The sequence below is a fragment of the Hyperoodon ampullatus genome (assembly GCF_949752795.1).
Source record: "Hyperoodon ampullatus genome assembly, chromosome: 5".
In the NCBI taxonomy this organism is placed as follows: Eukaryota; Metazoa; Chordata; class Mammalia; order Artiodactyla; family Ziphiidae; genus Hyperoodon; species Hyperoodon ampullatus.
In genome coordinates this window covers 38,227,858-38,372,036 of record NC_136918.1, presented here as the reverse complement: position 1 = coordinate 38,372,036, position 144,179 = coordinate 38,227,858, and the positions used below count along the sequence as shown (strand labels likewise).

The 144,179-nt window shown below is 40.1% G+C and overlaps 1 protein-coding gene and 1 pseudogene across 2 annotated transcripts; one reads left to right on the top strand and one right to left on the bottom strand.

Annotated features, from left to right (window-relative positions):
* Positions 1 to 19,047: 19,047 nt before the first annotated feature.
* On the top strand, positions 19,048 to 33,332 carry PLAAT1 (phospholipase A and acyltransferase 1; the record flags this gene model as incomplete). The annotated part of the gene is made up of 3 exons (XM_079705491.1): positions 19,048 to 19,186; positions 22,995 to 23,263; positions 33,231 to 33,332. The coding sequence occupies 3 exons, from the start codon at positions 19,048 to 19,050 to the stop codon at positions 33,330 to 33,332; spliced, it is 510 nt and encodes a 169-aa protein (XP_079561617.1).
* A 3,770-nt stretch (positions 33,333 to 37,102) lies between these two features.
* Positions 37,103 to 142,043, bottom strand: LOC307053709 (putative cation-transporting ATPase 13A5; annotated as a pseudogene). The gene is made up of 33 exons: positions 141,981 to 142,043; positions 141,711 to 141,856; positions 139,780 to 139,857; positions 138,414 to 138,627; positions 134,865 to 135,001; positions 125,701 to 125,899; positions 124,879 to 125,023; positions 124,594 to 124,664; positions 124,405 to 124,490; positions 118,492 to 118,556; positions 118,060 to 118,189; positions 109,113 to 109,185; positions 108,026 to 108,154; positions 99,329 to 99,499; positions 96,912 to 97,069; positions 93,997 to 94,188; positions 90,970 to 91,031; positions 89,150 to 89,300; positions 86,259 to 86,345; positions 78,022 to 78,177; positions 73,942 to 74,147; positions 72,957 to 73,117; positions 70,546 to 70,671; positions 69,120 to 69,199; positions 66,695 to 66,737; positions 64,510 to 64,619; positions 59,633 to 59,729; positions 57,548 to 57,620; positions 45,697 to 45,881; positions 43,678 to 43,738; positions 41,381 to 41,469; positions 38,781 to 38,861; positions 37,103 to 37,364 (listed from the first exon to the last, which is right to left on the bottom strand). The product of its transcript is annotated as a putative cation-transporting ATPase 13A5 (transcript).
* Positions 142,044 to 144,179: the final 2,136 nt, after the last annotated feature.

Here is a 144,179-nt window from a genome sequence, read left to right as displayed (position 1 = left end):
ATTCAGCTTCTTTTTTTCTACCTAAAAGTTCCTTTTCTGAGTTGTATTAAAAACCAAGCAAAATGAATGGAATTAATTACACAATTTCTTTATAGCTGGAGTGCTAATCTAGAGTGCAATGTGGATGGAACAGAGACAAACCCAGAAAGTTTCCAGGTAATCTTTATCAGTTAGGATTAGTCCTGGTTGCATATAAAAGGAAAACCAAAATAACATGAAACACTCAGGATTTATTCTTCTAATAGAAAAGAAGGTAGAATAGGCTCTTCAGTATTGACATGAATGCTCCAAAAATAGTTAGAAACTCAGGGTCCTTCTTTCTCTCTGCCTCTGGCTTTCATCCTCAAGGCATTCACGGTCCAACACAACTACTGGAGCTCTAGCGATGTCTGTAGCTCCTGTAACAGAAAGAAAGAAGCAGGATGAAAGAAGGGTGTACCTCCCAGCTGTATTAACTCCCTTTTCTGGAAATACCACAAAATTATTCCATCGTAATGCTTCCGTCACCATCTCACTGCTCAGAACATAGTTACATAGCCACACACAGCATTACAGGAGCCTGGGAATTATACATTTTAGATGGGCATATTGCCAGTTCAAATAAAAGTGGGGTTCTTACTGAACAAGAAGTAGAGGAAGGTTTTTGGATAGGCAATTAGCCACTGGACAGCAATCTAAAAAATAAATAATCATCCAGGTGCTTCTTCTCACCTCAATTTATTGAAGTTGACTGTACAAAGAAACCATACAGAGTAAATGAACACCTGACACTTTTACCCAAATAACGCTCAATAATCCTCAGGGAAATTCTAGCTGCTAGTGGACCTCACATAGGCCAGGGCCTGACTGAGAGTAAAGCATCCAGGCTGTAGAGTCAGGCAGAGATGGGTTTGAACCCTTGCTCTACACTCTCTAGCTATATGACTTAATTTTCCTCAAATATGAAATAGGGTTGTCAATCTGCCTCAAAGGATTGTAGGTTAAGAGAATGTAGGACAATCCCAGAGGATGGGATTGTTATTTTTCTCTACGGCAGCTTTCCTTATCAGTTATCCCACATGACTTTTAATGACTCTAATCAAAATAGATTTACAGTCCTATTCTAAGCAGAATAAGACTTTGTGTCCTGTTGTATGTCTAATGATATGGAACCACTTCTTTGCTCAAGGGATATAATCAGAAATGCCTGTACAGTTTAGGTAGTCACCTCTCTGTTAGGTGCACAGATATTTCTAGGACGTGGCTTTCATTTGGTCTCTAGTCTCATGTCTAAACTGAGTCTGGACATGTGGTCTCACATATAAATGGTACCAATGGTGACAACTGGTTAATGTACTTTGAATGGGGACTACCTAGCAAAGATCCTGGGTTGCTGGTGGTAGAGGCTGGTTTTTTACCTGGATGATAAAATATGTCTCAAGCATTGTATTTAGTTTGACCTTCCTGTAGAAATTCCTGTATTTTAGACATTGTACTTAATTTGATCTTCCTGAAGAAAACCCCTGTGGGAAAACAGATCACCAGGGCTAAAAGTATAAATAATAATGTATTAGTACCCACCATCCCCTTAATGAGTTTTCTATTTTGTAAAGTGATTTCTAATTTTTTACATCCGCTGAACTTCATAAGAATCCAGCAAGGTCAGTAAGGCTGGGGAAAGGATTATTTTCCTTGTTTTGCACCTGAGGAAACAGAGACACAGCTCTAAGTGTCCTACATGAAGTCATACGGATTTCAAGCTTCAGAGCCAAGACCAGAATTCAGGCCCTCTGACTACAAGCTGGTACATTTTCAGTCCCGCCAGAAAGCAAATCAGCGGAGAGGCCGCTCAACAGCTTCTGAGTTGTCAGAAAGCCAAATTTGCAAGCAGTTTCTGGAACAGTAGAGATGACAGCAGGTGAGACAGGGCAGCTGTTTTTATCAGGTTATAATTTTGTGTTAGTAGCTTCCACAGAACATCCTTCATTTACCCTGGAAGAGTTAGTGAGAGTCACCTTACGTTCACTGACATCTGAGGTTTTGCTGGGATGTGCTATCAGAGCAGTGAGAACTGGCACTTGTGATTAGCAAAATGAATCCCTGGGGTGAAGTGCCAGATGATTGCAGGGAGACAGAAAATAAAACAAAGACAAGCTCATTCATATTTTCGTTCTGCTAAGATTAACCACCATACTACATCTGTAGTCCTGATTTAGGTATTAGGGACACAAATATGAATAATAGGCTACAAAACTATCAATAGTTTTGATTCTGAGGAGGTCAAAATTGACTAGGAAAGAGAGAAAAGCACATCTGACAAGTACCGTTTTAGAAAGTTATAAATAAAGTACAGTGAAAGAAAAGAAGAGGGAAAGGCTGCTTCGTTTTTGGAGTAGTAATATTTGAACTGGTGCTTGAAAAATGAGGAGCTTTTATCACTGAAACAGGAGGCATAGGACATAATGGACATGGAGACAAGATGACATCTGTCATGGTCAGGGAATTTTAAGTGGTTCATTGTGGCTAGAACATATGGTGTAGGGACTGGGGGTGGTAGGGTGGGAGAGGAAGGTAGAAGTGAGAAATGAAGTCTCAAAGGTGTAATGGGATCTGACATCAAGGCGGAAGTGTATGGCTGAGGAATTTATACTTTATCTCGCAGGTGGTAGAGAAGGGTTTAATCAGGGGAGTGACATGATCAGAGCTGCCTTAGAAACAATTCTGGTGCCCCGTGAAGGTTAAACATGGATAAGTGCTACTGGGAGGGGCAGGAAAAAGTAACAGCAAAGCAATGGATGCTTCCTCGGTAGCAGAACTCTTTCTGTATTTTCTTTCCCTTAAATTTGCTTCTACTCTTTTATGTATTTTTTTTTCCAGTAGTTTACAGGCATTCTGGAGATATTAGGGCTCTTTCCAACTAGTTCAGGAGTTACTGCCAATGGTCAACCTGAATATCCATGACAGACCATAATACCATTTAACATGAGTAATTAAAGAGGAGTTTAAAGAGTCCTGGGGCAGCACTGCAGAGACCCACAGGCAAACATGGGGGAACTACTTTACGGCAGCCCCATTCTCCACACAACGCACTTTCAAGTATGTCTGTGGCCCTCCGCCCATCTCAGGTCAATTTGCTGTGGAAATAACCTCACTGTAGTTTCTGGGCAAAATCCCAGGTTCTGGCCTCTAAGATGACAGCATTAGCTGATACTAAGAATCAGTAGATACTGATTCAGTAGATACTGAGAATCAGTAGCCCAAGGATTCTTGACACTTCTTCTAGCCATAAGCCACAGAGAACCACTATTCAAAGTTAAACATTAAGAAGCTGAGCTTCAGGAAGCCCTGGGAAAAGTTAAGATTAGTTATCTGCTAAAGAAAGAAAAAAGAGGGGAAGGAGGTTGTTCCAGGTAGCCTAGAAGATACCTACCTGTTCAACTGGTTCTGTGGTCCTAATGGGATCAATCAGACAAGTGTGGACAGAGAGAAAAAACGTCACTTGAGCCAAAAACTTGATTTCAACGATTTAGTTTCCTGGGTTGAATGACTGGTTTCTGGCTAAATTTTCCAAGCAGTTCAGTAACTGGAAGTCACTGTTTTATGCCTAATTTTACATATACATATGTATATGCATAATTTTTCAGGCAGTCAAGTTTTATGAATAGCCCAAGCCAGAGAGATGTGGGCATCTGTGATCCGTTTTACATAAGGCAATGTCTTTTATATCTTTGGAAATAAATTTCATGCTATAATTTCTTTTGTGATTCTTTTTTACTTAGAAATAAAATAGTTATGTTTTCCCTATGTCCTTAAATCTGCTTAGTCAAAGATCCATTTCCACCATATTCTTCCAAGTGTCCACGCGCTGACCACGTGTCTACTTTGCGTAGCAACAATAACAATAATGGCTAACATTTACATAGTATTTGCCAGGTATTATTCTAAGTGTTTACTATTTATTAATTTGTTTAATCCTCACATTAACCTAAAAAGATAGTTCTTCATAAAAGATGGGATAATTGGGGAACAGAGAGATTAAGTAATCTGCACAATCATGCTGCTATACATGGCAGAGCTGGAACACACCACTAGGCAATCTGAATTCTTACCTCTCAGAGCACAGCCTGGCCAAGGGTTTATACCCAGCAAGGACTAGAATCAATTTATCTCAAGAGCAAAGCATTCACCATTAACGTCCAATCTCTTTTTCTGTTCTTTGTTAATCATTCCACAGAAAGAACTGAAAGCCATTTTCTAATAGACTGGAGAACGTGCCAACTTGATAAGATGTACTATATGTGAACTGTGGGGCAACAAGCCTGTGTCCTCGTCCCAGATGTCACATATGACAAAAGATTTCACAGCAGGTGCTGATTTTTTATCAATTCCATTTTACCTGTTTCTCATCCATGCTTTGTTGAAAAAGAAATGAGTGGATAGGCATTCAAATATCATTTATTTCAAAATGCCTGTCTCACATGTCATCCTAAATGTCATTACAAAACGTAAATAGGGGACTTTCTTGGTGGTGCAGTGGTTAAGAATCTGCCTGCCAATGCAGAGGACACAGGCTCAAGCCTTGGTCTGGGAAGATCCCACATGCCACAGAGTAACTAAGCCTGTGCACCACAACTTCTGAGCCTGTGCTCTAGAGCTCGTGCTCCGCAACAAGAGAAGCCACCGCTATGAGAAGCCCATGCACAGCAACAAAGAGTAGTCCCCCGTCTCAGCAACTACAGGAAGCTTGCGTGCAGCAACAAAGACCCAACGCAGCCAAAAATAAATGAATAAATAAATAAATACATTTATTTAAAAAAAACCAAACAAATGTAAAAAGCTCTCCTTACTCTTTAATTGGCTACAGGAGAAAACAGTGGGGTTACACAGTGCCTTATGATCACATCATGCACTGAAGCATGGAACACAGAGTGCTTGAGGCGAAAAGGTAAGGAGTCTTTCCTTGCTTCCTCTCTGCCTCCCTGCTTGGTGTCCTGTACAGGTTGCTGTCTCCTCTACTACCCCACATTTCAGGCCTGAATTATGTCTTCATGCTGTGGTTGATACATTATGCCATTGACCATTAATGAAAGACGTGAAGAGGGAAGCTTATCTGGGCATCAAAATCCTAGTGTTTTTTCCAGGCTCCCTTGGAACTTGGAGGACACTATCCTGGGCTATAGCATCAACCGGCCAAGAACCAAGCTTTGGTAAATTATTTAAAGGGAAAAAGACATTCCAAATGTCTGTTTTACAAATGTTACATAAAAACCTGGTCTTAGTTCTTTTGCAAATCATGAATAAGGGTGTGAAATCAAGTAGGAAAATATGGTCTCTGGCTTCTGTCCTTACTCCCCAACCCCTACCATCAACACAGCAGACCTTTTCTCAGCTATTCTCCTCTTGTCCTTTGGCCATTTTTCTTCATCTATCAACCCAGTTCTCCCCTTGTCATACTCTTCTACCAACCTTCTAGAATTATGTATGTAATTTTTTTCCACCTAGTTATATGAAAATGTTTTCATTTAATGAGACAGCAATTAAATTAGAAAGATAACACATTTAAATGGCTACATTTTCTTTTTTTTAACATCTTTATTGGAGTATAATTGCTTTACAATGGTGTGTTACTTTCTGCTGTATAACAGTGAATCAGCTATACATATACATATATCCCCATATCTCCTCCCTCTTGCATCTCCCTCCCACCCTCCCTATCCCACCCCTCTAGGTGGTCACAAAGCACCGAGCTGATCTCCCTGTGCTATGCAGCTGCTTCCCACTAGCTATCTATTTTACATTTGGTAGTGTATATATGTCCATGCCACTCTCTCACTTCGTCCCAGCTTACCCTTCCCCTTCCCTGTGTTCTCAAGTCCATTTTTACATCTGCGTCTTTATTCCTGTCCTGTAAATGGCTACATTTTCAAGATGTGAAGGGTGGAAGAAACAGGGGCATTACAGGGTGAAAGCCCTCTGCTGAGTTCTTCTGGGTCTCATGGTTTACCGAGTCTCTAATCAGCTGTGTGATATAACTGGGGTATACTAAGTACAGCATTTTATCAGCATGGTGGTTTTATTAGTCATACTATTCTCCCTTGCCTATTTCCATCCCTAAAGTCTAGAAAAACCAAATACTTACTTTCTCAGCCTCTCTTGCAAATAGGAGTAGCCCCTGACCCAGTTCTAGTCAATAATATATGAAGGGAAATCTGCTGGAAGATTCTAGGAGAGGTATTTTTCTCCCTGGTAAGAGAGCAGTCAGTGCAGGTGGAGAAGGCTCTCTCCCCACTGCTTCCTACTTCTGCAGGTGGTTGTGTGAGGACATGATGGTGGGAGCTGCTGCAGCCATCTTGCAGCAAGGAGAAGGCCAAGAGAATTGCAGAGACACTGACAGAGGGATTGATATCATTCAGTTGCTGAAGTATTCACTCAACAACAGTTTGTTGAATGTTTATTATGCACCAGGCACTGTACTAGTGCTGGGGGTTCATATTGTACAAAATAAACAATGTCCTTGCTTACAGGGAGCTTACATTTTAGTAGGAGGAAAGACAGCCAATAATAAATATATGTCAGCTAGAGTTAAGAGTTATGGTGAACAATTAAGAAGGATAAGGGATCTGGGGAGTGATGGGGTGATATTTTATACAGGTGGATAAAGGAAATTCTATCTGATAAAGTGACAATTGAGAGACCTAAAGGAAGTGAGAGAGGAAGTCAGGCAGATATTTGAGGGGGTGTGTAGGAGTGCTCCAGGAAGAGGGAACAGCATATGCAAAGGCCTCATTGCCTCTCTGGAAGCAACAACAAAGGAGAAGAGGGTCCATTTGCTTGCTGAGATTTTGCCAAGGAGAATCACAAGGGTGCGAAAGAAAGAAACTGGACCCAGAAAGAAAAGGATGGTTGAAGGGACTTCTTTTGCAAGACAGCAATCACTGCTGCTTATCTCCTTATTCTGGTAAAAAGTATGACAAGTCAATTCCAAGACTCAGTGAACCTGATATACAGGAAATGATCAAAAATAAACCCCTTTTGAAGGCTCTGGATAGTTTCATTAGAGCAGTGCTATTCAATAGAAATTTAATGCTAGCCTCATATATAATTTAAAATATTTTAGTAAGCATATTAAAAAAGTAAAAACAAGAAATTTAAGGACATATTTTATTTAACTGAATATATTCAGATATTATCATTTCAACATGTGACACAAGCCTCATTTCAGTAGCCATATGTGGCTCATGGCTACCATATTGAACAACATATCTTCAGAGAACCAAATATGAAAAAAAGCTTTTTTAATAGAAAACTTCTGTAAGGATAAAACACAAAGTATTTTAAAAAACTCAGTCATAATTTTCCCTGTTTTAATGTATCCCAACCCAAACTCAGACTATTTCTAAATCATTAAAATCTAGAACAATATTTGAGAAAAATCCAGGACTTGGCAATTCAAGGGAAAATGGGGATGATAACATCCATTAAATTGATGTACATACTAAATGAGATGATATATATATTTTAAAAACTAGAGCAGGGTATAAATATGCCTCTGTGATATGAATAGTATTACTTCCTTGCTTTATTCGAATATTGGTCCCTGGTTATATAAACACTTCAGAAATACGCAGATGATTCTTTCCTTCCAATATGATTGTGCTTTTTGTTTTTAAAACAATTATACATTAGGAAACACTGACCAGGAACACATTTAAAGTCCTAGGAATAATCAGTTTGATAAAAACTGTGACCTTTCCCAACATTCAAGAAATATCTGGGTCTGCACGCATGGGAAATCTAGAGAGTTTCTAATGTAGCAACAAATGGGGGAACGGGAAACTCTGATGGTTTCTGAAGCCTTTTCTGAATTAAAATCTGATTTAATTTACTGTATTCTGAGAGATATAAGTAAATATAAGCATAAATATATAATATAAATGTAAATATATAAACATCTTTTTTCTTCATAATGTCTGAGATTTCTGAATTTCTCTGTAATCACATTTAGCAGCGAGAAAACATCCATGACTGTGCTGAGCAGATCCCAGGAATCTGTCAGCTTTTCGCAGCATAGTAACCAACCGATCACTGCCTCAGACCTTCAATAGATACATAGGCCGTGTGCCTGTGCTTACAGAACTTCAGAGGTTTCCATGGATACGGGAATTTCAGTGTTAAGGCACATTGACTATCGTTTTTTCTTGTCACCAAGAGTCCTGTAAACACTTGTGCTTTAAGATTTTGTGCAGAAATTTAGCATTTTATGGAGGACCAAGTCAGAATTACGTTCTCCCAAATGCATTGTATGATTTCCCCTTAGGGCAAAGTCCCTGAAATCATTTACATTTGTGGCCTCTTTTTACTAATGGACTTTTATTTATTAGACTAATAAAAGACAATAAGGGCTTAACTACGTTGTCAGTATCACTTTTAAGGGACAGATATTTATACTGTGTAAATGTTACAATTAATGAATAAGACAGTTTGCTCTAAATTCAAAATGGAAAGAAGCAAATAGGAAAGCAAGAACAGGAATATTATGTATATATTTAGCCATTTCTCTTCCTGAACAGGGTGAGATGTAAGTGTCAATTTCAAGGACACCCTTGTGTCACATCTATCAACAAATCATTGTTTGAATGCACTCTTTTCATATTCAGCTTTTTTGTATAATTAAAAGACCTTTTTGTAAATCTGTGAACATGGCAGGCTATGTCATTACTTTTCCCATTTCATATACGTATAACTGAGGCTCTGGTTTAAGGAATATGCCCTGTGTCACACAGCTAGCAAGTGACAGAACTGGGATTGGAACCCAAGACTCCTATCTCACTGTCAGGACTCTTCCTTTGTCCTTTTTCTTGGGCAGAATACAGGCAACTTCTTCTATAGAAGGCATACCCCTGTCCTTCCTTCCTTGCCACAGGCTGATAGTTTTCTGTGCCTCTGACCTGGGCACCATCAAATCATTCTTTTCTCCACTCATTTCTCCAACTATTCAGTCCCCTTGACTGCCCCAGACACTTGGCTCAGCCTAACTCACCAAGTTTAGTCATTTCAAATGCACATAACCCTCAGGAAGCAGCAGTCACAAAGATATCACATAGCCTGGATGTACACTACACGAGGACTCAGTAGGGAAACAGATTTCTAGTTCCAACCATATTGACCAAGAATATACAAAGCCCATTGAAAGAGAGGCTTGAGCAATTCGTACCAAAATCCAGTCTGAGCAGACATGTTGCCTGGATAGTCAAGTAGAGAAAAAAGCTTTTACTTTTACAGCATTGACTTTGGGGGGCAGGGTTGGAACTATATGACTGACTGTCTCTACTCCCACTTATTATGCTCTGGAGCCAAAAGCCTCTGCATCAACTGAGCAAGTATCTCAGTTAAGGCCATGAGATCTTTACAAGACCATTTTTGCATGAAGACTCTTTCATTCACCTTGTATTTGTGCAGGGTCTTCTGTTTTTGCGGGGTTTTCACCTAAAAGGAAGACTTTGTTTTTAATGTCTAATAAAAGAGGGAGTCTGGGTAGAGGAAGAGCTCTTGACTAAGAGACCTGATCTGGGCCCTTCCCTGGGAGACCCTGAGTGTGGAGCTTCACAGCTCAGGCCTCAGAGCAGCTGCCAGGACCTGAGTAATCATGGGTTTGTTGTGAGGCTCAAATGAGACAAAGGATATGGAAGTGCTTTGCTAATTGTAAAATATGCATTAAAAAACAGTTCTTTTGCATAAATAACAAGGTCCTAACGTATAGCACAGGGAACTATATTCAATATCGTGTGATAAAGCATAATGGAAAAGAATATTAAAAAATTTCTCCATGTGTATAACTGAGTCACTTTGCTATTCAGCAGAGACTGGCACAGCATTGCAAATCAACTACACTTCAATAAAAAAACATAATACAAAAAAACAAAACAGAGTTCTTTTGAGGACTAAATTCACATATTGCCAATTGATTTTAGTCTCCATATGTTAAAAAGGCAAATAATGACCCTTGTTAACACTGGGCTTTTGCTGGACTTTATTCATTTTACAAGAAACATGACTAAAGTATCTCCATTATGGTTATTTCAGTGTTTCAACCCTTTCAGCCTAACTAGGCAGCAGCTGAGGGTGTCATCCACGTGGTGCTTCACTTAATATAAAAGCCGAAGTAATGGGAATTAGTTATTTGGTTGTTTTATAACATCTGCTCCCATCACATACCATGTATAGCCCTCGACATCCCAGGACTACAACTCCAGATTCAGACAAACTTTGGGTATTACTACCCGAGGCTAATTTCTCATTCTTTCAGGAAGGAAATTTTGATTCTGTACTGGTCATCCATAGAGTACTGCCAAGGAATGATTAACTATCTCTCCAATCTGTAGGAATGAAGGGAGAACTCAGAGTTCTCCTGAGCGACAAAGCTTTCTCTGTTTCCCCTACTAATTCCATTCAGGCATCGAACTGAATTTACTCTTAACTGAATGCATTTTATCTATACCTGGCAGGGATCTAGAAGTAAAATTACAAGATTTATTTCATTTTGATTCTATCATGATGCATTTAATCACAAATATCCCCCCAAATGAAAAGATAATTTATCTTTGTGCCCTGACTGAGCAACCCTCCTCAGTTCAGATTCATGAATCCATAATGCGGGAGGAGAGTGGATGATTAAGTGTCTGATTAGAGGAAACAGATTAACCTGGCAAACATAATAAATTTAGCTCATAAGCAGGATGGCATTATAAATGCTCACAATAACTCTCCTGTATAAAATCATGAACCACTGCCTTCAGTGATGACTCAATTGAAATAGTTGGGGAACATAAAGCAAATACGTGTTGATGGATCTCTCTTTGAGACATTAAAAGAGTATTGAAAGGTATATCTGATTCAGTTTATAACTAAAAATACATTAAATAGGGAACATGTAAGAAAAATATTACATGATAAAAACATGTAATAAAAACAGAGCTGATAAAAACAGAGCTACAACCTCTTAAGTGTTTGAGTTTCTGCTTTACCAATAAGTATATCTAGGTCCCACATGTTTTCAATGTCCTTCTAGTACTTTGTTTCCAAAGATGCCAAAGCCAGACCCCAATTTCAGACCCTGCAGATTCACCCTTAACCTTCACCACAGAACCCGATTCCTTTATAAAGGCGGCTGCATCTTTAGGTAGTTCTTATCCCATTGGGACAAAACAACATAAAATTAGAGAGCTATTTCAGCCTTTGAATCAGTAGGGAAAAAATCCTTCCTTTTAGCTGAGAGTCCATTTATATCAGAGTAAAAATCTAGGTTACGACTTGTTTGAAGGCAAGTCCTTGTGCTGTGCTCCAAAAAGTTCACTTAGCAGTCTGCGGGCCTTCCTTACTTAGCTGGTTTGTTATTCCTGGCCTCCCTTTTTTAGCAAGGAGAAAATGGATACTCTTCACGCCCAGCTTTATTTTTAAACTCTTACGGCTATATTCCTGGAGGCCTCTGCTGGCCCATGGACTGGAAGAGACTCAGTTAGGCCCCGCCCTGTCACGTGCGCACCCGAGTCGCGAGGTGCGCAGAATAAGGGACTTGCTCTGCTCCTCTATCTAGAGCCAGACCTTTGTCAGGGACAGGGCAGGGCAAGTGGGGAGGGGAATGGGCTGCCCGAGGGAGTCGTGTCTTTAAGGAAGGCCCCATCGCACGGAGCCAGGTAAATTTCCCATTGGGAGAAACTGGTGCCTGGACGTCTAGGGCCTTAGGCACTCTTCCTTCCTCCTTTCCGCCCTCCTCCCACTTCTGAACTTGATCTTAGGCTGGAGGGGGGTGACAGGGAGGAGTCCAAAGGGGGTGGTGTCCACGTGTGTCCCCACAGTCCTGGGCGCCGGAACTGGCTCCCGGGTACACATTTTGTAGGTTATGTGTGGTGGGAAGCAGGGAGGTTTTTTTAAGGCCACTCCCTCCTCCCACCGTAGCTTAGACTGAGATGCTTTCTTGGGGCACAGGGACCAGGATCCTTTCTGCCGCCTCAGAGGAATTTGTGTAGAGTGAGGAGGGGCGCACTCCTAGTGGACGCAATGTGTATTCATGCTCACGAACATTTCTGGGCTCAACCAGACAAGTTAACGGTACAACCGCCGTGCCAAGACCAGCCCTTGGTACCGGGAAAGTTTGATGCAGAAACGTCCCAGTGGCGGGGCAGGGTGTCCTCGGTTAGTTACCGCGCTGGGGCTGCGCTTCGGCGGCTGGGTTTGTGTGTGTGTCTGTGCGGGCGGAGAGCAGGTGTGGTGTCGGTACTCCCAGGGGTGCGGAGGGGACGGAGGCGGGCGGGCGGGCGGAGGGTCCCCAGGCGGTGGCGCAGGCAGGCCCGGGCGGCAGGAGCAGCGAGCGTGCGCTGCAGCGTCGGAGCGCCGAGGCCTCTCCGAGCGGCGGGGTGGCGCTGGCGCCTGAGGCCGGCCTTGATTACCGGCAGTACGCCGCTGCCGCCGTGCCCTCCACCGGGCGCAGATGGAGTGGACCCCCGGCCAGTAGCTGGAGGGGCAGCAGCGGCGTGGCCGGCGCGACCCCAGGACCCTCGCCGCTACCACCGGTGGGGAGAACAACCCAGACTTCAGAGTGAGGTGTGCTGGGGAGGGGGAGGGAGGACCTCTAGGACCCCGACAGCCTTGCTGAACCGACTCTCAGACGAGAGAGCCCCAGCGGACAGTAGAGAGCGTCTCATTTAACCTATGCCCCTCACCCCCCGCCCCCCCTTTTTCTTTTCTTGCAAGTGGGAGAACAGAGCCCATGGGGAAAGAGAGACTCGCTTTCCCGTGTGACACAGCTATCAAGTGGCAGAACCAGGACTGGACCTCGTCTTGCTTACGAAGGCCTTCTATCCACTGTCCTCACTGAAATGAGTATGAATAATAAGTATTTATTATTATAATATATTAGATTTTGGAACTATGAATGGTGATACCACTTTGGCGTTCAGGACTATTAATGTAATTTATGTGCTGGAAGAGCCCAGCTGCTCTCCTCCCTGGGCTCGGGATCCTCGTTCCTTCATTTATTAAACATTCCCTGGGCAGTTATTTGTGACAGGCACCCTGCAGCAAACTGCAGGTGTAGAGATAAACAGGAGCCAGCCCTCCACATGGAGCAGAAGAGAAAATTCCCCAGACATCAGTAACTCACGCAGGTGTAGCAAACGCAATGGGCGTTAGAGAGATAAAGGAGTAGTGGTAGCTCGGAAGGAGACGTCCCTTGTGGCTGAGAGGAGGTGGACCTTGGGGAGGAGGTGACATCTGATCTGGATCCTTAAGAGTGGGTCATCTGGAAAAAAAAAAAAAAAAAAAGAGTGGGTCATTTGGAAATGGGCAGCTCATTCCAGGTAGAAGTTTCGGTATTAGCCACATAACTCCAGGTGAGAGTGAGGAATAATAGTTTGGTTTGCCTAGAATGTAGGGATGAATAAGGAGTCCAAGATTACAGAGGGAGCGAGATTCGGAGTCGACAGGGGGATCCACGGAGGGATTCCAAGCGAGGAATGAGAGGGCAATGGCTGAGGATGCTTCATGTGGCTAGGAGTTGGAACCCTCAGCTGTAGGGAGAGGATGTGGGAGCAAGGATACTGGCAGCTCTGAGGGTCTGCGAAGTAGCCGTTCTGGGAGCACAGGGCTGCATGGAGCCATCTCAGTGTGGCAGGGCTATGGATGAAAAATGCAGCTTTAGTGGGAAATGGTCCAAACTGAATTGGGAGACTGTTGGACTGTAGGGATAGCCCGTGCTCATGTTTCAGACTGCCAATAGCATCCTTGGGAGTAGTTTGTGAAAAAGTGCTCTTAGTATTCTTGTAACACAGGTGGCCCCAAGGACACAAGCAGCAGTTAATCAGCCTGTCCCTATCTGTGCAGGGGGCTGTTATTTCTTTTGATGCATCCCGGGGGACCAACAAGGAGCTATAAACAAGGAAGCTTGTTTTGGCATGAAACAGGAAGTTTCTTGTACGAAGAGTACAGACTTTATTATAAACTAGTCAAACAATTCTGTGCAGATGAACTATTAAAATGAAGTACTTTTACCTTAAAGGTGACACACAGAGATTTCAGCAGAGGACTTAAAAATGTATCTTTAATTGGTTCTGTATTATCATGTTCATGAAGCACTACATAGCACACTTGCACTTGAATGGAATGGGGAGATGTCCATGTAAATCAAATTACCCAAGCAGACGGGTTTTGGCCATTTCCCTAAGGTATGAGTCTGGGAACCTTCTAAATGCTTCTAGAAGCTTCTCATCTTGACACCTCCCCTGCAGAAGAGCAGGGGTTCCCCAAGGCTCCACTTCCTATTACTCACTGGTTCCACATATGAGTGTTTAAAAACTTCCTGTGTTGTCTTATGAAATATACATTCTGTATGCTTTTGCAGCTTCTCTATCTAATGAATATTTGAGAAGGGGGAAAAGATGAAATATTGTTGAGTAGCAATTCCTTTGGCTAGTGATGTTAATCAGTGGAGTAAGGAAGGAGCATGCAGTCTGGAGTAAGCAGACAGACCTGGGATTGAATTCTAGTTCTGTCAGTTACTACCTGTGTGACTTTTAGTTCTGATACTTAATTCATCTGAGTCTCAGTTTCCTCATCTGTAAAAAGGTGATTGTAATCATCAGCTCACAACTGTTACCCAGTCTCACAGAGTGCACGAAGGGCTGCAGAAAGGTCAGCAAGGGAGGAGGTATAGTGCACATGGGGACAAGCATTTAAGGATGAGGAGCCTGACCTTGGATGTAGGCTAATCTGAGTCCAGATGTGCGTTCTGCCCTTTCCCACTGTGTAACTTTGGATGAGTCCCTGAACTGCTGTGAACATCAGGTTCCTCATATTTAAAACGGGGGAAATAATTATATCTACTTTGTGCTGTTGATTTGAGGATTGCACAGTTTCTGGGAAATAGAATGAGATGAACACTAGACATGAAAGGGACCTTGGAAGGCCCTCCTCACCTTACCAGTGCCACCCCCCACCATGGAAATCTTATTTTTATCAACCGTGACTGTGTTTAAACATTCCCAGTGACAGAGACTGATATCTGTACAAGGTGCTCCATTCCATTGTTGGATCACTTTCAGTAAAAGAGAAATTCTCCTCGTATACAGCTAAAAGTTGCCTCATTGTAACTTCCCCATATTGGTCCTCTTCTATGTTCTGTAGGAAAAAAAAAAATACATTGATCTTTTTTTTTTATTAAAGATTTTTATTTTGAAGTAATTGTAGATTTACATACAGTTGTAAGAAATAATACAGAGAGATCCCTTGTACCTTTGCCGGGTTTTCCCCAGTGGTAACATCTTACAAAACCACACTGCATTATCACAAGCAGGTTATTGACATGGACCACATGGAGAGGCAGAGCATTCCACCACCTCTAGCATCTTTCATATGTTGCCTTTTTATAGCCACACCCACTTCCTTCTTACCACTTCCTTAACCCCTGGCAACCATTATTCTCTGTTTCTATAATTAGGTCATGTCAAAATGTATAGATGGAATCATATATATAACATGTCATGTCACTGGCTTTTTTCACTCAGCACAGTTCTCTAGAGATTCATCCTTGGTTGTGTTGTTGCATTTATTAATAGTTTGTTCTTTTTTATTCCTTAGGAGTAGTGTTCCATGGTATGGGTGTACCACAAATTGTTTACTGTTCACCCATGGAAGGTCATCTGGGTTGTTTCCAGTTTTGGGCTATTATGCTATAAACATTCGTGTACAGGTTTTTGTGCGAATATAAGTCTTTAATGTCTTCAGTCTCTGGGATAAATGCCTAGGAGTGCAATTGCTGAACCATAGTTTAGTTACAAGTTAAGTTTTCTTTTTTTTTTTTTTTTGCGGTACGTGGGCCTCTCACCGCTGTGGCCTCTCCCGTTGCAGAGCACAGGCTCCGGACGCACAGGCTCAGTGGCCATGGCTCACGGGCCCAGCCGTCCGCAGCATGTGGGATCCTCCCGGACCAGGGCACGAGCCTGTGTCCCCTGCATTGGCAGGCGGACTGTCAACCACTGCGCCACCAGGGAAGACCAAGTTAAGTTTTTAAAGGAATTTCCAGACTGCTTTGAGTAACTGCAACATTTTATATTATCAACAACGGTGAATGAGTGATCCAGTGACTCCACATTCTTGCCAGCATTTTCTCTGGTCACAGTTTTTTAATTTAGCTATTGTGATAGGTATGTAGTGCTATCATGGTTTTAATCTAAATACCCCTAATGGCCAGTGATGTTTAACATGGCTTGACATCTGTGGCTCTTCTTTGATAAAAGGTGTCATTGTGTCTTTTGCTCAAGTTTTAATTGTATTCTTTGCTTCTTAATTGTTAAGTTTTGAGAGTTCTTTGTATGTTCCTGATATTGGTCCTTTCTTGGATATGTAGTTTTCAAAAATTTTCTCCTGCTCTGTGGTTTGTCTTTTTGTCCTTTTAATAGGGTCTTTTGTGCTGCAAAAGTTTTGAATTTTGAGGACATCCAATTTGTCAGTTTTTCCTTTTACGAATAGTACTTTTGGTGTCAAGTCTAAGAACTCTTTGTTTACCCTAGATACTGAGGATTTTCTCCTATGTATTTTTCCCTCTATGTTTTATAATTTTATATTTTACATTTAAGTCCCAAAGTGACAGAACTAGCATGGAGAAGACCTGAAACAAGAGCTCATGTCTCTCACACCTAGGCTAGTTATTTTTCCCTCCATGTTTTATAATACAAGTGTTTCAGGGAGTATTTTAAAAAGGTTGGCATTTGCTAATATCACTTTTTAGCTGTAAAATGGGATAATAACATAATAAACTCAAATCATGGTAGATTTTTAAAAAATGAATTAGGGCTAATTGAATAGTGCACTTGAAAAAAACGTTACACTACAAAGTACTTTCTGTTCAAATGGTGGTTATTATTGTAAGCTTGGCTAGGTCTCTGAATGCTAACAGGCAGCTGTGTGTGCTTGCTGATTCCTTTTCATGGGAAATGTGTTTGTTTATATCATAGTATAGTATCTGTTTTTCCTTTTAGTGCCCATGTGGCCAAATTGTGAACTGCCATATTAATAAGACTCAAACATATTTGAGAGGGTGGTTAGACTTAATAGTTTCCATAAAGTTGGTTTAATAGTTATTTTTCAACAGATGGACAGCTTGCATTTGGCCTCATTTCTGTGACAGTATGATGATTGAAGTTTTCAACAGATGGCATACAAATACTTGGGAAAACACCCTTCCAATATTAATTGTTGTAAAAAAGACTTTTAGTGTGCCAGGAAAATGATAGTCTGTATCCCCAAGCTCTTTGCCTATGCTATTATAATTATAATTTAGATGATTTGGAAGTTTCCCTTTCTGGCACTTGGGTTTATTTTGTAAATGAGTATATGTATCTACACTGGAGTGAGAGATGCAGAGGAATACTCTGTTGTCAATTAGATATTCAACATGGATGTAGCATGAAATCTCCTTTTGATTATCAATGAATGTACATAACTTCCTCTTACTGAGTCATTCTACTTGGATGCTGTACATAGAAAATGTAATGTTCCACAAAAATCAACCATCAGAGACTTATATGTTCTTTCTGAAAAGTACTGACTTAAAAGGAAAAAAATTCACCAAACTGTGAATTTTCAGACATACCCATTAATATGATGAACTCCCCAACCTTCCAAGTTGTCCCCCTTCTGCATCAACCACCTTGCACTGTTTTGGGAATCAGAAATGAGGACTCAGACAGTAAGTGGGGCAGTTGGGGAGTGGTGGAAATCTGTGGGGGTGTTTGTGGTTGTCATAATGACAAAGGACATTTACTGATATTTAGTGGGTGTGTTATCGAACCTGGATTTGGGTCCCCTTGCCTGACATGCAGCAAAGCCAACCTACTGACACTGGGTTGTGGTGTAGGAAAGTACAGAATTTATTGCAGGGTGCCAAGCAAGAAGAATGGGCAGCTCATGTTCAAAAGTTCTGAACTCCCCAATGGCTTTCAGGGAAGGATTTTTAAAGGCAAGGTGAGGGAGGGGCCACAGGGTGTGTGATCAGCTTGTGCTCAATTCTCGGCTTGGTTGGCATCAAGGTGAAGTTTCAAACATCACTAATCTTCTGGTTTCAACCAGTCTGGGTTATGTGCTTGAAGTCAGTAGTTTTCACCTGATAGGGTTCTGCTTTCTGTAAAAACAACTTAGGAATGTGTGTCAGATATTTATCTATATATTTCAGGGAACTGGAAGTTTGGTGACTCTGCTATCTGGCTAATTTATAGTCTAAATTGTTACCAGTTTCCCCACGCAACAACGATTCTTTTTTTCTACCTCTTCACCTTTCTTAATCATTAACTCTTGAGCCAGACTTTTAAGACTCAGAGGGAGGCTGGGAGACTAAAGCAAAAGCCTTTTTCTTCAAAGGACAGGGACACAGGGACTTGTATATGGTTTCAGGTGGAGGCCAGTGTGCCTGGGTCTGCAGAGCACAGTTCAGCACAAAGAAGAAAGGTCCTGTGCCCTACAGTATGCCTGAATATCTGACTGGACACTCATCTGAGCCTGGAACTTGTGTCCGCTTAACGAACAGAGTAAGTTTTGCAGGATAAAGTATATTTTTGCACAGAATGTTAGTGAACACCCAGACCTCTTTTTGATTTTACTAAGTCGCTATATGAAAGGCTGAAAGACTTCTGATCTTCTGCTTCTGAATCCTGACTTTTTCATGCTAAGTGCTTTATTATATTATTTGTGTAGTCATGAACTAAACATTTACATAGTAAAACAGATATTATCATGAAATGCTTATTATAATAAAGGAGCCCTGGGGTTAATCAGTATGAGAAGCATTGCTATAGAAATTTAAGCAATAGTAGAAAAATTCTTTCTCCACTTGTCCATGTGTGCACACATAATTTCGTGTAGGAATCATTGAAAGAAGAGGACAGTGGTGTGAATCTAAGTATTTAATAAGGAATGCAATCCCAATAAATTCTGTATTGCCATGTTTCTATAGAAGACTTGAACTGATTTTTCTTTTGCCAAGTCATATCAGCTAGATCTTCTTTGTGTCTGTCATTGCAGATGGCGTTTAATGATTGCTTTAGTTTGAACTATCCTGGCAACCCTCAGCCAGGTGACTTGATCGAAGTGTTTCGTCCTGGCTATCAACACTGGGCACTGTACTTAGGTGATGGGTATGTTATCAACATAGCACCTCTAGGTAAGGTTTGTTTCCAGAAGCTCCTGGGAGCTTTTTAGTTTTCTTGTTACAAGAAGGAATCATGAACAAAATCATAAAATAAAACAGACTAGAAATAAAATGTAGAAAGTAGATAAATCCAACTGACCTAGGTTTACAGAAGGACCTTCTAAGACTAAAGTGGCATTGAAAAAAATCACAAAAGCCAGTTAACATTAAAATTTTAAACCTCTGGATTAAAAAAACACAGTTAAAAAGTAAATAATCAGCTGGGGAAAATATTTGCCACAAACATGACAAGAGTCACAATACAAATAGATTATTTCAATTCATTCAACATCTATTTATAGATTTTCCAGTATGTGACAAAGGCTATTCTAAATGCTAGGGATACATAAGCCAGTCCCTACACAGTGGAGCTTACATTCTAATGGAGAGAGAGAGGGAGACAGAGACAGAGAGAGAGGGAGAGAGGGAGAGAGCGAGAGAGGGAGAGAGCAAGCCTGAGAGAGGGAGCATGCACAAAATACAGAAAGTAATGTTAGATTAGAGATAAGTGATAATGGAGAAAATCAGAGAAGCAGGATAGGAAGTGCCGGGGAGTTGTGGCTGCTGCAGTTTTAAATTAGCTGGTCAGGAAAATGTCATGAGAAAGTAACATTTGAGACACAACTTGAAAGAGGTGAAGAAACCCAGCACGTGATATTTGGGGAAAGAGTTCCTTAAGCTGAGGGAACAGCAGCAAACACCCAAATCCCAACAAACAAATGGGTAAAAGATTGTGAACAGTCTGTAGAAGACAAAAATCCAATACACATTTTTAAAGTTTTCAGCTTTTCAGTCATCTAGGAATTATAAAATAAAATGACAGATTTTATGCCTCTCACATTAGCAAAATTAAAAAAAATGATAATCTGTTGATAAAGGTATAATGAAATGAACACAAGGATACTGTTGACAGAAATATAAGTTGATAAAATTGTTCGCAAAACAATTTAACAATATGTGCTAAGAGTCTTAAAGGAGTTCATATACTCTGACCCTGTAATTTTACCTCTATGAATCTATTCTTGGGAAATAGTTTTAGAGATACTAATTTAATATTTGCATATGAGAATGTTCACTTCTATCTCATTTATAATGGTTTAAAAAACAGAATGGATCAATGGCCAGCAAGGGAATAGTTTAGTGAATTATGATTTAGCCACAAGATATTAGGTATCTGTGTTTGGCAGAATTTTTTCTTTTTTTTTTTTTTTGCGGTACGTGGGCCTCTCACTGTTGTGGCCTCTCCCGTTGCGGAGCACAGGCTCCGGACACGCAGGCTCAGCAGCCATGGCTCACGGGCCCAGCCGCTCCACGGCATGTGGGATCTTTCCGGACCGGGGCACGAACCCGTGTCCGCTGCATCGGCAGGCAGACTCTCAACCACTGTGCCACCAGGGAAGCCCTGGCAGAATTTTTTAGTTGCAAGTAACATAAATCAAATTCAAATTCACTTAAACAAAAAGGCAAATTCATTGCTTCAGTGAAGGAAACTACAGAAAGAGTAGAGATGGTGCTGGCCTCAGGGATGCCCAGATCTAGGGTCTTGAACACTATCAAAATTCTCCATCCCACATCTGCATTCTTTTTCTGTATATTGTCTTCATTATCCCAGGCTATGTCTAAGCAGCTGAACTGATGACCATAAGCATCCTTAGGCTCTCATCCTTACAGGCTTGTGACCCACAGGAGAGAGTTTCTCCCTGCCCATTGCAGTTAGAAAAATCATGGAGAATGACTCTAATTGTCTGGTGTGGGTCCCATGTCCATCACTGAACCATCACTGTGTCTAGGAATAGGATAGTATGACTGGCCTAGAAAGAGTCTTTTCCAGAAAGGAAGAAGCAGTTGTAAGATGGGGTGCTCAGTAGACTAAAACAATAATACTTTAACAGCTAAAAATCATTTCTGGACATCTTTAATTGCATGAAAGATGATCTTGTATGATGGCTATTGGAAAACTCCAGGTTAAAAGTTCATTGTGTAATATGGTACCTAGTTTACAAAGAAATCCTATATACACACATACATGTTAATGCAAACATATACACACACATATACAAGTGATAATAAAAGACAGTACAAATACATCAAAATAATAATAATAGTTATTTCTGAGTGGCAGGATAATAGGTGGTTTATATTTATTTATGTGTTTATGCTGTATTTTTCTGTATTTTCTACAGGTTTAGAAATGAGCACAAATTATTAAGAAAAAATGTATGCAAATAACAAATAGCCTAGAATATTTTTTCCTCAAGATACCTTTATAAAGAAGTGTTTATAGGCCTAAGTCTTACTATCTTGAGAGCTTCTGAGAACTGTTAGTATAGTGATTTTTGCAAGATTTTGAGCTATTTGCCTCTTGTTCTAGAATATTGGGAGTGGAAACAGCAAATAAAATGACATTTACGATACAGAGCCATTCATTCTGTAGAGTCTAATAATTAATGCTAAGCAATTCTTTAATTTATTTCTGCAGTTTTCACATTTGGAAAATAATATGAGGTTTTTGTGCTGTTTTCTTTTTTCCCATCTTAAGCTCCATCTTAATGTGGTTCAAGCACTGAGCTTTGATCCTGTAGACTGAAGTTAAATGTCTGTTTCTGTTAACTACTTGTGGGATGTTCCACAAGCCAGTTTATCTCTCCAAGCTTTGATTTTCTCATCAGTAAATTGATTGCATCAAACTAGTCAAAAAATTTTTTTTAATGATTCTAACTAGGATATATGTGTCCTATGAACTTGTAATGTGTAAGAACTTTTAATGTGTAAGATAATTAACTGGAAATGCTGCTCCAATGAAAAGATTTTGGAGGAGAGAAAAAAAGAGGAGTGGAAAAAAAAGTTTGCTTTTAGTCATTACTGAAAGGAAAAGTGTCATAACACTGGTTATACAGGGACCCTTCATCTCATGGTTTACTTGAACAATGGCCAAACATAGCAGTCTTGGGCAGATGGAGAGGGCCTAGGGCCTGGTGTTAAAGCTGAACACTAAGGAATCAGATGCCTCAGATGCTGACAACGGCATGCCAGGATACAGAGGTTTCAGGCAGTCTAGACCAATGCTTACTAATAGAGCAGTAAGATGGAGTGGTAGGGCATGGGGTATCGTGACAGGTGGGTAAGGCACATCTAGGGGCCACATAGAGTGGACAGTGCCTACTACATTAGGTTTAGTTTTAGGACTTAGTTTCTTGGTTAAAGGAACTAGTAAAACAAAGGCAGGGCCCCAGCCTGACCCCAACTGACCCCTCAGAAGACTGGGGTCCCCTGCAGGTTTCAAAGTGAAGCCTAATTAAAAGAACAAGTGTAAAAACAGAGCTGGGTGTAAGGAGTGCTGCTTAGATGCAGGACAAGAGCACTAATCATAATGCACTACTGCTAAGCCCAATGGTATTAGTTTGGAAGGGTTCAAATGCTGAAAAATAGACTGCGTCATAGAAAAAGGGGGCAATGATCTTATCTGTACTTTGTTAGAAACATATGCCAAGATCCCTAATAATAATACCAATTGATAGAGAACTTATTCCTCAAAAATAGGTAGAGTTTTCACACCTAATTTGTTCTATAAATTTTCAAAAAGATAGGTAGATATAGATTTTCAAAAGGTTTTCTTATATTCTCACTCATATAGTATTGAACAAGTGTTAGTGATAAATTAGAGAATGAGGGTTTACTGTTAGTAAGATTAAATGGTTTCTGGTTTGAGGATAAGTTAGGATGACAGTGGAGTTCACTGGGCTGGGTCGCTATATCTTGCTAACCAGAATTCTCCTTATAGACGATGACATTTCTGCATTGTTTACAAGCGCCAAGTCTGTATTCAGCAGAAAGGCCCTGGTGAAGATGCAGCTTTTGAAGGATGTTGTGGGAAATGACACATACAGAATAAACAATAAATACGATGAAACATACCCACCACTCCCTGTGGAAGAAGTCATGCAACGGTCAGAGTTTGTTGCTGGACAGGAGGTGGAGTATGACTTATTTGTCAACAACTGTGAGCATTTTGTGACTTTGCTCCGCTATGGAGAAGGAGTTTCAGAGCAGGTGAGTTTTCTCTAGGAGAAATGGAAGTTTCTTACACTGGGAAAATAAGAGCTACTGACTATGATCAAGTTTTCAGGCCTCAAATAAATGGAAAAGAACAAGAAAATATGAGAACACTGAAGGACAAAGGAGGGAATCGAGTTGCCCAAGGTCATGCAGCAAGTTCATGACCGCACTGAGACTAGAACATTCGTATCATGAACTTGGGTTAGAAGGGACTTGAAGCAGAGTCAAGACTATAGCTTCCTGTCATTCTTGTTGCCCTCTGTCCTTCAGTTTTTTCCCATTACCCCACCATACAGCAATTAATCATAACTTTATATACTGAAAAAAATATGCTGAAAAGAATGCTGACATTTTTGAGTGGGAGTTCATTTGCCAAAAACATAGATGGTAATAGTGAGATTCTTTTCCATTAGCTGAAAGAGGCTAACTGATGCCATAGCTTGGTGGCTTTGTAAATGTCTTCTGTTTCCTTGCAATGCTAGTTTCAAATAAATGTTGTGCTTTTGAGGAGATCCTTTGATTCATTGAGCTTTTGGATGATTTTCAGTGGATTAATTGACTTTTTAAAAAATTATTTATTTAGTTTTTGGTTGTTTTCTTAGTTGCAGCAGGCAGGCTCCTTAGTTGCGGCTCCAGGGCTCCTTAGTTGTGGCATGCGAACTCTTAGTTGCAGAATGCATGTGGGATCTAGTTCCCTGACCAGGGATTGAACCCGGGCCCCCTGCATTGGGAGCTCGGAGTCCTATCCACTGTGCCACCAGGGAAGTCCCTGGTGGGGGACTTCTCCCATCAGAGGAAGTAGCTTATAGTTTTGTTATTTACCATCACTATTCGGTAGTATGTTAGCTTCCTCACTAAAAGCATGGCCTTTCCCTACCTATCTTCCCACTAATCCAATTCCATCATTGATGTTTTAACCTAAAGATTTATTAAAGTGGTGTGAGAAAATGAATATATAAAGGCTTCCAGTATCTTTAAATGGCGGATCTGTTATAGAAATGTCTATTCTGAGGAATGAAGTTACAATTCTGCTCACGAAAGCTTGGGAAAATGGGAGATGGAACATAATGAAAGGATACATTTGTTTTTATTAAGAAATAATTTAATTGGAAATTCATTTTTATTAGGAAGTACATTACCATAATGAATGTTCTATTCACATGTAGCAATAAATTGCTTCTGATCCAAAACACAGAGGACATGCACACAAGTTTCAGCTCACCTTTGCATTGAAAAGTAGTGGTATAGCTAAGAAATAAAGTTTGTTAATGAAAAAGTTGTCCACTGCACTCAATCAGTATTCTTTTTTAATGTGGCTAAATCAAAAGGAATTAGAGCCATCTTTTTGCTTTGACTCTCACTTGTAATCTATCATCTTTCCGCCTTTCATACCCAGATCAAGACCCATGAAAAAGTAACCATTTTTTAACAACTAATAGAACTGTTCTTTTTTTTTTTTTTTTTTTTGCGGTACGCGGGCCTCCCACTGCTGTGGCCTCTCCCGTTGCAGAGCAGAGGCTCCGGACGTGCAGCGGCCATGGCTCACGGGCCCAGCCGGTCCGCGGCATGCGGGATCCTCCCGGACCGGGGCACGAACCCACGTCCCCTGCATCGGCAGGCGGACTCTCAACCACTGCGCCACCAGGGAAGCCCAGAACTGTTCTTTAGCAGGTTCTGATGAAGATGGTGTAGTGACAGCCTTAAGGACATACCTAAGCTTTGGAATTCTGCTGATCTGAGCTAGAGCCGCATCTTCACCACTTCATAGCTGGATGACTTTGGACACATTGTTTATCAGTTTCCTAATCTATAAAGCGAGGCTGTTTTATAGATTGTAAGAGATTTGTAAAGTCTCTTAGCATACTCCGTTACATATTATTCATCCCAATAAAAAGTGTACTTTCACAGACTACTTTTAATTTCAGTATTTTAGCAATTTTATAGATCTTTGTTGACACTCTTCAGTAAAATTCTGTTGATCTAACAAACTACAGCACTCGAATTGTTATTTTTATTACTATCAATAATTAATAGTGTTAGTACTAATAATAACTAATATTAAATTTATTTTTCAGGGTCCCTTTAAGGCTTAGGGGTCTTGAGCATAGAACAGTATCCTTGGGAAATGACTGTGTATTTCCCCCAATTTTAAAAACTATAAATACATTAAAAGGTTAGAAAGGTGGAAGGATTGTGGCCCCATCTTTTTCTTCTTTGTACTTTTCTGTATTTTTTGAAAAATTAATGGACTTTACTTTTTAGAGTAGTTTTAAATTCACAGCAAAATTGAGCTGAAAGTATAGAGTTCCCACATATTCCCCCTCCCACACACATATATGTATCCTTCCCCACTGTCAACATCCTACAGCAGTGTGGTATATTTGTTATAAAAGATGAACCAACATTGGTACATCCTTATCAACCAGAGTCCATAGTGAAGAAAACCAGAATATGCCACCCCCAAAAATGTCACTTTGGCATAAGGATTATTTTGAGTAATTGAGAGCCAACTGAGTAGAAGCGGATGCCAGAAAAGCTCTCTGCCCTCCCCCTATTTGCCTAAAAGCAGGACATAAATTTTCAAAGGTGTTCCTTCTCCCCACTCTACCAGGAAGGACAAAAGTTAATCATCAGGGACAACCAGTGGTTAACGTAAGACCCTTATCAGCCTAGAGAGGGCACTAGAGGTATCTACGTAACAAACTACTCACAAGCCTCTGTTTACCATTAGTTTCCTGTATGTTTACCTTCCCACAGACTGTTGCCCTTGGAAGGCGAACCACTTTCTTGTGTCCTGTCATTTCTCTACAAATTTATTGTTCTTTGTTGAAGATGCTATATAAGCCTGAATTCTTTGTTTCTTATTTTGTTTATTTATTTTTATACAGCAGGTTCTTAGTTATGTATTTTATACATATTAGTGTATATATGTCAATCCCAATCTGCCAATTCATCCCACCACCACCACGCCCTGCCACTTTCCCCCCTTGGCGTCCATACGGTTGTTCTCTACATCTGTGTCTCTATTTCTGCATTGCAAACCAGTTAATCTGTACCTTTTTTCTAGATTCCACATATATGTGTTCATATACGATATTTGTTTTTCTCTTTCTGACTTATTTCACTCTGTATGACAGTCTCTAGGTCCATCCACATCTCTACAAATGACCCAATTTCGTTCCTTTTTATGGCTAATATTCCACTGTATATATGTACCACATCTTCTTTATCCATTTGTCTGTCAGTGGGCATTTAGGTTGATTCCATGACCTGGCTATTGTAAATAGTGCTGCAATAAACACTGGGGTGCATGTGTCTTTTTGAATTATGGTTTTCTCTGGGTATATGCCCAGTAGTGGGAGTGCTGGGTCATATAGTAATTCTATTTTTAGTTTTTTAGGGAACCTACATACCGTCCTCCAAAGTAGCTGTATCAATTTACATTCCCACCAACAGTGCAAGAGGGCTCCCTTTTCTCCACACCCTCTCTAGCATTTGTTGTTTGTAGATTTTCTGATGATGCCCATTCTAACCAGTGTGAGGTGATACCTCATTGTAGTTTTTTGTGTGTGTGTGTGTGGTACGCAGGCCTCTCACTGTTGCAGCCTCTCCCATTGCGGAGCACAGGCTCCGGACGCTCAGGCTCAGCGGCCATGACCCACAGGCCCAACCGCTCTGCGGCATGTGGGATCCTCCCAGACCGGGGCACAAACCCGTGTCCCCTGCATCGGCAGGCGGACTCTCAACCACTGCACCACCAGGGAAGCCCCTCATTGTAGTTTTGATTTGCATGTCTCTAATAATTAGTGATGTTGAGCAGCTTTTCATGTGCCACTTGGCCATCTGTATGTCTTCTTAGGAGAGATGTCTGTTTAGATCTTCTGCCCATTTTTGATTGGGTTGTTTGTTTTTTTAATATTGAGCTGAATGAACTGTTTATATATTTTGGAGTTTAATCCTTTGTCAGTTGATTCGTTTGCAAATATTTTCTCCCATTTTGAGGGTTGTCTTTTCATCTTGTTTATGGTTTCCTTTGTTGTGCAAAAGCTTTTAAGTTTCATTAGGTCCCATTTGTTTATTTTTGTTTTTATTTCCATTTCTCTAGGAGGTGGGTCAAAAAAGATCTTGCTGTGATTTATGTCAAAGAGTGTTCTTCCTATGTTTTACTCTAAGAGTTTTAGTGTCCGGTCTTACATTTAGGTCTTTCATCCATTTTGAGTTTATTTTTGTGTATCGTGTTAGGGAGTGTTTTAATTTCATTCTTTTACATGTAGCTGTCCAGTTTTCCCAGCACCACTTATTGAAGAGGCTGTCTTTCCTCCATTGTATATCCTTGCCCTCTTTGTCATAGATTAGTTGACCATAGGTGCATGGGTTTATCTCTGCGCTTTGTATCCTTTTCCATTGATCTATATTTCTGGTTTTGTGCCAGTACCATATTGTCTTGATTACTGTAGTTTGTAGTGTAGGCTGAAGTCAGGGAGTCTGATTCCTCCAGCTCCGTTTTTTTCCCGCAAGATTGCTTTGGCTATTCGGGGTCTTTTGTGTCTCCATACAAATTTTAGATTTTTTGTTCCAGTTCTGTAAAAAATGCCATTGGTAATTTGATAGGGATTGCATTGAATCTGTAGATTGCTTTGGGTAGTACAGTCATTTTCACAATACTGATTCTTCCAATCCAAGAACATGGTATATCTTTCCATCTGTTTGTGTCATCCTTTATTTATTTATTTATTTATTTATTTTTATTTTTGGCTGTTGGGTCTTCGTCTCTGTGCATGGGCTTTCTCTAGTTGTGGCGAGTGGGGACCACTCTTCATCGTGGTGCGCGGGCCTCTCACTGTCATGGCCTCTCTTGTTGCGGAGCACAAGCTCCAGACGCACAGGCTCAGTAGTTGTGGCTCACGGGCCTAGTTGCTCCGCGGCATATGGGATCTTCCCAGACCAGGGCTCGAACCCGTGTCACCTGCATTGGCAGGCAGATTCTCAACCACTGCGCCACCAGGGAAGCCCCTGTTTGTGTCATCTTTGATTTCTTTCATCAGTGTCTTATAGTTTTCTGAGTACAGGTCTTTTACCTCCTTAGATAGGTTTATTCCTAGTTATTTTATTCTTTTTGTTGCAATGGTGAATGGGATTGTTTCCTTCATTTCTCTTTCTGATCTTTTGTTGTTAGTGTATAGGAATGCAAGAGATTTCTGTGCTTTCATTTTGTATCCTGCTAATTTACCAAATTCATTAATTAGCTCTAGTAGTTTTCTGGTGTCATCTTTAGGATTCTCTATGTATAGTATCATGTCATCTGCAAACAGTGATGATTTTACTTCTTCTTTTCCAATTTGTAATCCTTTTATTTCTTTTCTTCTCTGATTGCCATGGCTAGGACTTCCAAAACTATGTTGAATAATAGTGGCGAGAGTGGACATCCTTGTCTTGTTCCTGATCTTAGAGGAAATGCTTTCAGTTTGTCACCATTGAGAATGATGTTTGCTGTGGGTTTGTTGTATATGGCCTTTATTATGTTGGGGTAGATTCCCTCTATGCCCACTTTCTGGAGAGTTTTTATCATAAATGGGTGTTGAATTTTGTTGAAAGATTTATCTGCATCTATTGAGTTGATCATGTGGTTTTTGTCCTTCAATTTGTTAATGTGGTGTATCACACTGAATGATTTGGGTATATTGAAGAATCCTTGCATCCCTGGGATAAGTCCCACTTGATCATAGTGTATGCTTCTTTGAATGTGTTGTTAGATTCTGTTTGCTAGTATTTTGTTGGGGATTTTTGCATCTGTATTCATCAGTGATATTGGTCTGTAATTTTCTTTTTTGTATTATCTTTGGTTTTGGTATCAGGGTGATGTTGACCTTGTAGAATGAGTTTGGGAGTGTTCCTTCCTCTGCGATTTTTTGGAAAAGTTTGAGAAGGATGGGTGTTAGCTTTTCTCTAAATGTTTTATAGAATTCACCTGTGAAGCCATCTGGTCCTGGACTTTTGTTTGTTGGAAGATTTTCACTCACAGTTTCAATTTCATTACTTGTGATTTGTCTGTTCATATTTTCTATTTCTTCCTGGTTCAGTCTTGGAAGGTTATACCTTTCTAAGAATGTGTCCATTTCTTCCAGGTCGCCCATTTTATTAGCATAGTTTTGCTTGTAGTAGTCTCTTATGATGCTTTGTATTTCTGTGGTGTCCATTGTAACTTCTCCTTTTTCATTTCTAATTTTATTGATTTGAGTCCTCTTCCTCTTTTTCTTGATGAGTCTGGCTAAAGGTTTACAATTTTGTTTATCTTCTCAAAGAACCAGCTTTTAGTTTTATTGATCTTTGCTATTGTTTTCTTTGTTTCTATTTCATTTATTTCTGCTCTGATCTTTATGATTCCTTTCCTTTTACTAACATTGTGTTTTGTTTGTTCTCTCTCTTTGAGTTACTCTTCCCTGAATTTCTCCCATGAGTATATGAGATATACATGTTAATAAACTTCTGTTTGCTTTCCTCTTATTACAGAGCCTCAGCTGAGAACTTGTTATGGATAAAGGAAAATATTTTCTTCCCCTAAAATAGTTAACATAAGGGTTCACTCTTTTTGTTGTAAATTCTGTTGGTTTTGACAACTGTGTAATGACATCCTGTATACTCTGCTTAATCATTCCCTCTTTCTCTAAGTCTCTGGCAACCACTGATTTTTTTTAACTGCCCTGTAGTTTATCTTTCCCAGAATGTCATATAGTTGAAATCATACTAAGCAATATGCACTTAAAATTCTTCCATGTCTTTTCATGGTTTGGTTGCTTATTTCTTTTTATCGCTGAATAATATTCCCTTGTCTGGATGCACCACAGTTTATTTTTCCACTCACCTACTGAAGGACATCTTGGCTGCTTCCCAATTTTGGTAATTATGAAAAAAATGCTGCTGGAAATACTTGCGTGTAGGTTTTTTGTGGATGTAAATTTTTGACTCATTTGGATAAACACCAAGTATTATGATTGTTGGATCATATGGTAAGAGTATGTTTAGTTTCATAAGAAACTGCCCAGCTGTCTTCCAAAGTGGTTGTACCATTTTGAATTCCCACCAGCAATGAACGAGAGCTCCTGTTGCTCCAAATCTTTAGCATTTGGCACTGTCAGCGTTTTGGAGGTTAGCCATTCTGATAGGTACATGGTTGTATCTTCATTGTTTTAATTTGCAATTCCTTAAATATGTATGATGTTGGACATCTTTTCATGTATTATTTGCTATCTGCATATCACATTTAGTGATGTGTCTCTTGAGATCTTTAGCCCAATTTTAATTAGGTTGCTTGCTTGTTTTCATATTGTTGAGTTTTAAGAGTTCTTAGCATATTTTGGAAAACAATCTTTTATCAAATATGCCTTTCACCAGTGTTTTCTTCCAGCCTGTGGCTTGTCTTTTCCTTATTTTTACAAATTCCTAAAATCAACATTTGTCACTGTTTGAGTCTAAACAAGTTATTAAAATGTGTCTATCTTTGTGGAAGATAGCAGCACCCTTGAATGGGCCTGGACAAGCTGACAGACAGTACACCCTGCCTGTGTTTCTTTGCATAGCACTGCAACCTTAGAGTCTTGGGGGAAGAGGGATTTTGATAACCCCTACAGTCATCTGTGACCCAGCTAAGCAGATGTCTGGACCCAGCTGCTTCAGTTATAGCTAACATTTCATTGGGCATGTATATATAGATCCTCAGAATGGTGTGTTTACCATGCCCCCCCCACCCTGAAAGCCCTGTAAAGGATGAAGTGTGCAGGATAGGATTTGGTGATCTTACAATCCTAAATCAGCCATGAAGTAAAAGCTCTTGTTCATGCTGTTTCACCACAAAAATCCTGGGATTTTATAATCTTGCAGGTCAGATCCAGTTACACATAACTCTAAGGGATTGTCCAAATTACATGTGATTTTTCCATTTAGAATGCAACTTGAAAAAAATAAATGTTTGGGATTTGGGAAACTGCATGCTGGAACTGGCTTTATTATAATTGTATCTTGCCTGTGCAATCTCAGGGGACTTTGAGTTAGGATTAAGTTGTCTGTCCCCTCCCCAGGTCTCTTAGATTTATGGGATTTCTCTCACATGTTATGTTTCTAGTGGCTGAAAGATACCCAATGAGTTAGGGCTGGGGCCACCCCACCCACAGGATCCTGCCATTTTCCCAGGGCTGTCCTCTGCTGCCATTTGATATCTCTGTTTAAAGATACCAATTACACCTTCCTGTTTTTGCATTGCCTGCCATATTTTCCTGTATCAGCCCTCCTTGGAATCTCAGCATCTGCCTGGAATTGCATGAGGTTTGGGCTTGGTTTATAATCCTTACTCCCTGTCTGATTATTGATTCTGCCCCTCTTTGGAATTTTGTCTGGTATCTTGTACCTCCCAGACCCTTTTTGCTCCCCAAGAGCTATGTGGGGAGCTCTATGCTATAGCGAATTCTCACTCTCTCCTGGGAAGCAACTTAGGTAGCAACTAATTAAAAATTACAAATAAAAGAAATAACCAACCAACCAAATACATTAAATTAGAATTGTACACTAAAATGGGATTTTTCAGTTGTTTGCCAGTGTCATTCTCTTTGGCAACTGGGGATGGTAACAGAGCAGGGAGTTATAATTATAGGCCTCATCCCTACAGACCACAGGATGATGTAATGAAGTGAATACTCTTGCCATTGTGCTTCTGTCCTGGCTAGAACCCATGCTGCCTGTTCCCCATAGGGAACCCACAGTTAGGGAGGGAACATTATGTGGCATATGGCGGTGGCAGGCTCCGTGGTGGAGGGCTGTGGGTTAGACAGAGGGCATGCTCCAGTGTGAGCTGGGTCACACTTTCCAGCATTGGGGCTGGTCTCCAGAGTAATTTAGGAAAAATGTTTTGCTTTATTTGAAAGTCCGATTCTTAACTCCCAGATAATAACTGTTGTTTTCAGAATACCTGATGACTCTGAAGTATCTGAATGTGACCTTTGGGTCATAAAATTGCACTGCAGATGGAAGGCGATATTAGTTGAGTGCCATGAAACCATGAATATTCATCAGTTCCATCATCATGATGATGATTAATACCCTTAAAGATATAAATGTCTGAGCTCCTTTATGGACAATTGAGCTTGAGAGTGGTTTGTTTTCGTGTGTCTACATGAGAAATTACTTTTTGACATGATAGTTAACACCAGTATTGACTTCTCTTGAAGTTTATCAGAATAGAAAGTGTATCTACCAAATAAGAGCCTATAGGTATTTAGCTCAAGTCACATCCCTGAATTATTTTCCTAACAGACATTAAGTCAGGGAACATACACACACACACACACACACACACACACACACACACACACACACACACGGGTGCATCCAAATGCTGTCATCTTTTTAATAGACTTCTTGAATGAGTGCTCCCACTTTCTTATCATGTCTATACCCCTCAACCAATACACACACACACACACACACACACACAGGATATTCACCTTGATATAGAATCAACCAAACCAGTGTGTGTTTAGGGGGTAGGGGTTTCATAGGGGGAGAACACATGGTTCAAGGCTAAACTATATCTAAACATCCTGGTGGTACACCCTCCCTCGGGCAAATCACTTTTAACTTCTCAAGTTTTACAAAACAGGAGTAATGCTACCTCCCAGGGGTACTATGACAATTATTAGGAATTGTGGCATAATGAGTTTGTAAACTCTCAGAAGCTATAAAAATATGAGGAATCTCTACCTATGTGTATTTCTATCTTTGTCATAATTATAATAATTATAAATTTATTTCATCTGCATACAGAATTTTAATTTTGCATTGAGTTTTAAATTCATCCATTGTACGTTAAAATGGGTCTTCAGTTTAGGAAACAAGCTAAAGCTGGGGTTTAGGACACTGAGATGCTTTTAGAATAAGATGTGTTTTTTGTTTGTTTCCTGTTTCCTTATAGGCCAACCGAGCAATAAGTACCATTGGGTTTGTGACAGCTGCCGCTGGTGCCTTCTCTTTCCTTGGCTTGTTTCCAAAAAGACTAAGAGCAAAATACTATTAATTTACTGAAGAGATATTGGAGCTGAAGGAATTTGTGAGGAGGAAAAGAAACTTGGGATGAATACTTATTTTCAGTGTATCATTATTGTTCCAAATTCCAGTGATGGATGGCAGGCTCTTTAATAAATTGCTTACTGGTATTGTCTCATCAATGAGCCATGGAAATTTTTCTCCCTACTAGCATAGATTTCCTGTGGCAGCTTGAGTAAGAAGCAGTAGCCTTTTGAGTGAGCCAGCAGAGGATCTTAATATCACATCATCATTTATCTTCTATAAATATTGTTTTCCTTTCCCCTGAGGGTAACTATTTTGTATTTGCCAGAGGGATAAAGAAACTTTTATATGTAATTTTGAAAAAAAAATGTTAAGAGCCCCAAATTTTGGGGTTGACATCAAAATTCATATTCCTTTTCTGGTGAGAAAAGAATTTTGGAAATTCAGCATTTGGTTAGGCAGCTTGAAGAACTTTTGATTAATAAACTATATGAGGGTGGACACCCATCTCCTTGCTCCTGTGTAGATGGGGGCAGGGGGTGAATGGGAGAAGGAACTCTTGGCTCCAGTGTTTCGGATCCAGTGATTTCCCTGGAAGCAACTCATTTGTAAGGAATATGTGAGAAGCTGGAGTGGGCTGTTACTTCTACAAAGCTCCATCATTCCCTTTGGACTTTGAAGTATTTCAAGAGTTTGACCCTCTTAACCTTAGCAAGAGATCATTAAATTTAGGTTTAAGGTGCCATATTTAGAAAACAATATCCTGTGTTACTTTTTAAGGCTTTTACTATGTCAAGGAGTGTCATGATTTTACTCTTGCATTTTATTGATTATGTGTTGAATGAAACACACTACTTTTTAATACCTTTCCAGTGGAATTCTTATCTGCAGCAGGTGGGGAGGAGTGGATGCAGGTCTCTATACCCTGGGATTATATCAGATATTATAACATTACCCTACAAACAACACTGCCAGCTAATGACATCCTTTTTGTGCCATCATTAAAAGTATAGCATTAAATAAAGGAAAAGTTTAAGTAAATTTAGGGGGTTCGGGGTGGAATGAGGGAACCAGGAATATGGTAGATAAAGTAACTAAACAGATGACTCAGTGAAAGTCTCGGACCTATTAAACTGATTTAGATTTTACTCCCAGGCCAGAAATACTTTACAATCTAATTGCAGGGTTAAGAATAATGATAATAGAAGGGGCCATGTGCTACCATCAAGGCAAGTAGAGACCCTGTCTCTCTTCCTGTTCCCTGACTAATCCCTTCCCTTTCTTATGGCACCATTTCTGTTTGCAGATAAACCCCCAAACTCTCTTCCTCCCCTGTTCTTCTGGGAGGTGTGTCTCCTACCTGATAGCATGATGCAAAATTATCCCTGCATTTTTATTCTAAATTCAGTTTCATATTCCTTTTATGTCCTACTCTCAATAGTAAAATTATAAAAGAAAAAAAAAGGCTCTTTCCTAGTATTGTCTAATCAGAGTGAGATTGGCAGCAGCTTAATGTGTTCTGTCTCCCTGGGTGTGCTTACTTTTTAATAAAGATAACTGCAGAGGACAAATCTTAGCCCTAAACAGGAGACTGGGGTGTGGTGAAATTTCCACACTGGCCTATGGGTGAGGGAATGGAATTGGCAACACAGAGGACATCCTGAGGATCCTCAGGTCAAACCCTTCTAGAAGACTCTGAACATGTCTACTCCAGAAGGCAGTCCTAGCAATACTGAGTAATACTGAAAAGTCACAAGTGTGCTTTTAAATTAAATTCATGGATTCATTTTTCACAGGTAGTGTTCAAGTCTCTAGCAGTTTTCAGCCTTAGAGGTAAGCTCACAAAGTTAGCCATCAGTCTTCTTAAAAAGTGACCACTCTTGGTGATGGGCCGCTTAAGGCTGTCTGGTTTGTTTTTCCCATAGGTGATCATTTGATATGTGGCCATGTTCATTGTGCTTTCATCAAACATTTTTCCCAAGACTACTTAACCTTTCTCTGAGTGTATTTTTAATGAAGTCTAGTGTAGAGTCCAACTTTATCATGTCCAGTCCCCATCTTCAAAAAAGATGTGTGAAATAAAGATCATCACCTATCAGATACCTAATTGGTTGTTGAAAACCTGAGTGGTGGGAGGCTGTACCTTTGTTGAAAAAAGACTTAAAAAAAAATCTTTTTATGCTATCTGCATGTCATAGTGTTTCAATTGAATCTCCTCATTCTAAAGGTCAAATTACTAAATACAGATATTTCAGCTCAAGGAACCTGAGCTGCCCTGTTTTAGGTTGACATGTATTTCTTAATCATAAGCTAAATTAGACACATTTAAAAATTGTCACTCTCCAAGAGCTGCACATCCAAGAAAAGATTAAAAATGAAATAAAATATAAAATGTTTGTTTGAATAGGAATTTGCATTTATGCTGCTGGTTTGTGTAAAAAGCATATAATACTATTTACAGCAACGAATTACTGAAATTTGAAAACATGTTTTCAATCCTAAAGATTTCAGAATTGTAAAGACATGATTGAATCCATGCATCACAGCATTAGGCACGTAATGGGCACTCTTAGAATGGGACTGGTTAACTAATTGCCTATGACCCATTAAAGATCTGTTTAATTAGCAAAATTAGATTTATGCTTACAAGGAAAGCCTAGTAGGGAATTTAAAATGTTCACTAGGAATAAATATCCTCTCAAGGTCACAGTGAGGTTGATATATGTTAAAGGTAGTAAAGTGCAGAATATATTTGTAAAGCATGTACCCGTTCTTGTGGTCTTTAATGTGAATCTGATAATTGATTTAGATTATGAAAAGATGAAATGGAACTTAAGTCGTTTAGCATCCTGAGAATTGTCATGCTGTAGATACAAACATTATGGGTACCTTCCCTAAGATTGCTTCTTTTAAGATGAGCAATGCTGAGTCTGGGCCAACTTTTGGAGTTAGAACTTGAGATTTTCCTCTGTCAGTAATAAAAAGCAAATAAAGGTGCCATGCTTCTTTGAGTGAAAAGTACATTTTAATAGTTTATTTCATTACCTTTGTGATCTACTCTGGACCTTCTAGCTCACAGGCCCCAAAACAATATACTTTGTGAGATGCCAACTTCGTTTGAGTTTGCTTACATGTTAGCTGTGCCCAAGCCAAGATTATAGACAATTATCAGACACCTCCATCATTCTCCACTTCCACACTTACCACAGTTAGAGCTGAATTTTCTGAAGTATATTTCAATTCTTGTTTCTCTATTAAAACCATATAAAGAAGCAAAACGCGGAATTCTGTGACCTTGGGAAAAGATATATGCATAAATGTTCTTTGCAAGTGAATATAACGTTAAGTAAACATGTGACAATTTATTGAGAGAAGCTTTTTTTTCCAGATTCCTTTATTTCCGTAGATGAAAGTAAAAATATGTTGATGAAACTTTCAAAGATCAAATTGTCCTTCATTTTTTCTTTCTTCTATTGATGTTCATACTATTAATTTACTACCGTGAAAAGTTGTGCATTTTAACCAGGATAATGCTATGCATTGTGAATAGAGTTTGTTAGGAAAAAAATGATACTCTAGGAAATGCATTATTTTTCTCAGTGGTAGAGCTTACAGTCAAAATAAGCATATTTAAGGTCCTTTGTTGCAAGGCTCAATACACTGAGAAGTTCACTTTGAATCTTCAGATGGAGAAAGAAAAGATAAGGGTAGACTATCATCACCTCTCTACAGTGTTTTAGTTTCTGGGTAAAAGAGGGATGCTGTTAACAATTCTGATTACAATCTGGTCCAAAAATGTTGTTCTGTGGTTTGGCCTCCCAATTCGAGTTTTTCTTTTGGAATCTGTTCAGAGCTTTCATAGCCTTGGTTGATGTAGAATCCATTTGTGCCATCGCCTGAATAATCTGTCCTGTTTGTGGGAGGCCAGGTTGGGTCTTCTGCCAGTTTTCTTTTGCCAGTTCTTATATTGACTTTCAGAATGGATTCCAAATTTTTTCTTGATCAATAGCCAGAGCTCTCAATTTTGAAGGATGGCATCCTGGAAAATCAGGTGGAAAAAACAATTAAACCATCATCCACTTCCCCTGGCAACCAGGTTGCTCACTGCCACCCCTTGTTTTCCCAGGCCTTGCTCTAAAGGTGCTTATTACTGATGCTCTGTGGCCCCTTCTCTCTGCAGCCCCACGAAGCCTAGCAGCTCCCTGGATTCTTTCCCTTGAGAACTGAGAGCATGCTTGTGTTCACAGAAATCTCCAAAAGCTTACAGCCTTTCATTTCCACAGATTTCCTAGTTCAATCCTGGCTGGCAATTCACTTAGAATTATTTTACTGCTGGACTGAAATGATAACAAAATAATGTACTCAAAATCAAGAGAAGAAAAAAAATCACTGCTACCTGCCCCATGCCACAAAGAAGGTGTCAAATAATGGTTTGTTGAATGAATGAATGAACTCTAGAAAGCAAATGGGTTTTGCTTTCCATTTTGGGGGGGGTCTCTTTTTTCTGTGTTTACAAGTACACACAATTTTTATGCATTTATAATAATAGAATTGGTCAAATCTTGCATTCCACTTTTCTTTATACTAGACTCTCTGTCATATACAGTTTGTAGCTACCATCTTCTCAATAATCATTTTTAATGATTGTATAACATCTCTTCAAATTGCTGTATTACTATTTATTTAAACAGCATCTCTACTTCTGAACACTTGAGTTGAATTTAATATTTTACCACTGTAGATAATACTATGATGAAAACCTTCATACATACAAGTTTCTTCTCTCTTTTTAGGTTGTTTTTTAAAATAAAGTCTCAAAAATGGAATTCCTTTGACTGTGAGAAATTTTATGTGCATTGTGTACAATGGGATATTTGTATATAAACATAGTTTTTCTTAATTTGGTCGATGCCTTTTCCCAAGGAACTTCAGTACATGAATCTTTTTTTTTTTAACTGTCCCTTAAAAAATAGTACCTGAGCCTTTCACTGAGTAGGTAAAGTCATTTAGTGACACTGAGTAGAAGAGAAATGCTATAGGGGAAGACCTTCAAAGGGTAAGAATTGACTAGAATGAACAATGGCTTCCCTTCTCTCTTAATTAAGGAAGCCTTCCTGAAGACAGTTCTTCACTCTAAAAGGTCTCATTGAATTTTAGAGCTAGAAGGTCACCTGGTCTAGTCTCTACCAGATTATTAAAAATACTAGGAAAGTACAATACAATGCCTTCATGTGAGACAAAATTAGTTAATTTGATGTTTGGCTTTCTACACTACAGATACTGAGAGCATTTCTATGCAGCCTTCAAAGAATTTCTCATTTCCCGCAAAGAGAACATGTGCAGTATCACTTTGGGGGATAAAAGTGATTGCTCTAAAAAATGGGCATCTGTTGAGAGTCAGTCCTTTATTTATCTCCCCAGAAAAATAATAAGAGCTATACAGAGATTTCTTTACCTCTACAAAGAAGGCCACACAGAATTGGGTGAGGACTGCCACCAAAATTGAAATCCTCCATGATGTGATGGTTAGGATGAACTGTTGAAAAAGAAATGCTACCTTTATACTTTGCATACCTTACACTTCAAAAGAACACCTATTATCTCATTTAATTTATGTATTTGTAACAACTCTTTGGGCTTGGAGGGTTGGCATTACTCTCTCAACTTTACAGATGAGGAGGTCAGTACCTTGCCCAAGGAATCAACGCCAATAAATAAATGGCACAGCCAGAATTCAAATCAGATCTGAATGCCTCTTGCCCTGTGTTCCCTCCACCGCCTGACAATAGACACAGAATAAACGTGCCCTGGGTCGCAGACATGAGACTGGACACTTTGGAGCCTGTGTGTCTCTCTTCATTTTTATCTTCTCAAATAGAGGGAAGATTAAATCGTTCATCCAATAATATTATTACTTCTAATTTCCCAAAGCAAAAGCTACCGGGAGTTCATTCTTTCAGTAAAATTGAAATATGAGTTAAAGGAACAAAAGGGGGACAGAAGTTCAAGTTTATTTTGATAGAAACTAGGTGAAAAAATTTTGAACAATGTTCCCAGCCCTAAATCTAATGGCTTGATGAAAGTTGAACCGGCCCAACCCACCTCCTTTTAAGGATTAGAGGATACACCTTGACCACCAGCTACACTTATTTAATAGGTGTGAGAGCTACAACTTTCCATGGCTGCTTCCATAGCAAAAGAATAGTTATGCAGCTCCCTTTCAGACCCTAAAGGGTATAGAATACGTAGGATGACTGTGAAGAGGGTGGGCTGCATTTAGGACTAAAGCCACAGACCTTCCGCAGTGTCTAAATGCTCACCTTTCATTCTCATCCCTGTTCTGATAGGGGTTATTTCAAAGTAACACTATGTTATTTTTTCCCCTAAGTGGAGACAGCTTTTTTTAGGGTTGTGAAATAGGCTCCCTGGGTAAAAGGGTGGTCTGGAGAAGGCTGTAAGATTCGGCAGTGTGTCAGATGGCAGTGGATAGACTGGCTCTTTCCCTCCTGCTGCCACCACCCTGATCTGGGAGGTCTCTTTTCCATCTGTTAGCCTGGAAGGCACTGGCCACACTGCTTTGGAATTTGCTTCTGTGATGCTCTCCGCTCCTAGCTTCTGAGCTACTTGAGAGTGGTGACTACTTCTTACTCTTTGTAACCCCAGTGTCAAGCCCACCCTGGAACTTGATGTTTTGTAAATGACTGAATCGTCTGGGTTTTCACTTCCTAACTGCTTCTCTCTCCACAGCCTCTCTGCTCTCACATACAGCCTTCCTGCTGTCATCTAACGAATCTGTCTTAAGTGCCCCGCTGAAAAACCTGCCCCGATATTTTCAAGGACTCCCATTGTTCTCAGCATAGAGTCAAAACATCACTGTCCGCCTACCTCCATCCGTGCCTATTCCGCAGCATGCTGCCTCAGTCTTAGCTAATTTTCCAGGTGTTCTGTGAAAGAAGGCTTGCTTTTGATTTTTCTCTCTGCCACCCTACATTCTTTTGCATTTCCAAGACAAAAGAGAGTCATTCAGCCCTCTCTGTTTGTGCCTAGGCTGTTGTCCTGGCTGGGACTATACCCGCCTCCTACTTAGCAAAATCTAGCCTATCCTTCTGGGCCCAGATCAAGTTTCATCTCCTGCATGAAATCTCCTATGGCAAGAGGATCCTGCCCCAGGGAGAGCTCCTCCTTCCTATGTACTTCCCACTTCTTTCTATTTTACACTCTCTTCAAGCATGGACGGCCTCAGGTGGCCATGCCATCGTTTCACTTGGGTATGGCTCATCTTTGAAACAAAACAAGAGGTAGAGGGCCAGAGTCAATCTTTTTATTTTATTTCTCTCACAATGCTGGGTCCAAAACTGGGCTCAATAACTTTTTTTTTTTTTTTTTTTTTTTTTTTTGCGGTACGCGGGCCTCTCACTGTTGTGGCCTCTCCCGTTGCGGAGCACAGGCTCTGGACGCACAGGCTCAGTGGCTGTGGCTCACAGGCCCAGCCGCTCCGCGACATGTGGGATCTTCCCGGACCGGGGCACGAACCCATGTCCCCTGCATCGGCAGGCGGACTCTCAACCACTGCGCCACCAGGGAAGCCCTCAATAACTTCTTAATAAATTTAATTTTAACCCAGTGCACCCTGGGTCCAGTGATGCCCACTGAACTGAAATTCCTTACAGTCACTGCCTCACAGACAGAACACAATTGTCCTATAAGTCTATTTTTTCTAACTCTTCACAATTACATTATAAAGGATTTCTACTATATGATTTAAAAAATAAACTTGAAGGATTAATTGCTGTATTAGTATAACATGGAAGAATAAAATATCCAAACCTGGTGTTCCAGGTATGAACAGAACAAATGAACCCGGCTGATGACCCTAATAACATGAAAACACTCAGAGGCTAGCATGTGTGTGATGGAGACATGTTATTTGCTCTTCTAGTAAATGAGAATAGCCTCACAACATTCAGTGGCCAGAGAGGATATCGGAGTAAATGACTTGCAAATTACAGTGCAAATGTGGTCCCACTGCACATGAGAGTCACGGATGTCATGTGCCTCCATCCCATGGTATATATCTTGAAAATCAGAAAACAGAATGGAAATTGTGAGGCCCAAGGCAGATACTAGCAGAAGTGCGAATATATCTGAAGAAACAGCAAACAGTATTTTTAGATGCTAAAGGAATGTTTCCTATAATTTGGCACACACATTGCAGAATCAATTATCTCTGTTGGGCAAATACCGGATACATCTTCAGATGTTTTGATATATCCTCATATGTTTTAAAATATGTTCTAATGCTTGCAAGACAAAGGTGATATCTTAAAAATCTTTCCTTCAAAGGCTGAGCCTAGAAGCTGTTAATTAAATGTATTCTAGTAAACTCCATAAAGGAGCTACCTCAACTGAGGAGTCCTTGGGGCTGGGACACCCTGCAGTGACCAGCCCATGTAAATGGTCACCAGAGAGATCCTGATGCTTTATCACCTCAGGTCTAGTGTCGTTCATGAATAAATAAACAGTCATTCTTCTTGGTGACACCCCACTCTTCCTCATTGCCTAGAGAATAAAGTCCAAGGGTCTTGAACGACTGACATTCAAGGCCTTCCGCAATCTGGTTCCAATCAGCCTTTCTAAACTGATCTCTGGTTGCTCTTCCCTATGTGCCAGGAAAGTTAAACCACAAACCTGCTGCTTCCACAGAGACCCAACACTTCTGTGCCTTGGTTCATAAAATGCCCTGCGTAGATGATATTCTCCCAGTCTTGGCAAGTTCCAATTTTTCTTTTTTTGTTTTAAATTTATTTATTTATTTTTGGCTGCGTTGGGTCTTCATTGCTGCTCATAGGCTTTCTTTAGTTGCAGCGAGTGGGGGCTACTCTTCATTGTGGTGCTCGGGATTCTCATTGCGGTGGCTTCTTTTGTTGTGGAGCACGGGCTCTAGGCATGCAGGCTTCAGTAGTTGTGGCTTGCGGGCTCTAGAGCGCAGGCTCAGTAGTTGGGACGCACGGGCTTAGTTGCTCTACCGCATGTGGGATGTTCCCGGACCAGGGCTCGAACCCGTGTCCCCTGCATTGGCAGGCGGATTCTTAACCACTCCATCACCAGGGAAACCCCCAATTTTTCTTAAAAAGCCCAGTTCCAGCACCACTTTCTTTTAAAGACTCCCCAGTCTTCCCTTACCAAGTTTTATTTCATATGGTGTCTATCACTCTGCTTTACATGGTCTTCATTTATGTATCTACTAGGCTGTAACCACCTGAAAGGGACTTTGTATCTGCTTTTCTGGGACTCTAATTGAAAGAGGAAGTGAGAAACTAGCATGCACATCTGCTGGTTTCTTTATCTCCAACCTGCCCACATTGCTTTACTTTGGGGCGCTCAACTTCTCAGGATACACTGTGCCAACATCCCTGTTCTTATCCCCCAAACCCATCCACTCCTGTGTGCATCAGAACTTTCAGGTGCTTTGTAGATGGTGCCTTATAAATGCTCTTTGATGGGATGAGCACCTTCAGGCCAAAACAATAGCATTTAATCAGTGTTGATATGATATAAATGATTCTTACAATACTCAAAATTTATAAACAAACAAATTAGATTTTCTCTTATATTCTCTCTACCTCATTTATTCCAGTGTTGGTGGTCTATTGGCTCCCAACTCCATAGAGGTCCATACCAACCAGGAATCAGAGGCAACTGTCCTTCTACAGCAGACCCTACTTTTTGAAGCCACAAGGGCTCAGTTTTTCCCCTTACCACCTACACCCACCCTCATATTCATCCATGCCTCATTTTATGTATACAACTAGAGGTAGCACCTCCTGGAAGAATACCCAGGCTTGCTTGAGAGAGGTGTGAGACAGAAGAAAAGAGGGAGGTGCATCTCCTAAAATAAAGCAATCTGAGCAGCTTGGTGATGAGAATACCCCCAGGAGATGGCTGTATGGATTTTTCATTTACTTCATTTTTTCCAAGTCCCAAGGACCCAGATGCTGGGAAGAACATGATGCCCCAAATGTCCATCCTGATGAGGCCTGGTACTTACTGGAACTGGGCTGACTGCTGTGCACATCACACTGTACTCAGACTAGTGATCTGAAAAGCAGGCCAGGCTAGGGCACAAATGAGCAGTGTAGAAACAAAATGATAAGGCTCTCTTCTTTAATTCAGCTTTGACTGGAAAACGTAATAAAGAACTGAAGTGAATGTTGCCCTCCTTGGTTAGTTGCTATTGATGAAGAAAGTTGAAAGAATGGGCTCCGTTTGCACAGGTGATTTGGGAAGACAAGCCCTGGGCAAGCCATTACAGATTATCCTCAGATAAGAAAAAGGTTAGTGAATATTCACACCTGTTTCCATAAAAATTAAACCTGTATGTTTCTTATGTCTCATCATCATAAAGTTGATCTTCTGTCAAAGGGTGTTAAGAAAGGTAAAGACTTTTCTGTTACATCAGAATAAAATTGCTTGTATATTTTAATAGTAGTTCCAAGGACTTTTGACTTGTAACCTTGAGAGTATATGATTTATTATAAGACTGTGTTTGTTAGAATATGTTTAGAAAACATTTTTCATTTAAAATTATCAGTTATGTTTGACATAGGGATTTGAATTTACCCAAAAGCTTTAAGTCACTATGATGTAACTAATCCAGCTCCAATTAACTCAATTTATGTAGAAGGACTTTGCAGCTACTATTCAAATTAAAGTACTAGACAACGTAATATATCCTCGTAAAATATATCTATGATTTAAAAAATTGCTATAAGAGATTAACTTGAAAATACAAAACAGAATCTCGTTTTGTTGTGACAGGAGCCAAGGGCATTATCAAATACTATGTCAAAATTAAGAAAAATTATAAGAAATTCAGGAAGAAATTTGTAAAAACTATAATTAAAAGAAGACCTTAGCATGCTCTCAAAATCTTTGACAAACAGCTTATACAAAAAGAATCGGGGAGGATGAAAACAGAGAGAATGTGAATAATATAATTGCTAAAAGTGGTTTTGTATGGTAAATTACATTTCATATTTAAGAATAGCAATGAGGGCTTCCCTGGTGGCACAGTGGTTGAGAGTCCGCCTGCCAATGCAGGGGACACGGGTTCGTGCCCCGGTCCAGAAAGATCCCACATGCCATGGAGCGGCTGGGCCCGTGAGCCATGGCCACTGAGCCTGCGCATCCGGAGCCTGTGCTCCGCAATGGGAGAAGCCACAACAGAGAGAGGCCCGCATACCGCAAAAAAAGAAAAAAGAAATCAATTCAAACGTTAAAAAAATTTTTCAAGGGAAGTAAGAAGGGGAAAAATTAGAAAAGCAAAAATGAACAAATTAGAAAATAGAAAGCATACAGAATTATTAAATAATTCTTTAAATTATTTAAAGAAAACCAGTAAAAATACATTTCTGGTAAGAATAAATAAACATAATACACATAAACATGATTAAGATGAGAAGCTATTAAAAGAGCTGTAGAAGTCATTAAAAATTGTAAGAAAATACCATCCCAAACCCTATGCTAAGACAAACTAATATCGATAAAATAGAATTATCTGGGCAAAAACAAATTTATTTTGAAAAACAGTTTACAAAGAGGACAACCTAAACCAATCCTCAAAAAATTAACTCTTTCAAAGAAAGGATTTGGAACCAGATGATTTTACTGGGTTCTTGCAAATGGTCAAGGAGTAGACTATTCCTACTTATAAAATATATTCCAAAAGAAAGAAAAAGTCCAAGAGTTTTCAAGTCTAATACTCAAACCTAACAAAACACTACACAAAAAACTTCAGATCAATCCCATATAAGATGTAGATATTAAAAACCAATAAAGTTCAATTCAGTAAAAGTGTAATCCACCACAAATAAGTAGAGTTTTCTCAAGAATATGAAGATGATTTAATAATAAGTTAATTAATGTAACACATTCTAGCAATAGGTCAAAATAGAAGACAAGTATAATCATCCCAGTAGGTGATAGGAAGACATTTGATGAAATACATCTCCCATTTTTTTTTTTTTGCAGTACGCGGGCCTCTCACTGTTGTGGCCTCTACAGTTATGGAGCACAGGCTCTGGACGCGCAGGCTCAGTGACCATGGCTCACGGGCCTAGCTGCTCCGCAGCATGTGGGATCTTCCCGTTACATCTATACATCAACAGCCAATGTGAAGATCTTTCCCCACCCACATGGCTCACTCCAGCACTCCACCCATTGACTGTGTTCTGTGTTCTATCTCATCACTGGTGTTTTGCAGTCTGTAAACAACTTTGGTTAATTAAAAGTTTAAAATATATATTCAAACCAAGTTGAACAGCGTCATTGGGTGTTCATTGTACCACCTTCAGAAAGGAAAACTAAGAAACCAAATTTGACCGGTATCTGTAGACCTCACAATACCAGGACTGCTGCTTCACACAGAGAAATGCACAGACCTGCACAATGCAGGTGAAGCAGGTGTTTAAAAAGACTGACAACAGCAAAGGGGGAGAAAGGAGCTGTCCTGCTGGTTGGTATGGAGCCAGCTTTGGGTGGGCATGAGTTGAGCTCAATGAAAAGACAAATGCATTTTTCCTTGTTACAATTTCATTATTGAGAATAAAAGATTGACATGCATGTTACCCTGAGTCTTGTGTTAGGGCTCAGACTCAGCAAACATGAATTGATGGTTTACATCTGGGTAAGCTCACTGCCTAGCTGCACGTCCAATGCTACCAGCCTTTGCCTCTTCCATGTTTTGGTTTCATCTTCAGAAATGAAAATTAATGGGTTCAAAAGTTCTATAATTAATACATGTACCATATTGCATAGTGCAAATATTTTCTCCACAACCAGACTGGCTAGGAATGGTATGTAAAAGAGAAAAATGACTTTCCACACAGGTAACAGTACTGTTCTCTCTCAGTGATGATGGAAAAGTGGAGAGTTAAGATGAAGAGAGTAAGGAGGCATCTAACTGGACTAATCTTCGTATGCTGGGAAATTTTTTAAAAAACACTCACTCTATTATTCACTTAGCCAACATTCTCTGAGCACTTCAGTGTACTAGGATAGATGCTAGAAGTATGTTCTGCTCCCTTCTGGACAAGTGTGTAATTGGAAGACTGCTAGAGCACATTAGAATTAGTTAGGAAAAAGAACTTAAAGTAATCTTCCCTCCAGATGGGGATGTTAAAATATATTTTGGTCCTAGAATTTATTTTTTAACATTTAAGGGATTGGCAATGGGCAGGGATTAAACAGAACCACAAAAAAAAAAAAGAAAAAAATGATGATTACATCCATCTCAGAAGCCTTATATGCTAACAAACTGATGAAAATGGAATATACTTTACTTCTCAGGGCAGAACAGGAAAGAAGCATGGGGAGGTCGGGATGTTTCAGTTCTTTACATCTGTTACTTCTCCCCTTTTCATAGCTTATGACTGGTTTCTTTGATGTAAGAAAGTGAGGTATGTATACTTAGGTCTGTGTTCATGCATGTAAAGGCAGGGCGGCGGGGATTGAGTGTCCAGTTTTAGATAATAGAACTCTAAAGCAGGTCTTAGTTTGCTCAATGCGTGTTCCGGGGTTATCACAAATACCCTTTGGTTCTTCATTTTCTCATGCATACAACGAATGTGTTGGAATGTCTAAATGGTCTCCAAAGGCTCTTCCAACTCATTTATCCTAAATCTCTCTGACTGTCTAAAGCTTTACCTTTATCAATTTAGTCAGTGTTTCCCAGGAGGGTGCTGGGCTAGCGGCTGTGAGTTATGCAGAGTTGAGAAGGACATCTCCTCTGTTTTTAAAGAGCTTGATGTCCAGTGGAAAACACAGATGGGGTGTGTAATAAAGAATGTGGCTAGCCTTTGTCTCAGGTGGACCCTTGGAGTGAAAAGTTTGACTGGCCTTTGTCCCCACTTCTTGGGATATATCCTCTAAACCCTTGGAATTTCCTGATTGATAGGAATATCTCTTCTGTTCATAGTGGGCCTAAAGAGAGTTTGTGCTAATGAGATGGCTCAGGATGCGAGCTGGCCATGCCAGAAATACCAACTGTATGATTAGAGAGCTGGGGCCTTCAGAGAAGAAGAGAGCTGGAGATTGAGTTCAACCTCATGGCCAATGATTCAATAAATCATGTTGCTGTGATGAAACCTCAGTAAAAACTCCAGACACCAAAGCTCAGGTGAGCTTCCCTGTTTGGCAGTACTCTGCATATGGTCACACATCCACGTGCCAGGAGAGTCAGGCAGACTGACTCCCTAGGGAGAGGACAATGGGAAAGTCATGTTTGAGATCCTCCCAGACCTTGCCCTTATGTCTCTCCCTTTGATTGGTTCTGATTTACATCTTTTTGTTATAATAAAACTGTAATCAGATGGATAGCACTTTCCTGAGTTCTGTGAGTTGTTGCTGCAAATGATTGAACCTGAGGGACTAGTGAGAATGCCCACATTTATAACCAGCACATCAGAAGTATGAGTGGCATGGGGACCCCCAAACTTACAGCTGGTGCCTAAAGTGAAGGCAGTCTTGTGAAGGCTGTCCCTTAACCTGTGAGGTTTGGCCCAACTCCAGGTAGTTGGTGTCAGAAGTCATTGCATGGGCACACAGAGAAGAGGTACACAGTGTGGACTGTGGTCAATGCTGGGGGAAGGGTGCAAGGAGACAGCTCTGTGGCCATAGAAAGCAGAGGCTGCAGTGCTTGGAGTTCTCTCTGCAGTCCAGTATCCAAGGTGTAATGTGGCCACAGAGTTCATAGAGAGGCTGTGGGTAATGGAAAGATGTGTAATTGCACCTCTGGGCATCTGGCTTCTACCTCTTTGGTCTTCTCTTTCTCAGATGTTCATTGTAGTTTCTGCCTTTTCTTTTACACAGGGACTGTGGAATATTGAACTATTGGCCTCATTGTGGCAAAGTGTACTTTATCTACCCTTAATTTTGGTATTTACTGTGTAATTTTCTCTGGCCAGAGAGATGTTAGCAGTTTTGAGGCATGCTTGCATGGCTGGGCTTGCTCTCTGGCTCTGCTGTCTTTCATCTGTACTCATAGCATGCCCAGGTTTGTCCATTCAGTCCAGCCCCAGAAAGAAAAATGTAGAACAAACCTGAATTAAACCCAAAGCCTGGGCCAAGACCAACTAATCTACATCCTAAGCAGAGTGGCTCAGGTAAGCCCACCTAGATCAACTGAATGGTAGTCAACTTTTAAAACCATGAGTGGCTATTTTAAGCCACTGAGTTTTGAGAGTGGTTTGTTATGCAGCATTACTATGGCAATTACTGTGGCAGTTGATACAGAATCCTTACATAAAGATTATTCTCACTTTTTCCCTAATAGAGATGTTTAATACTTTCTGACAGGGACTCTGTATACTTGACTATAAATAAAAATAAAAATAATAACAACCACTTTAGAGTCCCTACTAGGTTCCAGAGGCTGTGCTAAGTGTTTTATAAACATTATTGTTATTTCTTTAAGAAGCAATGCGAAATAGGTATATTTTCTTACCAGTAAAGAAACTGATGTTCAGAGAACTAGAATCCCTTGCTTAAAGACCCATAGTTAGTGAGTGACATGGTGGTGATGTAAACTCAAGTCTGTGTGACTGTAAAGCCCCATGTTCTCTGCTCTACAGCAGACTGCAGTGGTTTGGAGCTCATGAATTGAAAAGAATAAAATGAGGAGCCCTGCAATACAAGCTCAGGCAGCAGAACAGTTTATCAGCAACTAGAAGAACTTTTCTAACTTGTCTAGGTTTCTTTAAAATGATGATATATATATATATATATATATATATATATATATATATATATATATATCAGATTGCATGCAGAGGAATAAAAACTTGTGAAGTGTTATATTTTATTCAGAATTAATCATTACCTCCTCAGAGTTTCCTCAGCACATTGCTGCTATAGTTCAGAATGTCTGGCATTAAGTCTACTTGTTTACATATGTATTCAGCAGACTGTGAGCTCCCTAATGGAAGAAATCCTGTCTCGTTCCACTTTCTGTTCCTTACTGAACCTAGCACAGAGCCTGCTGTATGGGAGGACTTAGCAGCTTTTAAATTCTATTCTCAAAGTATAGTTTTTAACTGTTCATCATCATTTGGATATTATGTAGGAATGTTTCTCCTAAATAGTTGGCTTACTTGTGTTATGGACATTTCAAGTCACGTAAGTCAAATTTCAGGAGTCTTGTGAACTCATCTAAACTACATGCAAAATTTTGATTGTGCCTCAGGAGATTTTTAAGGTAAGAAGATCTCTACCTTCCAACAGATTCTCCAAGGGGACGAAGACCCAGAAAGGACTCATTGAAGCACTGATGGAACTTAAGAGAGGTAGTTCTATAACAGATACAATCTCTCCTACAGCCTTCTTCTCTGTACACTGTGCCTCCTCCAATATGCTGGAGTGATTGGCCCAAATGGAGCTGAATTACATGACTTCACTTATAGAAATGATTGGCCTCGACTGGGCATCTTACCCAAGAGAAGTTGATAAATTTTCTTTCCAAACGATTTGCAAATGACACTGAGAGGTTGAGCTAATTGGCTGTAGGAGGACACGCAGAAAGGTTATGGAAACTCAACAGTAGTCACCATCTGGGGTCATTTGCAAAGTGAATGAGTAGAAGTCAGATGAAAACAGAAAGGATAGAAAGAAGAAGAAAGACAGAAGATGGTCTCTTGGAAGTAAGGAAAGAGGACTCTCTAGCCCTCCTCAAGGCTTGATACTTTCAACTTTCTGTTCTCAGAATTTTTTTGAGAATTAGATTCTTAAACATGTCCCTTCCTCAATTTTCTTCATCTAATTTGAGTGGGTCTTACTGAAAAGAACATGGGTGTAGTTACAACAAGTTCCTTTCAAAATGGCATCTAAACTTATGAAGGTCAAATTGGACTTGAAGACATGCATTTTCTTAATTGACTTTTCTGACTTCATCTTGCTTTTGTCCTAGATTTTTCCTTTCATATATTATATCTTGTCTTATTAGTGGCCTTTGTATGTTGCATTAAAATCTTGTGGATATGCAAATCAATCAATGTGATAATCCATATTAACAAGTTGAAGGAGAAAAACCATATGATCATCTAACTAGATGCAGAAAAAGCTTTTGACAAAATTCAATACCCATTTACAATAAAAACCCTCCAGAAGGTAGGCATAGAGGGAACTTACCTCAACATAATAAAGGCCATATATGACAAACCCACAGCCAACATTGTTCTCAATGGTGAAAAACTGAAACCATTTCCACTAAGATAAGGAGCAAAAAAGGCTGTCCACTCTCACCACTATTATTCAACATAGTTTTGGAAGTTTTAGCCATGGCAATCAGAGAAGAAAAAAAAAATAGAAGGACTCCAAATCGGAAAAGAAGAAGTAAACTGTCACTGTTGCAGATGACATGATATTATACATAGAGAATCCAAAAGATGCTACCAGAAAACTACTAGAGCTAATCAATGAATTTGATAAAGTAGTAGGATACAAAATTAATGCACAGAAATCTCTTGCATTCCTATACACTAATGATGAAAAATCTGAAAGAGCAATTAAGGAAACACTCCCATTTACCACTGCAACAAAAAGAATAAAATATCTAAGGATAAACCTACCTAAGGTGACAAAAGACCTGTATGCAGAAAATTATAAGACACTGATGAAAGAAATTAAAGATGATACAAACAGATGGAGAGATATACCCTGTTCTTGGATTGGAAGAATCAACATTGTGAAAATGACTATACTACCCAAAGCAATCTACAGATTCAATGCAATCCCTATCAAACTACCAATGGCATTTTTCAAAAAACTAGAACAAAAAACTTCACAATTTGTATGGAAACACAAAAGACCATGAATAGACAAAGCAATCTTGAGAAAGAAAAATGGAGCTGGAGGAATCAGGCTCCCTGACTTCAGACTATACTAAAGCTACAGTAATCAAGACAGTATGGTACTGGCACAAAAACACAAATACAGATCAATGGAACAGGATAGAAAGCCCAGAGATAAACCCATGCACACATGGTCACCTTATTTTTGATAAAGGAGACAAGAATATACAATGGAGAAAAGACAGCCTCTTCAGTAAGTGGTGCTGGGAAAACTGAACAGCTACATGTAAAAGAATGAAATTAGAACACTTCCTAACACCATATACAAAAATAAACTCAAAATGGATTAAAGACCTAAATGTAAGGCCAGACACTATCAAACTCTTAGAGGAAAACATAGGCAGAACACTCTATGACATAAATCACAAGATCCTTATTGACCCACCTCCTAGAGGAATGGAAATAAAAACAAAAATAAATAAATGGGGCCTAATGAAACTTAAAAGCTTTTGCACAGCAAAGGAAACCATAAACAAGATGAAAGACAACCCTCAGAATGGGAGAATATTTGCAAATGAAACAACTGACAAAAGATTAACCTCCAAAATTTACAAGCAGCTCATGAAGCTCAATATCAAAAAAACAAACAACCCAATCCAAAAATGAGCAGAAGACCTAAATAGACATTTCTCCAAAGAAGATATACAGATTGCCAACAAACACATGAAAGAATGCTCAACATCACTGATCATTAGAGAAATGCAAATCAAAAGTACAATGAGGTATCACATCACACCAGTCAGAATGGTCATCTAGAAAAAATAAATGCTGGAGAGGGTGTGGAGAAAAGGGAACCCTCTTGCACTGTTGGTGGGAATGTGAGTTGATACAGCCACTATGGAGAACAGCATGGAGGTTCCTTAAGAAAGTAAAAATAGAACTACCATACGACCCAGCAATCCCACTACTGGGCATATACCCTGAGAAAGCCATAATTCAAAAAGAGTCGTTTACCACAATGTTCATTGCAGCTCTATTTACAATAGCCAGGACATGGAAGCAACCTAAGTGTCCATCATCGGATGAATGGATAAAGAAGATGTGGCACATATATACAATGGAATATTACTCGGCCATAAAAAGAAATGAAATTGAGTTATTTGTAGTGAGGTGGATGGACCTAGAGTCTGCCATACAGAGTGAATTAAGTCAGAAAGAGAAAAACAAATACCATATACTAACACATATATATGGAATCTAAAAAAGAAAAAAAAAAAGGTTCTGAAGAACCTAGGGGCAGGACAGGAATAAAGACTCAAACGTAGAGAATGGACTTGAGGACATGGGGAGGGGGAAGGGTAAGCTGAGACGAAGTGAGAGACTGGCATGGACTTATAAATACTACCAAATGTAAAATAGACAGGTAACGGGAAGCAGCCACATAGCACAGGGAGATCAGCTTGGTGCTTTGTGACCACCTAGAGGGGTGGGATAGGAAGGGTGGGAGGGAGACACAAGAGGGAGGAGATATAGGGATATATGTATATGTATAGCTGATTCACTTTGTTATAAAGCAGAAACTATCACACCACTGTAAAGCAATTATACTCCGAGAAAGATGTTAAAAAAATAAATAAAATAAAATCTTGTGGGAACAAGGCAGGGTGTGGATAGATAAGCAAGTAAATAAATAAATAATGTGATAGAATTGTCTTTTTTTTAACATTCTCCAAGAGAATGTACTCGGTAGATTTATTTCATTATGGTTTTTTAAATTAATTTTTTAAAAATTTTATGCAATTTTTAAAGGTTACACTCCATTTACAGTCATTACAAAATATTGGCTATATTCCCCATGCTGTACAATATACCCTTGTAGGCTATCTTACACCCAACAGTTTGTACCCTGATCCCTTTAGTGCCCGTCCCCACCCTGTCCACTGGTAACCACTAGTTTGTTCTCTCTATCTGAGTCTGCTTCTTTTTTGTTATGTTCACTAATTTGTTATATTTTTTAGATTCCACATATAAGTGACAGTATTTGTCTTTCTCTGGCTTATTTCACTTAGCTTAATGTTATGGCATTTTCTTTGTCCCATAATAATTCAGGCTTAGGGTCAAAGTCCTAACCGTGAACCTGGAAATATAGATGCTTTAGTGAGAGTGATTTTACATTGATCGTCCAATCATCAATGACTCTTAATGTCTGCAGATAAATGTCCACAGTTATCAGCCGGTCCGTCAAGATTCTGTGATCTGACCCAACCTACTTTGTCAAATTTTATCTCCTGCTGTTTTTTTCCACATAGCCTACAGTGTGGTCAAATTGAAAAACTCACCCCCTATATTTATCAGCTCTCTTGCTCATGCTGCTTCCTTCTACTTGAAATGCCCTTCTTTTGGTAAAAGATATCTGAAATCTTTTCACCCTTCCTATTTTGGTGTAAATGCTACTTCTTCCATGAAGCCATCCCAGTATCTCTCTTTTCTACATTGCCATCTCCTCCTTAACTGCAGATCATCAGAAACAATATTCCCTTTTTCCAAACTCCAAAAGCATCTGCTGTTTTCTGGTACTCACTATTTTTGACTTGTATTTCATCCATTCATGTATGTGAATCCTCCACTAAACTCTATACATCAGTGATCAGCCTTTTAATGCCCAGGTACTTAATGTGCCTAACACATAGTAGGAGATGAACACTTCTAAGAGGAGGTTGAATGGAGATTTTCCTCTTGTCTGGGGAATTTTGCTGAGCCTCATATTTGAGGACAGTGAGAGGTAAGTGCCAATTTAATGTAAAGAAAGATGACTACCGTATCTCCATAGTACCTACTAAGAGGGATCCACACTGGTCCTTCAACTGTAAGCATGCCATCCCCCCTCCCCCAGTTACCTATGTACAGACTATATAAGAGTAAACCATGGAGATGATCAAGAGATTCTTTAACGGGAATTGTTAGGAGAAACAAGAACTGTGGTTTTCTTTTTTTCTTTTTTTTTTTTTTGTGGTACGCGGGCCTCGCGCTGTTGTGGCCTCTCCCGTTGCGGAGCACAGGCTCTGGACGCGCAGGCTCAGCGGCCATGGCTTACGGGCCCAGCTGCTCCGCGGCATGTGGGATCTTCCCCGGACCGGGGCACGAGCCCGTATCCCCTGCATTGGCAGGCGGACTCTCAACCACTGTGCCACCAGGGAAGCCCAAGAACTGTGGTTTTCTTCCCAGCATCACAACACAAATGAAGGGAGGTGATAAAAACCACTCCAGGAGAGACCTGAAGTGGTGAGGGTGGAGAATGGCTCTCATTCCCCTTTCTGTAATATCAAAGGGAAGAGAGAAGGGGCAGCAGTGAGAACAAGCTACACATCTACTATCCGGTACGTCAAGTAGAAGGGATGGAAATTAGCCAGTCTAGAGCTGTCTTGGAAGGAATCTGCCCAGTGGGCTGTTCAGCTGAGGCTAGAGGGCCCAGCAGAAGAAAAAGGCTTTGTGATATGTACCACTAGAAGGCAGATCCTGAAAGAAATCCTGAGGCATCAGAGGAGAGAGCGCCACACATGTCAGGGAGTGGTCTAGTCCAGAGCGCTGGACTGGGAATCTCTGAAGAACTCAAGAACTCACCAGTGAGCCCCATGCAAAGTGCCTGAGTTTAGATGCTTACCCTGTTAGAGGGCACTTGAAAGGAGAAAACTAGAGTACTCCCACTTAAGCAAAATGTCCTGAGCTCCTGCCGCTTATATTCGCTGAAGCAGGGGAGAAAGTAGAAAACAAAGGAAAATAGAGACCATGGCCTTCTCTCCCACTGCCTGCTCCAAGCCACAGGTAAGGCTTCATCTGGGGAAGAAAAGTTTGAATTGGATGAAAACATGAAATGTTAATTTATAATACCTGGACTTTTTATATCTAAAGATGATGTCATTTAAATACCTAGAATTGACCAGGAAATGATCTGCCTGTAGGATGACTGAACTTGCAGGGATGGAAAAGCAATAGTGTTTGAAGGCAGGTGGTAAAAACAAACAAAAATAGCAGTTTCCACCCTCTTTTTTTTTGTTTGTTTGTTTTGCGGTACACGGGCCTCTCACTGTTGTGGCCTCTCGCGTTGCGGAGCACAGGCTCCAGACGCGCAGGCTCAGCGGCCATGGCTCACGGGCCCAGCCGCTCCACGGCATGTGGGATCCTCCCGGACCGGGGCACGAACCCGTGTCCCTTGCATCGGCAGGTGGACTCTCAACCACTGCACCACCAGGGAAGCCCTCCACCCTCTTTTTTCACCTTCACCATTTACTTAGACAGCTACACATTTGTTGAATAATAATTGATAAAGTGCTGTCATTCAAATAGAACACTATGCTTCTGATCTATCACCCTTCTGAGACTTTTCTCTCCCACTGGTAACAGTGGTCCTGCCCTGAGTCATCCCAATTCTCCCACCAAACTTGCTCTGAGATGAGAGGGTAAGTTTCACAGCATGACCAACTGGCATGAGAGTCAGCAGGCTATTGCCATGGGAAAGCATAAAGTATACCCATCACCTTGGGAGTCAAATTCATAACAAGTATCATGAAATTAAGTGTGCAAAAGCTCAAAACAACTTGCTCAAGGTCACCTGGCAATTCTGTGGCAAGGCTACCACCCATGTTTTTGAATTTCTAATCAAACAGTCTACTTGTACACAGGCTAAGTCTTTTCAAGGGCTCACCAAATTAATCAGTCATCTCAAAAAAAAGACAAAAAGGATGGGTGTAGCACAATATCATTCATCTTGTAATGAGTGTTTACAGGGTGTGATGCACTGTACTATACACTTTACATGTGGTATGTTATCTGATCCTCACAACCTTATAAGGACCTTTCATATGAGTCAATTATTTATTTAGTAAATAATTTCCCAAAGGTCGCGGAGATAGGGAGTGGTAGAGGATGGCCATGGCCTTCACTTTCACGCTACTGCCTGCTAGCTTAGCTCTTGGAACATCAGGTATTCTTTTTTCTTTTTAACATCATTGTCCATCTTCACAAGTAAATCATGCAAATTGCTTTAAAAAATAGCGAACATTCTAGAAGCAATATCAAGGATTCAAAATTATCCAGTCACGTGAATATTAATAACACATAGAAAATATTTTAGAGGGCTATAAATAGATATTTCAACCCTAAGAATCAAAATTGAGATTACTTACATTCCTGATACTGGTAAATTTTGTCATTGGGTTAATATAATATATGACCTCAATATCACTTTCATGTTTTTAAGATACTACATGGGGCTTCCCTGGTGGCGCAGTGGTTGAGAATCTGCCTGCCGATGCAGGGGACACGGGTTCGAGCCCTGGTCTGGGAAGATCCCACATGCCACGGAGCAACTAGGCCCGTGAGCCACAGCTACCGAGCCTGCACTCTAGAGCCTGTGAGCCACAGCTACCGAACCTGCGCTCTAGAGCCCGTGAGCCACAGCTACCGAACCTGCGCTCTAGAGCCCGTGAGCCACAACTACTGAGCCTGAACGTCTGTAGCCTGTGCTCCGCCACGAGAGGCCACAATAGTGATAGGCCCGCGCACCGCGATGAAGAGTGGCCTCCACTTACCACAACTGGAGAAAGCCCTCGCACAGAAACAAAGACCCAACACAGCCAAAAATAAATAAATATATAAGTAATAATGAAAAATGAATATCTGCTTATTAAAAAAAAGATGCTACATGAAATTCTCAAGGTTGTTAATATCCTGCATTGCTGCATGTTTTATCTGTTATTTTTCCTAACACTTCCTTTGTTGAACAAGGAAAAGGAGATGAGTATAACATTCTTTTTCTTTGCTCTCTGTTGAGGCAGTCACCTTTCTCACTTACTAAGAGTTAGTATCAAGCTCTAAGTTCCTTGGTAGGAAGTACTTTATCAGTGTCATCTCAAAGGAAGGAAATAAGCAATAGCTGCTGTGAGCCACACCTTGCTTTTGAGAGAATTCCACTACAATAAAGCGCTAGCATTTGTTCTCAAACGTCAAAGACCTAGAAAAAGTCTGGTTTCACGTCAATGTGAAGCATAGCTGAATAATGGAAAATGACCTTTGGGTTTCAAAGATTTCCCTTCCCGGATTTCTTGTACATTTTTCTTTGTACAAGACACAAACCTACAAAGAACTGAGAATGTGTTGACAATTTTATAAGGCTAAGACCTATTTTCTATCAGGACATATTAACGCCAAGTCTGAGGACTTCAAGCTCAACTTACTGCCAACACCACTTTCAAAAAATTCACAGGTAATGAGGTCTTGGTAGTTAAGATGTGTCATTGTCCGAACCTCTTATTTGTATGAATAGTTCTAGAATTTCATGGATAAATACAACTAATATGGTTTACTTTGCTAAAGAGCTTACTTGTTAAACAGACCATCAAGGTAGTAGCAACACCTGGCATGAGATACTGGTAAATCCCGAAGAGCTGTAGTTGCTGAAAAGGAAAGAAAAGTAAACATAAGTGAGGCTTCTGCCATCATATTGTCTTTATCATTCCCAACACTCTTCTTAAAAGTAGTCAGGAAGCAGCTGTTACTTTCCTCCCCACTTTAGGAAGAAAGGAACTTACCTAACATCTTTAGCATCTCATTGGATAGAATAAAACCAAATCACTATTTTCCCAGTGTTTAACTTAATTCCATATTAGCAATGAGAGTCAGTCAGTTGGGAAACACCCTCCTTATTGGCCATAGTAATTCTGGCAGCTGTAGACTCAGCCTGGGTAGTTGAACTCTCAACATAAGATATTAAAGCCTGAAAGTTCTTCTGGGAACTTCATACTTAAAATTTGAAGTCAAGGCTTCAAATCATTCAACACGTTTTTCTCTCCATCCTCATCCATGGATTGAGTTCACAACATCGTTCTCTTGGAGTCCATCTACTTTCACAAACTGAACAAGTTCCCCACCCCAAGAAAGCCCACTGCAGACTGCATTCTGGTATACCACCTGCCTTTCTAAGGTTTGTGTAGACATAGAACTCCTTTTCAGTTCACATTTATGGAATTGAAGCATTTAAACATGAAAGTCAGCTCGATACTCTCCAAGAACTTGCCTTGCGATACCTTTTGCTGCCAAGTCTGTTTCTCTGCTCATAGCTATTGACTGAGCACTAAATCATAATCTGGTTCTATGCGTATTAAAGACCACATTGATGCAAATGAAAATATTTCTGGCCCCTTGGAGAGTGAACTCAAGGCCAAGATGTTTCCAGGTGAAGGTCCTTGGAGGACACTCTTACTTAGGTCTAGACCATCAGAGTGAATGGTTTCAGAGTAGACTGGTTCCAACTCTATCCATGGAGACTTTGGAACTGAAATTCTGCTTTCATAATTTTCAGAGAATGCAAATAGTTTCTCAGTGTTCCTCTCATCCTCCAATTATTTCTCTGTCTTTTTACATTTCCTTCTCATATTCTTTTGCCCTCAGAATGGTAAAATTACATACAAGCAGGGTGAGATGGAACAGGGCTTTTCAAAGACAACTTTACTTTTTATTATGGGAGCAGTTTTCAGGGAACTATTGAGGGCTTTGGAAATCAGTCAGCCTGAGTTCCCAGAGGCAGATAAAGGCTCGGCCAAGGGCAAGATCTAATTTGTTCTTAGTGATAGAGGCAGAATTTGAATCCAGGTTTCCTGACTCCCAAACCATTTCTTGTTTCTACCCACCTAGTTAGCCCTTAGCCTCTGTGTATGCTTCTTTCAATCAATAGCTCACTGAGGCTGGAGTCCTGTGGTCCCTGCTTTCACCACTCAAATGTCTTAGGAAAGAAGTAAAATAATTCCCTCCCCACAGAGTTCTCTGAGCCTGGTGGAGAGTTTTACTGTAGAGTAAGTTATGACTGAACCGATGCAGATTACTTTCAACATATACATATTTCTTCCATACAGCTAATTAATTCTTAGATGATTATTTTTATCATTTCATTTCAAAAGTCTTTTCAAAACATTTTTACAGAATTGTTAATCCTTTACTAATGACGTGTAAGTTCTGGGCAAGTTCAGAACTAAAGCTCCGGTGTGGGAATTTTTCCAGTTTTTGAGTCCTTCAAAGTCAAATTCAACAACTTCTCATTCTTTTTATCTCTTCTTAGTCTGCCAAAAATATTCCATAGTTGGAGACTGATGCATTTCCTGCTGAGTTATATTTAGGCTCCCCTGAAGCTCTCTCCATACTCTAAGTGAAGAAATAGAGGCTGGAGGAGGTCAAGTGTCTCAGGTTATCTAGAGAAAAACAACACTCCTAGAAGCTGAGCCACATCTACTTATTTCTAGCTCTGTGTTTCATGCACAGCTATATCAAGTTCTCAAGTTTGTAGACATTTATTTTGAGAAATGTCATTTATTTATAAAACATTAAATCCTGTGTAAGAGCTGCACCACATCCCCTAAATAAACAAGGGATATAAATGCAATTAGAACTGGGAAGAAATTATTTTGGTTCATACTCAGTAGAGCAGTGATGTACCCATAAAGTGGATTATGCTGTACATGGTCAAGTATTTAAATACCCCAAAGGATGAGACGAGAGCAGCTAGGCCTTCTCTGTTTAAGAAAATGTAAAAGTAACTGGTTATATATGACACATATCTCCCAGTCTCTTTTATATTTTAAAAGGGGCTCATTTTAATAGCCTGCTGATATACATTGACTTAATCACTGATTCATCCTCTCAATTATTCATTTAACCACTCATTCACTCACTCATTCTTTCCTTCAATCATTACCTCACCCACTGATTCATAAGTTCACATTTATGTAAGGCTTATAAGGTGCCATGCCAGCATTGTGCTCAGAGTCACGGAGGATATAAATGAATCAGGCACAGTCCTTATTTTCAACAAGCTTGCAATGAATTAAGAAGATTAACATGTACATTATAAACACAATACATTGTGACAAGGTGCAAAATGTCAAGTACTCACTCGCCTGTGATTCATTCCATCCTAGCAACACTTGATCCCCGTGTGTGTTTTAAAGTCCCTTAGAGACATAAAGCTAAGGGCCAAGTGCTCTCACATTATAGGAAGAGTAGATGTGGCACCAATATTTGATATGAAATGGGTTTGTTGGCTTCAGTACACCAGGAAGAACACAGGGTAATAATGTGAGCTGGTATGGGAACCCAAAGAGATAAAGACAATGGTAAAAATTGCAGCTTAGCAAGTAAATAGTCCCTAGTCAATAATATTATAATAACTTTGTATGGTGACAGATGGTTACTAGACTTATCATGGTGATCAATTCATAATGTACATAAATGTCAAATCACTATGTTGTACATCTGAAACTAACATAATATTGTATGTCAACTATACTTCAATAAAAAAGAAAAAAGCAAATATTACTGGATTCCCCTGGTGGTGCAGTGGTTAAGAATCCGCCTACCAATGCAGGGACCACGGGTTCGATCCCTGGTCCAGGAAGATCTCACATTCCACAGAGCAACTAAGCCCGTGCACCACAACTACTGAGCCCATGTGCCACAACTACTGAGCCCATGTGCCACAACTACTGAAGCCCGGGCCCCTGGAGCCTGTGTTCCGCAACAAGAGAAGCCACTGCAATGAGAAGCCTACGCACCTCAACAAAGAGTAGCCCCCACTCATGGCAACTAGAGAAAGCCCACACGCAGCAAGACCCAACGCAGCCAATAAATAAATAAATAAGAATAAAAAAGTAAATATTACCCTCTTTAAAAAATTCTGTTTGAACTGTTATTCCTTTAACTGGGTCTGGTTGGTGGTGGATTATGACAGGCCAAAGTAAGGGAGTAGGGAACTTGGCAAACAAGCCCTCCTGCAGCCTCCTCTTGTCAAGCAAGGCAGAAGCGAATCCACATGGGAGGCAGCCCACATCCTCTTGGTTTCCAGTCCCCAGTGACATGGACACTGCTGCTCAAACTTTGTCAACAGGTCGGGGACATGAGAAATAAAACCCAAAGAGCCAAACTAACAACCACATTGTCTTGGACAAGATGAGAAGATTCTGGTGGGAGGTGAGCCAGGATGCTTTGGGTGGATGTTTTCTACCAGGCTGCGAGGTACTGCCTTTTTGTTTTCAGCACAGAGGGTGGAGCAGAAGACCAGCTGAGAATGGCAAACACATGAAGCCTGGATCGTTTTCTGACGTGCACTGTGTGATTTCATCCTTTTATCCTACAGTTGTACATTTCCAGGAAAACTGACACCTGGATTTAAAAAAACAAAAAAGTGCAAAAATCTAGAATGGTAAGACATAAAGAATGTTTGAACCCCCTATGCGAGACCCCCACACCTGGCACGGGCCTCCAAAATGACTGCTATTCCAAAAGGTTGTGAATTTTAAGCGGCTCACTCATTTACTTAATGCATTCCACAAACGTTCATCAAATGCTCTGAGGTACCGTGGTAGGCACAGCAACAGAGAAATGAATAAGGCATAGTCCTTGCCCTAAAGGACTTGAAGTATAGCAAGTCAATCATGTTTCAAAGAATAAAAATGGAAACGTGTGGATCTGGACCCATGTACCTAAAACTGTACCTCATTGCTCCTCTAGAGGATGTTTTCTCAGGACTAGGCATGCATCAAGAACAGCAAGGGTAAAATCAGCCTAACCCTGAAGTCTTACTAAGCCATCTGCCACTAGAGAAATTTTACATCCTGAGTTGTATTTTAAAACAGTATATTGGCTCCAGAAATGCATTGGGCATGAGAAAGGGCATCCAAAGTTCAAGTGCCACTGTCTTTTGGTTGAGTCAAGTAGGCACTTGGTGAAACCGTCCTGGAGTTTGAACCCCCTATGTAAGGCTTCCACACCTAGCACTCCAGCTTCCCCTCCACAGATCCCATCTGAGAAGGCTTCCAGCCCAGTTTGGCTATCAGGTCCCTGCAGTCTCCAGTGAAAACCCCATTTCTGAACATGGTTCTCCATTCCCCCACCTGTAATTCCCTCCCACCTCCTTCGCATTTCCATACATCCTATCCATCCTTCAAATTGCAATCTTCCTTTGAAACCTTCCCTTTTGGGTTGAGTTATCATCCTGAACTACTGGAACGATGACTGTGTCATTGGGACGTTCATTTATTTAAAGCTAATTTATTGAGCACCTCTTACTTATCAGGCAGAAGATTCTGTGTTATGCGATTACATCTGCACATATCTATACCCTTTACTGGAATGTGAGTCCTCCACCCCAAGGCTCTGTCTCATTCTTAATCCACCACATTTTCAAGCACAATATTTTAAAAGACCTGCATAGGTTGCGTTGATGATGAGAAGCATGAAGTCTGGCAAGTGTCCCGAACATTCCAGATTTGTAGTCACCATCACACAAACCAGGTTAAGGCAATAGAGATAGTAAGGGTAAGGCTTGGAGAGACTCTCCAAAAGACACACCACTAAAACATAATGCCTGGCTCGCCAGGGATGAGAAAGAGGAAAGAGTTAAAAGCACTCTGAAGTTCTGAGCCTCAAAGATGGACTCTAAGGACCAAATGGTCCTCAGAAGCCAAAAACATGAGAGTTAGCAAGGGAAGTTGCTTTGAAGGTAGGGGAGGTGATGTTGTTTGAGGGCATGAAGGACACAGGTACAGGCACCCAGTACTCAGGGAGAGGGGTCAAGCTGTCTTGCTACTTTGCAGCCACACAGAGGCTAGCACATTTAGATAATTCCCAATGGCCACTGCACATTCAGATGCACCAAGGGACATGTTGAGAACTTCATGGTTGTCTTTTTCTGTATAAACCTCAAGATTCTGTGATGTGCTCTGGACCATCGGCCGTGAAGATGGCCTGAAGTTACCCCACAGTATTACAGGAAAAATCAGAGGGAAGAAATTTATGCACAAAGTATAAAACCTGATGTAAGTCAGAAAGAAAAATACCATATGATATCACTTATATGTGGAATCTAAAATACAACACAAATGAACTTATCTATGAAACAGAAGCAGATTCACAGACATAGATAACAGACTTGTGGTTGCCAAGGGGGGGTGGAGGGGAGGGATGGAGTGGGAGTTTAGGTTTAGCAGATGCAAACTATTATATACAGGATGGATAAACAAGAAGATCCTACTGTATAGCACAGGGAACTATATTCAGTATCCTGTGATAAACCATAATGGAAAAGAATATTAAAAAAAAGGTAATTGTATGTATAACTGAGTCACTTTGCTGTACAGCAGAAATTAACACAACATTGCAAATCAACTATACTTACAATACAATAATAAACTACAATACAATAAAAAAACGTTCGTTAAATGAAAAAAAATCTGATGTTTTATTCTTAACTGTATGAGTAGATTTCTTTTTTCTTTTTTTTTGCTGTGCCATGTGGCATGCGGAATCTTAGTTCCCCAACCAGAGATCAAACTCGTGCCCCTCTGCAGTGGAAGCATGGAGTCTTAACCACTGGACCGCCAGGGAAGTCTCAAGGCCCAGTACTTGGAGTTTTCATAGAAACCGGGCCTTCTATTGTTTTATATCTTTATGTGCTAATTGGATGTTATATCATCCTTCTCCATTGTCAGCCTGAAGTTTGAGCCATAGTAGACATCCCTAAAAATGTCATTATTTAAGTGTTTTAACGTTAATTTAGAGCAAATGTACATGCAAATACTGAGTGTCTAATATTGCAATCAAAACACTGGTTAAGAATAATAATTCATGAATCTCTACATATAGCTACTGGCCTGGATCACATCATAAGATTTATGGTTGTTTGTTAGTTATTTAGCCAATAAAACCTTTATTTGATTCATAATAATTAGACCAAAATAAATATGAGTACAGACAAGATTAGAAATGAGAGTGCAGTGGATGTAAGGGAGCTATACTGGGAAAATAAACAGTTTTTAATTCCTTCTCCTTCCCTAATCCAATTGCCAATCCATTGTAAAAGTCTCTGGTGCAATCACTTTGGATATTCACTAATTTATATTTTGGAGACATGACACTATTGGGGGAAGCTTTCTGGTGGAGGGTTCCTTTTCTGCTTCCCCCTCATCCCCAACTCCTGAGATAAAGGTTCCAGTAAGCATCCAACATACAAAATAAAGGAGAAAAGTAAGATATACAATAAGTTTTTAAATATCAACTCTAGTTTTCAATTGTCCACATGACACAGCCATGTATCCTTTAAAGCTCAGCATAAGTCACCTTTTGGTTGTTTTTACCAGCATTCTCAAGCAGCACTCATGGCCCCCTTAAATGATACTCAGTAGCACTTTACCCAAGCCTCTGCTATGACATTTATCACTTTCATCTATAGTTGAATTCTGTCCAGAGCCAGACAGTGAGCCTGTCGGTCAGGGGATAGAAGGGGAATAAGTGGCCTACTTGATCAGAGGAGACACACACTCAGTGTTGGCTGTTTTCAAGGTGAAAGGGGAGGCCACAGATGCCTCCTATTCTGACAGCAAAATGCCTGCATGAGCCATTTTCAAAGCCTGGAATGATAAAGCCATGTTACACCCACGACTCCTCATGCCAAGCTCTAACACTTCAAACATCGCGAGGCTATTCTTCACGTTATAGAGTTGATAACATTGCACTCTTCCACCCCTGGGTCTCTGTTCATGCTGCTCCTCCACCTGGATACACGCAGTCACCAATTAAAGGGGCACCAAGTAAACAATGACCCAGTGGTAGAAGAGTGTGTGTGTGTGTGTGTGTGTGTGTGTATTGGTGGAGGGGGTGTAGACATGATAAGAAAGTGGAAGGACTCATTCCAGAAATCTATTAACAAGATGACAGAGGGCTTCCCTGGTGGCGCAGTGGTTGAGAGTCCGCCTGCCGATGCAGAGGACACGGGTTCGTGTCCCGGTCTGGGAAGATCCCACATGCCGCGGAGCAGCTGGACCCGTGAGCCATGGCCGCTGAGCCTGTGCTCCACAACGGGAGAGGCCACAACAGTGAGAGGCCTGCGTACCGCAAAAAAAAAAAAAAAAAAAAGGATGACAGAATTTGGATGGAACTTTGTGAGGGCCTTTACTATCACAGTTCTTACACTTAACGGGCCACCTTCATGAACTATAGGAAAAACTAATTCCCACCTTTTCCTAGGCTGCCGGTTGCCTTATCCGGCCAACCAGCTAACTGCTGGGACGAAGTTTGGGGCATACAGCATCTTCACTGGAGGGAAGGACCAGATGCACACATCAGAGAATCGTTCCAGAATATATGTTGTCTCACTGATATAAGGGCTAATTCATTTCTCATCAAGACTGGAAACTGTCCAGAGAATGCCCAGAGCAGAGAGTGGCCAATGAGCAGTCCAGTGAGCCCCTAATCCTATGAGAATTGTATGAACATAAAATGAGATTTTGTATTTCTCTAGCTCTGTAGAAAGTGCAAAGTACCTGGTTACTATGGCCAGTATACACTAAATTCATGTTCAATTAATATTAGGATATTTCCTTCTTCCTCCTTTCTCCCTTAATATTTTATATCTCTGTGATGTAATTTAGGACCATCTATTTTATGTTAGGGTTATTTTTATGCATGATTTTTTCCCCATCAGATAATGAACTCTTTGGAGGAAGAGACTATGTCCTTTATAACATCCAGTTTATTTGTTTTGTTCTAAATTCCACATAATTAATGAGAATGGGTACTCACTCTAGATTTGGAAGAGGAGACTAACAACTAGCTTCTTCTCATGAAGTATGAGGCAGAAAACTTCATAATAGATCTCTAATTATGAACATAGTTTTTCACAGAACTTTGAAGAAAATATTTAAGAAGGAAGTAAAACAAATACCTAGACCTTAAGTATCTAATAGACTTTGGAAATACAAAGCAATTCTCTTTACTTCCTGTTCCACAAATTAGCTCCTAAAATATTTTCTTATGTACAACAATCTTCAGGTAAGCTACTGTTTCAACCATATCTTCGAAACTCAGATTATAAAATATGCACTGCCTTCTATTGTGTTAGAGAAGCAATCTGCTGAGAATCTTGTAATTTAGGTTTGCTATTGTATGTAATGACCAAATAATTTGGTCTATGATTTTGCTGAGTGTAAGCATTTTGGGGTATAGCCAACTTGTAAAAAGTAACCCTGGTGTAGAAATCTGGCAGGGATAAACACAATTTACACATAATTCAAAGCTTTACCATCAGTTTCCAATTCTTCCTTCATTAAGCCTTTACCAGCTGCGTGACTTCAGGAAAAAAAAAAAAGTATTCACCTCCCTGAGTCTCATTTCCTTATTTATAACAGGAGAGATTTAAATCAGCTAGTCTTGAAAAGTCCTTTTTGGGTCTGAAATATGGGAGCCTATGTAGCCTTTCCTTGTCTTTATTATTCTAGGAGTTGCTAGAAAACAGCTGAAGTGACTCATCTCACTTTACTCTAAACCACGTCCAACTCACACTCTGGTAGAAGTGAATATAAACATCAGAATGATTAAGTGATGTGATTGTTGGCAGAAGGGTGAAGAGTCAGCCCCCAGGAGACATGGGGTCCTTAAAAGGAATATCAGTGAACCCCCTGCATTAGAAGAAGTAATTTCTACTCACCCCACAGTCATTAGCTCCATCTCCACACATGCCTACATAATAACTGCAGGGGAAAGGATAAGAAAAATTAATGCTTAATTTTAATTAAGCTTAATGCCTCACTTGAGTAATTTCCATCATAACTAGCTCACACGCGATGTGTGTGTAAGTGTGTGTGTGTGTGTGTGTGTCTTGAACACATGTGGAATCAGGCTGAAAGAAAAAGACTTGGAGATAACTATTCCCAGAGGGATAATGCCCTTGTATATTTAAATTGTTTCAATCAATCAGCCACATGGAAATGATGGTGATACTGCCAAGGATGTCCACAAAGATGATCACACACTTCAAAAGAAGTCCTGTTGGATTATATCCACCAAGACCAAACTGAAGTGTGTGCTGTCATAATCACAGCACTTTCCACACCCTAATGCACAGATCACAACCTAGTCCATCTGTGTTTTGGTTGCTGACTGCTGCTGAAAGTTTAGCATGTAGACACTTGGGAGAGAAACATTTGAGAGATGGTTTAACAGATATAACTAGAGATATATACACATATTCTTGATGCATCTTGGAGTGAAAATGAGATAACATGCCCCCCACCTATACCAGTTTGGTGTACAAACACAACAGTATAAAGGGAAGAGTAAATTTTAAAGCTGTTACTAAAGAAAAGGAGTTTCTGATGCAAGACACACTGTCTTCTATTACAAGTAAATAATACATCGGAGGTATTGATTAATGGCAATACTATTAAAGGCTCAGTGGTAACTTGCCAAAAACACATGAAATAACACAATACAGGGAAAAATGAAGTTCTCAGAGAATTTCCTTATTATTAGTTGACACATAAGAAACGGCCATCTTTATTGGTCAAAAATGGTCACATGTAAACAGATTCATATGGTTTAACCTACTATTTGGCTAGTGTATATGAAAATCACCCTATAAACATTTGTTTGTGTTCATGTACATATCAAGACCATACACATTTGCTGAAAATGACTTCATTTCTTCAGGCATAAAGTACATATTTAGTCTTTATATCACACGAGGAATCTTACATCTTCTAGTGTTGTCTAAATAAATTCTGAACAAAGATCAAGATCTGGAAATTGAGAGGATAACTTATTCTGAGACAGCATATATCCTCCTGAATTGATTTTTCTTTAGGGGAATACAGCTTTTCAAAAGTGAGCATTTAAGTTGGCAACATTTCTCAGGTATTTGAGAAAGGTAAAATTACTTTCTTCAACCAATATCATATAATGACCATGTAAGTAAAATAGTCATTTTAGACACTGATTACTAACCCATCCTTGAGGCATTATGGGAGTCAATAAGCAGTTTTGGAAACTTCCCTAAGAATGCTTGGGCAACAAAAAATAATAGTCAAAGGCAGTCTCTTGATTTTACTTACTACTTATCAGCAGTTATCTAAGTTTCACTACTCTCTATTCCTTTTCACTTTCCAGAAATCTGCAGTGCAGAAATTGTAACAGTCCCAGCAAGTAATACAAAGGTCTGATCTCAAAAAGAACAGTTTCACTCTGATGTGACTTGGTCATCTGTAATTTTGAAGGAGATAAGAAAGGACTTTTTCTTTTTCTGACTTTGGCCTCTATACCCAAAACAGTGAAAATGCCATTTCATCTCCTTCCTGGAGGACCTGAAATTATTCACACAGCTTCTGATGGACCAACCTCAAATAATTCCAGGTGATAACTCGCACACTTCTCCATTTTTTTCCACTCTGAGCTGTACAAACCCCTGTTGTTTCTATACTCTATATCCAAGCAGGGGATCTTCCTCTAAGATATGCCCTATGGGCCACAGAAGGAATGCTCTCCGGGGTAGACAGCTTCTGAAATGGCCCACCTCCTAGTATTCATGATGTCTAATGCCCTCCCTTGAGTGTGAACTGGACCTAGCAACTTGCTTCTAATGAAAGGAATAAAGTGACGGGATAACATGTTACTTCTAAGATGAAGATATAAAAAATGGTCATACCTCTCTCCCTCTCTTTCTCTCTCCCTCTTACTCTTCTTGCTTGCTCACTCTCATGGAAGCTAGCTGACACACTGTGAGCTTCCTTATGAAATGACCCACGTGGCAAGGAAACAAGGGTGGCTTCTGCCCAACAGCCAGTAAAAAACAGACTCTTTAGCCCAACCGCCCACAAGAAACTGAATCCTGCCAACAACACATGAGTGAGGCTGGTGGCAGATCCTTCCCCCGCAAGATGACTGCAGTCATGGCCAACACCTCATTACACCTGTGAGAGACTTAGAACCAGAAGACTCAGCTAAGCACACCTGGATTCCTGACCCACAGCAATGTTAAAAAAAAAAAAAAATGTTATTCTAAGCCACTATGTTTTGGGGTAATTTTTTACACAGCAATAAATAACAAATACACTCTCTTTTCATGCAATAGCAACTACTTTAATTTCTGAAATTCTTCAACGAGGCTAGATTTCTGCCCAGGGGACATTCTTGCAAAAATGGTTCCATTCACCAGAATCTAAAGAGAAAAACAACGATTACAATAAGATTAGAGAGATGAACACTTTTTAAATAAAAGAACAGTCCTGAAAAATGATTCCTGGCCACAATTTTAATATAGCATTGGGTGGTGTGACATTAGACCAAATGTCAGGAAAGGGAAAAAAGAGGATTTAACACTTTAATATTTAACTTTCACTTTCAGTTTTCCATCACAAGTCTATTACTTTGTTCCAGGCCATTTTTCCAAGATGGGGTAAGCTCTAATGAATAAAAAGTAACTAAAAAGCAGAAGAGCATATAAGATTAAAATGCTTAAGGAAATACAGTTCTTTTTAATAAACACTGTCTCCGTAACTGAAGACTAAGCAGAGGAAAGAGCAATAGATCATGAGTTGAGAATCAGGGTTCTATTCCTAGCTCTGACCCAAACTGTGCAAACCTTAGGCAAGAGACAACCTCTCTGAGCCTCAGCTTTCCCGTCTCTCCAACGAGGAACTGCACTAACAGCTTTCTAGAAGCCTGGGGGTCTAGATTCTATGGTCCTTGGCTGGTAAGGCGACAGGACTTTCAAGACACTGCTAACAGATGGTTGCTGCCCTGGGCTCGTTCTCCACTTATATTATCTCCTTCCCACTGACAGCACAACCCTGCACGGCACTATTTGAAAATACACACACAGCGACAAGATAACAAATGATTTTGAGAATAAACCATGAAGTCTTTGTTTCCTTCTGCTGTAATTTAAGAATACAGGCAGGAAGGGGAATAGAGTTCAGCCTGACATGAGTTGGTGGCTTTCAGAGAGAAACAGACACAAAAAACAGGTAACATCTTTGGAACTAGCTGGCGGTTCTCTCTGCTGGGGAGGGAAGGAGGAAGGACGCTGGGGCTGGACTGGCCCCAGGGGCGGGGCGAGGGGCAGTACCAGCCTCAAACGCTGAAGAGGCCATGCGCATGTGCAGGATCAGGAGGCCTAGCGGGGCGGCAAACTCCTGAAGGAGCAGCGCCTGTTTGGGGGTGTTTATTTCCTAACTCTGAGGTAACCTCGCTGATCGTCCCCTTCACTGTTCTCTTACCTTTTTTTATCTCAGTAATTTGAGGAGCAAAACAAAACACATCATTTCTCCAGTACTTACTTTTTTTTTTTTTTTTGCGGTACGCGGGCCTCTCACTGTTGTGGCCTCTCCCGTTGCGGAGCACAGGCTCCAGACGCGCAGGCTCAGCAGCCATGGCCCACAGGGCCAACTGCTCCGTGGCATGTGGGATCTTCCCGGACCGGGGCACGAACCCGTGTCCCCTGAATCGGCAGGCGGACTCTCAACCACTGCGCCACCAGGGAAGGGAAGCCCCTGCAGTACTTACTTTTGGAAGCAAGCTGTTGAAATGCTGAAATATCACTTGGTATGATTTCCCACTCACTGCGAAATGGTAACAGCTCCCTCTTTCTCCATCAGGCACTGAACTGTTTCCAATGTTAATGTCGGTTTGCTAAACTCAGAAGGGCATTATTTCTACATTGACTCTTAAGGAATGTTGTTGCTTTCCTACATTTTATGGAAGGAAGTGTATTCATGTTACACAACAGGGTGAGGACCAGCAAATACACAATATGAAATTTACCCATAAAACTTAGACTCATATGAAGAAGATACTAAAAATGCTCCCCCCCCCCAAATTATATGAGCAGAGAATACTTTGGCAACATGATGCTCTGTATCCTACTCTGGGAGATAATACGTGTGATGTAGTCTACTGAGGAAATCATTCCAAGGTACCAATGAGTGATTCCAAGGAAGAAGAGGAAACATTCTTCCCTTCTCTTCCTTCTCCTCTTCATTCAACCTTTTGTTTCCTAAGATCTCTTACCATTCATTCATTCAAAAATCATGCCCCAATTTCTTCCCTGTACAATAGGTAGACTCTTTCTTCAGAGCCTAACCTGACCTCTCCCCTCCCCACAGGTAACCTCTTCCCTCACAGTGCGCAGATCCTCTTCCACATCCTGTAACCCCTGCACCAGTGCTACTCCTTTCCTGAAACCCTCTCTGTCCTGTTTTTCACCTGTCAGTGTAGCCCTATCACTGGGTTCTAGCCCCAGCTGGCTCAGCTCCAAGAGAAAGCATCTGATGACTGTGTATGCATTCATCATGTCAATAGCTGGTAATGGCTGTTGATGCAACATTTTTCAGAGGGTCTTACATTTGTGTCAGACTCTAAATTCAGATAGTATAAAAGATGAGAACCTTCATTAGAGGAATTCACTGGGGGAAGCATTGTATTTGGAGGAAAAAATATTTTGATGTACTAGACTGGGAGGCAAGGTGATACGCCCCTCCCCTTCCAACCTCCATTGTAAAACCGCCAACCAAAGACTTGTTGTAAAGTGTTCACTTGAGGCAGGGACTGGATTCCCTGTGCTTTTCTTGGAAATTGGGGAGAGAAAGTGGGGTGGGAGGGAGCCAGAGAGGCGCAGGAAAGCCTGAGACTATGATGCGACTTCTCCCTGCAATGACAAACCTTCAGGAGACGCATTAAGCTCATAAGTGGACTCTTTGTTAAAAAGTAGTGATGATCTATATTCAGTATCCTGTAATAAACCATAATGGAAAAGACTATGAAAAAGAATATATAGATGTATAACTGAATCACTTTGCTGTACAGCAGAAATTAACACAGCATTGTAAATCAGCTCTTCTTCAATAAAATAAAATTTTTAAAGTATACCATCTCTGTTAAAAATGTATATAGGTACAAGCAAACTAATTTTTCTTGAATACATAATGTTAAGCACTTTGAAAAAAAATTAGTGAGGATCTGAGTTTCATCACTCAGTGCAGCTGAGGCAACATGCATGGATGCTGAGGCAAGTGGGCTTGCAAGGATATCAGCACCAGAAATCCTCTGAAAGCAGAGACAGAGCTGTCCTCTTTCACAGTCTGTACAATGGATTTGAGCCAAGTTAACACACCTCTTCACAGGGTAGGGGTACGGCCACTCTGTACAGCTGTGCAGCTTGTATGCTGCACAAAGGTCTACTCGACACTGAACGATCTGAAGGGCTTGTCAGCCTGGAGGAAGGGAGCTTTTTTATAATTTATCACCTAGAGGACCATCTCTTTGAATTCACACAAAGGCTGAGGTGCTACATTTAGTACGGAAATGTCAGGCTGAAGCCCATTCTCCTCACATGAAAGAGCTGTCCCGGGGTAAGTGCACAGGAAGCTTGCTACCTAGAGAAGCCCAATATCTGTTCATATCATGTCACCGGTACAGTGCAGTCTAAATGCCCGTGGGTTGGGGGGTTGGATCAAACAGAATTTTGATTTCCTGCTCTTCAGCTCACCGGTGTGTGTTTTGGGCAAGCTTACCTCTCTAGGTTTCAGTTTTCCCGTTTGTAAAATGAATAGTTTGCTCAACTGTGTAGGGTAACTGAGGATCAAGTGGGAACCCTGGATGTAAATCAGTGGTTCTCAGCCACATCTGCACATTGGACTCACTGGGGGAAGGACTGATGTCAGTTCCCAGCCCAGAGATTCTTATTGAATCCGTAGTCTTGGTTTTGGAAGCTTAAAAACTCTTCTGGGTAGTTTCTACGTGAAGTCAAGACTGAGAAGTGCCGGAGGAAATGCTAAAAGCTTTTCAAACAGCAAAACTCTGGGCAGATGGGAGGGATTATTACTGTGGTGACTTCTAATGCTAAGAGAGAGCTGCCCAGGGTCAGGGCTGTATTCCATCTGCCCGGCCCATGCAGGAGCCTTGTAACATTCACTCACATTCTTTCCAGGCCCACTCTCTTGGTTCTCTACCAGCTTCCAGGTCACGGAGGCAGGGACAAACTCTTCGGGTTCATTGGCTTCAACAAGGATCACGTGGCTCCCTCGAGGAATCATTTCAGAATTCTTTGCAACAGTAATGGCTGTTTGAAGGTTGACACCTAGATGACAAAGAAAGTGGGCTTGCTTTGTGTAGAAACCTCTCAGCATCCAGAACTGAGCTCTCCCTCTTCTGCGTGACTGTACCACATTGTTGGTGCTCTTGGGGGCATTTATCGCTTTCTGCTTTTTTCATAACTGTTTATCAGGCCTATCTGTCATGGGTGCTCAAACACTACATCTGCATTTCCCTCCCATAACAGCATCATGTCCCAGAACATCGCATATTTCCAAAACATGCACAAGTGAATAAATAAATATTTAAGTGCTTTACGACTAATCCTCAGAAGACTGACAGCTGTCAGTGGTGAAAGTTATATGGGCCTCGTCTGATAACATAAAACTATTCTTGGGATCTGGATTCCAATTAAGTAAAGAAAAAAAGCACTTAGGGCTGGCCATGTTGGATTTGATCATCACAGGCCATGCCTACCCCACCGCCCTGAAGGACAGTCCAGCAGGGTCTCACCCCCTTCACACAGAGGTCTCACTGGGGTTCTTGATGAGAATCCCATTCTCTTCTTTCAGCATTTGCTGTGAGCCTATTAGCCCTGCACAGATCCTGGGTAGGAACAGAGGGCATTAGACAAAGAGAATGAGCTACGGTCCTTGCCTCCAAAGCTCAGGGTCGTGCTGGGCGGGGTGGGGTGGGGTTGGGGGGTGGCGGTGGAGCTACACATGTTCCCAGGTAACTGGAGCAGAGGGTAACAAACTGACAGCCAAGTTTTGTTCTCTCCGCCTCAGTTACATGAACTCACTCAGCTCATATGGTATTTTGCTTATGCCTGGGATACATGTAATTTGACAGGCTTCCTGAAACCCATACCGGTAATCATCGCAGTCCTGATGCGGGCCTAGCTCAGTTCCTTCAAGACTGGTTTTGTTTCCTTTTTCAAGTGATTCTCCATTATGAGAAGTCCCAGAAATGTTAACTCCGACTCCACCTTCTCTCTTTGGATTTGGAAGAAAGTCACTATTAAAGTGTATCCATATAATCTCAACAGTTGGAATTATTTCTTTGTTTTGAAATTTCTAAGTTTTATCAATGTAATACATGCACAGGTTTAAAAAATCAAAAAGAACCCAAAAGTTTATAGCAATGAAAACCAATAGCCCCTGTCTTCACAGCACCCCACCCCTTCTCCTTCTAAGAGGTAACTACTTTTATATCTTTTAGCTGCTTCTTCCAGTTTTTCAACTCCATTGTTTTAAAACAATGTGTTTATCTTCCAACTCTTCTGTTGGTTTTTAAAATTTTTTGTTAGTCATATATTTTTAAAACTTTTTTAGCTTGTAAACATTTTAGTTTAGTAGACATTTATTAAGTACGTACTGCATACAGGATACTATAGTAATAGTTGAATATGGAATCATTTATTTCAGCCTCCATCTGTAACATCCAGTAAATACATGACATCAGCCAAGGATTTGAAGAGTTTTCAGAATTTGAAATGGGAAGCTTGGAGTCTAACTGGGTTACATTAGGTAGTGGGACCTCTCCTCTAAAATATAATAAATCTCAGGTATTTTTTAAAAAGTAAATTTGGGAGCCAAGAGCTCTTTCTTGATCCCTCATTTTTTCCTTTTTCTGTCCAGAGTGGAGTTAAGATTTCAGGGAGAGGAAGGGGAAGGATAGGGAGACCTAGGGAACCAACCTCTGTGCCTGCTGTCAGTTCATCCTCCATGTTCACTGTCCTCAGCCTCATCTCCACCTTCCACAGTACATGACATAGCAGAGTCTCATTCTCTCTGGGGTTCTACAGGGTGAACCAGCTTTCCTCTTGCAATCTCTCTCTCTCTCTCTGGCTTGGTATAAGCTATAGCTTCTTCTATCCTGCTGATTCAGCTACCACTCCTCCACTTACTTTACATCTTACAGAAATATGTAGAAATCTCTCATCTACACTTATTGCTTCTCTAGTTTTCTTTGAAGCTATTTCTTTTCTATCATGTTAGTAGGACTTGGGAGGGAAATGATCACATGGTCAGTAAACTTCTTTAAGAAAAAAATTAGAGTTGAATTTCTTGATGAGAAATAATTCAACGTGGATAAGAATACAATGAAGAAACTTCTCTCTGGAGTAGAGTATAAGTAGTTACATCCTTCATTCCACAGTCCAGTTACTAAACTACTACTTTATTTTAGATCCTCTGTTAGGCACGTTGGTGAATACTCAGATAATCAGATATGAATCCTACCTCATGATCTTAGAGAATATTACAAAAGAAAATCCACCTTAATACAGAATTTGTTAAATTCTCATCATTTAACTTCATGACTTTCCATTATAAATTGGATTAATATTTTCTCATTAACTAGAACTAAAAGAAAGATTCCAAAATCTTCTCACCAATGTATTCTGCTTTCAGTCTCTGTTTTATGACTCTTCCTGTGTTCACTCCTTCAGGCACTTGGGTATCTCGGGATTCTACAACATTCTAGCAAAATCCTGCGTCGAGGCCTGTTGCATCCACTATTCCTATTGCCTGCAGTGCTCCGTCCCTGGATACTTGCATGGTCTGCTCCCTGACTTTACTCAGATCTCTGTTCAAATGTTACCTCCTCAGAGGACTTCCCTAATCTCCCCCATGTAATACGGTGCTCTCTGTCATTTTTAAAATCCTTTTAACCTGCTTTATTTCTTCTTTCAGGGCATTTATCACTGCCTGACAATATTTTATAGATTAACTTTATTAATTATTTCCCCCAATTAGGATATAAGCTTTGTGAGGGCAAGGATTTGATTTTATTCACTTCTGAATCCTCAGTGCCTTGAGGGGCATCCAATACATAGTCAAGCTCAATAGAAATTGGCTAAACTCATGAAAGGGTGAATCTTGATAAGGTATTTCTCCTGATTTCCCCCCCCCAAGTCATCTCAGGAAACTCTTCTACTTCCCCTTTATGATGTCAGTTTTTTATACATCTTGATTTTCCTAATTGGAAATTTCTGCTGAATATAATTTGACTCTAAAAAAAATCAAAACCCTATTCTTTTACCCTGTTTGAAAATAATAACTATATTCTAGGAAGCATGATAAACAGGCTCCTGATATTCTCTGGGAAAACCTGGGATAGTTGGAAATCTAGCACATTTATCCTCATTTTTTAAATTTTGTCATATTTATAATAATGTCTCTCTCACTGGTGCTTTTAAATGAGAACATCACAGTTTAATTTGTATGTGACAGCTGGGTGGTGGCTACACTCCACTTCTAGCAACATAAATCTTGTCTTCACACATGACCTTAACTTTCATTATTAAAATTTGTATCTTGAAAAATTACAAAATCCTCTGTGTTATGGGTCTTTATGCTTCCTCAAGAATAGCTAACACCTTGAATGTTAAACCGGAGAGTACCGTTCATATATTTGTGAACCACATATATTTGTGATTCTATTTAGAAGATTAAAATGTCATGGCGAAAGGCTTCTTAGAGATCACCCAATCCCACATTTTATAGATGGGGGAAATAGACACAGGGTAAGGAAGGGACGGTGATTACTGATTATATTAGAGTAGATAGACTTAGGCTGTAAATAGTAATGTGGAACCGAGGATATCCACATCTTGTGCAGAGGGGTTAATAATTGTACATAAGTGAGGATCTCTCTACCAGCAACACAAAATCAAAGAAAAGTGATGCAGATGATTTGTTATTCAATTTTCCACAGTATTTCTTTACTCCTTTGTCATAAACAATTCAAAAACAAACTTTAAAAACTGAGAAACTTCGAAAGAAAAAATAATCTACAGATTGTCCTCTGCTGAGGACAATTTATCTCCTGAATGTAATTAAGAATACTGAATTCTACTTCATATAAGGAACTCAATTTGCACTCACTACCTCTCCAGACCCGAAGGAGATGTACTACTGATTCTTGAAAGAAGACATATCTAAAGGATTCTGGAGGTCTTTCAAAGTGCCAACTGTATGAATATGATATTAGCATATGTCAAGGATCAGAATTTAGGACAAGAAGAAGAATTGGAAGGGCTACTAGGTGAATAAAGGGTGGCAAATGACACCTGAAAAAAAATTAACAGCCAAGTACAGACCATCAATCTGTGAAGGATGGAGTTAATGGGAGCTATGAGGAAGATCAAAGTCAGAAAAAAGAGGGACTTCTAAAAAAAGACTCGAAGTAGAGAGAGAAGTTATAGCAATCATTTGCCAAATCTTAGAATTCTGTGCACAAGTTGATGGCTATCAGCAATTGTAAGGAGAATATAGATGAAAATCAGGAGAAAAAAGGCCAGTTTTATCCAAATGAACTCATTTGAATGCAGCAATATTCTTACAAATCTGGGCTGCTGCTTACAGAGTGCATATGTTTATAAGACTAAGAAACAATACAAATCAGCTCAAAATCTGGCCCTGAAAGATGAAATTGATGTGAAAATGATCAATTACCTTGCTCTAATGCCATCTAATTTACTCTAATCACTTTTTTTTCTAAAAGATTTATCTTTTTTATATTTTCCTCTCATTGATCTGTCTAAGACCCCATAAGTGGTGCCAGCCCCCAGGAGGTGACAGAGCATCCCTATCTGCAGAATTAATCTAGGGTTCAGACCTGTCTCTTTGATTCTCCCTGAACACTCCTCATTCTCACCCTCCCTGGTCCTCTGACCCCTCTGTAGCTCCCTGTTCTGGCTTCTGAGGCTTGCTTCACACCTTCCTCTCTGATGCCCCATTGTGGTTGGGCTTTTCTGGCTGATATTTACTCACTGCTTCTCTGCTTTTAAGTTACCACCTCTGCCTTAGCAGATCTACTGGGCCCACTTCCCACCTACCGAGAAAATAACCACCTCCACATTCATTGATTTAGGTTGGTTTGCTCTGTGTGTTTGAGCTTTTAAAATATTTTTGCCTCCTGAAAGAGATAAATGTCAGTTAGTACCTGTTTCAGATCTGCAGAACCTAGCCAGCATCTCTGGGGCACCTTTCATATAGACACAAAAATAATCCTCCCCTCCAGCTGAACGACCACAGACATCCTCTGCAGGCTGCAGGAAAATGGAAACTGTAAAAAGATGGTGATGGCTTCCAAGGGAATCTAAGGGACTCTAAGGGCCCCAAAAGAGGGGACCTTAAGAAGCTATTACATGAGATTTAGCAGATGCACAACAGCATATAAGGTTTACTCTTCAGTGAGCCCAGGGACATCATGAAGTTGTCACAACGTTGTCACAACGTTGATATTTTTCTAGCTGCGTCTAAGGTGATTCCCTCATCAAGTTGTCCGGTCTGCAAGGCCCTTCCCCTTGGGTGCCTGGAGGAATCTGAATCATCCTCCAGGCCAAGTTTGCAGGGCACCACCTCTGTGGTACTTCTCTCCTAAAAACAGTATTTACTCCCACCTCTGGACTCCTGCGGTTCTTTCCTCAGCCTTTATTATAGCACTTTATGCAATATAATATGCAATATAATGCATATTATATCACATTTATTTGCACCTATCTTGATTTTTCTATCAGTTCACATATTCTTCCAGCACAGAGCCCAACATGTCTAGCTTTTTTTTGGCATTTCTCTTTTTCTATTTTCTTTCTTTTTTTTTTCCAAACATCTTTATTGGAGTATAATTGCTTTACAATGGTGTGTTAATTTCTGCTGTATAACAAAGTGAATTAGCTATATGTATGCATGTATCCCCATATCCCCTCCTTCTTGTGTCTTCCTCCCACCCTCCCTATCTCACCCCTCTAGGTGGACACAAAGCACCAAGCTGATCTCCCTGTGCTATGCAACTGCTTCCCACTACCTATCTATTTTATATTTGGTAGTGTATATATGTCCATGCCAGTCTCTCACTTCGTCCCAGCTTACACTTCCCACTCCCCATGTCCTCAAATCCATTCTCTACATCTGCATCTTTATTCCTGTCCTGTCCCTATGTTCATCAGAAACTTTTTTTTCTCTTTTTAGATTCCATATATATGTGTTAGCATACAGTATTTGTTTTTCTCTTTCTGACTTACTTCACTCTGTATGACAGAATCTAGGTCCATCCACTTCACTACAAATAACTCAATTTTGTTTCTTTTTATGGCTGAGTAATATTCAATTGTATATATGTGCCACATCTTCTTCATTCATCTGTTGAAGTACACTTAGATTGCTTCCATGTCCTGGATATTGTAAACAGTGCTGCAATGAACATTTTTTGAATTATGGTTTCCTCAGAATATATGCCGAGTAGTGGGATTACTGGGTCATATGGTAGTTCTAGTTTTAGTTTTTTAAGGAACCTCCATACTCTTCTCCACAGTGGTTGTATCAATTTACATTCCCAGCAACAGTGTAAGAGGGTTCCCTTTTCTCCACACCCTCTCCAGCATTTATTGTTTGTCGATTTTTTGATGATAGTCATTCTGAGTGGTGTGAGGTGATACCTCCTTGTAGTTTTGACTTACCTTTCTCTAATGATTAGTGATGTTGAGCATCCTTTCATGTGTTTGTTGGCAATCTGTATATCTTCTTTGGAGAAATGTCCATTTAGGTCTTCTGCTCATTTTTGGATTGGATTGTTTGTTTGTTTTTTTTTTGATATTGAGCTGCACGAGCTGCTTGTGTATTTTGGAGATTAATCCTTTGTCAGTTGCTTCGTTTGCAAATATTTTCTCCCATTCTGAGGGTTGGCTTTTTGTTTTGTTTATGGTTTCCTTTGCTGTGCAAAAGCTTTTAAGTTTCATTAGGTCTCATTTTTTATTTTTGTTTTTATTTCTATTTCTCTAGGAAGTGGGTCAAAAAGGATCTTGCTGTGATTTATGTCAAAGAGTGTTCTTCCTATGTTTTCCCTAAGAGTTTTATAGTGTCCGGTCTTACAATTAGGTCTTTAATCCATTTTGAGTTTATTTTTGTGTATGGTGTCAGGAAGTGTTGTAATTTCATGATTTTACATTTAGCTGTCCAGTTTTCCCAGGACCACTTATTGAAGAGGCTGTCTTTTCTCCATTGTATATTCTTGCCTCCTATATCAAAGATAAGGTGACCATATGTGCGTGGGTTTTTCTCCGGGCTTTCTCTCCTGTTCCATTGATCTATATTTCTGTTTTTGTGCCAGTACCATACTGTCTTGATTACTGTAGCTTTGTAGTATAGTCTGAAGTCAGGGAGCCTGATTCCTCCAGCTCTGTTTTTCTTTCTCAGGATTGCTTTCGCTATTTCGGGTCTTTTGTGTATCCATACAAATTGTGAAATTTTTTGTTCTAGTTCTGTGAAAAATGCCATTGGTAGTTTCATAGGAATTGCATTGAATCTGTAGATTGCTTTGGGTAGTATAGTCATTTTCACAATGTTGATTCTTCCAATCCAAGAACAGGGTATATCTCTCCATCTGTTTGTATCATCTTTAATTTCTTTCATCAGTGTCATAGTTCTCTGCACACAGGTCTTTTATCTCCTTAGGTAGGTTTATTCTTAGATATTTTATTCTTTTTGTTGCAATGGTAAATGGGAGGTGTTTCCTTAATTTCCCTTTCAGATTTTTCATCATTAGTGTGTAGGAATGCAAAAGATTTCTGTGCATTAATTTTGTATCCTGCTACTTTACCAGATTCACTGATTAGCTCTAGTAGTTTTCTGGTAGCATCTTTTGGATTCTCTATGTATAATATCATGTCATCTGCAACAGTGACAGTTTACTTCTTCTTTTCCGATTTGGAGTCCTTCTATTTTTTTTTTCTTCTCTGATTGCTGTGGCTAAAAGTTCCAAAACTAAGTGGAATAATAATGGGGAGATTGGGCAACATTGTCTTGTTCCTGATTTTAGAGGAAATTGTTTCAGTTTTTCACCATTGAAAACGATGTTGGCTGTGGGTTTTTCATTTACGGACTTTATTATGTTGAGGTAGCTTCCCTATATGCCTACTTTCTGGAGAGTTTTTGTCATAAATGGGTGTTGAATTTTGTTGAAAAATTTTTCTGCATCTATTGAGATGATCATATGGTTTTTCTCCTTCAGTTTGTTAATATGGTTTATCACATTGATTGATTTGTGTATATTGAAGAACCCTTGCATTCCTGGGATAAACCCTACTTGATTATAGTGTATGATCCTTTAACGTGCTGTTGGATTCTGTTTGCTAGTAGTTTCTTCAGGATTTTTGAATGTATGTTCATCAGTGATATTGGCCTGTAGTTTTCTTTTTATATGGTATCTTTGTCTGGTTTTGGTATCAGAGTGATGGTGACCTAATAGAATGAGTTAGGGAGTGTTCCTCCCACTGCTATATTTTGGAAGAGTTTGAAAAGGATAGGTGTCAGCTCTTCTCTAAATGTTTGATAGAATTCGCCTGTGAAGCCACCTGGTCCTGGGCTTTTGTTTGTTGGAAGATTGTTAATCACCGTGTCAATTTCAGTGCTTGTGATTGGTCTGTTTATATTTTCTATTTCTTCCTGGTTCAGCCTCAGAAGGTTGTGTTTTTTAAGAATTTGTCCATTTCTTCCAGGTTGTCCATTTCTTTGGCATATAGTTGCTTGTAGTAATCTCTCATGATCCTTTGTATATCTGCGGTGTCAGTTGTTACTTCTCCTTTTTCATTTCTAATTCTGTTGATTTGAGTCTTCTTTTTTTACTTGATGAGTCTGGCTAATGGTTTATCAATTTTGTTTATCTTCTCAAAGAACAAGTTCCCATTGTTTTTGGTGTCTGCCCGGAGCTTTTAGTTTTATTGATCTTTGCTATTGTTTCCTTCATTTCTTTTTCATTTATTTCTGATCTGATCTTTATGATCACTTTCCTTCTGCTAACTTTGTTTTTTTGTTGTTGTTGTTCTTCTTTCTCTAATTGCTTTAGGTGCAAGGGTAGGTTGTTTATTTGAGATATTTGTTGTTTCTTGAGGTAGGATTGTATTGCTATAAACTTCCCTCTTAGAACTGCTTCTGCTGCATCCCATAGGTTTTGCGTTAGTGTGTTTTCATTTTCATTTGTTTCTAGATATTTTTTTATTTCCTCTTTGATTTCTTCAGAGATCTTTTGGTTATTTAGTAGCATACTGTTTAGCTTCCATGTGTTTGTACTTTTTACAGTTTTTCTTTTCTTATAATTGATAACTAGTCTCATAGTTTTGTGGTTGGAAAAGGTACTTGGTATGATTCCTATTTTCTTAAATTTACCAAGGCTGGATTTGTGACCCAAGATATGATCCACCCTGGAGAATGTTCCATGAGCACTTAGAATAAAGTGTATTATGTTGTTATGGATGGAATGTCCTCTATATATCAAGTCCATCTGGTTTAATGTGTCACTTAAAGCTTGTGTTTCCTTATTTATTTTCATTTTGGATGATCTGTCCATTGCTGAAAGTGGTTGTTAAAGTCCCCTACTGTTATTCTGTTACTGTCAACTTCCTCTTTTATGGCTGTTAGCATTTGCCTTATGTATTGAGGTTCCCTATATTGGGTGCATAAATATTTACAATTGTTATACCTTCTTCTTGGATTGATCCCTTGATCATTATATAGTGTCCTTCCTTGTCTCTTGTAATAGTCTTTATTTTAAAGTCTTTTTTTTTCTGATATGAGAATTGCTACTCCAGCTTTCTTTTTTTTTTTTTTTTTTTTTTGCGGTATGTGGGCCTCTCATTGTTGTGGCCTCTCCTGTTGCGAAGCACAGGCTCCGGACGCGCAGGCTCAGCAGCCATGGCTCACGGGCCCAGCCGCTCCGCGGCATGTGGGATCTTCCCAGACCGGGGCACGAACCCGTGTCCCCTGCATCGGCAGGCGGACTCTCAACCACTGCGCCACCAGGGAAGCCCTCCAGCTTTCTTTTGATCCCCATTTGCATGGAATATCTTTTTCCATCTCCTCACTTTCAGTCTGTATGTGTCCCTAGGTCTGAAGTGGGTCTCTTGTAGACAGCATATATACGGGGTCATGTTTTTGTATCCATTCAACCAGTCTATGTCTTTTGGTTGGAGCATTTAATCCATTTACATTTAAGGTAATTATCGATATGTATGTTCCTATTACCATTTCTTAATTGTTTTGAGTTTGTTTTTGTAGGTCTTTTCCTTCCCTTGTGTTTCCTGCCTAGAGAAGTTCCTTTAGCATTTGTTGTAAAACTCATTTGGTGGTGCTGAATTCTCTTAGTTTTTGCTTGTCTGTAATGGTTTTAATTTCTCCATCAAATCTGAATGAGATCCTTGCTGGGTAGAGTAATCTTGATTGTAGGTTTTTCCCTTTCATCACTCTAAATATGTCCTGCCACTCCCTTCTGGCTTGCAGAGTTTCTGCTAAAAGACCAGCTGTTAACCTTATGGGGATTCTCTTGTGTGTTATTTGTTGTTTTTCCCTTGTTGCTTTTACTATTTTTTCTTTGTGTCTAATTTTTGATAGTTTGATTAATATGTGTCATGGCATGTTTCTCCTTGGATTTATCCTGTATGGGACTCTCTGCGCTTACTGGACTTGACTGACTATTTCTTTTCCCATGTTAGGGAAGTTTTCAACTATAATCTCTTCAAATATTATTTCAGAACATTTCTTTTTCTCTTCTTTTTCTGGGACCCCTATAATTTGAATGTTGATGTGTTTAATGTTGTCCCAGAGGTCTCTGAGACTGTCCTCAATTCTTTTCATTCTTTTTTCTTCATTCTGCTGTGTGGTAATTATTTCCACTATTTATCTTCCAGGTCACTTATCTGTTCTTCTGCCTCATTTATTCTGCTATTGATTCCTTCTAGAGAATTTTTAATTTCATTTATTGTGTTGGTCATCATTGTTTGTGTGCTCTTTATTTCTTCTAGGTCCTTGTTAAGCGTTTCTTTTGTTTTCTCCATTCTATTTCCAAGATTTTGGATCATCTTTACTATCATTTCTCTGAATTCTTTTCAGGTAGACTGACTATTTCCTCTTCATTTGTTTGGTCTGGTGGGTTTTTACCTTGCTCCTTCATCTGCTGCATATTTCTCTGTCTTCTCATTTTGGTTAGCTTACTGTGTTTGGGGTCTCCTTTTCACAGGCTGCAGGTTCATAGTTCCCATTGTTTTTGGTGCGTGCCCTCAGTGAGTAAGGTTGGTTCAGTGGGTTTTGTAGGCTTCCTGGTGGAGGGGACTGGTGCCTGTGTTCTGGTGGATGAGGCTGGATCTTGTCTTTCTCGTGGGCAGGACCATGTCCAGTGGTGTGTTTTGGGGTACCTGTGAAATTAGTAATACTTTAGGCAGCCTCTGTGCTAATGGATGGGGTTGTGTTCCTGTCTTGCTAGCTGTTTGGCATGGGGCGTCCAGCACTGGAGGTTACTGGCCGTTGGGTGGAGCTGGGTCTTAGCATTGAGACGGAGATCTCTCGGAGAGCTCTTGCCAATTGATATTACATGGGGCTGGGATGTCTCTGGTGGTCCAGATTCTGAACTCGGCTCTCCCACCTCAGAGGCTCAGGCCTGATACCAGGCCAGAGCACCAAGACCCTATCAGCCACATGGCTCCAAAGAAAAAGGAGGAAAATAGAAAGAAAAATATAATAATAAATTTTAAAAATAAAATTATTAAAATAAAAAAATTAAAAAGTAATAATAATTAAATAAAAGAAGAGAGCAACCAAACCAATAAACAAAACCACCAATGATAACAAGCACTAAAAACTATATTAAGATAAACATAAAAATCAGAAACAGGTCAGTTGCAGACTGCAAACCTTAAGTCTACAGCTGAGCTGCTCCCAAAATCCACCACCTCAATTTTGGGATGATTCGTTGTCTATTCAGGTATTCCACAGATGCAGGGTACATCAAGTTGATTGTTGGGATTTAGTCCACTGCTCCTGAGGCTGCACAGAAAAATTTCCCTTTGTCTTCTTTGTCCGCACAGCTCCTGGAGTTCAACTTTGATTTTGGTCCCGCCTCTGCAAGTAGGTTGCCCTCAGGCATCTGTTCCCACCCAGGCAGACTGGGGTTAAAGCAGCGGCTGATTAGGGGGCTCTGGCTTACTCAGGCCAGAGGGGAAGGAAGGGTACGGTAGTTATAATTGGAATGCAGGGTGAGCCTATGTCAGCAGAAGCCAGCATGATGTTGCAACAGCCTGAGGTGCGCCGTGTGTTCTCCCTGGGAAGTTGTCCCTGGATCACGGGACCCTGGAAGTGGTGGGCTGCACAGCCTCCCGGGTTGGGGAGGGTGTGTGTGGATAGTGACATGTGCTTGCACACAGGGTTCTTGGTGGCTGCAGCAGCAGCCTTAGCGTTTCATGCCCGTCTCTGGTGTCCACGCTGATAGCCACGGCTCGCGCCCTTCTCTGGAGTTAGTTTAGGCAGTGCTCTGAATCCCCTCTCCTTGCGCACCCTGAAACAATGGTCTCTTGCCTCTTAGGCAGGTCCAGACTCTCCCGGACTCCCTCCCAGCTAGCTGTGGCGCACTAGCCCCCTTCAGGCTGCGTTCACGCCACCAACCCCAGTCCTCTCCCTGGGATCTGACCTCCGAAGCCCGAGCCTCAGCTCCCAGCCTCCACCCGCCCTGGCAGGTGAGCAGACAAGCCTCTCGGGCTGGTGAGTGCTGGTCGACACTGATCCTCTGTGCAGGAATCTCTCCGCTTTGCCCTCTGCACCCCTGTTGCTGCGCTCTCTTCCATGGCTCCAAAGCTTCCCCCCCGCCCCACCCCCTGTCCCCGCCAGTGAAGGGGCTTCCTAGTGTGTGGAAACTTTTCCTCCTTCACAGCTCCCTCCCAGAGATGCAGCTCCCATCCCTATTCTTTTGTCTCTGTTTTTTCTTTTTTTCTTTTGCCCTACCCAGGTACATGGGGAATTTCTTGCCTTTTGAGAAGTTCGAGGTCTTCTGCCAGCATTCAGTAGGTGTTCTGTAGGAGTTGTTCCACATGTAGATGTATTTTTGATGTATTTGCGGGGAAGAAGGTGATCTCCATGTCTTACTTCTCCGCCATCTTGAAAGTCCCTCCCAGCATGTCTAGTTTTGAACTCACTTTATGCCTTAGCACTTAGCACAGAGCTCAAACATACATAGGTACTTCATGAGTGTTTGTTGAATAAATTAATGGATAAATTCAGGAATGAAGGAATGAGCAAACTGACCGTGGATACTGTTAGGATAAGACAAAATAATAGGAATATAAAAATATGTAAAAGTCAGGGGAATTTCACCAGTTTTAAGGGGGAATATTTATATAATTAAAAAAAAGCGAATCATACCCAACTGGCTTTTGGTCCTGGTTTTATTATTATGTTGGAAACTGATATCCCAAATTTGCAGTAGTCTACATTGCAATCTTCCATTATCTGTTTTAAAATGAAAACATTCATAAGATTCCTTAAAGAAAAATAATAAGAAAGAAATATCTCTCATTTACATAGCACTTTAATCTTTTCAAAGCCCTTTTCATGTATTTTCTCTTGTAGGCCAATTATCTTAATACCATCACTGTCAAATTTCTGTTGTGTTGATTTATATTAAGGACCTTATTGTAAAATGTCAAAAAGCCAGAATTATTGTGACTACATTTTAAGTAGTAATTGGTGGAGGAAGTGCTAACTACAGCCCATTGGCTCTTCCTAAAAGGCATGTCTTGTAAATGGATGAGGGTTTAAGTGGAGATCTACTCTCCAATATACCTGAACACACTAGCTCTCAGATGACAGAGGGTTGAGTCTTGAGATAAACATGATACTATTTCTTATGCTCTATCTATGCTACTAGCTTAATTCGTTAGCTAGAGAGTTACAAGTTAGCTGCTAGCAAATTAGAAAGCATATTTGAAAATAATTTGTATTCTTTGGGTGTTACAACAGTATAAGTTATACCATCTGAGAAACCAATATTAAGCTAAAATATGGTAAAGGCAGTCAGATATATAAATAGCACAACTCGGAAAATAGGAGACAACATCTGGTTTCCGCTCTATCACTTACTTGTTCAACCTTGGGGACATCATTTCATTTCTGCAGATCTCAATTTCTTCTGAAAAATATCCTGACATCCCTTCTAGGGCTAATATTCTTAGAGTCTGTAAGGACATTTTCCCTCCCCGTTATGTTTAGTGAAAGGAACTACCAAAAGATATTTAACTAGAGACTCTTTCTTATCCAGCTTTAAACTCAATGAACAATTTGCACTTTCTTTGCTTGGGGTGGATATAACTGGTCTTAAAGACAGGACTTACAGAGCTAGTAATATAGATTTATGTCCTCACATAAGACCCCAACTTGTATGTCATTTGTACAAAGAGATCAAGCCTCCTCCATTGGAGAAGGGGGCACTGTTAGAACCAGGATCAAAGTCACATACAGCAATAATGACCATGTGCAACTCCTCACTGTGTCAGCACCAATGATGCTGGTAAGGACCTTGCTTATAAAAATTACACTGATTCCTCTCCATTAAGATCCAGAAAAGTGATTTTAGTCTTGCCCTTATATTGTGAATAAAAAATATTTCCTGCCATATCAGCAAACAAAGGACACTGGAACCATCAAGCCATCACATTACAGCTGCCTAGATGGTGAGCCCTCAGGGAACTTGGGATAGAAACAGGATGCCTGCCATCTAGCAGTCAGCCACTGCAGGCACCCCCGACAGTGCACCCTGAGGAGACTCAGGATGAGAAAACACAGGATACTGGCCCCAGAGAGCTGAGGTGTATATCAAAGGAATGATTTCAGTGAGCCCAGACTCTTGCATTTTCCCATACATAGAAAAGTGCTAAATTCCTTAACTTGAGATATCTGGTTGCCTTTAATTAACAATAATCTTTTGATTTGACTACCTGGTCTTTGTTGCAAAAACTCCTATGTATCCTGGCTCCCCCTCCCCCCCAACTTGCCTCTTGAAGTCCGTTAGAATTATCTGAGATATTGTGCCCTGGGCTTAAGTCCTCAGTTTTGTCTGCCAAATAAAACATAACTCTCAACTTTTAGGTTGTGACTTTTTTTCAGTCGACAATATCAAGCATTTCTCCACAGCAAATGCTCTCATTTTAATTTACTGATATCAGAAATTTCCCTGTTTACCACGTTTCGCCTTTTATTACTTTGGCCTCTAGAAAGCTACAATTTTCCTACAATAAATCTTTGAATTAGCCTCTTTGTGAGGTGTTCTCCATGTCTCTACAATCGTTTGTTTTCATTCCTTTACAACTCTGTTTAAATGCTGTCCTGTATTTTATGTGTCACTGTAAGTAGCTTTAGAACATTTCTTTGGAAGGCAGAACAATGTAGTTAATTAACTAACTAATGAATGAATGAATACTCTCCATTGTTTGGGCCCTTTACAATGCATGCAACCCCTTCAGGCTCACAATCTCAACATGCTCCTGAAGGAGGCATTATTATCCAAATGCGCAGATGAGGTAATGACTCAGAATCTTGTTCTGGATTTGGGGTCTTGCATCTAGAGAGTGGCAGAGTCAAGAGGTTTTCCCACTGTGTCATGACAGTCACCAGGGGGGTCTTATAACCTTCAGCTGTCATCTACACTCACCTCAGGAAACCGAACCCATTGGATTGAGGGACCTCCATTTTGGTTTTGAGACCTATACTGTCTAGTACAGTAGCTACCAGCCACTTGTGGCTATTTAAATTTAAATTAGTTAAAATAAATAAAATTTAAAATCCAGTTCCTTAGATGCATACCCACAGTTCATGTGTTCAATAGCCAACCTGGCTAGTGGCTACTGTATTAATAGTACTGCCTTAGACTAGTGTTTCTCCAAGAGTGTTTTGTACCATGTTTTGGCCTGTCAAGGTTTTCTGTGGTGAAATAGGTTTAGTAAATGCTGCGTATTATATTCCCTCTTGAATATTCACAATGCACCACAGTATATTAAAGAAATCCTAAAGAAATCAACTTAACTTTGTTTAAACAGCACTTCTCAAATTTATTTGATCATGGAACCCTATTTCATGTTGCACTAGTTAATAGAGTCTTGGAGCAGGGACTGGGAAATTCAGGTAGGATCAGACCCTCATTCTCATATTGTTGTGAATCTTCTCTGGGTTTCAACCAAAGTTAGAAATGCCTTGGCACTCCTGGTAAGTATTTCTTCCAGTTTTCCTCATTCAGTAGAGCCAAGAAATAATCACCTTACTCAAGCTGTGCCCTCAAACATTTTGAGGTCCAGTGGATCTCCCTGGATGGTCCTATTGAGAAGAATCAGAGAGTGGCAGCTGACCATGGCCACACACAGTGGGCCCCAGGGCAGAGCCTTGCCCGAGGCAAAGCTGTGGACTTCCTGGAAACTGGTAGAGAAGATCATTAGTAAGTTAAGATCTTCAACAAAATCACTTTGCACACCCTGCCTCTTAAAATCTTATTAACATAAGCTTCAATAATACCTAATCCCTATGCTCAAAAGCTTCAATAGCTCCCCATGCCCTGTATGATAAATTCCGAGTAGAGTACTTGGGTATAATCACAGGGGCTTTTGTCAGGTTGCCTGTCGCCAGCCCACAAGGTGGCAGTGTTGCAGGAAGGCACATTGTGGGATGGCTCAGAGCTGACATCTGCGAACTGCAAAGTTGCTTCTGCAAAGCCTCCCAACTCAGGCAAGAAGTCTCCAGGCCAATGGGGTAGCAGGGATGGAAAGGAAGCCTGCCTGCTGGCTCCTTTCTTCTTCAAGTAAAAACAGGCATGGGCTCAAATAGTTCTCACTAATTGGCCCTTTGGCCTTCGCCTATATTTGACAGCAGACTGGCTTGCCTTACCTTCTCTCCTCCCATCTTAGAGCTGAATAATAATTGTTTCTAGTGGTTTCTACTTTCCCCAAAGTTTCAGAGTACCAGGGGCAAGGGAGGGAGAGAAGGGGTGGAAACTGCTAACATCCCTTTCCCCTTTCACTACTCTGGCCAGTAGAGGCCCTACCTGTCTGGACAAAGGCCTGGCCTGGGCATCGGAACAGCCAGAAGCAGAGACACATGAATAGGGCTAGAACCCAGGTATCTTCTGCAATGTCATACTGCCTGACTGCTGTTCCCTTGTGCCAGTGCTGCACCCAGTCCCATCACCATCCTGGAGAGCCCCTGCGTGATTCCTTCAATAACAGCAGCCTCAGCCAGAGTTTGGAGCCCAGGTGGGGTACCCAGAGCTTAAGAGCAGAGGTATCTCCACTCTGACTGAGAAGACAGGTCCCAGCCCTGCAAGAAACTGAGCTCGGGGGCACTCTGTGAAGATGGGCAGTCTCTCCTGTCTCTAGCTCTGTTCTAGGGTAGTTCTTATGTGATTGCCCTCTCCGCTCCCTAGTGCCAGTTTTTAAACCATGTCTGTAAAAATTCTAGCCATTCCCCCTTCAAAACCTATCTCAAATGCTATCTCCTCCAGGTGGTATTCCTTGATCCATTCATTTTCAAAATGAATTTCTACTTTTTATCCACTATGTTATTATAAAAATCAGAAATGTGTTTTTTTATCAAGCAGTCTTTATTATGTCTTCTTCTGTATCCTGATATCTGTACCTTAATCATAATTCTTTTCTTGGCCTGTGTAGTACATTGAAGGTGGGTGCATTTGCAACTTTTATCCCACTAGAGTGTGAACTCCATGATGGGGGGAGATGGAGGTTTTCCTTTCTGGATTTCCTACCTCACAAGCCGCCCAGGAAGTCTGTGTGGTTTTTAGTTAAGCATAGTCCTGATTTCACTCTTTGCTTTTTTGTTTTATTCATTCAACTACCTACTCATCCACTTTATTCTATTCCATTTTTCATGTGGAGTTTGAAGACCTACTTTCCCTGTCTGATTCTGAACTTAGAACTCATTTAATTTAGCACCTTAGACTAATGGGGAGCTGGTACCAGCCAATTATTATGTATATTTTTATGTGAGATTCACCCCTCAACACAAGAAGGATGAATTGAAGTGTCACCTGGGTAGCCCCACCAATCACACACTCCGTCTTTGCTAAAGGGCCTACCAGTTTTTAGCAGTAGGAAGAGTCCCCCAGAGGTCCAGTCCATCTTCTGTAAGAGTGCCAGTCTGCAAGATAATTAGAATGGGTTTTAGCAGAAGATTTAGAGCTTTTAATTATATCATGATTTACACAAAACCCAAGCTACTAAGAAATTACAGTGTATTTAGTTGTCCCAAGCCCTTTTATTTAAAATTAAATGTGTTTATTTTATTAAAAATTTTTTTTCATTATTGTGTTTATCTATAGTAAATGTGATACTCAGTTTTCCATTAGCTTTCTTTTTTTTCTTCCAAGTCAGATTTAAAAAAATTTTTATTCTCCATTTGTTCAAAGATTATTTTTTAAATTAAATTTGTTTTTTATATTTTATTCTTATTGAAGTATAGTTGATGTAAAATATTCTATAAGTTACATATGTATAATATAGTAATTCACAATTTTTAAAGGTTATACTCCATTTATACTAATTATAAAATATTGGCCAAGCCCTTATTGGTAAACATCAAATTTTAAGTCAGAGAAGAGCACCTGAAAGAAAGATTCAGCATGTGACAAATGATTCCCAAAAGACGGTGTTGAAAATTAGGTGAGTCTAGTCATTAATTAGTACAAAACGCAAGTGTTTTGTTTTTGTTTGTTTATTGTTGGGACCGTTGCTGTTGCTGAATGAGAGAGGTTCAGTGGATAGAAATCCAACAAGAGCCAGCTTGAGTTTGACTTTTCAGTTGGCACCTGCTGTCTTTCTAAACCAGAGCTCAGAATTTTTTTCTTTCTTTGCAAGACTATTTAGTTCCCAGTCTGCCATCTGGTTCACAGCTATCTTCCTAAAAATATGGGAGACATGGTGATTGTCCAGATTGATAATGAAATGTTGATAAAGGGCTTTCAGGTTACAGAGAGAAGTAAAGTGCTAATAATAAATATTAATTAATGCCCAGGAATGGGTTTTACTGTTAGATCAAGAGGAAAATGGTTGAGAGAGTTGATTTGCTGTACTATGTGAAAGTATTTGACAGATAATGTAACAGAGAAAGCAAAATGGAACTGAGTACTATCACAGCATTTTTAATTTGCTCATTGCTTCACAGTCAGTTATTAATTACAAACCCGGGTGTCTTTACTCAGTAGGCCAATTGTATTAGGCCTGCTCAACACCCAGTCAGAGTAAGGAAGTGGTTACCGCTGCCTCAGCACTGTCAAGGCCAAGCAGAACACTACCAAGCACTAGGGAATATCCTCTTCAACACTGACGCTCAGGTCTCTTACACTATTTTTCTTGAAGGTCATCTCAGTATAAGACACTGAAGTTTCTAGTTTTCTATCAAATGGTATCTTCTATCATTACAGCATATAGCATTAGCATCATGCTTTATAGTGAAGTGCTTACAATGCTTTCACTTCTTACAACTGAGTAAATAGGGTAGAGACATTCTCAGCTTAGGGGTGAAATGAGCAGCCCCAGGGTCTAGGGGCCTGTAGGTTGGAGAGAAAGAACCGGAATCCAGCCCATCTGAAGACTTCCACCAGATGACAAATGTTAAATGAATTCTGCACAGCATGTGGAGAGACAAAGTCCGTACTGGGCTTCTGGATTAAAGAAGTAAGGAATGTTTGTTTCATTAATTCATTTGGACTTCATGGAGAGCTAATGTGCCTTTGTGTAAGTTATTCCTTCAAGAACAAAAACCGCAAAACAAAACAAAACAAAAAGCCAAATAAAACACTATCTGCTTCATTTCCCTCCTGTATTTTATAAGAACCCCAACATGTGTGTTTAGATTCCAAATGCTCTTGAGTTGTTCCATTTCAAAAACAGTTAGCAACTTAATTCAAACTGAAATGTTTTTCTGATGATTAGATTATGTTTTAAGCATCAATATCTTGAACATGAAAACAGAGATGATACTGCAGCAAAAGAGATATGGGACCATGTTATTTCTCTATGTGAAAATGACCCTTATACAATAAAACTAGCCATAAATAGAAAAAAAAACTAAATTATAGTTGCTGTTCTAAAAGGAATAAGATAGAAAAAGAAAACTTAGCATAAATACTAGCCCAGGCTTGGGCTGGATTGAATAGAAAAGGAAGAAAGAACTTGTTTTAAGGAACTTATAACAAACCAACGTAAACTAGAAATATACAGGAACAAATGTACTCAGAAGCCCAGTGGTGAATATCTTCTAAATTGAAATAACACTAGATGGAAATTCAATTAATTGTGCAGGGCTTTATTTCAACATCATGTTGGTAGAGTTTTATAATATTAAAGCTAGAAAGAAACAGAGATCATTGTAGTTCAAATTTCTTATCTTAAAAAGCCACGTGGAAACTTAGTATCAAATTCAGGATTAGTTTCTCATTTTGCCCATTCCCAACCAAGAGTCCTTTGCACAATAAGATGCCATCATGACATATGGAGTTTGGCCACATCTGCTGTTGAGCATCCCTAAGACAGCCTAGTAAAGGAGCACATGAGGATGTGGAGGGAAAAGCTTTCTACGGGATGGAAACACCTCTGAAAAAATTAGTGTTAGAAAGAGATAAGTAATGAACGCATTTTCTAAATCTCCCTCCTATATTCACACAGTGGGGAGGCTGCTGGGTAAGTAACAGGAATCCCTATTGGGGGCTGTTCTTTGGCCCTGCATCTAAAAGGAAGCTACTGTTAAGTTAACCTTACAGGGCCTTCTTTGTCAAAGGAAACTAGAAAAGAATAGAACTGAACTAACGTAAGAGCTATGCCACTTCCACCTGGAAGTTATTACAGTAAGAGACGGTTTTGAATCCCAAAACAGGCATGAAAATATTAAATTTGACAGGGAAGAAATTCATGATGTGATGGCTAAACCACTTCCTCAGGACTCAGGAAAGCGGGCTTCTAGAATGTGATCTCACACTAGCTTCCTGTGTGACCTTCATGACCTCCGTGTTCCCATCTGTCCCACGAGGGTGCTGGACTAGACAGACTTCCCAGCTCGGCTGTGTCTTGAGCTCTTTAACCTCCAACCTGGAAAGTTTAGCTCATACTTTGTCAAAGTACACGAGGTTGATTTGCCTGCACATATTGATTCTCTGTGGGGAGATACAGAAGATTTTCTTTTTCTTCAGCTTCCTTTGTGCATACACGACGCCTGTGGTCAGGGAGGGCGGCTGGCAACACAGGAGAGACAGCACGGAGAGGAGGGGCAGGACCGTGGTTGCAGTATCTTTTGGAGAGACCTGGGGAGGGGGGGGCATACAGGTTGCCCTGGCAGAGAGGGCCAGAACCCTTCCTGGCACCGTCTCCTGCTGCACCACTGGGGTTCTAGAAGCTCAGAATAATCACTGTGATCCGGCTGTCTTGGTGGGACTGAGTGTTCTCTTGGCTGTGCCTGAGGAATCAACAAATTGTCTTCCACCGCAAAACAAAGGAGACCCTGGATCACCACCCCACATCTTACTGTCCTTGACCCTGCTTCTCTCCACTGAGCCTTCCCTCCAACCAGAGTGCCACCCCTTCTCTGCTCATCACAGCCTCTGGACTCCTGGGCACTGGGCCTAGTCTTGAGTTGTAACATTTCACACATGGCTTGACTGTAGGCTTATGAATCTCCCTCCCCCACTAGCTTACAAACTCCTCGGGCGCAGAAGCTGTGCCTTCTTCATCTTTGAAGTCACCTTGGAATTCATCTTACTCATCTCCAGATGCAGGGCCTAGCACAGTTCTGACACAGAGGAGGTGCTCAGCACACACACTGAATGCATGGCGACCTGATAAAAACTAGGACCAAGACTCTGCCAACTTCTCAGCGTATATCAACTGCTCTGGGGAAGCCAATAATAAAAATAGCTTGCTCTCCCTGGACACACACGCTGGGACAAGCACTGTGTACATACACTATTTAGTTACCCCTCACAACCACGTTGTGATGTAAATACTGTTATTTCCTCCATTTAATGGTAGAGGCAACAGAGACTTAAAAAGTTAAACAGCTTTCCCAAGGCCACATGCTGGTTAAATGGTGAGGATGTAGACCCTAGTCTATTCAACTCGAGAGCACAAATGTGTGACTGGTATGTCATATTATCAAGCCAGGTCTCATGGAGTCAGGATTCCAGGCAAATCTACCGAGGCTCACAGGACTAATAAGGGCGGGGCCAAGATCAAATCATAGGTTGCTTAATGTTCCCATGCTCTGTTGATTAAGGGCTTTCCCTCTACAACCTTGCCTAGGTTTTCATGACATTACCGTAATTTTAGCCATAAAGTTCTCTTTTCAGTATTGGAAACACAGATTCTAGTTCAGTAGCAATGGCTACTAGATACATCTTTGGGCCAATTCTAGTTTATTGCAAAATCTATCATTCCCTGATTTTCCCAATCCCAGACACAGAGGAGTTTTAACCCTGAGGACTCATGCCTGCCTAATGCTGAGCCAGTGCAGATAGAGGCAGCCAACCAGTGCAGATAGAGGCAGCCAACAGGTCCATGGGTTCTGACCTACAAGAAGATGGGGTGTGCAATGAGTACACTGCTTTGGTGTGTATTGGATGTTGAGTCCTGCCCAAGAAACCTTCATACCCAATCCACTGCCAGGGCTTCCTGGTCCATAGGAGAGAGCTTTTTGCTGGTTTTCCTGCTCAGTGCTCCTGCTCTCGAGATGAAACTGGCACACTGCCTCAAATTCCAGCCCCACTGGCTTCGACATTCTGCCTCGTTCTTTCCAAGCTCCATTCTCCCGTTGCCAAAGTTCCCTGGCCTCCTCTGCCCTCCCTTCCCCTAGAAATGCTCCCTGGGAGCTTATTTCAGATTGAAATGACTGTGCAGAGCTCAAGTTTGAGCATGAACATTGCCTAGAAATTCTTGTGACTGTCTTTGCCTCTCCCCCACTCAACACACAAACATTTCTATGCCATCACTGAGCATTGTAAGGAGGCCACCAAACCCCAGTTTCATACCTGTGTTTGGATCCTTTTATTCACAATGTTTTATTCTCCCCTATAAGCCCACAGTGCTAAGATCCCAGCATATCTTACAGAACAGACCACACAGTTCATAACAGAATCAGAATCTCAGCACCAGAAAGGACCTCAGAAGTCATTTATCACAACCCTTTCCTCTACAGCCATTACAACTATTCAGAGAGACATCCAAATGAAACCAGACATCGTGAAGCTTAAAAAGGGAAGTGGAGATCCATTCAGTACACAGCTCTGTAAAAGTAGACATTTAATTTCATCTCAGAACCTAACAAGAACACAGGGAAACTCATTGACTGTATGGTATGTTGGGTATTCCCTGGACGATGTACACACTCACATACTTCAACACTCTCAAATAGTCCAAACTTCTAGGCATGGCATTCAAGATCCCCTGCAGTCTGATCTAATATTACTTGCTAGACTTATCTTTAAATTGCTTTCTGGTTCCAGAAACACTGTGTGCTTTTTCTTCCTTTGCATTTTGCTTACTCAAATTAGTATATTCTTCCTGCTTTCTGATCTGATTCACTGAATCTTCCCCATCCTATCAGGCTTGAGAAATATGTATTTTCTCTGAAGCTATTTGGCCTTGGATATCACAAATGCCACACATGCAGTAACCTCTTTCTCCCATCCAGGTGGTGAAAGGAGCCGTGAACTTTGCAGCTTTTGATAGCTGCACCTTTCAATATAATTTCCACTAATCCCATGTGGCTATTTAAATTTAAATTAATTAAAAAGAAATAAAACTGAGAATTCATTTCCTCAATTACACCAAGCACACTTCAAGTGCTCAATGAACATATAGTTAAGGACTACCAAGTTGGGCAGTGTAGATATATAGAATATTTTCATCATCCTAAAAAGCTCTATTGGATGATATTGATTCAGAATGATGGGACTTAGAGGAAACCCTTTTGAGTTAGGTTAAGTTCCTTGAGAAAGCTATGCTATTCAAAAGGCTTACCCCAAGTACTTACTCCATGGTACATATATACACCAAGCGCATAGGAGAAACCCTTGACTCCAAGGAAGGAGAAGAACATTATGAACTTGAAGGCATCATTGTACAGTTTGAAGTTCAGAGGCTGGGGGTAGAGGATGGATCTCACCAAGTCCCCTTTAGCTGTATTGTAAGCTACATGAAGATAATCACAAGTGGAGTAAGGTCCTTTAATACAGTTTCCCCTAAAACCAAAAAAATGGTTTGCATGGAATTAAGGATTGGCTAATAGTGTCAATAGAATATGGAATTAAAACAGCATTGCTATGACCTAACAGTATATTTACATTTATTGTTCTTCCAAGTTGCCAGGAACAATAAATTGCATTCACTTAGCCCTGCTCAATTTCTCTTGGTCTGGGAGTCAGTGCTTCGGTGGCTCACACAGTGTAATCCTCCTACCCCCATTCACACAGGGGGCTGAGGAAAAGAAGGCCAAGGAGCTGACGAATGCAATGATCAGAGAACATGAGCTGCTAAGAGAAAGAGACTTTAAAGCAAAAATATGTGTTGAAAATAATAAAAAATTAAGAGAAAAGTAAAGCACAAGACAAGTAACCTTATATGCCTCTGGTCATGTTATTCTTATGCTCAAAAACCTTCCAGACCCCGCACTTTTTAGAATGAAGTTCAAATTTCTAGGCATGGCATTTGAGGTTCCCCTTTTATTTGATATACTCTTGCCTTGCTAGGCTTATCTCTTAACTGCTCACTGGTCCCAGAAGACCCCTATGCGTTCCTTCCTTTGTGTTTTATAGACACAAATTAGCCTATCTTTCCAGCTCTCTGATATGATTGGCTAAATCCTTCCCATCCTCTCAGGTTTGGTTCAAAGTGCCACCTCTTTGAATAAGTGTTTCCAGAATTCTACTCCCATACTTCACACCCAAAGTAATTTCTCCCACTCTTTGGAGTCCCTGTAACACTTGGTCATATGACATCTCTCACTGCTCTGTGTTTTGTTAGCTATAAATCCATCTGTCCCTTGTGCCAGATCATAATCTTCTTTAAGGGCAAGGAGTATCTCACAATTTTTTTCTTTAGCCCTCTGTGCATAGCACTTAGTAGATACTCATTAACATCTAAAGTATTGGCAAAAAGATTGACTACTATATATTCCAGATATGAGTCAGTATTCTAAGTATAAAACATGCCTTAATCCCACTGCTTGATGAACATCTCGTCTCCTCAAACATGGCTTTGCAGGCTTTGAAGGAAAGGAGCAGAGTTTCCCCTAACCTGTTGCCTTAGCATTTTACAAGCTCAGATCAGGGGTTCCCATGATCTTCACCCATTAGCTTCTGCTTAAGCAGCAGCTGGAGGGACGTTCTCATGCCCACTGACTACTTTGAGCAAAAAAAATAAACTCAAACCTAGATATTTTTAATTTAAAAAAATCAGGTAGTACAATTGAATCACAGACTAAACTAAAGCATAGAGATATCAAAACACAAGATGTGTTTTGGATCTGTGAATGTGTCGGGTGACAGAAACACAGGTCAGTGGTGAATACAGAGAGCTGGGACCAGATCATGGAAGGCATTGTAATGTCATGTGAAAGAGTGGGACTAATATTGGTAGTCTTGAAAAGGTTTTGAGCATGGTATTTATGAATTGCTTCAAACTGTGTTTTAGAAGTATGACTTGATGACAGACTGAGGAATAGGTTAGAGAAAGGTTGAACAAAAATAAAAGAAAAAATATGTAAGGTGAAAATTGAAGGGAAACAGTCAAATGAATATTTCTGTAGGAATAGTTTAGACAGGAGATGATGATGGCCTGGATAAAACACCAGACATGGGGATGAAGGAGAGGGAGACAGGATGCGGGAAGTATTTGCAGAATCTATAGGATGTGGTACCCTATTTGGTATGGGAGGAAATGAAGAGTTAAAGATGATATGAAGAGACTTGACAGATGCTATGATGTCAACAGAAAGAGGAAGTAGAGGAGGATGAGTTCCCTTTTAGATGCCTTGATTTTGAAGCATCGATAGGACATGTAGGTGGAGGTATCCAGCAAAAACCTAGAAAGATCATCCCAGCAAGCAACTCTGAAAAAACAAATGTCCTCAAGTGATAGTGGTTGAAACTGTTTTCTTAGTAGTCACTTAGAGGGGGTATAGAGGGAAAAGAGAAAAAGCCTATGGACACACAATAAAACCAAGAACACAGTTTTGCCTTTTAGGAAGCGTACTTCATTCCTGTATACCTTCATCATAGACAAGGGTATTAACAACGAACCATTCAGTTGGAAATGGCGGCAACTTAGACTACTAAGGGTTTGATTGGAAACTAGGATGTGGCAGACTCCATAATCCTAAACAAGATTTCCCTAATCCAGCACCCCTACCTCTAATCATGGACCAAATTTACAAAAGTGGAATCTACTAACCTGTTTGCAAAACAACTGCTCTTACTGGCCCCTGCCCAGAGGGCTTGACCTGGATAACTTCTGTTCCACAGAAAAGGACATGTTTCCAATAGCCTTCTAAACTGTGGGATTTCCAGGCTGTGGTGTTCTCCATGTGGGGCAATGGTGTCTTTGTAACAGGTGTACTTTCTCCTAAAGAAGATTGTATTTTGTTGATTCTGTGTGAACTCTGGTAGTAATTTAGAGCTGGCACTTGCCAGTTTCAAGAAAGGATACAGACTTCAGCTAATCTGGTTGTTAATTCTATCTCATGAGTCAGATGACTGTTCTTAGGGATGCTGATGATGAAAGCAGTATCAAATATATTTGATTATATGTCATATATTTATGTAACATTTGCCTATCTTTTCCACACCTGACCAGTATGGTTTGTTGTTTTTATTTAAAAAGCAGCCCATTTTATAGAAAGTTTTGCCACTTAATAATCCCAAGTGTTCTTTAAGCCCAGCACTATTCTAGGCAATGAAGAAACTACAAAGCATGTGTATAGTTATTATTACTTCTCTTTTATTCACTCATTTATCTGCTCATTCATCCATTGATTCAGCAACTATTTTTAAGTGCTTATTCTGACCCAGGCACTGCTCTAGGTGCTGGGAATGTAATAATGGAAGACAGACAGAAATTCTGCCCTCATAAAGCTCATGGAGCCCGGCCAGTAAATAACAGTAAATAATTAATTAAAATACAATGCAGGGGGTTCCCTGGTGGCACAGTGGTTGAGAGTCCGCCTGCCGATGCAGGGGACACGGGTTCGTGCCCCGGTCTGGTAAGATCCCACATGCCGCAGAGCGGCTGGGCCCGTGAGCCATGGCTGCTGAGCCTGCGCGTCCGGAGCCTGTGCTCCGCAACGGGAGAGGCCACAACAGTGAGAGGCCCGCGTAACGCTAAAAAAAAAAAAAAAATACAATGCAGTGAATATTTTGATAGCAGTACTAGGTGATCTGAAGATCCAGGAAAGATTTCCTGTACAATTAATAGATGACAACTTGAAGGGTGAATAAGCCCAGCCAGTTTAGGGAGGAGAGAAAAGTGTTCTTAGAAGAGCTGAGAGAAAAAGCATGGTGTGTTCTGGGTACTAAAGATAGTTGAGGATGTTTGGGACATTGAGTTTGGAGGTAGAGGAAATCAGTCCTGGAAGTACAGAGGTGGATGAGAAATGATGGCTTCATGAAATCTATACAATATTCTTCACGCAGGGGTGGAAGGAGAAAGAAGTGGATGAAGACCGTCAAAAGGTACCAACTTCGTTATAAGATAAATAAGTACTAGGGATATAATGTACAACATGATAAATATGATTAATACTGCTATATGTTATATATGAAAGTCATTATGAGAATAAATCCTAAGAGTTCTCATCACAAGGAAAATTTTTTATTTCCTTAATTTTGTATCCATATGAGATGATGGATGGTCCCTGAACTTGTAATCATTTCACGATGTATGTATGTCAAGTCATTATGCTGTACACCTTAAGTTTATACAGTGCTATATGTTAATTATATCTCAATAAAACTGGAAGAAAAAATATTCTTCATGACCTTTTGTTTGGAGCTTGCAGTGAAAGACAAACTAATATAACAGGACAGAACCTCTCTTTTCTCTTTCTGGATGACCTCAGCTCTACTTCCGTTAATTAGCCCCGCTAAATAAGCATATCAGTAATGTCTATCTCCATCTCTCCTCTCTACTGGGCTCTTGTTTTGTGCTTCCAAGTTGTTGGCTGTTCATCCCAACATAGATATCCCACTAGTGTCTCCAGTTCAACATTTCTAAAATCCACATCAGTATTTTTATCCCCAAACTTCCTCCTGACTTCCCTATTTCCCTTATGGTCCTACCCTTTTGCTAAGTCACAGATTTATAATCTCAGAACCATCTTTGATTCCTCCTCTTCTCATAATCTGCCTTTTCATGGAATGATTCTCCAAGTCCTACTGCTTCTTCCTGTGAGTGTCGTTCTTGGACTCTTGCATCTAGGTCCCAGTGGCTTCAATGGCAGTCGCTGTCTGACTCATGGTGGTTGCATTAACAATGGATTAGCTGTGATTTGTTTAGCTCTGTGGATAATTTGAGGCTACAATGGAACTAATAAATCTTTTTTATAAATAAGCATCTCAACCACAGTCTGCCGTGATGTCCTGAGTTAGGAAAAATCTCCAACCCTTCCTTCTGTGTTTCTTGTTTCCTTTCATATCACTACCACACTCACAACACTTCTGACATCAGATGTGTATGGGGAGGGGTTTCTCTACAATCAGCGATTCTGTGACATCGGCTGGTTGTCCTATAATTTAACTCAATTCAATTCATTTTGACACCATTTACCTGGAGATAGCATCAGACCCCATAGGTTAAGGGCTCAGTCCCACAAGACTGTTCCCACCCCATTCAGATGTCAATTGCAAATCGAGATTGTCATCTGTGCTTCTGACAGATGAGCTATAAATCTGAGATTCTGATGACCCCTTCCTGGGATTCAATTAATTTTCTAAAGTGGCTCACAGAACTCAGGGAAATACTTACTTACGTTTACCTGTTTACTGAAGAATATGATAAAGGACATAGATGAATAGCCAGATGAAGAGACACATAGGTCGAAGTCTGGGAGAGTTCCGAGTGCAGGAGCTTCTGTCCCCTTGGAGTTGGGGTGCATCACCCTCCCGGTATGTGGATGTGTTCACTCACCTGGAAGCTCTTTGAATCCCCTACAACTACTGGGATTTAATGGAGGCTTCCTCATATAGCCATGGTTAATTATCAACTCCATTTCCAGCCCTTCTCCCCTCTCTAGAGAATAGAGGTTGAGGTTGAAAATTCTGAGCTTCTAAGCACGGCTTGGCCTTTCTAGTGACCATCACCCATCCAGGAGCCTCCAGGATCCCACCAACAGTGGCCTCATGAGAACAAAATTTCTCCTAGTGCTCTTATCACTTAGGAATTGACAAGGGTTTCAGGAGCCCTGTGCCAGGCACCAGGGGCAGAGGCCAGTGTATCTATTTTCTATTATCTCCCACCTCCTAACTGTTCTCTCCCCTCCAGTCCCTCAACCCCCTTAGTCATTCCAAACCATTTCCAGATGAATCCTATCAAAGCCCCCTTTAATTATGTCATTATTTTCTCAAAAATCCTTAAGCTTGGGCTTCCCTGGTGGTGCAGTGGTTGAGAATCTGCCTGCTAATGCAGGGGACATGGGTTCGAGCCCCAGTCTGAGAGGATCCCACATGCCGCGGAGCAACTAGGCCCGTGAGCCACAACTACTGAGCCTGTGCGTCTAGAGCCTGTGCTCCGCAACAAGAGAGGCCGCGATAGTGAGAGACCCACGCACCGCGTTGAAGAGTGGCCCCTGCTTGCCACAGCTAGAGAAAGCCCTCGCACAGAAGCGAAGACCCAACACAGCCAAAAATAAATAAATTAAAAAAAAATCCTTAAGCTTCCCCATTGCCATTACTAATAAGGCTCAAACTCTCTTGCTGGATGGTCAGAGCCATGACAGGCTGAGCATCCATGGCTGTTATTACTCTACACAGACTTCAGCTAAACTAGGTCACTGGCATATCCTGTTATTGACTCCCATTCTTTGCCAGTATTATTCCTCTACTTTCCCTAATGGATACACAACAGGATATTTCAGATACAATGAAAATCACCTTAGAGTTCAAAAAGGATACATTTCAGAGACAAAATAAAAATGTTAATAACACTTCCTGGCTTGCAGATTTAAAAAGCACTAGAGTTTAAACTCTCATCAGATTTTTGCTAAATATTCAATTAGCAAGATAATATGTCATATTTCCTATTTGAGTATACTGTTATGTTGATTATAGTCATACAAATTTAGGTTTTATCTCTCCTTCTAGGTAATAACTGAGGGTAAGGACTTGGACATATATAACTTTTTACATTCATCATTTTCCCTACTGGTATGTAACACGTTCAAAATACATATTTTTTTTCTGGATGCATAGATGAATTTAGTAAAAACAATTACCCAGGTTTTCTATGATTGGTTTTTCAAAACTGGTCTTCTATCCTGATACAGTTTTTACGTCCTAAGGCGCAGGAAACTATAATATTTTTATTAGTGTTCATGAACATTCTTCAGGAAATTCCTTTAGCCAAGCATTTGCCCTAAATCATTTTCTTTAGAACAATTATGATATCCATCCATTGTGTGGATTTATAAGTTGCATTCTAAATGGCTTTGTAAAAGGGATACAACTTTTGGACAAATCTCCAAATCATTGTGCCACATTGTTTTGAAATCAGCCTTTCTAAAAGGCAGATACTTATAGATAATTTCAAATGTGTTTCTGCCTTTGGATCACAGAATATTAACCCACAATATACGATTAGACTAATATTAGTGAATACTTTCACACATACAACTGATGGTATTGGGGGCAGGCAGGTATTCGATCAATCAGGGTCATTTGGAGATAATGTTCCAGAGATGACACTCAAATAATTTTACACAGAGATGATTTTCAAATCTATTTTATATTATTCAAATATTAATAAGGAGTCTTGTGCTTGGTCTTTCTTGGGATCTCAGGAAAGGATGGATCTGCCTACAAAAGTCTGGAGAGCTAAGTAGGCTGGCGAGTGTTTCAGAAAGAAAGACACTCATCATCAACTGTTCAGTTGGCATTCGAGACCCAGAGATTCCAGTTGCCGTGAAACGGAGATTCTCTCCTTTGTCCCCAGTGAGCCAGATACCTCTACATGGTGACAGTGTTTTGAAAGGTCATGTCCTTGTTAATTTATACTTCTGGGACCACCAGATTGTAAACTACTTGAGGGCAGGGACCATTTCTTATTTGCCCTGTTGATTCCAACACACAAACACAATGCTGGCACCTAGCAGGCATTTCCGAAATTTTATTGAGAAAACAGATAAATGAGTGAATAAATGAAAGAATGAAGTGAGTGAGAGAGAGGAAGAAAGGGAAAAAGGAAGAGAGGAAAAGATCTGATCTATCCACTGATTATAAGCTTATCTGAAAGGATATAAATGTGAAATAACCACTTAGGGAAATTCCTGTGTGTCCAACTCAGATCACTACATACTTCTGTACGTACTATTCAAATAGATTATTAATTCTAATGAGTAGAGGGAGAGGAGAGGGATTGTGGCAGAGTGAATGCTACCCCTCTCCCCCATAATTATCCCCAAGAGAATGAGGAGCAGTAGTTTCAAGCATCAGCTCTGGGGACAATGTGCCTGGGTTTAGGTGTTTTATTTTCTTCATAGAACTTATAGCTGTTGGAAATTTACCTACTTTCCTGTTTTCTGTTCTTGCACTAGAGTGTCAGCTCCATGTGGGCAGAAATCTGCCTTGTTCACAGTTGTATCCCCAGCACCTAGGAGAGCGTCTTCTCCATAGTAGGGGCTAATAAACATTTGTTGACTGAATGAATGAATGAATGAATGAATAAACAAATGAATTCAAATCTCAGCTCCACCACTTTTAAGCTGTGTGACCTTAGGCAAATAAATTACCCTCTCTGGACCTCAGATTCTCCCACTTTATAGAGTTGTGGCTTGAATGAAATAGCATATGTAAAATGCTAGCAAAGTGCCTTGTACATATATGTATGAGAACTAAGAAAAATTAGCTATTGCTACTAAGAGAAAATTGTCCATCAGTAAGGCAATAAGGTATTCCTTTATGCCTCTTGACCCCTCCGTGAGGAACTAAATCTTGAAGGGGATCACTGTCTCGGGAGGCAGAAATAAAGGACAGAGGACTAGATTTTAAGTTTCAAAAGTCATTCATAAATTTGATAATGGATTTTAGCGACCACGTGAGAGTGAGAACAAAGCTTTTCTGTTCACCATGCCTTTCCTCTACTACTTTCCTAACCAAACCAAACCAAACCAAATCAAACCAAACAAAACAAAACCCTGGTCTGGGAGTTGGAAGAAAATCTAAAGGAAACTTAGATATCGTGTGTCTTTGAGAGAAGGGGCCTGAACGAAATTAGGATATGGAAATATTCTAGAAGTGTGTAGAAACCGAGAGCAACGTCACTTGGGTCTGCCTCCTTTTCCAGGTAGATAGGCCCTGGGTGCTTCCCAAGGTCCACGTGGTGTGAGGCAACAGAAAGAGGAGTGGGCCCCAGACCAGATGCCCTTCCCCAGTGCCTTATGCAACTTCTGTAACCAGACCAGAGTTGGGAGGTCCTGCTAATTGATGGGGATGCCTGACTTGTACCAGATACTTCGCTCCGCATACTTTCAAGGGTGGCCAAATTTGGAGCCAAAATAAAAATGAAGTGTAAAATAAAGTTAAGTTTCTTGCACAGCTGAGCTCATGACAATAGGATAAGGTTATGAAGATGAGGAGGAAAAATCCCACAATGGGTATATGCTATGAATGGGAATAACCAGGAGAGAGGAAAAGGTGATGAGACACAAAAGAGGAAGGCAGTGGCTGAACCCACAGTCAAATCATCGTCCTCACGCCTATGGTCCCTCATGCCTGAAAGCCAATGCCACCTCCAACTCTGACTTTTTTCTCACTAGCTGAGCAACCCTGGTCTCTTTTCACCTCAGTTTCCTTATCTGTAAATGGGGTATTATAATAGTTCCTAGTCTAATTTTTTTTTCTTTTTTTTTTTTTTTGTGGTACGCAGGCCTCTCACTGTTGTGGCCTCTCCCGTTGCGGAGCACAGGCTCCGGACATGCAGGCTCAGGGGCCATGGCTCACGGGCCCAGCCACTCCGCGGCATGTGGGATCTTCCCGGACTGGGGCACGAACCCATGTCCCCTGCATCGTCAGGCGGACTTTCAACCACTGCGCCACCAGGGAAGCCCTAGTCTAATTTGTTTTATGCTCCAATGAAGTGAGGTATAAAAGTTGCTTCTAAAAATATAAATTGCTATGGAGATATTAGGAGTATTTGCTATTCTTCCTACATAAATAAAGACTTCTGTATATGCAAAGGACTATTTTTGCACATGGGGAACTACCTGAGTCACATTTGTGGACACATGCCCAGAAATACAGTTGTAGTTTCAGGAATCTAACCCTAACTTGATTGTTCAATCAGGATCCTTTCCACAAATACATACGTGAGTGGGAGGATCTAGGCAGGATGTGTAAGAAAGTATTCAGAGCATGTTGGTACTTAGATCTATTTCAAGAAGTTAAAGAGAAAGAAATAGATGTATTTCCATTTTATGTGTCTGTTTCTAAAATTGACTTGATCAGTACTTAGGTTACATATATATAAATGCTGGTGACTTTATTTTTCCTGAAATAGACCCTCAGAAAAACCACTGACCATCTGAGGTCATTTTAGGTCAACTTTGCACATCTGTTAAAAGGCGGTATTTTTGCTGTTCCTACTTCTCTGAGACTCTATGAGTTTTCATGAGAATCAGGGCAAGAACACTCACCCAGGTCAGTAGACCCAGGGGAGTAAAGCCTGCTGTGTGTCCTCCCCTGTTCTCTCACTGCAATGCTCTGTGTCACCGTGAGGGATGCTGTTCTTGGTTGGCAGGCTGCTGGGAATATGAGACAATTGCTGCCTCTGAGTGAAGAACACAGTTTTCTCTGGTTTGAGGTTTATACTTAGGGTATTATGGCAACATTCTGGATGAAAGATATGATCAGTATGCAAATCCTCATCACTGCCATTACAAGGCAGTTAGATTTTAACACATTAAAGGGATATTTTGTAATTATACAGAACATGTTTATGTTTACTACATTTTCCTGTCTCAATTTTAAATTAAGCAGACCCATTTTTCATGTGAAATCTACTTGTGTTGAACAATTTAGGAATAGAGAATGCCTCTCTTTATGTTTAGGTGATGTTAAAAAAGTTTTGTGTGTGGGTTTTTTTTTTTCCTGTCTTTACACCATTTGGAAACAGAAAAATGCAATAATCTGCAAGCACAATAGGCCAATACTTTCTATTTTTGTAGTGCCATATAGTTTCTTCTTCTTTCATTAAGATGCTCTGTGTATTTTCTTTTTTGCCTAAAGAATATTTTATAAATAGTGCCTTACTAATTACCCAAATTCAAATGGACTGTACAAAGTATAAATGAGGACAAGGATAGCTCAAACCATAACTAGAAAACCAGTTTTCTGCTCAGTGAGATCAACTGGAAACATGATTCTAGAGAACAGAACTATTTTACTGCCTTTCTGGAATGTTCAACTCAATCTCCTTCCCACTGAAAGCTGGGGCTTGGTTTTCCATCCATAGAGTACAGGGCTGGATAAAATCTCTATTTCCTGCCAATTGTGAGGTGATGGTTTTAGGCTGTGTTTTGTTTGTACAGGAGTATAACTTATCCTTATATTTATGAAGAGACTGTGCATCAAACAGTATGATGTTCTAATACTCCTCTGAACTCAGAGCACCCTATTCATCTCATTCATCAGGCAATTAATTGATCCCATGTTGTATAAGTCTTTTCTTCTAGTTTCGTGTGCCCTGTGGTTTGATTCCTATATTCTTAAACATTTCCTGTTTGCATATATGGTTTCCATCTCCATGAATAGTCTGGGTGTGTCTTCCTCATCTGTCTCTCCATACCTTAGCATTGGTATAAAGCAGGTAAGTGTACACTGATCTGCTTTGCTCATCTGGCCTGGCTGTTGGAAGGAAAGACGAAGCTTCGTGACAACTGCCTACCTGTGAGCATGCCTTCATTCACCACACAGCTTCCATCAATCAGAACAGCAGCGCATGGCAATGAAAGTTTTCCTGGAAGAATAAGAATATCTCTGGGAACCAAGAGACGGGACTCTAGCTTCTGCAAACCTATACAATGGCAAAGTTTACATGACTAGCTGAACTCTTCCTGTTTGTACTTAACAATAAAAACAACTGAGAACTCTTATCAACTTGTTGGCCAAGAACGACCCTTGCATGCTCACCTGCTCCAGCCCCTTTCCACTCAACTGCAGATTCCCAGAGAACCAGGATTAGGGAATTGATACCTGGGCCATGGCGAAGGATTTGCTCAGCAACAAGAGTCCCATCTTGATCTTAGTGCCTGAGACAGCGCTCTGCCCACCGAAGACACTCAGTGGCATTGGTCAATGAAGGAATGCCCCTTTGCTGCTGCTTCCTCTCTGTGGCTGGGTTCCTGACCGTCCTCCCCATTCCCCCCACACCCCGTAGCACAATCTGTTCTTGGATTGGGGCCTAGGTAAACACTCCAGACAACTTCTGCTGCCCAGGAGTGCAGCTACTCCTTGCTGAGAGTCATGGCCACCCCAGCCCAGGCTAACTCAGAGCAAATGCCAAATGTCCAGCCAGCCATCTATAAGCCTTATGCAGGCCTGGGTTCCAGATAACAGATTGAAATGTATGATGCAAGGTCTGTTTGGGATTGTTAGTAGGGGAAATCACAAAGCCTTAAGAAGGCTTACCCAGTAACATTCCAGTAAGTGAAATATGGAGGAGAGAAGGAATTTGAAATAAATCAGACATTGGACAGAAATGGTTCAATCAGGGCTGGGACCAGGGTGAGGCATGCCAGGTACGTAGGGTACAGAATTCAGTGAGGGGCTCACTCAGGCTCCCACAGGTACAGGCCAGCATTCTCATGACCTTGCCTCCTTAAAGTTTGCATCTATGATGCCTTGTTTACCTCACCTTAGCTCCAGTCCTCAGTTTAAGGAGCAAAAACTTTTTCTCCTTGACCAATAAAACAAATGAGACTGACTCCACTCTGAATACCAGGATGCTGACGATGGCAGAACCCATCACTTACCTTTGCCTTTTACAGTGATTGTAACCTGGACTTTGTTGCGATCCTTCACAAGGTTGTGCAGCTTAACTGATTGCTACAAATTCAAAGTCAGTGTTTAAATATCTAATATTTCCATATCCGGAAAACCACCTGATCTGAATACAGTAAATGCTGAACCTACTGTCACAGCCAAACTGGCTCTGGGGAAAGACTCAAGTCTACTTTCCATGTTCCTGTTCCCCTGCCTCAACCTTTACTTCACTCAACTCCCTACTTACAGCAGCAGATATGCTCATTAGTTTAATGTTATTTCAATCCCAAGAAAAATGATGCACAGTCACTGCCACATGGACTCAAGCCAAGGAACCGAGACTTCCCTTCTTGAGGATGCATGATTAGACTGAAGAAAAGCAACGTGACCACTCCCGTTCTCTGTGCCTCTGTTGCCCTGTCTGTAGAAAGCAAAGCTGAGTATGAATGGTAAGTGGCTTTCCATTGTAAGAGCCTGTGAATATTTAGGTTGTATCTTGATCGTAAGTGGAACAACCATCGCCTCCTTTATGAACTGGTGGGTTTTCACATTGGATAATTCTACAGACTGGAGTCATGCTGCTCCGTTTGGAATCCTGGTGCTACCACTTACGAGTTATTTAGCCTGTATAACTCCCTTTTCCTCATCCAGAGGTGGAGATAATAGCAGTATCTATTTTATACGGTTGTTTTAAGTTACTTAAGGCTTATCTTATTTTACTTAACCCTTTGGATAGTACTCATTACTATAGTAAGAGCTCAGTGAGTGTCGATGATTAATAAGAAAGTTGTTGTTAAAAAACAAAACAGGGCTTCCCTGGTGGCGCAGTGGTTGAGAGTCCGCCTGCCGATGCAGGGGACACGGGTTCGTGCCCCGGTCCGGGAAGATCCCACATGCTGCGGAGCGGCTGGGCCCGTGAGCCATGGCCACTGAGCCTGCGTGTCTGGAGCCTGTGCTCCACAACGGGAGAGACCACGACAGTGAGAGGCCCGCATACCGCAAAACAAAAACAAAACAAAACAGTTGTCTGAGTACATCAGCTGGAAAAATTCACTTGAGGTGGAATTCACCGAGATATGACCCTGACAAAGCAGAGGAAATGGAAGCACCCTGGAGAAGTGGAGGAAGCATCTGCTAGAATGACTTAGGGGACAGGAAAACAGAGGTGAGAAGGGATGTGGTCCACAGAGTTCTCTAAACTGACTGTCAGGGGTGCCACGAGCCAGAGGGAGTACAATGCTGGACCAGCTGAGGCATCCCTGGAAAGCACTGCCCCTCTCTGTATGGATGTCAGTTACTCAGATAACTCTAAGTAGAAGAGGTCTGAATACTGTCAACAGTGCTTAGACAAAGCTTAACATAATTCAAATGTAAAACTTCTTTTTAGATGTTAAATTATTTTTATCTCTTTTGTTGATGATGTTTAATGTTATAAATCTCATCAGGCTTAGACAAGCATTCCACACAGTTATGCATCTTTCCTCTCGAGAGAACACAATGAGTTCAGTGTTAATATTTATATAGAACTATTTATTATTTACTTCAGTTTTGCATGAAAAGCTAAACTTCAATCATTTGGACCAGTTGAGTGGAAGAAGTGATGTTGGGCACATATTCGTTGCCCTAATTTGACTTCTTGAGGCTCGCCTGTTGGGGCATTCTTTTTAATGATGGGTGACAGTGAGAAAGCAGTTTGGTAGCAAGAGCACTGGATTCAGTCAGGATTCCTGTGTGGTGGGTCAGGCTTACCCACTAACTAGCCAGATACCCACACATAAGACATTTCACTTTATAAGTTAGCCATTTCCTTTGCAAACAGACAACATTGAATTGGATTATTCTCAACTTCCCTTCAAGCTCTAAAATGACATGATTTATTTTGCATATCAGAGATTTATTCAAAACCCCCAAGAAGAAATACCCAGAGTATAACAAATGACTCAAATTATTATTTTTAAACAGTTTAGAACTTTATTCAGTCACCATGTGCCAGGTGCTATTTTAGGCACTTGGAATGTATGGCTTGATTTTTTTTTTTTTTTTTTTTTTTTTGCAGTATGCGGGCCTCTCACCGCAGTGGCTTCTTCTGTTGTGGAGCGCAGGCTCCGGACACACAGGCTCAGCGGCCATGGCTCACGGGGCCAGCCGCTCCGCGGCATGTGGGATCCTCCCGGACCGCGGCACGAACCCGTGTCCCCTGCATCGGCAGGCGGACTCTCAACCACTGCGCCACCAGGGAAGCCCGGCTTGAATTTTTTTTAATCCTCAAAATAATCCTATGATGAAAATGCTATTTCCTCCAAAGTACATATAGCAAAACAAAAACAATAAAACAAACAAACAAAAAAAAAACAGGGGCTTGAAAATGTTAAAGTAACTTGCCCACAATCATTTACTTACTAAGTATTAAAGTCAAAATAAAACCAGGTTCATCTGACTCTAAAGCCTTTTCTGCTGAGGAATATGTTCTCTGAAAGTGCTTGGAAGCAGCTTTTGCCCTTTAAGAAGATAAACATGCTTCCTTACAAATTTCTTTGAGTTATTTTCTTGCTTAGCAAACTCTCTTCGTCAATGTCATACAATTTCAACTTAGCTTAAAAGGATGATAACACATTTGGAAATGGTGAAGTATGAGTTAATAGTGCTTGACCATAATTCTCAAAACTCATGATGGCATAAAGCTGGATTTGTTTATCAGGCTTAGCATTCTGCATAAACTGCCATGCTTCTGTGCCTTCACTCGAGCTATTCCCTAGGATGTTTACCCCTGTTTTCTACTAGCCAACTCTTTCTAATCCTTCACATAAAGCCCTGCTCAAATGTCATCTCCTCTCCATAAGTCCTTAACACCCCCAGGAAGAATTAATTGTCCTGCTCACTGTGTTTCCACCTGTATTAGTGTATAGATCCCATTCCATTAGAGCTATCTGTTTTCTTGTCAGGTCTCTCCTCTAAGTCAGGAGGTTCAAAGATGGGACTATGTATTTATCTGTATCCCCTGTGGTGTATCACGTAGTAGATCCTCAGCAAATATTTATTTAATTGAACTGAATTATTCTACTTCTCCCAGCAACACTACAGTAGGATAATATAAGCATCCTCTTTGAGATAATGTACTCAGAAATTCTACAAACACAGGTTTCTATGACAACCAACCAGCTAGGAGAAAGCCAGCTCTGTGATGCTTGCCATGATTTCGAAGCTCGCTGCCTGATTTTCATTAGGCCCCCTCTGGTTTCTCCAGTCCCTGTTCGGTGGGACCAGGATCCGTTTCCAAGGCTAATTTGCATGCTGTTATTATTTGGCATCTGTTGCTGTGTGTCCTTGTGTTTGCTCTGGCTGGATTTCCTCCAGAGATGAGTAATGTGGGTATTAACTCAGGTGTCTCTTGAGCCCAGCTCAGTCCTGAATGAGGCCAGATACTCTCCGTGCTATTGCCAGCAGCCGCCCGTGGAGCCAGTACAGTTCAATGGAAATGCAATTGAGTGCCAAGGTTTGCGCTCATACCTGCAACAAACGTGGTAGAAAGGGACTGCACTGCAACGGGGTGCTTCTTGGCTTAGGCAAGGTTAACCTCTCTGTGCGACATGATTTGGGGCTAGAGTAGATGCATGAAGATGTCTTATCCCACTTCTGCCAACACTTCCCCTCTTGCAATTCTCAAAAGCATGTATTTATTTAACATGATTTGGAGATGGCAGTAGATGTTCTTTCTTCCCTTCCTCCCAGCCCTCCTCCCCAAATCTGCTTTTTGTTATAAAATTATTGAAACCTCATCTACTGCCACAGGAAGCTCACAGGTTACTTTGAGATTTTGCTCAATGGGACAGCGACTTGACTTGGAGTCAGGAAACCTGGGACTAAGGTCTGCAGCTGCCGTTCCTGGGTGAGTGTGAGCAAGTCACTTTACATCCCTGAGTGCCCCTGTACCTCCCTCTCAGGTGATGGGGGGATATATCATATGTGTATCATTTCACAGTTTGCCAAGCCTCATACAAGCACATTCATTATAAATGTCAGAGTCCATTGCAAATTGTAGTGCTAAACAGACATTAATTGTTGAGGACTTGTGATTTAAACTGCAAGGATACAGTTTCAGGAAACTGGCCCATTTTGCATAGTGTTACAAGATGCCTTGCAGGTTGGCTCAGATGAGCTTTTATTAACAAATGCTAACTGCTAATGGAATTAGTGTCGTCATTTCAAAGAAGTCTTTTGCAATATTGCCATCAAGTCTGAAATTCTCATGCCACTCATTATTTTGAGTAAAGGCATTCAGGGATTCTTTAAGGTGTAGAATCTGCATGTTTAAATCCCATTAAGGACTTTAAAATAAATATTAAGGAAATTACAAATAAAAAAAAAAGAATATCCAGTTTTGGAAGAGGAAAACTTTGTAAGCAAAACAAGAAACCCAGAAGCCATAAAGAAAAAGAAACATATTTAACTAGACATCTTTTATAAATCTAGCAAAAGTCAAGGTCAAGAGAAAAAAGACTAAAAAATAAAACTTTTTCACCTATATGATGGATATAAACAGACAGTAAACAAAAGTGCAAATCTCTTTTAGACAAAGGAAAGTGTGTGTCTAATCTCACGAGCAATCAGGGAAATGTAAATTAAAACATCAATGAGATGCAATTAAAAAAAAGTATTAGATTGAAATTTTTAAATGTCGAGCTATAACACCTAATGCTGGTGTGGATCTGGGAAAATGAATATTCTCATATGTTGCTGATAGGAGAATGAATTATTTCATTTGGGGAAAATAATATTACAGTATTTATTAATATCCAAAACATACATATCTTTTGATTCAGCAACCTGGTTTTGATTGTTTTGCTGAAAAAAGGGTTGCAAACACTAATATGTAAGGCTACCCTATATTGTAGTTATGTTTAATTCAACATATTTGTGGTGGCAAAAATCGGAGAAGAAACCCCTTATTTTCCATAAAGAGGAGAATGTTTGAATAAATTATGGTATACTATGGAATATCACATCATTATTTTTAAACATGATTTAGAATTATTTGTTTATAATGGTCGATGGCCATTATATATATTGTAAAGTGAAAAATGCAAGTTCCAGATTAACACACATAGGACAATTCTGTTTTGATAAAACAAATTAATAAATCTCCATATAAACTTGTACTTCTGTGCATCTGATAGAGTAAAAAGAGTGAAAAATACATTCAGCTGGTGATGACATTAATAAATAAATAAATTGATATATTTTGGATCTTGGTGCTTGAATTTACCTTTGGTGTGCTCCTCTGTAACAACAGCTGTTAATTAAGCCTTTAGAATGCATAACAATCACCTGTTATGAAACTGTTAAAAAGTGTAAATTCCTCTTATACTCTGGATATTTTGATTTAATAGGTAAGAGTTTAGGAACTCAGGAATCTCAAGTAATTTTCTAACTGGAACATTGCCCTCTGGCCTATAGAATCAAACCTAACTTTTTCTACAACACTTCCCCTACTCCTCCACAGGAATTTCTAAATTTATTTGGGGTTTCCTTAAAGAAAGGTATACATGAGTTCCAAGTGAAGACATGGGCATTGTAAAGGAATTTTAAAAGAGAGACTGAAATTTGTCATAAAGATACAGATGGATACTGTGTAGGACAGAGACAATATCTAAGTCAAGGGAAATAGGTGGAAACATGCTAGGGGAGCATAATGTATCAAAGAGTAGCACCACATTTCCTTGGGACAAATTGACTGCAAGTAACAGAAACTTGTTAAGCTGCTTTAAGCAGAGGATGAGAACTTATGAGGACGTAGGGATGTCTTAGGAAGGAACCGCAGGGTGGGAATGACAGCCAAGTGTCCCAAGGAAGTTTCCTGAACAGGAACAGAAACCGCTGTGAGGAACAGGTGACTCTGTCTCTGCTGGACTGTGTACTGCTCACCTCTCTGTCTCACTGTGTATTTGGTTCACTCTTTTCCTCTCTTTCTCTGCAGAAGTTTTTTTTTTTTCTTTGCTTGTCCATACACAGGGATCAAGAGTGGCCACCCTGGTCCTAGCTATACGTCATTTTTCAGATCATTTTCCTAACAGAGTATGACCAGCAGCTTCAAGGCTTTATTCCAGGATCTCAGGCAAAAAGATATGTTGCCATCATGCCTGTTGATGGATTGGCTTCCACTGGTCGGGTGCCCCCTGTTCCAACTAGCTGTGCCAGTGGAAGGAGAAAGCCGCATGGAACAAACCAGCTGTGTGGGCTGTCAGCTCTGGGCTCTGGGTACACCCAGTTTTCAGAGAAGAGGAGTAGGGATGGAGCACTGGCCCCAGAATATGTGTATTTCGTTCCATACTTGTCTGAGAATAGGAAGCTGGGAAGAGTAACCCAAGTTCCTGGGTCCAGCCCCCCAGTAAAGTCCATCTGTACTTCATGTTCTTGAGTTTCGTGAGCTACTGGTGCATATTTATAATCCATATCCCTTTTATGATTAAGGGAGTTTAAACAGGTTTCTATTATTTGTCCACATCCTGTCTGAGTAGTCTATGTGGCTAGTTAGTCCAAAATTAATAGGGTCCTGTAGGAATTGACTCCAGTCTCCAAAATGTGCTCCCACATTCCCAGTGGCCAGAAAGTTTCTTATTAGTGTTTTAAAGTTTCCAAGAGCCCTTTTTTCATGCCTTATTGGTGGCCCTGGCAAAATGATAGAACCCTAAAAAGGTGGGACCTAAAGAAACAGAGTTTAACCACCACTATTTACAGCTGAGGAAAGTGAGTCCAGGGAGGAGAAAAGAGATCCCAGAGCCACACAATAAATGAGTCAGTGGTGGTTAAAAGCCCTGTCCTGGGATGTTCCTGTGCTACTTCCTTGTTCAAGTTATCCCTCCTCCCTTCAGTCTCTGTGCCTCCTCCCATCTTTCCATAATCTACTTTCCCCACTCCAAAAACAGTAATAAAAACAGCAACAGCCATAACAGTAACAAAAGGTAACATTTGATGAGTGCCTACTATGTACCAGGAACACAAGTAATTCAGATGCATTGTTTCATTTACTTTTCTTGACTATAACATTGAACACAAACACACACATCTTACAAATAAGGAAGGTGACCATTAAAGTGTCAAGTAACAAATAGTGTCAAGTAACACAAATAGGAGTAGTGAGCGGGGAATTTTAACTTGACTAGATAAGATCTCCCTGCCAAAGTCCTCAGAGCATTCTGTATTTTTCCTCAGAACCCTGAGATGGTTTGTGATGATATACTCAGGTGATTGTGTGTCTATGTTTTCCCAATAGAGGGAAACACATGGGAGAAGACCTGTATTCACTGATGTTTGACATCAGCCAGAAAGCATACGAGTGGCTCATAGGTATCAAATTAGTTATTCTATTAAAGCAAAGATTTCTCAAAACCCAGGAACTAGAAATTTGATTTGGAGGCTTCACATTACATACCTCTATCAAATGACAAATGTAAAAGTTTGGGACACTATAATTTCTTTCCTATTGTGGCCGAGCAGAAAGTGCCAGATTTTTTATTGTCCTGGTGTTTATTTTCCTCCTTTTGTTCCAATGCTCAGAGTTCACCAGAAGGACAGTCACTCTGCCCCCTGACTTGGCAGCCAGACAGAAAGGAATTGTCACCATCAGAGGCAGGTTACTGATCATTGTTAATATTTTTGTGATTTAAATTTGTTCATGAAAAAACGCACTAGGCACTCATCTTTTTAAAAAAAGAAAAAGCCAAAAAACCAAAACAAATAAATAAATAAAACAAAGCCCTTCTAGTCCTCACTCTCTAGCTCAAAGTGTCTCCATTGATTTAACTTTTCATTTTTAGGTCCTGTTTTCTAACTCTTTAAATATATATTGCCTTTCTTTCATTTCTCATCAAACACTCCATAGCTCAAAATTTGTAGCATCTAAAACCAGACAAAAAGCCAATCTTAGATCTAATATTTGCTGAGTGACTGAAATAGAGTAAAAATAAAAGATCTCTTTCAGTTGGGCTTGTTTAAAAGCCTCCACATCTGACATGGGTCCAGACTTTACTCTGCTGATAGCTAGAATTCATCTCTCCTCTCACATGTAGGTTTGACTTTCTTCCCCAGCTATGTGCTACTTTGAAAAGTGCTTTCTGCTAAGGAAATATTTCACATGCAATAGAATTTCATTTATGAGGAGCCAGAAGCCCTGACTCTCTCACAAACCCACTTTATGACCTGAACAAACTCCCTTGTTTGTTTCCCCTGGAAATCTTAGTTTCCTCTTCTCTAGATGAAGGATGAAGTTTGAGAAAACTAGGTGATTTCAACAGTTCAATAGAGTTGACAGGTGGATACAAGTACCATTGGTCCCTGTGTCTAAAAAGCCAATTTCACAGTCAAGTTTTCAAAAATATACAACAAATTCTGTGAGACACCCTTTGGATGTTGCCTCATAATTTAGCCTGATGCATCTTAAGCCAAGTAGTAGAACATTTTCTAGAAAGATGCTGTGGGAAAATGAGATTCAGAAGGGCTGTGGTAAGTAATATTCAGCTAGATTCCACTTCTGAATGTGTTGCTATACCATTTATAAGACTGATTTTCTTTAAAAGGAGGATTTTAAATGGCTATAAGATGAACAGCGATGGTAAGAGAGATGGATAGGTACTATGCTGTCATCATTAATCCATCACTGTTTTCTTTCCCACCATGCTCAGACACAGCCTCAGAGTCCTTCTAAACATTGTATTCAGTGCAGCCATCAGTTGATAATCAGAGTTTGCAAAGATGTTTAAATCTACCTGGTATTCCTGAAACCCTCCTCCTGAGGTCCTGTATTTAGTAAGCCCTTGCTTTTTCTTTTGTTATGACTTATGTTTACCAAAGCAACTCTTTGCTCTCAGTGGAAAGGCCATAGGTTTGGCTTCTTGTACAGGCAGAAGCTAAATAGAACCCAACTATGATTTCTGTTCTTACCTGTCGCAAATCATACACACTTAAGACAATGGAGAGAACAGATGATGATGGCCACTGAGTATTCGATGTAACCTTGAGACAGCCACAAAGTGAGGATAAAGGCTTGAAACACGTAGCATAGATTTAAAACCTATGGGAATCTGTCCCTCACACTGGGAAGGGATTTGAATTTAAAACAAGTGATTATTGAAAAGGACCAGTTAGAACTCCTGGTATAAAAAATATATATTTATTGAAATAATAATAAAAAAGAAAACCTCAATAGACAGGAAAAGCATAAACTAAAGTCAGCAGGAATAACAAAAAAAAGTTGCACAAAACACAGACTTTTGTCTACATCAAAGTATCCATTTGTTTAAGATTTCTCTGAGTACTAGAAAGAAAAAAGGAAAAAACAGGAGTTTATTTTCAAAAATAAATGAAAACAGTTACCTGTTTAACAAGCAGCTTCCACATGGGTTGGATTTCAACCTCAATGGCATTTGACCCCCACACATCTTCTGTAGGAGATTGATCATCTGTTACTGTCACAGCTACATGCTCATATTAATAAGTGAGTACAGGCCACACTAAGCAGAAATCCCTTCTCTACCCTTTAAGGACTTTGTGTCTTCAATCAAAAATTAACGTGCCAATCTCAAAATACTAATATATTTTTAAATGAAAGTTAGTACGTGATGGACAAAGTTGTTTTTCTGGTTAAAATATATCTTAAGTACAGTACAACTCAAGAATCAAAATGAAATTAGAAAGGCATTTTGAGATTTTTTTAAAAAAATAAATTGATTATATTCTAAGAGCAGCTAAAAAGACACAGATATGAAGATATTCCTAGAATTCTCAGGCATTCTAGACTGCCCTTGATGTTGGAGATCATGTCTATCTTACTTTGGTATCTCCAACACCTAGGACAGGTCCTTAGCATATAAACTCAATGAATACATGAAGGAATGAGCCAATGAAGTAGAAGATGGTATATGGTCTTCACGGCTAACACCTTGTAAATCCACACATATGTACATTACAATAAGAAGCCAGGCCTCAAGGAGGGATAAATTAAGAGGTTGGGATTAACATATGCACACTATTATATATAAAATAGAAAATCAGTGAGGATCTATTGCATAGCACAGGGAACTCTACTCAATACTCTGTAATAACCTATATGGGAAAAGAATCTGAAAAAGAATAGATATATGTACATGTATAACTAAATCACTTTGCTGTATGCCTGAAACTAACACAACATTGTACATAAACTATACTCCGATATAAAATAAAAATTAAAAAAAGAAGCCTTCGTGTTTGCATAGCAATTTACAATTTACAAAGTTCTTACAAAAGATTCTCTCATTTGATCATCACAATAGTCCAAAGGATGTGGTACATGTATACAATGAATGTTACTCAGCCATTAAAAAAGAATGAAATAATGCCATTTGCAGCAATACGGATGGACCTCCATGAGATCTGAGAGTGCTGTCTCACTGGCTTGAAGTCCTCAGAATGTCCGTCAAATAAACATAATTCTCAACTTTTAGGTTGTGCATTCTTTTTTCAGTTGACAGCCATGTTTGAATCACAGACAGGCATGCCCCTTGCTGCTTCATCTATTCCACTGTCTCTTGCCAAATAGTATTGCATGTTTAGGGAATTGAGTACTCATCTCAATCTCAGCACAAGCCAAGCAGAATTTTCAGGGACAGTGACCAATGGCTGAGCAACCAGAAGGAATATGAGGTTTGAAGCTGGGTCACATGAGCAAAGTTCCAAGGAACAAAGGAGATGACATGCCCTGACTTTAAAAATCTGATGAGCTGGCAGGGGAAAAAGAAGCCCTAGAATTATTCCAGGTGGCCTCACAAAACTAAATAGTCAGAATGAAATTAAGTAGACTTGCCCAATATTCAGAACCATTCATTAGGGGAAGAATTGCTTCAGACGTAGAAGGTCCCTCTCCAAAGAGATTGAAGGATTTCTTAACAGGGGAAGTTATGAAGGGCATTTCTGCACTGGCTATGAGCTGTGCTTAAAGGAGCACTGAGATTTCTTGCAACCATGAGATATTAGTAAACCTGCTAGAAGGTATTTCTGAAAAACCAAGCATGAATGACTAGGAATATTTTCTTTGGCGATGGTCTCTATCTCTTTTCAATTTGATGAGTTGTTCATTCATTCATCCATTTATCAATTTATTCACCAAATAATTGTTAAGAATATGTTTTCTGCTAGGCCCTTTAGGCTCCAGATGGTGAAGACTAGGCTGGGGGTCCTCAAAGAGGCAGGAGGAGCATGTCAGAATCACTGGTGAGCATCTTCAAACTGCATGTGACCGCTCAGCCTCCATTCTGATAAGCCACCCATAGAGTCCTTGGCAGGGAGGGAGGCCTGTAGTTTTCCAAACAGTTAATACTAAGCCTGAGGATTCTGGCATGACCCATTTCCATGAACTGTGGAATTTTTAGGGAGTGGGTTTATTAGAGTTTGAAAAAAGTGCCCAGGTAATTTTGCTAGCTAATCCCTCACTCCCCTAACATACCCACCTTCTAAAGGAAGGGGGAGCTAAGAAATTCACAGAAGCATAGAAACGGTACCCAATTGCTGGGATTTGGGTATGGTTGTAGAGTATAACACGTATGTTGGTCTTAGAGGCTTCGCATTAAAAAATAATAATAATAACAAGATAGGCATGTTTTGAGAAACTGCTTTCAGGGAAAAAAATCCCTATTTTAGCAGTACTTAAACCTGTTTCTATACTTTATAATTTGCACAGAGAGTATCCATTTTACAAATGACAAAAGTGATTTTCTTTTTTCAAGTTAGTTCTTATCTGTGCCCTATTTCTTTCATTTCCTAAAGCACATTTTCAGATAACCTCAAGTTCTTGCAGGGTTTCATGCCCTATATGTGAGCTAAGTGAGGTGCTTCTCATCAGCTTTTTGGGGAAATTGCCTGGAGCATCCCCAGGCATGAAGATCCAGAAAACAGAGGACCAGGAGGGCATCTTGGGGGAGGTGGAGATGGAGAAATCCCAGGATCTCCAGAGAGACCCAGGACCTAGGCTTACTCGTGCTGCCATAAGGTTTTGCTCTGAAACAAGGCCTAAGAGTTAAGTGATTTTATACTTTCAGTGGACTCAGAGCCGTAGAACCATGGGTTGTATTTTTACATAAATCATTGACTTCTAACCAAATGTTAAGATTTGAGACAATCTCATTGGATTGCAGAAGAATGAGTAAAGCCTGTCTCTTCTACTCCAACCAAACCTTCCTTGCTCTTTCTCAAAGAACTGATCTGATGGGTGAGTATCTATATGTGGGCTGTAGTCTAAGGATGGAGCTTTCCAAGGGGAAAAGGTCATGGTCTATAGGCACAATTTCTTTTCTGACTTTTGCTTCCCACAAGACCTGAGGAGTAAGAGAAAAGGGTTTCGTAGCAGCCCTAAATCTCTTTCTCTCTCCCCTGCCTTCCTCTTGCTTCTTTTTTCTCTCTCTTCTCCTGGAACAGCTTCCACCAGCTTTGAGCTGAAACATTGATGGCAAATCCACCCTCTTTTGCTGCTGTCACTCAGATTTCTTTCGTCTGGTACCAACAGGCATGACTTTTTTCTCAGTGGTGTGTCAAGTGTTGAGAATTAAGTTTGGTCCTGCAGAATCACCAAGCCAGTTATGAGTACCACTTTCACAGCTCCACATTCAGCAGTGTCACACTGAAATCAGCCATGGTTGGAGTATTCCCATTACAGAGATTAGCAAAGCTTAGCCATCAAATTTTTTTTCTTCCAGAGCTCTGGGTTACCAACAAGGCAATTGTTCTGGAGCTAACCCCTGATTAGGACGTGCCTGGATCTCTACTGCCAGAAAGTTCTCCTTCAGGAGGCTAAATAAAGGAGGCAAAGGTAAATAAGCTAAATAAAGGTGGGCTAAGTGAAAAGATGAAGGGTCACTCAACTTAAAAACTGTCCTAATAGGAAGATAGCTTGGATGAATGAGGGATGAGGTAAGTGTGTATTTTCCATAGGGCCATGTGTCCCTGCGGTAAGAGAATTACCCCAGGTGTCTATGGACCTGTCTGGGACAGGCACTAAGATGGGAAGTTGTGTTCAGTTCATGAATGAATGAAGGTAGGGGCAGGGAACCTCCTGGAATAATTTTCCTGCTTTCTTCCTGATGCCCTCTGGCAATTTCTCTCCAGAGTAAAATTATCACAGCTGATGTCTTGATTTGCTTTTTGCTACCAAAAAGTGATAACTATGAACATCTGTGCATTTTCTCTCTTTGCCTTGCTGTTATGAAGCCTGAAAGAGGAAGTTGTATTTAGATTTTGTGGCTTTTCATGATCAGAGATTTTTGTGTATCCCTCTTCCTTTATTTCTTTTATTGGGTCCTTGCTTTTCATGCAAGCAAGCTCAAATTCATTTAGGAAATTGATAAGCTATCATTCAATCAATCACAATTAATTTTTGAAAAAAGCATTTAGTCTTACATTGAAAAATAAAAGGGAAGGGCTTCCCTGGTGGCGCAGTGGTTGAGAGTCCGCCTGCCGATGCAGGGGGCACGGGTTCGTGCCCCGGTCTGGGAAGATCCCACATCCCACATGCCGTGGAGCGGCTGGGCCTGTGAGCCATGGCTGCTGAGCCTGCGCGTCCGGAGCCTGTGCTCCGCAGCGGGAGAGGCCACAGCAGTGAGAGGCCCGCGTACCGCAAAAAAAAAATAAAAAAATAAAAGGGAAAATTGGTGGGGAAGGGGGGGAATGCTCCATATTCTACTTGCTTTCTTTATTCTCCAAAGAGAAAAACCCACAAAATAAAATGTGACTCTAGTTTCTAAGTAGATTGTCTCCTCTAGTCTTCATATTTGGGAAACTATATTCTGTGTCTTGCTTATTAGATTGTCAAGTTCTTTATTGTGTGGACCAGATTTAAATTTAATTATGTATGATGTTTACTAAAGATTGGTACTTGATAAATAAGGACAAACATGAGGTAGCTACACGGATGGGAAATCTTTCCTGTGGAAACAGTTTCCTAGGTAGAGTATATCTATATTTATCAAATAGATTTCCTAAGTAAATCAATCCTTTAAATGTCCTGTGCTTAATGCAATTAAAGTAAAACGTTTTTAATGACTTTGAAAATTTTTGTATTTCAGTGTTTTAAGCATTGTATCTGAAATCTTATATAATGATACCATCTCTAAGGCACTTTGTAATATTATCATAATCTAGATGCCTGGTTCATTTTGCATAGCATTCAGACAGAGGGAAGACTTGAAAACAATAACAGATCAGTAGCTCACAAGCTTGGTGTGAATACAAATTATGGGGGTGCTTGCTAAAAATGCAGTTTCTTTTCTTACCACTACCCCAGCTTCTACCTACTAAATCAGAATTATGGAGGAGAACCCAAGAACCTGTATTTTAAGTATGAGATTGCTTCTTAGATTGAGAATTTTTGTTTCTGACTAACTGTGAAGATGGTCAGGAAGATCCTTTTTCTTGTCCCTAAAACTGGGCAAGAAATGAAGGTGATTATTAAGATTCCTGGGAAGGCTTGCAATGGTTTACTTTCAGAGTCACCAGGATTCGCCATTTCAAATTACAGATGAGGGAAGCAGGGACTCTAGGTCACTGTGAGTTAACAAGGAACCTAAGAATTTCCCCTGCTACTATTATACTATGATTTTCTAATCTTTGGCGTCTATAGATCTCATTCTCATAATTGTACCACTATTCTTTGTCTCTCTTTCCTTCCAGTCAATGTCTCTGAGACGATGACTAAGTCTTATTTATCCTTAGATCCCTTGCGAAACGCCTGGCATATTAGAGTTTAGTTCACAGATCAATGAATGCATTTACTTATTCATTCCTTCCACACATATCTATTGAGCTTCTACCATGAATCAGGCACTGTTCTAGGTTCTGTAAATAACAGTGGTGAATGACACAATTAACTGAGCAAACAAAATCCTTCTCTCCAGGGCTGGTTCTCCATAGTCAAATGCAATCATATTGTCTTTCTGTCTCTCAGAGGATTTGGAGGATTAAGATGTTGATGTTTATGAAATGACTCAAGACTTTTTGAGGAAAAAAAAAGACAACAGAGAGAATACTGTTCTATAATCCTGAGAGAAAAGATCAAATGTTATTTGCTTGTACTGTTCTTTCAGTCTTTTCTTTTTAATAAGTGTGCCAAAAATGAGAATAGTTTACGACATCTCTCTGATGCCGGTAAATGAGCTGGGGTTATATGAAGCTGATGAAATATTATGCCAACAATTCACTGATCATAAGCGATATGGTATCTCCATTTCTGCTGGCAGAGTTTACTCCAGGAGTACCACAAACCCCACCTGACCTCTTGTTCTCCACCGGTCAGACCCAGTCCAAACGTATGATGGATGTTGTAGCAGGTGTTGCTATCTTCCAGCAACCTAGGGTGTGGTCAGGACAGGAACTGTACTTCAGTTCATGTACTTAACAAATCAGTGTTCTTTCCTTAGATCCTGATGAGTGCTGAGGAAAATTCGGACTTACCCAGCTTTCTGAAACCTCTTCTCCAAGAGGTTCCAAACATACCTGATTTTCTGCACTTGGATGCATTCCAAATGCAATTACAAATGTAACAGAAAAGCTGTCATTCACAAAGTAAAGCCCATCAGGGGAGGTGAGGGCTGTTTATTACATGCAGCTCTCACTTTCCTTGATATGTAGCTGTAATTCCCAGCCCAGCAGTGTGATTTTTAGAACGTTCATCCAATAAATACATTATTTTCTTGTAACAAAAACATGCCACAACATTGTACTCTTAACATCACTTACTTTTAATTCTGGCTTCAGTATGGCTTGGTTTATGACAGTGGTAGTCAGCCACCAGGGGTTCTTCTGGGTTCTTGCTTACAGGAAACTTCAGTGTGGATAAGTAGAGGCAGATTACCTTCTTCCTCATATATCTTTGAAATTCATCCTAGAGAAGACAATCCAGCCCATAAATTCTCCAGTGTTGTTCAATAAAGCACTCAATCAACCAAATACCTACCAAGTGCTAGACCAGTGGTTCCCAAAGTTTGAGCTGCAGATAAGAGCATCAGCATTATCTTGGAACTTGCTAGAAATGCAGGTTCTCAGCCTCACCCCAAACCTACTGGATCCGATATTCAGCAGTCTCTGTTTTAAAGATCCCTCCAGGTAATTCTGATTTGCACTAAAATTTAAGAACCACTGTGTTAGGGGATAAAGAGAAAGATACACTTTGCAAGAAACTTTATATCCAGAAAATAGTTTCCAACTATCTTAAAATCACACCTTGATGTTTAAAATGTATAATTTCCTCAAAATACATATTTTTGAAAAACTGAACAATCATTCCCATGTTATGTCTTTAAGAGTTATAACACTGACAGCCACTGCTCAGGGAATGGCTAAGGGCTCTCACAATTAGCCTGACATGGTAGAAATTTCTCCAGGCTGATGTGGAGGAAATGCCCTTCATTCCTGAGTCAAAATAAGACACAGCAAATAGATGGCAGAGATAGTTTTGCTATCTCCTATTTGTGGACAGGGAAACTTAAATAGAGGAGGATCCACTCTGGAATGCTGGCCATCACAGGCTGTGCAATAGATGCAACACAGAAGGGCACGCACCATTGTCCTTAGCAAAATAGTGTCTGCTTCTTGCAAGGAGCATGGGATACAGTTGGTCCATACCCTCCACTGGGGCTTCCAGTAGAATAACAGGAGAAGGAGCCAACAGGTCAGCACAGATGTTATGAGGCAGAGAGCTCTGTGTAGATTCTGGGTCTGGTAACCAAACACCTCTTGGAAAGTAAATAAAAGATTTACTCTATTTTTTTCCCACATAAAAATGCATTCTGTTCCAAGACACACAAACTTTAGATTCAGGGGCTGGTTGAGAAAGAAATCTAGTTTTGGCTGGTTGAATCAGATTGATTGCATACAGCTGTCAGCTGATACAATTAAAAAAGAAGGAAGGACTCATTTTGCTACCTTGGCATATGGAACTAAAACATTAGGAGGAAGGAATGGACAGACTTATTTAGTTCTAAATACTCATAAGAGTCACCTCAGGTTTATAAAATACTTCATGTTTTGGATCAGATTTACTTCTTTTAGATATACGGTTTTTTTTAAAAAAATTATTAATGTGAAGTTACTGGAGGAAGATGATAAAATTATGACCAATGTGATCTATACTTATATATCTTGCTTTATTCAGATTCAGATTTGTTTTATAATAATTTGACTAAGAAGGATTGCGAGTGTGCCTAAGTGTACTGATTTCTAAAACAGTAGGGCAATATAAATTATGAGATTATTTGTGGACATGAAAAACTTTCAAAAGACAGCATATAGGTATTTACCCTGAGAGTAACATCCTGAAATATTTCTATTTTTAATAATAGGTTTAGTTAATGTTTGTCATGAATTGAGTAAAGACTTGAGATGTGGTTTTAGGGGAAGATAACTAGCCAAAAACAATAGATTTGTTTAATTAAAGCTAATTTCTAGTTTCCACCTCCTACAATGAAGTTTCACAGCATTGTTTTTTAAATTTCAAAAACTAGATATTTAGTGTGAAGACCCAGAGGGCTCCTGATTAGGATTGACATTGTTACTCTACCATTATTTTACTTTCTGTTGTTATTTTGTGTGTGTGTGTGTGTGTGTGTGTGTGTGTTCTAAGACTGAAATCCCGGGTCCAGATCATAGGGCTATAATGTCAAGAAGATAGGATTTTACTGAGTCTCTATAGCACTCTCAGTGATGGAATCTCCTGAATTTTATGCCAGTTTAGATCATGCCATAATAAACCTCTTGTCTTAATTCTTTGGAAAAGTTTTCATCTTCACTATGGTCATTTTCATTAATATTTTCTAATAAAGAACTCTGCGGTAGATTAACATTTCAATAGCAGTTGTTGAAAGTAACCCTTAGACATATTGGAAAGGTCACAGGCTTAAGAAGCTAAGACATAAGTTTGAGTCACCACTGTGCTAGTTTTCAGCTATGTAAACTTAGGTAAATCATTTCACCTCTAGGGAATCCCAATTTCCTCTTCTACAAAACAATTAGAAATACGTGCCTTACAGGGTACTTGTGCTCAAATGAGATAATGTCACCTTAAGTGTTCTGCAAAGTAATTACAATGTTAAGAGTTCCTTTCCACTACTCCTCAACACAATCACCTGCCTGGGGAAACAATGACTGTTATGTTTAGTGATGCTGCCACTCTATTTGGAGATTATTCATGATAAGATTTAAATGTAACTTAGAAACGTGTTTTCAGTTGGATCTCCTTTCTCTCTCCTCTCTTTCCTCTAATTCTGTAAACCTGTTTTGGTTTTATTTGTGAATTATAGGTTTATTAGACTCAAATAAAAAGTATATGCCAGTTCACATATTATGTCATAAATATGCATTCTTTTACAAAGTTATTTACAGGGGCTATTGCCAAAACCCAAGTGTGCGCAAAATAGAAGCAGAACAGTTTGGAATTTTAGTCCAGCTTGTAGCTGAAATGAACACATTTCAGGAAAATGACTTTCCTTTTTTCTGTTTACTTACACACAGCAGTGGCATTGGTAATCATAATTCTGATTCCCCTTCAGGTCTTTTCTATACTTTTTTTTATTAAAAAAGGAACTCACAGTGTTATCAAGACTGCAATGAAATCACTATAGCTACACACTGCTAACAACCTTATAAACTAGAGTAATTCTTTAGGGAAAGCAAGGTGAAAAATTGTACTAAGAATTATAAAGATGTTTCTATCCCTTGAATCAGTAATTCTGCACTCAAAAATATACCCAAAGGAAATAATACAGAAAGTGGAAAGTGATGTATATAAAGATGTTCAGCACAGCATTATCTGTAATAGCAAAATTATTAGAAGAAATAAATGATAGCTAATGGTTCAATAAGATGTGAGTCAAAACAATGGGCTATTGTGGGGACATTAAAAACAAAATGTATGGGCTTCCCTGGTGGCGCAGTGGTTGAGAGTCTGCCTGCCAATGCAGGGGACATGGGTTCGTGCCCCGGTCCGGGAGGATCCCACATGCCGCGGAGCGCCTGGGCTCGTGAGCCATGGCCGCTGAGCCTGTGTGTCCAGAGCCTGTGCTCCACAATGGGAGAGGCCACAGCAGTGAGAGGTCCGTGTACCGCAAAAAAAAAAAAAAAAAGTATGAATTCATTGTAGAGGTATGGGACATTATATGATATAATGCTAAGTGAAGGAAAGAACATAGAACAGATAAAATAGATGGAAAACAAATAGCAACATTATGAACTTTAACCTAAATATACCAGTAATTACATTAAATGTAAATGGCCTTAAGTCTGTGACTGAAAGCAAAGATTGTCAGACTACATAATAAAAGAAGATCTACTATATGCTGTTTACAAGAGACACACTTTAAATATAAAGAAGCAGATAGATTATAAGGATAAAGAAGGGAGAAAATATATCATGCAAAGACTAACAAAAGAAAATCAGTATAGCTATATTAATATCAGACAAAATAGACTCTAAGAAAAGAAATATTATGAGAAAAAGAAGGACAAAGATCCATTCAACAGAGAGACATAACAATCTTAAATTTTTGTGTACCTGTAAACATAGTTTCAAAACTTGTAAAGCATAATTGATAGAACTTAAATTCACTCTCATTATTGAAGATTTTAACACATAAGGAAGGAAATAAAGATAAGAAGAGAAATGAATAAAATAGAAAGCAGACATACAATAGAGGCAATAATGCCAAATTTATACTTTGTGAGGTTAATAAAATTGATAAATAAATCTGAGTATTTTTAAGGTTCTAAAAGAAAATGAATGTGTAGCTAAAAACCTTTCTACCAAAAACAAACAAACAAACAAACAAACTTCAAGCCCAGATGGGTTGTGAATCCTTTCAAATATTTAAGGTAGAAATGATACCATTCTTTCACAAACTCTTTCATAAATAGAGGTGGGAATGCTCCCAACTCATTCTATGAGGCAGGCATACTCAGATACCAAAATCTGATACGTATGTTACAAGAAAGGAAAATTACAGGCTAAGATCTGTCAGAAACATGGATGAAATAATCCTGAAATATATCATCTAACTAATTCAGTGATAAATTAAAAAGGTGATACATCATTACCAAATGGAATTTATTCTAGGATTACAAGGATTTGAAAATCACTGTATTTGGTATGTTAACTTTCAGGAGGAAAATTATAAGGTGATCTCAATAGATACAGAGAAACTTTCATAAAATTCAACACCAATACATTAAAAAAAGAGAAAACAGAAAGAAACCTCTCAGCAACCTAACAATAGATAGGAACATCTTTCAGCTAACATCATGCTTAATGATAAAATATAGGCCTCTCCTGAGATCACAAGCAAAATAAGGTTATCAACAATCACCACTAATATCTGGTATAGTATTGGAAGTCTTAACCAGTGCAGTAAGGCAAGAAAAAGAAATAATGTTTACAATAATTGGAAAATGAAAAGTAACAATACTGTATTATATACTTGAAAGTTGCTAAGACAGTAAGTCTTAAAGTTCTCACTACAAAAAAGAAGTGATAACTATGTGAGGTGATGGAGGTGTTTGCTAATGCTATGGTGGTAATCATTTCACATATTTAAGTGTATCTAATCAACACATTGTATACTTTAAACTTACAAATTGTTATATGTCAATTATATCTCAATAACCTTGGGGAAAAAAGAAGTAAAACTCTTTTTATGAGTATATAATGTGATTATGTACATGAAGAAATGAAAAGAATGTACAAACAAATTATTAGAGTTAATAAGTGAATTTATCAAGGTCACTGGATATTGAGTCAATATAGAAAAACTAATTGTATTTGTATATACTAGTAACAAACAATTTGAAAATAAAGTTAAATATCATTTGCAATACTATCAAGGGAAAAAATCTTGTAATAGTTCTAACAAAGTTGTACAGGACCTCTAAATTAAAATCTATATATTATTGCTGAGAGCAAATATCTAAATAAATGGAGAGATATATTAAGTTTGGGGACTAACCGTTAGCAATCCCATTTAACCAAGTGATGATAGAGGTCATAGAACTGTACACTTAAGATCAGTGTAATTTATTGACACCACTGTATTATATATGTCAATAAAAATAAAATAAAAGTGGAGTTTGTTATTAGATATTGTTCCAAGCAGGTAGAAGTTACTTTAATTACTTCAGTGAGATTGGATTGAGAAAGAGAAAACGGCAGCAAAATTTGAAAAGTGACTGAAAAAAGAAAAAGACCAGAGAAGGGGATTTCTATTGGAAATAGGAGGTTTGGTGACCTGGGAATACAGGAGCTGCCTCCTGGTGTGGATGATTGGAAAGTGCTGCATACACAGGAGCAGAGATAAAATCACATCCCTGTAACCAAGATAAATTTCTGTGAAAGACATTGCTTATGGCTGGGTACAGCTCAATCAAAATATCAACAGTTTTTTTTTCCCCTATCTGTTAAAAAATAAGTAAGTAGATAGTAAACCTAGATAGCAGATAGTAGATAGATAGATAGATGGATGATAGATAGATATAAAAGACCTTGTTAATGTCAGAGTAACTTTCAGAAATAAGTAGCTCCTTGAGCAAAGATGAGTAGAAGCAATGTTTTTGCTTCTTTGATAAACTGGCCTCATAAATCTTGGTAAAATTCCTTTCTATCATTTCTCAGTTTTCCCAGAGTTTATGTGGCTTGATATGGGACTTGAGGTTTAGGATAAAAGAATCACTACTTTATTTGGTACTCTTTCAATCTACTCCCAGCTGGCTTGCCAATGTTTATGTGATTCGAGTTTATCATGTTTCCATTTGACCGATTAATCTCAAGTATAATTTGATTGTTCTAGATGATTATTCTTCTGATGCAGTAAGAGTCACTCAGATTTCTCCTAAATATTGATTTACCTCTGGTAAAATCCATTAAGAAATGCAGGGTAGAGGAGAGAGCCAGGAACAATATGTGTGCCATAAGAGGAAGATAAGTAGAATCCAGAGGTCTTGTAAATGTAAAGATACTGGGAACAGGAGTGAGAGGATCAGAATCTCAACCCCATTATACGTGGCTCGTTGCAATAAAGTGAGTTTTGCCACCTATTAGCTATGTGACCTCAGGACTTAACTTCTCTAAGTCTCAGTTTCCATCTCTGTACTTAGGGGATATTAATAACACACACCTGGAAGAATGGTTGTGAAGATTAAACAAGAAGTGTAAGGTGTAGCACAAAGGAAGTGCTCTCTCACGGTTAGCAGTGGTCTGATAATAGGTTCATTCAAAGGAGGAGAGAGGTGACTCCTTCAGTTTTGAGTTGCAATACACTGAGTCAAGGATGGTAATGAAAACGGGCTGTGTTCCACAGGGTGAGGACCCCATATCTGCCACCTATTAGTGGAGTTGAATAGCACAGAGGTTGTGCCCATCTTCACCTAGACTTGAGTTGTATTCTCTCTAAGCAGTAACGTTCCCTCACTTTTTTGTTCCCTGCTAGAATTCTGTATTCCAGATAACAGGAGAGGTAACACAGCCTTAATTGTCTTTTTCTAGGACCAGAATACGGAGGAAGCAGCTTGGATTAGGAGTAACTGAAATATGCACATGCCTTTTGACAGAGGTTGTTCCCTAAGGTCACAATTTAGAGTCCTATCCAGGTCTATCAGCAGAGCCTCTGTTCTTTATAGCCCACCCCATTGCCTTCTAGAAGCTCTCACTTCTATTTCCTGCTCCATCACTTGCCAGTTAATGTGATCGGGGTAAATGATTTATTTCACTGAACTTTAGAGTCCTCATGTGAAAAATGTGGCTGGTTGTAAAACACAGTGGAAGTAGTCTGATGTCACAGTTAAAAGCTTGGGATGTTGTGTGAGAAAACCAAGTTCAAATCATGCCTCTACCACTTAACCAGATATCTGACCTTGGGTTCCACTTTACTTCTGATGACTCAATTTCCTCCTTCATAAATGGAAATAATAACATTAACTATTTTTCTAGGGTTGTTGTGAGAAACTAATGTGATAATGCATGCAAAGTATTTAACACAGATCCTGAAACATTTTGAACACTCAGTATATGTTGAGAGTAAATATTAGCTTGGTTAATTTACAACAAAATTTCAGTGGATTAAAAGTGGCTAGTCCCATCGGACTCACTGTGAAATGATTTGACCACAGGCAATATTTAGAGCTAAATATTATTTGCCAAAATCATAAGTTGTGTTTCTGAAAGTGATTGATCCAGTGGCTTAAATGGAATTTTTGCTTTTCCCACTGAGCACAAATTGTCAAAACTGAAGTCAAATGCAGGCCAAAAAGAAAACTGCTCATCTTTGTAATATGTGAAACTAGGAAAAAGGCTTTAAGATAAACACCAAACTAATTAAAAGATTAACAGATGTAGTAACTATATACACGAGCACGCCCAAGCACACACACACACCAGTACAACCATCCTTCACTTGCATAAGAGATAAACAGTGTGACAGAGCATCCTCTGATGCTTATGTAATGTGACCTTTTATACATTTACTTAGCTGAGCCTCAGTTTCCTCAGCTGTAAAATTGATATCTGAGTAACTAGCTCATAGGGATTCAATGAGAACATACATGAAGTACTAGCACAGAAAGGGCATTTTAAAAAAATCTTTTTTCTTTCTTTTCTTTATAGGTAGTTCTCACAGCTGCCATCAGAGACAGAGCTAGGATTGGTCATATTCTTCAGGAAAGGAGAATTACATGACCCAGCTTCATCTAAGCATGGTTTCCTCACCAAATTTCCTTTTGGTGGGATCCTCTTAGTTTTATGGAACCATCTCCTAGGGTCTCCTCCTGTCTTTGTTCTGGAATTTTTATTGCATCTGGAGCAGTAGCATTTATGAACCACTGGTCTTGTAAACAGGTCTTTTTCAGCTTTTGTAAATCATCTTATTCTTATGTTCACCATTCATGTGTTTATCCATCTGAAATATCTGTCGCATACCCACCATGCAAAGACACAGTAGTGATTCAAATTTTTTGGAATGGGTTACTTTCATAACACTTTTACTTCCTCAAACCAGATTCTTACAGCTCAAAGTTGTAAATTGATTTACTCAACCAAGATATCACATAAATAACTCTCAGTACTTCAATTTTCTTCTGTGGATGGTAATGCCAGCTTTTGGCTGTGACATGTTAGGCTTTTCCATGAGTGAGAATGTTCCAATAGCCTTAGAGTAAGTTATCTTTTTCTGTATAATCCTCAAACTTTTAGTTCTTTGAATCATGGCCAAGGAGATAATATCTCTAAGTCCTTGTATGATGCTAGAATTCATCATGTTTTATCTTCTTTTTTTAAAACAACAATCACAGCACTGAGTTTCTATTTATTATTCACAATCTACCCTTTGCTGTCTTTATCTAGACATGCCAAATTGTGTTCTTTTATGTGTTAAATGGGAAGATATTCTTAAAATGCTCTCTTATCTCTAACTCTGCCATGTTTTAAAGTTCTTTTCTTTAATGTTAGGATAATATTGTCTCTAGGTAGTGAATAATGTTAGTGTGGCTATTGTTCCTCAACCTTCTATTACTGGTTTAGTCACATGTAGTAATTTGTGTTAGTTATCACTAGTTGCCAAATGTTGTGAATTATAGTTTCCTGTATTTTTCCCTGCATTCATGCCATGAAGTGCCCTTTGAGTAAGGATAAAATGTCACGAGTACTTTCACTTTTATCTACATTTGACAATAAGAACTAACCTTTCTGGACATTTACTTAGGTGTCACTTAATCTTCCCAAGAATCCTATGAAATAGACATTATCATGTATTGAAATAGTTATTATTATTAATAATATTTGTAAGTTATTATTTGTAGATCAAAGAAACTGAGTCTTGGTGGGGGGAAGATAAGTTAGGAGTTTGGGATTAACATACACACACTACTATTTATAAAATAGATAACCAACAAGGGAACTAAATAAATATTTTGTAATAACATATAAGGGAAAAGAATCTGAAAAAGAATAGATATATATATATATAACTGAATCACTTTGCTGTACACCTGAACCTAACACAACATTGTAAATCAACTACACTTCAATAAATAAATAAATAAATAAATAATAAAAACCTTTGCCAATCCCCCCCAAAATAAAATAAAAGGTAGACATGGTGACAAACTAGAAGAATTAAAAAGACACTGAGACTTGAAGAAGTTTAAAATAGGGACTTCCCTGGTGGCGCAGTGGATAAGTATCCGCCTGCCAATGCAGGGGACACAGGTTTGAGCCCTGGTCTGGGAAGATCCCACATGATGCGGAGCAACTAAGCCCGTGTGCCACAACTACTGAGCCTGTGCTCTAGAGCCCACGAGCCACAACTACTGAGCCCACGTGCCACAACTACTGAAGCCCGCGTGCCTAAAGCCCATGTTTCGCAAGCCACCACAGTGAGAAGCCTGTGCACTGCAACGAAGAGTAGCCTCCGCTGGCCTCCCACTCGCTGCAACTAGAGAAATCCTTCACACAGCAATGTAGACCCAATACAGCCAAAAATAAATGAATAAATTAAAAAAAAATTTTTGTTTAAAAAAAGTTTAAAATAAGTACTGAAATAGTTTAACCTCTTAAATATTCCCCTTATGTTTTTTTTTAAACATCTTTATTGGAGTATAATTGCTTTACAATGCTGTGTTAGTTCTTTCTGGAATAAGTAAAGCCATTCCCTCTTTAGAAGTGTGAATCAAAATCCAGTGCCAAAGATATGTACATAATGTCACACTCAGCTGTAGCCATGCTCATAAAGTCAGCCAGGACTACTATAGCAAAAGTGCTATCACGTCGTCTTCCTGGAAGTAAAAGTGCAACTGAGGACCTTTGTTTGATGAGGCTAATGGCAACAGAGCACTGAAAGTACATCAAAAGGGAATGAGGCGCATGGGCTGGCTAGCAGGGACCATTTCTAGAACCAAAATTTGCCCTACGTCAAAGGCATGGGGCACCATGGCATGTTCTGTTAAAAGTTATTTGTGGAGCAAGAGCATCACTAAACAGGAGGAGTGTCTCAGGAATTATTTGGTTCAAATTTCTCTTTTGGAAAAAAATAGCTGTACACCATCCTTCACAGATGAACACCTATTGTCTTTTTAAGATAGGCTACTCACTACCTGGCAGGGCTGCACCTTCGCTGTTGGACAGCTGTGATGGTGTATTCATTTTCTATCACTGCATAACAAGTGGCTTAAAAAACACAAATTTATTGTCTTACAGTTTCCATGGGTTAAGTCTGGTTAGCTGGTCCTCTGTTCAGCATCTCGCAAGACTAAAATAAGGTGTTGTCTGGACTGTGCTCCTTCTGGAGATCAAGGATTTCATTCAAGATTACATGGTTTAGTGGCTTCCCTGGTGGCACAGTGGTTAAGAGTCCACCTGCCGATGCAGGGGACACGGGTTCGTGCCCTGGTCCGGGAAGATCCCACATGTCACGGAGCGGCTGGGCCCATGAGACATGGCCTCTGAGCCTGCGTGTCCGGAGCCTGTGCTCCGCAACGGGAGAGGCCACAGCAGTGAGAGGCCCGCGTACCACCAAAAAAAAAAAAAAAAAAAAAAAAAAAAGATTACATGGTTTAAAGGTGTTTAAAAAAAAAAAAGATTACATGGCTGTCGGCAGGATTCAGTGGCTTGTAGCTTTAGAACAGAGGTCTCTGTTCTCTTGCTGGTTGTCAGCCAGAAGTTACTCTCAGTTCTCAGTTCTTAGAGACCACTCAGAGCTCCTTGCTACCCTGAACCTTCCATCTTCAAAGATGCAATGGAAAACCTCCCTTGCATCAAATCCCTCTCATGCTTTAAATCTCTCTGACTTCAGGAAGGGCCCAGTTTCTTTTCTTGGCTCACCTGATGAGGTCAGACCCATCCAGATTCTCTCTCTTTTTTTTTTTAATTGAAATTTAGTTGATTTACAAGATTGTGTAAGTTTCAGGTATACAGAAAAGTGATTCAGTTATTTGTTTTCAGATTATATTTAAGTTATTACAAGATACTGAATATAATTCCCTGTGTTATACAGTAAATCCTTGTTGCTTATCTGTTTTATGTATAGTAGTTTATACCTGTTAATCCCATACTCCTAACTTGTCCTTCCCTCCCTCCTTCTCCCCTTTGGTAACCATAAGCTTGTTTTCTATGTCTGTTTCTGTTTTGTATATAGATTCATTTCTATTTTTTTTTAGGATTCCACACATAAGTGATATCATATAATATTTGTATTTCTTTGTCTGGCATTTCATTTGGTATATTCTCTAGGCCCATCCACGTTGCTGCAAGTGGCAATGTTTCATTCTTTTTCATGGCTGAGTAATACTGCATTGTGTGTGTATATATATATATACCATATCTTCCTAAGCCAGTCATCTGTTGACAGGCACTTGGGTTGTTTCCATATCTTGGTGATTGTAAATACTGCTGCTGTGAACATTGGGGCGCATGTATTTTTTTAAATTAGAGTTTTCATCTTTTCCAGATATATGCCCAGGAGTGGGATTGCTGGATCATATGGTAACTCTATTTTTCATTTTTTAAGGAACCTCCATACTGTTTTCCACAGTGACTGCACCAGTTTACATTTCCACAAACAGTTTAAGAGGGTTTCCTTTTCTCTATACCTTCTCCAGCATTTATTATTTGTAAATCCCTTTTTGCCATACAACATAACATAATCACAGGAATTAGAGCTCATCATACTTTTGGGTGCCACCCACACTCAACCAGAGGGGATAATACAAAGGCAAAGCTCATTGGAGGGGTGTCATGTTAAGATTCTGCCACCACAGGTGGTTAGGAAGTTCTTCCATAAGGAAAATAGATCAGGCTGGACTCTGCCAACCTCTACTCTGTTCTCCACATCAGCCACTTAACTATTGGAAGACAACCACTGTGATTGTTCTTTGGGGAACTATTTCCAATGTCTTTGAAACAGTTATTACCTAAATCATAGCAGGATTTATTTCCTCTATTCTGCAAAACAAACTCCAACAAGATATCCAAGGACTCTTTTTATAGTTATATCATATTGGCAACTAAAATCCAGCCATAACCAAATAAAGTACTTTTCCATGCATAGCTAAGCCCAAGTCATTGATCTGCTCACCTTGTATTTTTATAATAACTTAAGACAAAAACTCAATAATGAGGCCTATTGCACTGCATCTTGCCAACTTCTCCCCTACAATCCAGCCTGGAGAACTTTTTTGTTTGTCCGCACCGCGTGGCACTCAGCATCTTAATTCCCCAACAAGGGATCAAACCCATGCTCCCTGCAGTGAAAACATGGAGTCCTAACCACTGCAACACCAAGAAAGTCCCTAGAGAACTTTTTGAATCTTGATTCTGTCATCTATAGTGTTCTCTCTCCCTCGTAATGAGGTGTCAGTTGAAGATGAGATAAACTTGCTGTCACCCAATCTGTTAATATAAATGGTGACTAAACAGAGAAAAGAGACAATAAAGCTCACTTTTTAATTTTCAGTTTTAGTCCCTTGAATTTTTTTTCCCTGACATCATCCTTTACTGATATTAATAACAAAAGTGAAAGAAAGTTTTAAAAAATCCCAGAAAACTCAATGAAGTCATAAATCAGAAGTTCCATCTTCTTTCGAAAGTTCTGTGATTTTTCTAATAAACAGAACACATGTAATTACTTTCCTATTATGGATAATTAAGGACAGATCCATGAGATGGGTGTATTACATACAAGTAAAAATCTTAAAAGGAAATAAGAATGAATTTTAAAAACACAACAGTGACATGTCCAAACAGGAAGGCCTCACCCAAAGCTCTAGGGGAATGGTCACCAAGTTAGTGTACCCAGGGTAGGGTGAGAGATCTGTTAATTGGTTCTATTTCAGATACTTCTCGTTACTAATATCCAAGGGGATTTCCTTATTTAGAAGTTATTTGTAGTCCCTTGAGTTTTGTTTTGTTTTTCCTTTAATGGAAGATGAGGAGTATGTGACAGTGTTTAAAATAATTCAGATGTTCAAAACTCCTAATTTTTCTTAACAACTCTTCACATACTGTTTTTGAAATGGTAGACCTCAAACAATTATCATTCCCCAAGTTTAATCAGAGGCGGGGGAAATATTCTCAGCATCAATTTCACTTATTTGTATTTCTGTAATTTTTAAAGCCACATGACAACTCCTGACTCCTTGCATGTAAATCTACCGTTCATATTTTCATAGCACTTTCCATCTTTCCTATGTGACCCTCTCAAACCCTGTGAATCAGAAGGGGTAATTGATGTCATTCTTAGGCAACTAACAAGGTCCCAAAAGGTGTCCGCAGCCACCCAGTCAGCAGTGAAACCTTGACTAAGATGTGCTGTCTTTTTGCCTTCTGGGGATGCTCCAACCTGTGATTTTGAGGCTAGTGTGGTGGGCATCTGTGCAGAGGGGAGCACCGATGGAATGGTTGGGCTTGGCAACCGATGTGAATCACGCAGCACTTCCGTCTCAGGAGCAGAATCAAGACGATCTCTGGAAAGTAAATGCAGCAAGCATGGCCAGAGGGAACTCCAAAAGAGAGGATGTTGTGCACATCCTGTGCGTCCCGACGTGCCTGGCTGCAGGGAGATATAATCCCTTTTTTCTCCCAGGAGAGTAATAATAATGCTAAAATGATACCAATCATTCATTGAAAACATCCCAGCCTTTCCTACGGTGGTTCCATGGAACAGTAGTCATGAGGGTATCTGTACGCCCTGCCCAACACACACAGGAGAGAGTCCATGGATACATACATACATGTGAAATAGAGCACACTGCAATGCCCCTTTCGGAGATTCACAAAGAACCACAGTATACTACAGGCTCTGAGAGGGCCTACTGTTATTGGCTTGCCTGTTTCACCTAGTATTTCTCAAACCTAACTGCTAGGGGGAAAAAGCAGACTTTTTATACAGTAAATACCTATTATGATATTGTACAACAGAAGATATTTTTGGAAAGTCTGTCTTACCTCATTTAATCCGCACCACAATTCTGAATGGTAGGTATTACTATCCTCATTTTACAAATAACTCAGGGACGTTAAATAACTTACCCAACAGGACCAGAATTTAAACCCAGGCCTGCCTGAGAACAAATTTCATTCCATTAGGTAGGAGCTATACAGCCCGAAGGCTCCAGGCTCATTGAGGGTCTGGAGCTGTGAAGGATGCTGTGGGCTGTTAGTGAGTCTGTGGGTCCTGAGAGGACCACAGGAGGAGATGAGAAAAGCTGACTGTGAACGGAGGGTCTGATGAAATGCGGGGCAGAAGAATGGAGACACTTTTAGGAAAAAGCCAGGTGAAGGAGAAAGAGACCCCTGGGGCCAGGTGGGAGTGGGAGGGTGGGAGAGGTTGGGAAGGACAGTCAAGGCCTGTACAGTGAGGGCATCTATCACATGGGCTGTTGTGAGGGTGACATGAAATATTGCTTGTCAAGCACTGAGCACGATACCAACACAGGACGTGTGAGCCGCTGCCCCCCAGGAGGAGCTAGGGGTGGTAGAGGACAGGAGATGATACAGCAAGGTTCAACTGCAGAGGCTCCTGCCATGCTTTCTGCTGTGCTGAGCTCAGCAAAATGACCCAAACCTGCACATGGATCATCTCACAGACCCTCACCGCCCATGGAGACAGTTTCTACCTCACGCCCTCTCGCACATCACAGGGCTTGTTCCCTTGAACTGACGACTGCAAGAAATCAGATGGGGCCATGGGGAACCTTCAGGAAAGGAAGAGCAAGTGAGGAGAGGTCGTAAAACCACGGACTGACAGGCTTCCAAAGGCTGGGACTAGTCTAGGCCGAATTTGACTTTGGCCCACTGATTATCTAAAAAAAAAAAAAAAAAGAAAAGAATTTTTTTCCAAAGTTTATAATTTTACATAAGCATACAGATTTCTGGCTTCCTTTTCAAACTTGAAAGATCTGACAGCACTGGGCCTGTGACTTATAGGACAGCAATTGCCCCGAGGCAGGTGGCAAATTCCTCTCAGCTGTGCACCTGGGTCACCCCCTGTAGCCTACCTGCCTCACCAAGTTTCCTGATCCACCCGAGTAGGTTTTGCATCTGTGCTCTCTGCCTAAGCTCTTGAGTAAGATTTATGGAGAGGTCAACAGCCCGTCCCTCTCCCCAAGATGCCATGATAATGAGGTAAGCCTAGCTGGGAGTCCTAACAACATTTTTTTGGTGGATTTCTCTAGAACTGTTTGATCACCAACAAAAAAGAAGAAAAGAGGCTCCTGATCTGTTCTTGAATACTTTGATACTCACGCCCTCTCTATGGTTAAGAGATGGAAAACACGAGGCTCTAAACTTCACCAATGCAATACCTAATTAGATAAGAATTAAGAGCAACCAGAAATTTTCATGAACGCTCATCGACATGCTGAAAAAAAATTAGATCTGGCACAGAGTCGTTCAGTAGTGAACACATGTGAGTAGGTTTAATTCTTTGCATCCCTTCAGTCCAAGGATTTTAGAACACTGTCCCACTGTCAAGATCAGTGGGTTACAATAGTGTATGCCACCGATGTGAGCCACTTTTGTAATTTCAATTTCCCAGCAGCCACTTTAAAGAAGTAAAAAAAAGCGAGTGAAGTTAATTTTCACAATATGTTTTATTTAACCCAAGCTATCCAAAACATTGTCATTTCAATGTATAATCAATGTAAAAATTATTAATGAGATATTTTACACATTGTTTCTATTGTCTTCAAAAGCCTCTGTGTATTTTACACTAGAGCACATTTCAGTTGGAACCACCTACTTCTCTAAAACCACACGTGGCCAGTGGTTGCCTTTTGGACAGTGCACGTATACGTGAAGTCACTTACTTTCTGTAGGTTCATAAATGTGGTAGGTGGGGAGAGAGTGGGTATGGATTTCCCATGGATCTCATAGGGAACCAGAAAAATCAGCCAAGAAACTAATACCTTTCTGATATATGAACCATGTCCTCTGGATTCCTTTCCACCCTCCAGTGCGCCCTTTCTATTCCATCCCCCCTTTTTCTTCATCTCCCTTTCTCATTGCCTAGCTAGAGTGTGAACAGCACGGGGTGTGGAGGGGGAAGGAGTGAACTGGTTTCCTAGCCTGGCTCTTGGAGGCTGAGGACCTTGGGCAAGTTACTTAACCTCCCAAGTCTCAGATTTCTTGTCTATGAAATAGGATTAATTCCTTCCGTGAGTTCTGAGGATCAAATAAAATAATAAATCTAAACTCCTCAGCACCAAAGAGCTATTGCAGGAGTTCTCAAGTTTTTCATGATTATTTTTCAAGATTTGTCTGTGTTAAGTGGTAGGGGCAGTGGGAAAAAAGAATCGGAGAAATGCGAACTTTTTTCTTTTTAACGTGTGCTAAATCCCAGGTCACGCACTATTCCTTCTTCAGTACTTGGTGCTTAAAATCTCTCCTGGCTCTTGTAAGGCATGATTTCAGCCCAAAGCACTCTGAGACCAAGTTATTCAGATATACTAAAGATCAAAGAATTTTTTTAAAAAGTGTTTCAGGTTTTGCCTGAATTTGTCTAATTATATGGAGTGCCAGATGATGAGGAGAACACCTCAGTGAGTACCCTGTGGGAGTGCACACCGATGACTCTGCAAAATGGCTGAGGGGAGCTTCGCGGGTCCAATCAATGCACATGAGGCTGGCAAGAATGCCATCATCTAGAAGACACAACTTTCTCGCCCCTGCAGGTCCCCCAGTATAAAGGTGTGCCTTGTGGATCTCCAGGAGACTTACCAGACTTAAACCTCTACAGTTCCTAAAGCCAGCATCACCCCAAGTAGCCCACAGGCTCAGGCACTTTGAGAAACTATAATAAAAAGAAGGGAAGACTCACCAGTTCATTCTCTCCTCCTGGGTTGAGCAAAGCCCGATGGTCCTTCCTACTTTCCTCCTCCATCTGAACTGGACCTCCCAGCTAATTCCTTGGGGGAAATGTCAAAACCACCGGGGCTTCTGTGAACTCAGAACAATCACTACTTGTCATTGCTGTTGTCAGAAGCTTTTAAAATCTCTTAGCACATGCCTTACCTATTAGGCTTACAAAGGCAAGAGAGGAAATACTTTCCTCAGCCACAGGATTGGTCTGTTAATCTGTCCTTTTTTTTTTTTTTTTAGCAAGTAATGATGCTATTTTTTTTAATTTATATATTTTATTTTATTTTTGGCTGCATTGGGTCTTCATTGCTGTGCGCAGGCTTTTCTCTGGTTGCGGCAAGCGGGGGCTACTCTTTGTTGCTGTGCATGGGAGCTTCTCATTGCGGTGGCTTCTCTTGTTGTGGAGCATGGGCTTCTAGGTGTGTGGGTTTCAGTAGTTGTGGCACATGGGCTCAGTAGTTGTGGCGCACGGGCTTAGCTACTCTGCGTCATGTGGGATCTTCTCGGACCAGGGCTTGCACCCATGTCCTCTGCATTGGCAGGCAGATTCTTAACCACTGTGCCACCAGGGAAGCCCTATCCTTTTGTTTTTTTTAATTCTTAGTATTTATTTGCTGAGCTAGATGCGAGTGCCTCCAGACTTAACTTGTTGAACTAGGAAGATAAGTAATTGCATGTCTGTCCATAAATATCTCAGTCAATGAATGGGATTGGCCACTTTGCCAAAAACCTGAGACAGAAGGGTTAACCAGTGAGAGATGACTGAAAACCTTATGAACTTGGGAAAAGTAGTGAGCATACTGGGGGTGACAATGAAAATTGAAGGAAGAGGTTTTGGTTCATGACGGGGAATGTAGGGACCACTTTGGAATTGGGAAAATCTGAATTCTAATCCCTGTTCTACTGATGATTCTGGACAAATCACTTAAAACCTGAAATTTAGGCTGCTAGTATATAACACGTCAACAATGAGCATTGAGTTGATACGAGGATATAAGATGATGTTTGTAAAAGCCCAACTATAGCATGTGTCACACTCAGTAAGAGATCATCATCTTCACACTAACCAAGAAGAAACAAACTTTTTTAAAGTAAAGTATAATGATAATAATTTGATTCCTTTCACTTTCTCTTTTTAGTTTAAAAAGTTTTCAGATAAGTAAAGTAGATGGAGGGAGGAAGAGCTAGGAAGGCTAAATATTGGGGATGTCATCTAGATTCCAACAGTTGTATAACCACCACTGAATTTGATTTTTTTTTTTTTGCCGTACGCAGACCTCTCACTGTTGTGGCCTCTCCCGTTGTGGAGCACAGGCTCCAGACGCACAGACTCAGCGGCCATGGCTCACAGGCCCAGCCGCTCCGTGGCATGGGGGATCTTCCCAGACCGGGGCATGAACCTGTGTCCCCTGCATCGGCAGGCGGACTCTCAACCACTGCGCCACCAGGGAAGCCCTGAATTTGATATTTTTATCAAAAAAATAGGTGCACTGTGATCCATTCAGGAGTTGGTTAGTTTGTTCACGATAAAAACTTTTATCATATTATTATTGCCTTTTTATTGCATCTAGTCCTGATGTGGTAACATCAGGACACAATAACTGAACAAAACTCTTGCAACTTTGGCCATGGAAGAAAATTCACTGAGAATGAATACTACTGGAGGATGATGCTTGACTCTTTCCACTGCCTGAAATAGTTGTTTGTTGCCTTGAGGGGAAACGAGTGCCCACCTTGAAGTTCAGGAGAGGTCAACATGCTCTCTCAGGAGAAAGTGACTGATGAGAATAAACAGACAATTACAGCTTTTCATGCCATAGGGGCTACTGAGGTGCCCACATGATAAAAGAACATGTCATCACAAATGTTGCATTTGAAGTAGCACCAATCTAAAGTAGAGCTCAGATATGGAGAAGAGTCCTCGATTTTAGTAAAACCTAGTGAAAGACTTGAGGGGCAGTCATCATTCACTTCTTACTTATCAGCTATTCACTCATTTTTTTTTGCTAGAAGAAGCCCTACTTTGTCAGGGCAGCATGACTTCAGATAAAAGCCCCAAGGATGAGTCATGATGTGTCTTAGACTGGGCATGTGACCCAGTTCTCAACAGTAAAATACACGGGAAAGAGCAGGGGACAGGAGTCTTCTGGGAAAGAAT